The sequence below is a fragment of the Tauraco erythrolophus genome, chromosome 6 (assembly GCF_009769465.1).
Source record: "Tauraco erythrolophus isolate bTauEry1 chromosome 6, bTauEry1.pri, whole genome shotgun sequence".
In the NCBI taxonomy this organism is placed as follows: Eukaryota; Metazoa; Chordata; class Aves; order Musophagiformes; family Musophagidae; genus Tauraco; species Tauraco erythrolophus.
In genome coordinates, this window is record NC_141470.1 from 11,602,909 (window position 1) to 11,747,087 (window position 144,179).

Sequence of the window (144,179 nt, forward strand, 5' to 3'; positions counted from 1 at the left end):
GCAGAAAACACTGCCACCCCGCTTCCTCCCCACCTCTCCTAACAAAGAACGATGAAATACTAGAGAGGGGTATTTTGAACAAGTACAGTGATAGAAGGTTGTTTCCCAAAGCTGTCAAAAAGTCACCATTTCCAAGTCCACTCTGGCTATTAGGGGCACTGCAGGTTGTTAGAGTGAAACTTAAAAATATTTGGTATCACTTCTGAAGCAGCAGGTATGCTGTGCTCTCAGGATTAGCTGCATCTTTAAATATGACAGAGCTGCTTCAGTCTAAAGAGCTGCATTCCTTCATTCTATTCTAGTGCTGCGGGTCAACCATCAATTCCTTAGGTAGCAATAGTTTTGGAGGCTCTTGCAGAAACCTTCATCTGGAGAGCTGTTTGCAACTGATGCAGGTGCAATGCAGTATCCTGCCACTTTGAGCACCACACACTTTGAGGGCTACATTAAAAATGTTCTCCTCCTTAGTTCTGCCCTATTTTTGCTCTGTTGCAAAGCACAACTTGCAAAACAATCCATAGCATCAAACTTCACAGAAGTTACCCTCAAAAAAAAACCCAAAAAGAGCAAGATTAATCAGTGATTTTTAGAAGATTTGAGCAAATATTAGCAAGCAGCTCTGGTATTTTGACTTTCCACCAGCAAAAGAACAAAGCTGAAGAAAACATTTTAAGATCAACATCTTGCAGCTGTATTCTGTTCTCTCATGGCAAAAACCTTAAATCAGTGTCTTGCAGCACAGGAAATAATCAGAGGAGGAGACAAATGCAGTGTTTCAACTTAGATCATTGCAACAGTTAATTGAGCATTTTGTGACAGCAAGCAATTTACCGAGTACATTTTCACATAATTAAGCAGCAAACGAGACGCGGTCCACAGGAGCTGCACAGTTAATCGTGTCAGCAACTCAACGATAAAGCACCTTACGCGTACGTATGTGTGTATATGGACCTGTCTTTATATACTTACTGTGCAGCACGGCATGGGTGTCACGCTGGTCTCCAAACAATTGCTTCACAGCCTCAGGCAGAGCAACCTTCCGCTCACTCTCATCTCGGGCAAGTCAGTGTTTCTGGAAGGTGGCCAGGCAAGATCAGATTCATCAGCCAATAAAATTGTCTAAAGCTGCCGTTCCACAGGAGACCGTTCCTCCGGCTGCAGACTCAGGAGCAGCCAATACAGAAGAAAATCAGGACCAGCGTGCGGGCGAGCATTTTGCCCCCTACTAAGGGTCTGCTCTCCAAAAATCCAGCTTCCCCCTGCCTGTGCTGCTGTACACAGTCATCCTGCGTGAAAAACAACTCGCACTTGACTTGCCTGGCTAAAATAGATGCACAGCTATTCTGAACACTGACAAGGGTAAGGAAATCAGTTAAGCGGGTGCCTCACGTGCTGGGAAGCAATATAGCGACATCCGGAGCCGTGAATTCCCACTGCTCGAGGGGGTACCACATCAGACCTAGCTTTGTAGGGGGCAGTGGAAATCTCTGCTCAAACAACCTGGCATTTGCTCAAGGACAGAGATGTTGTCTGTGGTGGGCAGCGTGGAGACCATTGAAATCTGACCTCTGTTTTATTTTCCAGAGCTGGACCTGCTGCAGTGGCTGCGTGAAGCCATCCTGTCCTCAGATCCACGTGTTCACCCTGGACTTCACTGCTGCTCGGAGGAGCCCTTGATTTCACCCTGCCAGTCCTACAACAGCAGCAAAATATCTCAGAGTGCAACAAAACTTCACAGAGGTGGCAGTTGGAGCTGGCTGACACCAGGGCAACCTTAGGTCTTGTCCTTACTACGAAAAGCAAAAAAAGTCAGTCTCAGTATGTGTTAGCTAACCTATAGTAAATGCTAAAGATGACAAGGCATTTGTTGCAGTTATGCATGTTAGCAGGTCATGAAAGGCCTCAGGAGGTCTTTAATTCTAAATTAACAATAGGAGGAAGACCAGGCCTCTACGTCACCAGTCTGAAAATCTGTATTTTGACAGTAAATGACCCATTTTTCTACGAAATCCAAATAGAGAAAAAGCACAGGTAGTATCTGTGCATTGTTTTGCTCCCTTGCTTGCATTTACCTCTCCTAACTTACCTGAGGTAAAAACTACTTGGATTTGTTTCCACAGAAGTTTTGCACGAAGGTATTTCATCTGCAAAGCTGACTTGCCACCTAGTCTGAGGGCAGTCCAGGCCAAGGTCCATGTTTCCAGCAACATTTATTTCAGTCTCCTGACACAAGTGAAAAGCAAATACCATCCAGTCTTCACCAGTAATGTTACATACCCTCACCTACACGTATTAGGGGACAAAGTTGTCTGTAGTGCAGATAACCTCTTGGAAAGTTAAGAATTCACAAAAACCTACACCGTGTCTTGAAATGGGAGCAGTTTCTGATGAAAAGTAAATGGTAAGGAAAAAGAGTTATATTAGAACAGAGTCAGCACGACTGTCATTAACAGTAACTGCTTTTCCCTTTCATGTGCCATTGCCTTTAATCTCCTGTTTTGATATGGATGTATTTTCACTTATTTATGCGAGACGATGCTACCTCTGCTCTCTCTACACGCTGATGCTGTAGCCTTTTGGAGGACCACAAGCCAAGATGTTACTCCCAGAGCTCTGAAGGCCATGTTACACTGGAGGAGCTGGAAAAGAGGCTCCTCAAGAGCCACAGTATGATAAAACCAGGCAGCACAGAGGCACAGCCTTACTGAATTCAACAGCCTGGACTTTGTACTGTCATCTTGGAAAGCTACATGTGCAAGCATTTATGATGTGAATTTTCCTTTGATGTAAATAGGCACAGACCCACGCCAATTCACACAAGCTTTTCTTCCAGCTGGGGATCTTCTTCTATCTTTGGAAAATGTGGGGTTTCATTTGAAGCCACTGTACGCTGCCACATTGCCCATTCAATGGCAGTGCTGGGCAGGGAGCACACACCACCCTGAAGGCAATTACATACTAGGTGCTCCCTCAAAAAGGGTCTTGGTGCTGTGGAAAGAGGCTTGTCAAGTAGTAGCTTAGGAAAATAGTGTCTTGGCTGCAAAGAGGAGCAGGACATACACTTACTGGAAGCAGCTGTCTTAAGGAAACTAACGGAGACATGACAAGTGAGGAGCCCCCATGCCCTTGGGAGTAGGAGAGCACAAAGCCAGCAGCAGGCCAGGCTCACACCAGCAGCATACGAAAGGGGCACGTCGAGCAGGTTACCACAGCAGCCTGCCCCCAGGAACTTCTTAATTTTCATATAGCTGATAAAAGAAAAATCAGTCGGCCAGGCAGCTGTGCTGGTATCCCATCCCACTAGCAAGCATTAGAGAGTTGATTTACTCTGCAAGTCGTGCACATTGTGCTAGAAACCTGGCGAATACCTCCATTTTCTCCTCCTGTGTACGTGAAGTGTGGTCAAACTGCACAGAGAGCTGCTAAAGCAGGACTTAGTTTATTGTTCATCACAAACTTTAGTTTCAGTGTTTAAATGCAGTAATGGAGAGCATTTTTCTAAGCCACCTTCTACAAATATTTGAGGTGGTTTTGGCTCTAATTAATTTGGAACAGGGCAGGGAGTTCAGAAATTTTCCTTTTCTCTCTCACATCCCTGTGTCCCACTTTACTTTTAAAGTGGTAAGGCCCATCTAGATTAACGCACTAGGAAGAAAAGGGAGAGAAAGAAAAAAATATCTAGCTAAATTAGAGATGGCTGACAGGGCATTTCATCATCACAAATGTGCACTCAAAGCTTTTCAGAAACCATAACATGAGTGGCCATGCAAATTGGTGAGTCATTGCAGCAGCTGAAGGGGAAAAACCCTGAAAAAAACCCAAACTGCACTGGGCTTCTCTGTGACACAAGATCAAAAGCTGCTTCCCTCTTCCCCATCCCTTCCAGTAGCTGAATATGCAGCTGCATCGGTGTGTCCTCAGTGAGGGGGTTGTGCAGTCTTAGCCTTTTAACAGCAGTCTCCTGTTTTTTGCATATTTTATGGGCTCAATATTTGCATGGTTTTAAATATATATATTTTTATATATCTAGATGACCTCAATGTTTAAAGAGAACATACCGATTTTTGGGGGACAGCTGTTCTATATTCAACACTTGACACCTACTTTGCATTCAGGCGACAGTGGGACAGTGCCACTTTCCACGTTTTACCCTTTCTAGCAAGGAATGATGAAAGACCGTGTATAAAAAAGACAGTAAAATAATCAGAAGGACTCAGACTATTTTCTTCCCCCACCTCAAGTCTAAGCAGTCTCTGCTTAAGGGTACTTTTCTGTCAATTCCAGAATCATGGAGAAATCCAAGTGCAATCCCAGGCAAAGAACTACAAGACCAGAAAGCATGATCAGTCCTAGAGCAGAAAAATGCAGCCTGCAAAGAGTAACAGAAAATTATTTCCCTGTGTGTTTTTTATACCTGTGAGAAGTAAGATACACTCTCTTGGAGCAGGCAGGTCAGCAGGCATGACATCTGGTGGCCCTTGCTTTAAGGGAGAAGGCTGCTTTGGAGCAGTGGGAGCTGGGAAGGAGAGAGAAGACCAAAGGACTGGTGTTTCAGGAAGTCCTCGTGTGAAGGGTGCAGGAGTGGTAGGAAAGGCCCGGTGCTCAGCTCCTGGTGGCTTCACACAATCCTACTCCAGGTGTAGCCCATGATGAGCGAAAGGGATGAAGCTCTGTGAAAGCTGTTTTTTTTGTGTGTGTGTGTCAGAGTAAATGTAATAAACACCTTCTGTGTCTGGTGTCCTGTGATCTATCACGACAAATACCTAGCTTATCCATTAACACAGGAAACGAAACCTTAAGTGATTCATAGTGGGAAAAAAAAAAAAGCACTGCTGCTCAAAACTCACTTTGATTCAGATGAAGCAACTTTGCAAGTCTAATAATGCAGCTTTTGGCCTTCAGTGTTATTTACAGGAAAACTGAGTTCGAACAGACCTGCCAGGTTTGTTTAAACAAAGGAAAGGACTGGATTTTTATTTACACACACAGAGCCCCTTAAATCAGTTTCACACTGCAGTACAGAGTTGATGCCCTCTGGTTGGCAGTGTCATTACCATCTGTAATGAATGTAACATCTTAAAATATAAATAATTAATGTTGTAATAGCAAATAAGGTTTGGAAGCAAGAAGACATTTGGGGAAACTAGGATCAGAAAAGGCTAGAGTGAGTCAACACTGGCCTCTTGGTTTCTATGGAATTACAAGCATTACCCTACCTGCCTTAACTGCAATCAACCGCAGCCCAAAAAACTGAGCTGGCTCTCAGCATGGGAAATACTGCATCAGATTATCAAATAGGAAAGTCTAGTACTAAGCAATGAGGGACATCTCCCAGGTGGGGAGTGCGCTGGACTAGGACCCAGCAGGAACGCAATTTATTTTCCAGCTCAGTTGCTGACTTCTGTCCCACCCTAGGCAGAACCCCTAACTGTGAGGGGGGGGAAATCTGTATAAATAAATGAAAAATCTTAGCAAACAGCTGTTCTGGCATAAATACCTTGCCACATCCTATTTTATGCTGGTTGAAATAAACTTTCACCACGCTTCCTCTGCTGCGCTTGGACTAATTTACCATGCATTATGCATGTTGCTCCGTCTCAGTGTTTAATTATTCACGAATCCCCCCACCCTTGCCCCCTTTCCCCTTCCACTTGCGCAAGGATCCATCAGCACAATTCTCAAGCCCTTCGTTGCCACCAGCTCTCAAGGGTGTGAGCCTGCAGCCCGGCCTGGCTCTGGGCATTGCCAACGTGTGCCAGAGAGACCAAAATCCTGCCGTTTTACTCAGGATTAGCCAGTTTGGTTCAGACGTTGGGAAGGCACGGGAGTGCTGTGCTGGACCAGGAGGCTGAGGCATGGAAAGGCCACCCTCCCTGCGGGCTCCCCAGCAACCTCCCGACCCTCGAGCAGGTGCCCGGTGTGCCCCCAAAAAGCGTTCTGCGGTCACCAACACGTGCTCCAGAAACCCCGACGTGGGGTCGAAAACAACCTCCCTCGGCCCCCGCAATGGCGGGAGGCCCCGAGGAGCCGCCTCAGCGCCCCCTCCCTCCCGCCCCGGGGCAACGCCAGCCCCCGCGGGCCCTGAGGGCAGCCTCGCCTGGCACGGGGCTCCCTGCTTCTCTCAGCGTCTTTTTTCACTTCGTTTCCATTTAGAGGGAAACGTCTGAAGAAGGGAGACTACCTACCGGGTGACACAAGGGCCGGGACAGCTGCCGGGCTGCGCCTGCCTCGAGCCGTGGAGGGAATGGGGTGGGTTGAATGTAGGGGCAGCTCGAATGGCAGCGGGAAGAGGGAAGGAAGCCCTTGCCGGGGGTCGGTACCCCGGTGCCGGCAGCGGCAGGACTGCGGGGCGGCCGCTGTGAGGAGAGGCAGCCACAGGCTGCCTTGTGCTGGACGCAGCTCATGCCAGGTGGCTCCTCCATGGCTTCACCACAGCCTGGCAGTGGAGCTGCTGTGCCTCTGGGGAAACCTCCTCCATGGAGCTCACACCACCACCCAGGCGGTGAGGAGCGAGGCACAGTGTGGAGGAGCGGCCCTGCCGGCAGCCAGGCCGGAGGAGAGGAGGGGCGGGGGGAAACTCGGGCCGCCAGAGCCGCGATCCCCCCACCCGCCATCTGGGAAGGTGGGAGGAGGTGCAGGGAGGGCAGAGGGGACCGTAATGGGCGGCCGCAGCCCCTCTCACCATCATCCTGCGCCTCCCCGGGCAGAGGAGTTGGGAATGGAGGAGCGAAGATGAGCCTGAGGAAAAGGGAGGGGGTTAGTGTTTCAATTTGTCTTTGTTTCTCTCTATCCAAACCTATTTTAATCGGCAATACGTTAATTTTTCCCCAAGCTCAGTCCATTTTGCCCGTGACGGTAACCGGTAGGCAGTCTCCCTGTCTTTCCTTGGGCCCATGAGCTTTTTAATGTTTCCCCCCACCAAGTCTTGTTGGGGAGGGGGGCTAAGAGGGCCGCTGAGCAGGTCTCCAGCTGGCCAAGGTCAACCACTGCATATTATTATTTATCAGACTATGAGCCTGGCACTTGTTCTTTTCCTGTTAGGTTCATGATTGTCTCTCCACTATTTATTATTCTTCAGATTTGCTGTACTTGTTTCTGTGGGCAACACGGACAATTTTCCTGTGTGTTTCACTCTCTCCCCCGTACTCTGTTTTTTCTCCCCCTCTCTGTGCCTCAAGGTACATACCCTCAGGGGGGCAGGCACATCTTTGCTCCCATGGTAGTACCACCTCTGTGTTTAGTCCACTGTTTTTAGGGTGCTTTTACATATAAACCCATGGAATACGGTAATACATACAGCACAGTAGCTTTTTCTGTGAGCTAGTATCTTAAAAGCTGTTCTCAACTTCCAGTGCCACAGGATTCTCACTTTAACTCATGTATGTGCTCAACAGGATCATGCATAGGAGCCATGAAGTCTTAGAAGGAAACCTTTGGTGTTGGCCTGGTCCTTCCAAGTCAGGTCCCCAGCATACAAGTCCATAGGCACAGCCAAACTGAGGAAACACAAGAAATTGTTACTGGCTTCTGTAATTAAAGTACCAGGTACCATTGCTTGCAGTTTATTCCAGCATCCATTTCCAAACAGCCACAAGTAGACTTCTGTTGAAAAAAATAGTTTCCTCCTTTTCATAACGGTGACGTGCTGCAGTGTAGAAGAGGTATAAGTTGTCACCACTGTTCTGCTGGCCCAGCTGCCTCACCTGCACTGTATTGCAACTTCAGTTAGTGCAGAATGCCTTAGTCAGCATCACTCACAAATGCATCAAGTACAATGTGCTTTTTTAACCTTTTCAGGCTTCCCCCTCAGCTTGCATAACTTTACTCAGCTGATCTCTTCATTTCCTACATGTAAATATCAAGTTCTTTGTTCTGAAACCACACAGCTTTCATCTGCTGCCAAAGGGGAATGCATCTGGGTGACATGAATTCCGCCCTTTGAGATGAGAACTCTCCACACCGTTCACAGGCGGCAGGCCTGCGGCCGCATTCAAGGTGCCTGCCTGGTTTCGATTTGCCAGCGGAACAGGGAAGATTGGAGACAGCAGGCGTACTCAGGCTGCCCACAAATCCCTCTTTGCAACTAAACCAGTCAGCTTCCAGTGTGGAGGGATTTGCCTGGGTGTAGCAAGACCCTAATTACCACCACGTTTTCTGTTCGCTTTCTGCTTTTGCTGTGAAGTTACTTAGGAGCAGTTGGCATTTCAGTTAACTGTATGAGTTATTTCGGATTTTCCCATCTGTTGCAGCCCTATAGTATCTCCTGGTTTCCCGTGCTGTGGCATTGCTTGGCACAGAGTACCCTAGGCTGCTCCTGGGGACCGGCCGACGCCAGGGAGACAGAGCCCTGCCAGCTCCTTTGCAAGGCTGGCAAGTCACCACAGTGAAACGCTGCTCTGTCCTCTGTGACTTCTTGGGCTGGCCCCTCAGCTGCTTTTGCACAGCAAGAACCAGATCAAAAAGCCAGGCGCATTCTCAGACAGCTGATTTACCCCAAACGTCTTTTCCCCCACCCACAGTCTTTAGCACTGGCAGGTCTCCCAAGCCTGGCCACCGTCATACCTGCTGCCTGTGACTTTGCGCAGCTCCAAATCCCACCTTATGTTTCAGTTTCATCACTGAGGTTATTTATTGCCATAATTAGTCAATTGATTCTCCCTTTTGCGAATTCTGAGCCACCCTGAGACTGTCATTTCAAAGACTTTTGTCAGGTTTGTCACCAATAATTAAACCGTCTCCACCCAAGCAGACTGCGCTTTTGATCAAGAACGTGCAGTTTGCTCCTGACTGTGGGCCAAGGAAAGCCACAATTTGAACGCAGCGCTGGCAGATGTCCTAGTGAGCAGGGGAAGCTCACTTTGTTATGCTTAGCAGCTCCTGCCTTTCAATCATGGGAAATCATAATTTGACTATTAGCATATAAGAATTTTCCTTACACGCCAGCAAAGTTAAAAGGCCGCTGTCAGCTTGGAGCATGATGCCTTCCCTGCGGAGGATGACGAGAGACTCCACAATAATCTCACCCTGCTGTTTGCCTGCTGGTTTCTGGTAGACACAGGTTATTAAGACGTTGTATTAGTTGCAATGGAATTATTTAACTATGTGGAAACGCTTTATTTTTCCCTTCTCTGTTGCATGAAACAAGCACAGGAGGCACCACAGCCTCAGTTCTGCAAACATTTGCAGTGAGCACCTGCAGTGAAACACCCAGGGTTTCCCCACTACAGCCCCTCAGCTCTGGCACAGCAAGAGCATGTTCTTAGCTGCTGGCTAAGACATCAATTCTTTTTGCCAACCCCTTTTTATGGTATTTCATAGGTAATTGCCTTTGTTAATGATACCAATATTCATTATCCAGACTTTGAGTCACCCACAAATCCCTCTGATATTAATCCTACTCCACATGTTTTGCTGAAAGGAACTACTTGTGAACCTTCTGCAAAACTGCCTTCAACCATCTCTTAAAAATTTTGTGTCTAAGAAGCCCAGAAAATGATAGACAATTGCAAATGCTGCTTTTTACGGTGACCATGCTCATCACACACCTGTCTTGTGCCTCACTCAGCTGCTGGTTATATTTATCTTCTGCCTCTGGTCATATCGTTGATTGCAAACTCTCAGCTGGAGATGGTCCCTCCCTCCTCAGCTGCTCTGTCCCCAGTCCAGAAAGCACCCAGCTTGACTCCCCCAGAGCCATCCTGCCTTTTCCAAAATAAACTAAATAGCAAAGTCCTTGGAAGTTGAAATGTTCAGTGAGTAAAAGACCAACCCCAGGAAAAATTGCAGTATCATGTTTTCTCTGAGCGCAGAGAGAGCAGCCTCTGCAGACTGCAGCATAGATTCTGGCCTTACCTAGTAAAAGAACTTACAACATATTAATCATTTTATGCAATAAATTTCAACTACAGTCATGTTTCATCTGGAACCAATTGGCCATATACTATAGAAAAATACTTTCATGTACTTGTAATACCAGTTAAAGCTGGTGATGAGAGAGCCTTAAGCTCTGGTTTGGTAATAACATTTTGCCTTCCTCAGACTGACTTGTAAAATTTCAGCCTACTCAGCCATGCACACTTACATGGCATTGGAGTAACTTGGTTAGAGGCAAAAAATTAAAAAAAAAAAAAGATACCTAACTTCTGTCTGTGACGTGGAAAGAGTACCTAAACACACACAGTGGATGGCTTAGCGCAATGCTTTTCAGGAAAAAGCATACACTTTCCATAGCTGCTTACAATACGTCCCTAACTCAAATCTACAAATCAGTAAGAGGATACTGTGGAAAAAAATACATGTCATATGTGTATTGACCTATTTCAGAACCAAAATCTACATACAGGAGAGCCATCAGTGTTACGGTAATTTGTCTTTAGTGCTAGATAGCTCAGGTTACCATCTGCAGAGAGTTTAAAGGGATATTACTCATTGACATCCATGTATATTCAGCTTCCCTATTCTCCGTCCCGTCATCTTCTAACTGGGTGCTTAACTTCGCTCACAAAAAAGGTAAGTTTGGTTTGCCAAGGCCCTGCGCAAGCTGTTTGCTCTGGGTATGCCTCCGTTCCCTCTCCTGTCTGACTTGCAAGGGTAGGGGAGCAGGGATAAGGTCACGTTCCACGTGTGACCGAAACCGGTGCTTTCCTTGGATTTCTTGGTATTTCAGCCCCTTTGACTACAAAACACATTAAGAGAAACAAAACCAGAATATACTCTAAATCCTGATTGAAACAGTGTCGTGGTTTTAGGCTGATCCAGCAACTAAAACTCACACAGTCTCTCCTTCTCCAGTAAAGTGGAGAGGAGAAAAAAAAATAATAAAGGGACTGAGGGTTGAGACAAGAACAGAGGGAGCATCCACCAACCACGGTCCCGGGCAAAACAGACTGGGCTTTCTTAAAGCAAAACAGTTTATTATTGGTTACTTAAAAGGACAAAGGGAAACAAAACAAGTTACTTGAGAGGATAGAAAGAAACAAAGCCAGATCTTAAAACCAACACCTTCCCCCCCCCCCTTTCCTTTCCCTCCCGGCTCTACCTCCTCCCCCCAGCAGCGCAGGGGGCAGGGACTGGGGGAGTGCAGGTCAGTTCATTCCGTGCTGTTACTGCTGCTTCTTTCTTAAAGGAGAAGGAGTCCTTACACCCTTTTCCCCTGCTCCAGTGGATCCCCTACCCATGAGAAAAAATCCACAAACTTCTCCAGCGTAAGTCCAGCCCACTGGAAACAATCCTTCCCCACGGATTGCCCCAGTGTGGGCTTTACCACAGTCTCGGATTCTTAGGGAGTTGTAGCCACTCGCTCCGGCGTGGGTCGTCACGCAGACTCCAGATGCCTCTCTGCCTTGTCGTGCACCCCAACACGACCATCCTCAGGCTCAGGCATCTTCTCCCCACGGGCTGCGAGTGGGTCTCTGCTCCACCGAGGCCGTCCTGGTTGCAGGGGGGCCGCCTGCCATCTCACCACCAGCTGCAGGGGAAACTCGGCTCCAGCACACCTCCTCCCGCTCCATCCTCACTGACCTGGTGTCGATGCGGCTGTTTCTCTCAGATCTCAGTCCTCTCCGGGTGAACTCAGCCCAGTGGGCACCCCGGGAGTGGGGTGCCCCCGAGTTCCCCAGCTGGCTCCGCCGCCGCCATTCTCCGTGGGCGGCGCCAACCCGACACAGGCAGCTGCCCGGCCGGGAGCCAGGGAGCGGGGGCAGTGCCCTCCTCCCTTCTCTCCTCCCTCCTGGGCAAAGCACCTTTTCCAGTTCCTTTGTCCCAACTTAAATAGGGCAATTCGCAGAGGCGCCCTTTTGGCTCAACCCCGAGGGGGATGGCAGTCTGATCTGGTGGCCAGAACCAAGTCTAACCCGGTTCCAAAACTGGGGAGGTCACATGGAGCAAAACCCCTCTCCTGCCACCAGAACCCCCACCCCCTCCACATCAAACCATGACAAACAGTCAACATTCATCTTTACTTTAAATTGCTTTAAAAAAATGTCCAAATGGTGAAAAAATAAAAGGGAAAGACATTCCCAAAAAAGATACTTTTCAGGTCCTGTGGAACCTTCAAATCTTTGTTTGGTGGTGTTTTTTAAAAGCAGTGCTTTCTAAAACCCTAAAAAGCTCGTTTTCGAAATACCAAGTGGCAACATCAAGTGCCTTAACAGAAATAACATGACGGGTACTAACACGCTGGCACTGAGCTCGACAGCTGACAATATTGATGGTGTCACTGCAGCCAACAGTATGAAAGCTCTTTTGCTGGCATCTCAGCCACATGTTAGGAGATCACCATGCAGAGGAAAAACAGTTCAATAACTTTAGGCATGGCTTACTATTAAATTACAATGGTTTAAATCGTTTGATCGATCCTTATTGTTCAGAAATTTTTCCTCTGGCCAAGGGGCTGCAGCCAAGAGCCACAAGAGCTCTCTCAGAGGAGGTCTTCCATGGGACCAGTGCTGATACCCAAGCATGGGAAGTTTGGATGTGAAATGCTATTTCTAGTTTTGATTTATTCCTCACCCAAAGGCAAAAGGGTTTGTAAGCAGCTGGGTAGTTGTAGCTACATCCTTCCAGTAGATTTAGAGCATTTGCTGGAGCTCCCTCACACACCCATCTCCATTATAGCTGTGCTTGTAAAAAATCCACATATCTGTCAGTGGAGCTTTGCATTGAAATCTCGCTGTATCTCCGGCTGGAGACGGAAGAAGCCAAAGTAACTCAGCAGATGTTGCTGGATGCTTTAAAAGGTGCATTTAAAACTTCCCTAAGGACCTATGTAAAAAAAAAAAGCCCAGGAGAATCAGGGTTAGTGTTACACACGCACACAATAAACAGATCCATTAACCGAAATAGCCTTTTAACTGTTACTCATATTGAACCGTATGAGCAAGCACATTGTTGTTTGCTGCCTTTATCGATGTATCTGCACTGTGTTCAGCAATCCTATAAATCTGTTATTGCTGGGAACAGCTGCGGAGCAGACTGATAAGCTGGGAAATGAGCACACAGCCGACAACACTGAATAACCAGCTCCAGACTGGCCCGAGCCAGAGCCCTCACACCATGGACTAGTCACACCGTCAGAAAATGCCTAGGTATCAGCAGGACCCAACAGTAAGAGCACTTCCCAAGGAAGTAAAGGATAATTTGGCATTGTCAGGCTATTGTTGAACTTAAGAGTTTCTGAAAAAAGTCATCTGATCGGGTGTGCAACATTCTACAGATGAGGTACCCAGCCCCTGTGGAGCAGGCAGGCAGCCTTACACAGGCCTGGGCTTAACCGCTGACATGGACCAGGGCTGAAGGGGACGTTAGGCAAGGCTGAAGAAGACAAGCTTTGCACGGGGAGAAGGAAGGGGAAACAGCACACGGGGTGGAGGGAGGTTATCAGAGTCTGAGAGGAAGTGAAAAAGCAAGCAGTCTGGCAGGAAAAGCATTCCCTGGAAATGACAGTGGTATTGTGCCACCTGGAGGCTTACAGCAGAAACGAAGAGGCTACATGTCCTTTCTGGAGAGAGAGCATTCACCTTTTAAGTAGATACAGACCTTAGTCAGAGCTGACATTAGGTCAGCCTTTATTACAGAGCCTGTTTTTCTTCCGATAGTACATTCCCAACACCGGAAACACCACATCAGAAAACTGCCATAAAAAAAAAAAGCCCAGAAATCTTTTACAGAGGATACAGGTCTTTTTGCCCATCCTGCCCTGCATGGAAACAAGGGCAGAGACATGACACGGTGTGTGGAGAGCACCCTGTCCCTAGCACACAGCTCTTGCATCCCTAGCAACCTTCTTGTAAGCACTGTTAATATACTAGGGGTGTCCATGAAACACTAGCGTTACATCCAGAACATCGTTCCAAAGAATCCGGCTTTTCCCTGGTGACTTGGAAAGTTGGAGGTAAAACATAAGGTAAAGTAACTCGCTTTGGATCAAACCAGACTACCTTTTCTCAGTGAGAGGGGCTAATTTGCCAGCTTTGCTTCTGGCTGTCAGGAGGTGATGTCTATTAATTTAAAATGAAATAAACCCAGGAAAAGTAACCTTAATGAATAAATGGGGTTCTGCTAAGTAACAGACAAAAAAGAACAGGCCTGGATCTTTTTCCTCAGATCTAAGAAATAATCTGAGAGGGGCTCCCAGCTTCTCCTTGTGAGATGTAGAAACTGCTCCTTCCCTTCTGCCAGCAAAGCAGGCAGGAAGCGGCTCCTCCTGGTGCTTCCAAGTCAGGTTTTCTGCTTCATTTGCCTCTTCCTCCTTTGCAGGCGGGAGGCTGCCATGGGCAAAGAGTTTGCCTAACCCGAGAGGAGGAAGAATGGAACGAAGCACGACACTGAGGAGACATACTGTTTGGTACCAACTCCGTCAATGCTTCTGCAAAGTGCTGAAAATGAAACCATTTAAAGCTGGAAGTTTCAACAACACGAGGTCTTATGTGAAGAGCTGAAAAGGAATCCCTGAAGCAGAGCCACAGTAATTGGAAAAAGGAAGTTCGGTAACTTCTCTGGTGGGTATGAGAAGTGAGAGAACACTGTACCTACCTACCTCAGAAGCAAGCAAACTGTTCGTCTTTGCTTGTCCCTCATTCTATCCCTGGACAAAAGTGACTGCATCTGCGTTTTCTAATCAATTGTCACTGAGATCACCCAGGAGCTGTGAAGACCTACCATCTTTCCCATCACCAAGAGGTACTTTCTTTTTGCTTGAGAAAAGTTGAGTGTGCAAAGTTTTCAGGTGCTTTTCCCTTCCAAACACCCATTTCTGACCCTCATCCACAAGAACATCCACATCAGTTCACCTCCAAACTCCGTTCACTGCCTGAGAACACCCAGCCAGGAAAGGCATGCAAAGGCAGCACTATTTCTGACTACATCCCATTTATCAAGCAAAGAACAGGACAGAAACATTACGTCCTCTCCTCTCTGACCTCCACCATTTTAGTCTCAAACACAGTAAAACTAGTAAATGACAAGACCAGGTATGGAACACAATGTCCAGATACACGGGTTTAATTCTACCCACCTGAGCAGACTAATGCTCCAAATGACAGCCAGAACAGTTGGCTTTACTGAAGTTCTAGTACTTCAAACAAACATATGAATGAATTAAAAAAAAAAAAGAGAGTGAGGAATTTTGCTCCCTAGAAGCCTCCCTGAGGCTAATCGCCCCTGGCAATGGTGGTCACCTGCTGTAGGTACTGCACTGGGAGGTCCATTGTCACAGTTTCTCTTCTGCAGCACAAGTCTCACCAAAAGCACACAGACAACCATCGTGTGGCCAGCACATGCTCCCACTGGAAGATGATGAGACAATCACGCTTTGCTCTTCCCATCTCACCATGCAGTCATTTCAGAAAATGCAGCACAGTTACCACAGAGGATCACAAGATTCTACAGTGTCAACACCCTGCCAGGAACTGGAGAGCTGCTGAGTTCCTGTATCACCCTCCAGGCATGTGATCCTCCTCAGGCGTGATTCAGATGGCAACCAGGAATGGAAACTAAGAATTTTAGAAGAAATGGCCTTAACTGAGGTAATTTTATAGGCATCTACGGTCAGGTAACATGTAATCAAGAAGCCAGCTATAGCATTACAAAGATAGTTCTGCACCTAATTCTATTACTGCCCCCGGCCATAGAACATCCCCTTCGAGATCAAAAAGTTCTCCATGTTGTTTTTCTGGAAGTAAATGAGTCCTAGAAACACTGGTCCTCCCCCAAGGCTATTTCAGTGAGTGCAAATCTTTTGATTGACCTTGGATAAAAGTATTGTTCCTTTAACTGGTACTAAGCTCTTCACTTAGAGAAACCACCAACTGCCAGGACACATGAGCATCGGGCCCTGGTCCTGCCAGGCAAGTCTCAATGACAGATGAACACCCTCACAGAGAGCCCCAGTGACCATAATACACATCCGACTCAAATGCCACCCTAGAGGATGGAGGCTCACTTTCCTTATCTGTTCTAATGCCTTTCTAAATGAAATGGGTATTTCGGCCAACTAATTTTATTCAAAAGGAACTGAAAAGAAAACCCCAAGCAAGGAAACAATTCAGAAAGTGCTCTAGGATGATGCTTTTTAATTGTTATTTTTATATCTTTAAAACAAATCAAACCATTAAAAACATTATAGACATGTGAAATAGAAATTTCCTGTACAACAAATATGAAAACAATAAAATTTGTACATTGTTTCAAGATATTAAACAGTCACTTATTTGAAACACATCAACTTTTCCCTTTTTAAGCAGGCCCCAAACGGGAAGAAGAGTAGAAGAGAAACACAGGAGATGTAATTGCCACACAGTGGAGCTTTCAGCCTGAAAAGTGGATAGCTTTAAACTAGCAACAATGAGAGGAAACACTGACCAAAGAGACAGATCTCAACAACTGTAAGACAGAGAACATGAGAAGGCAGGGAAAAGTTATTTGCAGGAATTCAAGTCGTCTTGACCAAGAGAGACCCACAAAGTAGTAGAGCGTTACCTGTAATCCTCTTCCTGCAGCGATATCCTACGAGGCATGTCCTACTTATTCACATCGACCCTACAGCCAGCTTCATGTTTACAACATTTTAAGCCTTACCAACTTTTTCCACCTACACCTGGGATCAGCAGGTTCCTTCAAACTTCGGTTTCTGCTCACAATGAGTCAGTTTTGGCAAAACATATGCATACAGTTGTATTAAAAACAGACACTCATTGGATGATGACACAAGTGAGAATTTGGCACCTGCTTCCAACATCAAAATGATGGGACAGATACGTTTGCTTTCTGTAAGGGCACCTGGGCAGTGGTTAGGCAGAAACATAGACCATTCTAGCTAGTCTTCTGATGTTCTGCATATGATCTAGCGTAGAAGATTCATCTCCCTCTCCTCAGTGCTATACAAAACAAGGGCCTTCTGAAGCAAGAGAGCATTCGTCATCCTAAAGCAGTGAGTTCTTGGGAGACCTGGAATAATGAATACTGGCTCTGTGCTCTGCACAGATGTGCAGTAACTAAAAGATTGAGAGGAAAAAATAACGTGACTGCAAGGGGCAGGCGTTCCTCCCTCCCAGTTCCTTTGGAATGGTTCTGTTTGGTCCAAGTGGTTTATCTTTCTTTGTCATCTGACAGCAGCTTAGGAAGAATGCCAGTTAAGAGATCCACTATGTGGACTGCCAGTTTGGATGGAGTTGGGGAGGATCATTAACTTTTTAAATTTTTTTTTTTTTAAATTAAGTATTTCAGAGAAAGAGAAAAAAATACATTGAAGAATGCACAAGTGGCTGCTACAAAAAAAAAAGAAAAGCTGAAGCACACTGTGGTTTGTCCTCCAGTTTTGCTCACACAGCACACCACGATTTCACACCAGGTTGTAAAAAATTCCTCTGGACATCTGTAAAGTTACAGTTGTGCATCAGGAATTCCTACGTTTTCCCGTCAGCTTACAGTGGATTCTGCGAGGTCACCAGGTTCCATTGTAATGCCACACATACTCCTAGTATCTGTAGCTTTTTCTGACAACTCTGGTAAAACAAACAAAAAAACAAAATACCAAACAAAAGCAGCAGAGTTCCAGGGACTCAGGTTATTAAACCTTCATAAGATTTTCACCACTTTATAGCTATTCTATAGCATTATTCATAAACTCCATAATCCTCTGCGATGCAACCAGTGCAATGATCCGCAGACCAAAAAACACACTCCCCCCAAGCTACCTAAGAAGTCCTTCATTGGTAATGCCTTCATTAAGTCTAACAGTTATGTACCAGCAAAATAAATCCAATCTAATCCCTGACTCGTAAAATCAGCAACTAGGGGTTTTCTGCTTGTTTGTTCTGTTTGTAAAGGAGCAGTTAAAACAACAGCAGCAGTATATTGCAAATAATCGTAACAATTACATTAGATCAACAAGATACAGGCAGGTAAGGTGTGTCTCAGTTTTGAATGGCTAAAACAACCAAGAAATCGGTCTTTACAGCAGAATTTTGTGCAATTCGTTTTGGTAAAACAGTAAAGCCAGTCAACATGTGTGGGAGTGCTTGGACACTTGGAACCTTAGTTCGACATTTTCACAGATTTATATACTTGAGGAAAAACAACAACAATGATAAAAAGACACCAACCTGAGTAAAACTCTATTAGAATAGAGTGATCATTATTCACTAAATCATATATTGCACCTTTAAATAAATCATTATAAATTGTATAAAAACAGGAGTATCAGCCAGGAACAGGGAGGAGCTATTCTGTCCTTCATACACACCCCCACACACCCCTGCACACACACTCACAGAGTCACTTGCTCAGTTTTTTTTACTACAGTTAAAGCTCAGAGTGATAGACCACACTCCTTTTCCTCTAGCAGAGGCACCGAAACATTAAGGCAGGGGATATTTGTGGTGAAATGCAAAAACAAAGCTCACCTCCAAACTTCTGGAGAGTCCTGCCAACAGTGCAACTACAGTTAAGTTTGACATAAGCATTATTTAAAAATCTGTGTTCTCATTAAGAGTTTCAGTACAAAAATAGAATCTCTGCTGTTTTTTTTTCTAGAGTAGCAACTAGAAAAGGCACAATTTCCAAGTATAAATGTCCATTTGAAGGAGCTGTTTCTTCTCCTTTTTTAAATAAAAGGAACACAGGAAAAAAAAAAAAATCACAGAGGCACATATCTATTAGCTAAGTAACCAGATACAGCAGATAAAATATGTTCCTCAAACTTATAATTAAATATATTAAAACAGCCCACAAGCCTGGTGCCTGTAAATGAAATGATATAAAATTGTAATAAAAAGCTTGTGTTATTATTTTAATATTTAAATTCTAGTTCACTGTTCATACTGGAAAAGCTATTTCACCTATCAGCACTGTTAAATTCCCAAGAAAAAGCAAGACTCTTCTGTTAACTTTAAATAGTTTTTCTTGTTGGTTTTTTTTTTTTTTTTCAGTATCAATCTCTGGCTCCTGCCAGCATTGTGTTTCTGCTCCTGTAGATCATATCTTCGAATGCGGACAGAACTGGAGAAGCCAGACGTGAGACACTGCACGTAATCCTGGAAAACATGAGTGGAACATCTCCCTTTCCTATGCACAGGTAACACCTCCTGAAGACACTGTGTTCCTTCCAGGCTATGCGTGGTAGCCATTGACCTTCCCAAAGCCTGGCCCAGGTGTGAAATTTTCATAGATTGCCATTGCTGTCGTGTTTTGGTAAATAAGATCAGTTCTCTTCTCCTTCTGGGATCTAATAATATCCATAACACATTGGTTTAGGAAGACGTACTGGTCCTGATGGGAGAAAAAGAAAAAGGAGGGCAATATATTTCTAGAAAATAACTGATTTGGGAAGTAATTCTGCACCTGAATACAGGTTTTGGTTTTCGGATGCACTGCACTGAATGTTATGACAGAGTATTTTCTAGAAGTTGTATGTATAGTTCGTAGAAAATAAGGCTGGAAAAGACCTCATGATGAGGTCACCTGATCAACCCTCCATAAAAAACTAGGATCGAATTTACTGCCATGCCTGACACCCTCTTAAAAGACTTTCACAATGGAGATTTTACAGTCTTTTCCAAATCAGCTCGAGTTAATCCACATACCTTTTTGGATCAAAGTGATAATTTCAGCAGGAACACCTGTGTTCCTGCAGAACACAGAAGGAAAGATGCACACACTTGACTCAAGTTAATTCTGGCTCTCGGCTATAAAGATTAAACTCACATGGGTCAAACAAGCTGCAAAAAAAAACTTTTTCAGGATTTGATTCTTTCCAGCTGCAAATGTCAGTCTAATAAAGTACTCTGTAAAGAGACTGCTTGGACATACTACAGCCCCTGGCTGCAGCTACTGTTGCAGGAAGATGATGATGCAGGAAGCAGGGACATTAAATAAAGAACAGTTTCAGATTGCTCCTTAATATCTCCTCTTCCTGTAATTCTGAGCTACATCTTGAATCCACTTTTCCTGGATTATTACGCACTGCGGGATGAAAGACAGCCTTACCTCAGTTTGCACCATTAAAGGTCGGTGCATGCGGAGGTCGTACACCACTCCGTACACATCCACAGTATTCTCCATTTCGATCTGCTGGATCAGGCGGTCAATGGCAATGAACGTCCCCGTCCTGCCGACACCAGCACTGCAACGACACGGGGCAGCTCGTTACTGCCTTCTCTCAGCCGCCTGCTCACCGGCGGCCTCATGAAAAGCCAGTGAAGCCAGTCAGGTGCTTTCCATCATTTCAGTGGCACGGGCACTACGAGTCTCTGCAGTCCAGAGGAATGGTTCCTGCCGCCATCACGAGGGAGAGAGGACGTGCTTCTGGGCTTCCCAGCCTTGCACTTGTCACAAGATCCTACATAAAAGCGCTTGAAAAGCCACTTTCTTCAGCGAAGTTTTGCAGGCTGGGAAAGCAGGTCTGTTCTAATGAAATTTTCTATCACACGCTTTGCTACCTACATAGCATTGCTATTTTTCTGAACCAGGAGCCAAAGGTTTTAATTCCACAGGGTGAATACCCTGTGTCCTGAAGCAGAGACTTCTTTTTTTCATGTTGGTTTGGGGTTTTTTTGCTGTTGTTTTTTTTTTTTTTTAAATGACACTGAAAAAGAATTGTTCTTAAAAAAGACACAGGATAAAAGTGTGTCTAACACAAACACGTTCTTCCTACCTGCAGTGCACCAGAGTAGGAGAGTCGATTGGATTTTGACTGCTGTACTCATGAACAAGGTGCCTAAAGTTGATGAGAAGGTCTGTTGTCTCTGGCACCCCGTGATCTGGCCAGGAGGTGAAATGGAACTGGCGCACGGTGTGGCTCTCCAGTGTGTTGGACTAGAGGAACAGACAGTAAAAAAAAAAAAAAAAAAAAAAAAAAAAAGAAAACCAGCTTCAGAGGAGCAACAGTAAGGCCTCCTGCCATATATACTGGGCAAAGCTCCACTTCATTAAAGACGCCTGTTACCAACTGTGCAGTAATTTGATCAACGATATTTCAGTTCCCCTTTTCCTTCTGCTCTGGTAGAGGATACTTGGAAATAGTTTCCTTTTACTTTTCACTTTACTCCAAGACCATCTCTGCTGCATTACATTTGCTGGCAGAGACGGGGCTAATTGCTCAGTCTAGCAGACATTGCAAGTATCTGCATAAGCACAGGTTTTGGTGCAAGTCTCAGGGAAACAGGAGCTGCAGATGACTGATGGGGAATCAGTAATTCCCATGAGCAGGCTGGAATTTGCTGGCGGATCCCTTCCTGCCACAGGGAATGTCTTACTGACAACTCATTCCCACCTCCGAGTATGTTACTAACACACTGTTGTGAGAAGCCAGGGCATATGAACAAATGCAGATACGTAAGTATCACAGGAATCTCATTGTCAGTAAGTAGCATGAAAGATTTTAAATCAGATTTTTGGCAGAAAGCAGACCAATACATTCAAAGCCTCATATTAAATTAAACCACTTTTATCCTTTTCCCTCAGATAACTTTGAATTTGATTATGTTTTAGTGAAATTATTATATTCTGTCACTCCAGTGTTGCTTGACATGTGAAGTCACAGTGATATGATAAACCACTTCTAGAGACATTTGTATCCAATTAACAACTGAGGGGTTACTCACCTTTTCTACAGTGAAGTCCCTTATTGTCCATTCTGGAAGGACAATCTCCGAGACTGTTGTCACAATAATGTCACCATAGCTCTTGGATTGTTTGTCTGGCCAATATTGCTCACATTTTGTCTGAGAAGAGAGTTACAAGGCTAGACACGATACACACAGCAACACCAGAACTGACTGTTAGCTTTAAATAACACACCACCTGAACCAGGGCTAGAAAGCACGTCATGCTCCCAAGAACCCACCCTTAAAGACTGCGATTTCTCAGCCCTCCTGAGACAATCTATTCTGGTAGTCAGCAGATATAAAAATGGGAAAAAGCTAAAAAAAAAAAAAAAAGTGGCTTATTTAATCTAGAAAATAATCTTCCAGTAAGTGGATGTTTGTTAAAAGAAAGTGGTCAGTCTCCAGCCTCCTAGGGTAACAACAAAATTAGAAGAGATCCAACTGTCTTCAAGAGACAGTTCCTTTTTGATAAAAACATACCCGGGCTTGTTCAACACATTTTGTCAACATAACAATAGAGTAGATATTCTTTTCCCAAATCATGCGCCAGAAGTCTTCTATAGTGTTGGGTAAAGGACCCTGTGCAGCAATAAATGCCTTCTTTGAGATATAACCCTAAGAACAAGAAGAAGAAATCCAAATAAATATTTATATACACAGACACACTGGCATCAATGAGACATAAAAAGCCAATTTTAATTATGATCTGTTAGGCCTATATCATAAAAATACACATAATATTTCACTTCAACTAATGAAGCAACTTACAGGCATATAGTTTGCATTAATATAATCATCAGTTGTAGAGCCTTGATCTGAAAGTTTAACACGAGAAATATCATCTGCAGAAAAAAAAAAGAAAAAGAAAATTGTGAATTTTAGAACTAGAAACTTTCAGCAAAATACTGCTTATCTAATGCATGGTTTCTAAACAAAAGGTGTTTCAGAACAATGTGCATTTTAAGAATAAGAATCTAACTTTAGGGATCATAAATGGGAGTTAGAGTTTTTATAATGAAAGTCTTCAGAAAAATGAGTGGTCAGGATAAAAACGCACAATACTCAATGAATGGAGATGTTTTTTGTTCTAAAACATGGTTTGTTTTTGCATATTCATATATTTTCAATCCAGTACAAAATTTATATAGTTTTAACTACTGAAGAAAAACAGGCAACTTGTAGGTAACTTGTCTCCTGCTGCCATTGCAGCTGATGTTTTTCCTCCAAACCATCCCTAAGTATCCGTCACTGTTCACCTTCCAATTCCTTCTTACACTCTGCTACATCGGGGTGCCCACAGACAGCTCGGCAGGGCTGAGGCAACCAGTTTATCTGCAAAGCTGGTCAGCAGGGTCTTAATGTTTCTCTTAGCTCTCCACATCTGCCTGTCCCTAGTCATCTGTTAACCGCTTTTTTTTTTCAATATGGACCGCAAGTTTCTTACAAATGGAAAATTAAAATTAGTTAATTAAGGGAAAGTTCTTTAAGGAGCTTTCTTGAAGGAAAGTTTGGGAACTTTGGGTAACATTGTTGAGGGAAAGCTCTTCAGGTTTGCTTACACTGTGATTTTTGGGAAAGGAGCAGCTCAAATTCATTCATTTGGAAATGGACTACATTAATCCCTCTTTGAAACCTCTGGGTACTATTAAAGCCAGATTAGCCAAACCAAAGGCTTTTCACCTAAAAACTCCACCAGCAGAAGATGCAAATCCTAAGAGAAAAACTCACATGGCAAGACGTTGTTGTATCTATTTTTCCCTCTGTTCTCTGCGAGTTCAGCAGCAAATTTAGGCTGATGAACACCAGCAGACTTGAGTTCCTAGAAAAAAAGGATTCATGAGCACCTGGTCCTGGTTTAGGAATCAAACAGAAACACATGACAAACAGACAAATGCTCCAAACACTCTTGGCCTTTGCTGTAAAAGCAGGCGTGTTGAACTGGGATAAACCATGATAAAAATCAGGTTTTTACAGAGTGGGAGGGTGACAGTGGCAAGCCTGATAAAGAAGGGATTAATACAGAATGTAGGAAAAGTAGTGTTTAAAATCCAGAGATAGGCTTTAATAGCCCAGAAACAGTTTTGCAGAAATACAGGACACTGACATGAACTGCACACTCATTCTAACCCCAAGGCAGTAAACTACTTAGCACAAGCTTTGCAGACACTACAGGGAGAAAGGGAGCAAGTACTTCATGAAAAGACTGAAGGAAGCAAAATCTGAGAGGAAGGAAGGTGGAGCACTGGCCTGCAAAGTACAATGAAAGGGAAAGAATTTGATCTGGAAAGAAGAAGAAAGTCAATTAACAGCTTCAAGGAGAAGAAAAAAAAAAAAAAGAGATTCTTTAACAGCAGACATGACAACACAGAATCTTTACTGATGCTTGATTCCTGTCTTTTGTACTTTATTACAATTGAGCTTTAGCACATTTCATAGAAAACCAGTTATGGTTACCAAGCAAATCATAATTGCTGTTTCTCTGACTGCTTCTTTGAGCTATTCACAGGTATGGTTTGCAAATCACACCTACACATTGAAGGAGTCGGCAATATTAGCACGACACTTGTCGTCTTGTGTAGAAAAACCAAAAAAAAAAGATTAAAAAAAACAAAGTGCAGAGAAGTTGAATAGCTTTCCCTAGGCTAACTCCGCGGTTCGACTAGGGCAAGGACTCTGGAGGTCCTGGCTCCAGTGAGAGCTCTGTGCAGCAGGTCATGATATAAGCTCACAAGTAAAGATAATGGTTCAGGATATAAAGTATTTATCATGCACTTCAACTAAATTTGGGGCTGAACCAAGGAAGGGAAGGCTATACATCTGGCTTAATAATCTCTATAATAAAGGTCCCTTCTCTTCCCCTTCAGTAAGTCTCACGTACGCTCCACAGGAAAGCTAATTTGCCTTCCCAATAAAACGTTTGTCATGAAGCTCTCTCCACTGAGGGCACATACCTCATACTCTTCAGCAAAGCCACAGTTGGAGTCAGCTTGCTGCTTCTTGAAGTAGGACTCAAAGTTCTCCACTTTAATCATTTTTGATCTATGATGAGAAAAGCCATGTATTGGTAACTGGTATTAGGTAAACACACCATGAATTCAGTTAATGTGTTGGAAAGTGGGATTTACTTACTTCTTGACTCTTCAGGGCAGAGTGGGGGGAAGAAAAAAAGATTGATTAGACACATGCAGCTGTATTTTTCACTTTGTGAATCTAAGAATGAAAGCAGCCACAAAACTGTGCATTTACAGGGGACAGGATATACAAGCATAGCATGTAACTATCCGTTAACACAAGGAGAAAACAGCACACCTCTCAGGAGAAGAGTATCACAGAAGGTGTCAGTCAGCCACTTCTGTGCACCCATCAGATTGGCCCCATTCCCTGGTGTGTTTTGTGTCAACTATCAAAGCCTACACAGGTGGGACTTCATGGGATGCTCCAGCTATGCCTTTCCATCAGCACAAAAATTGGTGCAAGAACCAATAATGTGATTCAATTGCACTACCTGTGACTTCCAACATATCGTGGCTGCCCTCCCATGGCCAGCTTTTACAGTCTCAATGTTATATGAAGTAATGGCTCAGCACAAAGTAGTCACAAAGCAAAGGAAAATTCACACCCCAGTGCAGAATTTTGCCTATGTGCACGTTATCAACAATTTGGATTGTTTCCTCAATATGCATGGAGGCCTGCGTTTCATTCGAACATTCTGTTTTCCAAAACTACATGGAGCATTTGTGTGTCTAATGATAATTCATGAAGCCAGCACTCAAATCCCTGTGGCAGCTGTAGAAGTCTTGATCAGTATGATTATTTTCAGTCTCCAGGCTGGAGTCTGTAAATTCCATGAGGAATTAATACTGCAAAATTCTATTAAAAACTGCACCGAAAACAAGTATCGAGGTTCAGAGTAAGTTTCGCAAATATCACTTGAGCTCAGAAAAAAATGTGCGAAAGGATGTGGACTTACTTTATTGGAGAAAAGGACACTTCAGTATTTCTTTTATCTTTCCTATAAGGTGAAAGAAAACAACATAACAGGTTCACGGAGAATTTAACGGAATGTGTGTGAGATTTTGAATGACAGCTATTTCCTGTGCCTGTTCAGAACAATTTCTTTTAAAGCATCTGATTCTGTGCAAAACAACTCTCCTGAGGCAAACCCTACACCTGGAGTAAGAATAAAATACTTCATCCTTCATTCAGTGACGTTGTGGAATGGGACTGCTTCTTTCTGTTGGAACCGGAGCACAACGCCTGAACACAAAGCACATAGTTTGGTGGACGAAGCACATCTGAGGGATATGCGTCGCTAGCTAACAGCTCAGGAGAACTGAGAACTGCTACTAATCCCATAATCCCTACAGTAAGTGTTCAACAGTGATGTGTCAGTGGTACTGAAAGTAGTAGTTGAATGCAAATAAGTGTTCCTAGCTTTAAAGGAAACTCTTCTCATTATTGTCCGCAGCTATCGGACATGCTTGTAAAAATAACAGCAGTTAATCAAAGAAACTAAGAAAACCGGACTAAGTGCCCTACAGCTAACTGTATTAAAGATGTACCACATGATCAGAAGCAGGAAAAAAGCCTTTGTGGACTCTTAAATCCCAGATTATTTAGAAAAGATGGGAAAACGAGAGGACAGCTCAAACCCTAAGCAGCTTGTCAGCTTCTGGAAACTCTGGAATGGAAGTTTCATGTGACAGGCCATGAAGCAATTAAAAAGCATGATTAATGGATAATTTAAAATAAAAACAACTAAGATACAATTACATGTGTCTTTTAGCACAACAATTTGTGATATTTGCTCACTTCTGACTGAATAACTTCATCAGCATGCACGAATTCAGAAGAGCTAAACGAAATAAATCTTAACTCATTAAGTTTGTAACTATGGGGTTGAACAAAGTCATTTAACTAGTTTGATACATCAGCTCTAATCTGTAACATACAAAAAAGATTTTTAATAGAATGTATTTTAAAGCATCATGACAGAAGTGTATAAAACAGAGAGGCCTTTTTAGGGGAAACACAGAAGTGAAATACTCATCATGACAAATACAATAATTAACACGTTACCTTCTCCTTCTCCAGAATATGAAACCCCCTATAGCGACTACAGCCAATATAGCTAAAAGGCATCCAATAACAGCTCCAGCAATAACACCTGATAAAAGAGAACAAGTATTCATTACTGATTTACCTCTTTGGTAACAATCAAACTCAATCAACATGTTACAAGAGAACCTCGCGAGTAACAGCACACTCCGCTCTACTAAACGTCTTCTCTTTACTGTGTCCTTTGGCAGTACCAGTATTGAAAGCTCACTAAGAACAATAAAACACAAAAGGGTGATAAATTAAAAAAAAAAAAAATCGGGATCAAAGGACCAGTATTTGCATTCCAATACACCTGCTTCTAATTTACCAGAGCTGTTAGAACATCAGCTGCTTTACGCTACTTGTTTCTGTACCAAAGTCTCACTGTGCCATCCAACTCCTTTTAGCATGCCATGAGTAGCACAGCTTTTGGTTACGTCCACAGCAGGAGTCATACATGGAAAAAAGTAGGTCACCTACAGAACTAGCAAGGTATGAATTTACAGAGCAGTGTCACTGCAAAGCTAAAAAGGAACAGTCCATCACAGAGAAACCAATGGGTGTTTTGCTATTACGAGACTTGCCGTAATTAAGGAATCTCTACACAGTGTGTATGTGCCAAGCTGCCAGTCCTATATTTAACATTAACCATACCTGGATCCTGGGGTAGCAAAACGGCCTCAGAACAGGGTGAAAACGATACATAACTATCTTCCCCCACAATGATGTTGTCCGTATTAAAGGTTATATTAGTGAAACCTGCAACGCTTGCCCTGTTGATAAGGGAGAAGAAAAAAGCCAGGTATATGACATGGTTTTAACATCTTAAACAAGATCTGTGATCTTTTCATTAGATGATCTTTTAGATTTCAGCTGCAGTAAAATTAACCAAACAGTGGTTTGAGATAAATACCTGTATGAACGAAGTGGAATCAATGGTCCGTTTTCGTAGCCATACATGGTGTTTCCCTTGCCTACACTTACGACGTTTGTACCATTCTGAGAATGGAAAGAAGATGATTTTGCCTGCTCTGTATCTATGACGTATGTTACATAGGTGACTGTCAACTTCTTCTTGAAGTCTCTGTACGTTTTGTTCAGTTCAGACTCCAAAGACTCACAACCTTCAGGAAAAAAACAAGAATATGTGTGGTATACATCATCCACTGATTTGGTATCAATCGGCACAATGGCTGAGATGGTAATACAGCGTGTCTCATTAGCCACAGCTGTCTTTACTCCACAAGTACCACCTGAAACGAAAGGCTGAGTGCAACAGACAATTGCAGAGCTCTCTTCTACTGCAGCACAATTTACTGAACTACCTCCCTACTCCCCAAAGTTACTTGTTTTGGCTTTACTTCTACCATGTATAGTGGAGCTTCTCTGTAAAGGTACATTAGTGGTGGATTCTGGTGTCCTCATGGACAACCTTCACTAGACAAGTCATATCCATGCACACTCTATCAACTACCATATGCGGAGAGTACAATGCAAACAGTGTAGAAAAAGTCAATTGGTATTTGTGCTACCCAAGCAGCATCAAGCCTCATTAGGGTGACACTAAACTCATGCTGACCTATACCTCCTTGCTGTGTCTTACAAGAAGTCTCACACCTAAACCCTAAGAGATGAAATAGTTAATTTCTGCCTTCTCTTGACATAGACAAGCATTAGACAAAACAGTGATCAGAGCGGTTTCTCTTCCACAAGACTAAGTCTTACACAACTGAATAAAGTCTCCTCTGTCTATCCTAAAAGTAATGATGTGTTTCTCTGTCTTAAAACAGACATCTTGAGCATATTGCTGCTATTTCAACACTATGAAGCTAAAGCAATGCTTGGCCATAACAGTTGTTTTCTGCTCCTATCAAGACACTCAGACTCGTATAATATACATACAGGTGATGTTCCTTCCTTATTTCTCCCAATCACACCTTGAAAGTCCTCTTGCTTGAATACCTTGCAATCAAACCCACACTGAATCTCATCAAGACTAAACAGGATTGGCTGAAGGCACAAGCAAAGCTGTACTCAGGGGCAGCTGAGTAGGCATGTGAAAAACAGGAATTTTCTGCACTGAGGTACTATATATATTTATATATACGTGCGCACACACACCCCCCGCCCCGGGCAGTTATTGGACATATATTGTATGGAAAAAATCACACAAGAAAGACCTACAGTCAAACTGCTGCCAGATGAACTTCCAGTGTTAAGACAAGGGCTAAACATGAATGTCAAATCCCACTTGGGGAAACCATCTCCATCAGCTGCTTTATTCCTCCAGTGCACTGGCAGAAATGAAAAGTTTAACCAGAATTTGCACTATGAAGGTAAGTTCCTTAATTTTATGATTTATCACTAGACATTCACCAATTAAAGACGTTTCTCTGTTTTGATACTTTAAAGAGATGAATCTGACAGACTATCCTCTAGCTTTCCCTGGTGTTCAACCTCCCATGACATGTAATGCCGACGCTATTCAAGCCTTCCACCTGCACCCCATCTCTCTCAGTTAATAAAGTGTTTTAAGTAAAATCAGAGGGAAAGCTCTTTTTTTTTTTTTTTTTAGTGTTTTGTTGTTTTTGTTTTGTTTTAAGATCTTGCTGCAGATATCTTCCAGCTGAAGAAGGGAGAGGAACAACATGCCACACTCTAAAGCTGCTTATATTAGTAGCTCTGAAAATTATTCTGTGAGGAAAAAAACCCCACAAATGATACTACACCAACTTGTGGCAGGAATCACTGGCAAATCAAGACAGCAACAGCACAGTGGCAGTACACGAGACTTACATACAAAGATAAGTCACACTTGAAAAGGCTGAGTGAAAACAGTGGCCTTCTAAAACCGAGGAATGATCTGATTTCAAGCAAGCAAGGTATTTGCCTCATGATTTTTGAAAGGTGATTGAAAATACTCAGTCAGCTTTGTCCCTATCCATGTCCTGGGTTTGGCTGGGATAGAGTTAATTTTTCACAGGAAGCTGAGTAGGGCAGCAGACCCAAACTAGCCAGGGGCATATTCAATACCATATATATTAGCAGGGGACAGGGGTGGGCATTGCAGACCATGGCCAAGCTGGGCTTCTGGTTCTTGGGTGGTGAGCAAATTGTATCCCTCGTTTTGTATCATTCTTTTATGAGTATTGTTGTTATTATCCTTTCTCTCTTTTCATGCTGTCCTATTAAACTGTCCTTAGCCCAACCCATGAGTTTTACCTTTCTCTTCTGATTTCTCCTCCCCACCCTACCGAGGGGCAAGGGGCGAGCGAGCGGCTGCACGGTAGCTTAGCCGCCGGCTGAGCTGAACGACAACAGTCCATTTCAGCTCCCACCGTGGGGCACAAAGGGTCGGGATAACGACCGATCTGACTAGAGTGTGTTAAAACAAATTTGTCATATGAGTTTATTGCATGAGTTATTCTACGAGTTAAATAGTCGCTGGTCATAATGCTGTTCTGGTTGTTCACATGGTTGCGTTACGTAAATCCTTGTATGCCCTATGTATTCACTGTGGTGCTGTTTATCGCCTCTGGGAGAGGGATCAGGGCTCTCATTTTGCTGTTCTGTGGAATATTGACTTATGATACGGTAACACTACTGGCCACGAGGTTAAGCTGGCGTTTGTATGTGGCACTGGCATCATGCTCGTACCTCAGGCACCAGCTCTCAGATTTTATTAGTAATTGCACTTGAACTATGGGGAAGATAGAGGGGCGATACTTTACCCTGTTTTTTCCACGCACGCCCCCTTTCTCATTCAGGCTAATTACAACAGCATTTGAGGATTTTGAATATTCTGGGAGTGCTCTAGCCAACCCCCTCTTATTGCTGTGTCCCCCGAAGGTGTTTCAGGTCTGGTTTGGGGTTTAACAACTACTTAAAAATATCAGACAGAGACCCATCCTGATGCTGGATAGTTATGAAAAGTCCCAGGACTTTCTGTAATTCAAAGAGGACATGTCCTGCTCTCCATCTGTACAGACGCATATCTCAGCTATTAGAAGTCAGCGTTCCCTGATCACAAGAGAATATAGAGGGTACACATCATGGGGTACCCTGTGGTTTTACCTGTGTGACCGCAGAGAGGACATGAGGAAGTGAAATGGAAAACCTACCTCAATCCTAAAGGCACGGGTACATGAGTTGCAAGGAAAAACAAATACAAAAAGGGATTCTTCCAGGAAAAAATGCCACTCCAGTTTCCAGCAGGCAGTTCCCCAGACAGTGTAGAAGGGCTGATCCCACTTCTGATCCTCTTGAAGGGATTTCTAATTCATTTTTACAAAAAGTGAGCAACAAATACTTTGACCAGGACTAGAGGGACCCCGCCTCCAGTCAGGTGGAGGAAAGGGATAACAGGGTTTATTGGACTGGGTGGATTCAATGGCCTGGCACGTCAGACTCACAGGAGCGTAAGGCTCTAGTGGACACTGGCACACAGTCTACCCTAATGCAATGAAACCATAAAGGGGCCGAATCCATCTGTATTTCTAGAGTGACAGGGGGATCCCAAGAGCTAACAGCATTGGAACTTGAAATGAGTCTAACTGGGAATGAGTGGCAAAAGCACTCCATTGTGACTGGCGGGGGTATTTCAAGGACTCAAATGGGTACTGGTGGGCTTTTGGTATAGCTGCCATGGAGACAGTGGAAACTGAACAGTTGTCTGGTCCCTCAGAGGACCCATCTGGTGTTCTTCAACCCTCAGCAATGCCACAACAGGTGTCAATTGCTACTATGATAGTGCACTGGCAGCAATATCGCACCAATCCAGACTCTCTGATCCCCATTCATGAGCTGATTTGTCAGCTGGAGAGCCAACGGGTGATCAGCAAAACTCATTTCCCCTTCCCCAGTCCCATATGGCCAGTGCACAAGTCTAATGGAGAGTGGAGACGAACAGTAGACTATCGTGGCTTGAATGAAGTCGCACCGCCGCTGAGTGCTGCTGTGCTGGATATGCTGGAACTTCAGTACGAACTGGAGTCAAAGGCAGCCAAGCGGTACACCACAACCGATATCACTAACGTGTTTTTCTCAATCCCTTTGGCAACAGACTGCAGGCCACAGTTCACTTCCACTTGAAGGGGTGTCTAGTACACCTGGAATTGACTGCCCCAGGGGTGGAAACAGCCCCACCAATTGCCATATACTGATCCAGACTGCTTCTGCAGAGGCTCCAGAACACCTGCAGTACATCGATGACATCATCATATAGGGCAACACAGCAGACGAAGTTTTTGAGAAAGGGAAGAAAATAGTTCAAATCCTTCTGAAGGCTGGTTTTGCCATAAAATGACGTAAGGTCAAAGGACCTGCACAGGAGAGCCAGTTCTTAGGAATAAAATGGCAAGATGAGCATTGTCATATCTCAATGGAAGCGATCAACAAAATAGCAGCTATGTCCCCACCGACTGGTAAAAAAACCCCACAAGCCTTCCTAGGCGTTGTGGGTTTTTCGAGGATGCACAGCCTAATTGTGAGCCCTCTCTAACAAGTGACCTGGAAGAACGATGATTTTTAAATGGAGTTCTGAGCAACAGCAAGCCTTTGAACAAACTAAACAGGAGATTGTTCATGTGGTAGCCCTTGGGCCAGTCTGGGCAGGACAAAATGTCAAAATGTGCTCTACACCACAGATGGGAAGAATGGCCCTACCTGGAGTCTCTGGCAGAAAGCACCTGGGGAAACTTCAAATTGACTCCTCCAGTTTTGGAGTCAGGGGTACAGAGGATCGCAGGCTCGCAATACGCCAAGTGAAAGGAGATACTGGCAGCATATGAAGGAGTCCAAGCTGCTTCAGAAATGGTTGGCACTGAAGCGCAGTTCCTCCTGGCATCCTGACTGCTGGTGCTGGGCTGGATGTTCAAAGGGAGGGTCTGCTCTACACATCACGCAACTGATGCCACGTGCAGTAAATGGGTCACACCGATCACAGAAAGGGCTCAGACAGGAAACTCCAATCATCTAGGAATTTTGGAAAGGATCACAAACCAGCCATAAGGCCAAGATGTCACCAGAGGAGGAGGTGACACGTGCTGATGAGGCCGCACCGTATAATAAACTATCAGAGAGTGAAAAGCAATATGTCCTGTTCACAGATGGGTCCTGCCGCATCGTAGGAAAACATCAAAGGCATTCAATGTGTGGTGCTGCTGTGTGGAGTACTACGTGACGAGTTGCAGAAGCTGCTGAAGGAGAAGGTGAATTGAGTCAGTTTGCAGAGACGAAAGCCATCCACTGGCTTTAGATATTGCTCAGTGAGAAAAGTGGCCAGTGCTCTGTCTCTACCTGAACTCATGGACAGTGGCAAATGCTCTCTGGCAGTGGTTACAGCAGTGGAAGCAGAGCAACTGGCAACATAGAGGCAAACCCATGTGGGCTGCCCCGTTGTGGCAAGATATCACTGCACGGGTAGAAAAGCTAGTTGTGAAGGAACATCATATAGACGCTCACATACCCAAGAGTCGAGCCACTGAAGAATATCAAAACAACCAACAGGTGGATCAGGTTGCTAGCACTGAAGTGGCTCAGGTGGATCTGGACTGGCAACATGAGGGTGAAAAATTTTTAGCTGGTTGGGCCCATGATACCTCAGGCCATGAAGGAAGGGATGCAACATACAGATGGGCTTGTGATTGAGGGGTGGACTTAACCATGGACACTGTTGCACAGGTTATCCATGAGTGTTCAACATGTGCTGCAATCAAGCAAGCCAAGCAGCTAAAACCTTTCTGGCATGGAGGACAACGGTCAAAATATAAATATGGGGAGGCCTGGCAGATTGATTATATGGCACTCCCACAAACTCGCCGAGGCAAGCGCCATGTGCTCACAAGGGTGGAAGCAACAACTGGATGGCTGGAAACATACCCTGTGCCCCATGCCACCACCTGAAACATCATCCTGGACACCGAAAAACAAGTCTCATGGCAGCATGGCACCTCAGAAGGAATTCAGTCAGACAACGTGACTCATTTCCACAACAACCTCGTAGATACTTGGGCCAAAGAACATGGCATTAAGTGGGTGTATCACATCCCCTATCGTGCACTAGCCTCCAGGAAAAATGAACGATACAACGGACTGCTAAAAACTACACTAAGAGCAATGAGTGGTGGAACTTTCAAACATTAGGATATACATTTATTAAAAGCCACCTGGCTAGTTAACACTAGAGGATTTGCCCATCAAGCTGGCCTTGCTCAATCAAAACTCCCACATACTGCAGAAGGGGATAAAATCCTCATAGTGGACATGAATGTTAGGGAAGGCAGTCTGGGTTAGTCCTTCCTCAGGCAAAGGCAAATCCAGACGTGGAATTACTTTTGCCCAAGGACCTGAGTGCACTTGGTGGGTGTTGCAGAAGGATGGGGAAGTCCGATGTGTACCTCAAGAGGATTTGATTTTGAGAGGGAACAGCCAGTGAATTAAACTGTACAATGTTGTTGCTAAAATAACCCTGCCATGTATGTCATCACGACTACATGATGTAAAACAGTAAGAATCACCCAAATTAAAGAAGGATGGACCTTGATGAAACCGAGCTAAGTGCAACAAGGACGGAACTAGAACCGGCTTCAGCAACTGGTGTCCAGCAACTTCCTTGAGATTGACATCTTCAACCAGTGGACATGGATTGTGCCAGATACACCAGCCATGAGCGTGCAACAACCTAACACCACACACCATCTCTCATGCCCTGAAAGACTGTTATGACAGATGGAACCCCAAAGTCATGGATTAAAAATGAACTCAATGGACACGTTACAGGGATGGCCCATACACACACACACAGATATACATGAGGGCATTGAAGATCAGGTGAGAACTGATCTGGTGGTGAGCAATTATATCCCTCATTTTGTATCATTCTTTTATTAGTAGTGGTGGTGTTGTTATCCCTTCTCTCTTTCTGTGCTGTCCTATTAAACTGTCCTTAGCCCAATCCATGAGTTTTACCTTTTTCTTTAGATTTCTCCTCCCCATCCCACCGAGTTGGACGGAGTGAGCGAGTGGTCACATAGTGGCTTAGCTGCTGGTTGGGCTAAACGACAACAATCTATTTAACACCTACTTAGAGTTTAAAACCTAATGCTGTCTGACAAATTGTTTCACACAGCTACAAGATAATATCGTAACATCTTACCTTGGTCTTCTGTTGTGATCATTACCGCGTAGGCTTTTAATGGTCCATTCACTGAGTCAAAATCAGAGAATTCAACAGACAACGAGCTGTGACTGACTGCCTTGACTAAAGGACCTTCGCTTGGAGCAGGTGGGTCTATAGACAGAAATATTTTTTTGTACCTTAATGAAGGATAAAGACAAGTATTCCAAACAAGAAAACACTGTAATACCAATACTCTTCATATAATGCATACTTATTGTGTGTCACATTAGAATTTGCATGAATGTAGCGTTTTATTCATCATCTGGAGGCTGATAACATACTGCATATCAAGGCTGGTGTCCTGAAATCATGAAGTTGTTATTTTTGGTCCTATGAATATCATTCTCAAATCTTAATGCTTACCAGTAATGCTCGTATTACACAGTTTCTGCACTGAAGGGCTTTCAGAACCATTTGAAAGAGTTGCAATAGTAACATTATAGGTGCTGTAATAATCTAAAGGTGCTGTACTGAAGGTTTCCTCTGAGCCTTCTCTCACGCAGGATGGACTCCGTTCTTCTGTTTCCCACGTATCATTAAATATTTTAATTTTGAAGCCAGAATTGTTACCAGAAGGACATTCCCACGTCAATATTAGGTTAGACTCCTTGGCCACTGGTTCACACTGAAATGAATTCACTAACATAGGAACTGGAAAAAAAAAAAAAGAATAACAAAAAGAGGACTAATAAATCAATGTAGTAAATAGAAAAAGCTGTCTATTTGTAAGTTCTGTGTATAAACGTTTGTAAAACTTCAGCATTCCTTTCCACTTTTAAAAAGATGAAGCTACTGCCTACAAGGACTCACTGCCCTATGAGGAAGAGAAGTGTTTAGCACACGGGCCTCTTCTGGGCTAACTCCTCTGCAGACAGGTTAACCGGGAAAATTTAGGTTGACCAAAGTTTTCAAAATACTGTTCAACCACTGAACATACTCCTCCAAGAGTATTTTTAGAGCAGTGTTTAGATTGACACTGACTCCCTGTATAATTATGTAAAGCTCTTAGTGGCCAACAAGAAAAGGAATATAAGCTCCATGCAGTAAGAGCAGAGCAGTAGCCATCCTTAAGAGCAGCAACTACATGATGTCAGTTTGTGCGAGAGTCCTACAGGACACGATATAAAAATTGCAGCCTGATGACTAGATACAAAAAGATATTTAAAATGTGCTTTTGTTTAAGTTATTATTAATAAATAATTTAATATTTTTAATATTTAATGTAGCGGTAACACTGAGAAGAGAGGTCCCTCTAAACTAAACATCTTATAAAATTTCTCCTTCAAGACCAAAACTCTTGTACCTTCTACAATTGTAACACACAGCAAATTTACTTCTTCTCTTGAAAAAGAAGTATTTGGTACTTCTAAATACAGGGGTAAAAGATTAAATTATTTTGACATTAAAAGGGGGTATTATTTTAAGAAACTAAGGAGCAGCAGAATAGTGTACCAGAAGAAATTGATTTAGTTAAAAGATAGATGTGAGTGACCTGGACTTATTCCTACTGCATGTTATAAATATTTATTTTTCTTCAGTAACGCTGTCAGCGACTCCTACAAATAGAGTGATATTTTAGAAGGTTCCATCGTTTATGTCTGTAATAACTTCTGGTGACAATGGGTGTCTGCTTTCTACAGGAGGAACCATGACTTTGGATCTCTGTCCTGCAGGTGTAGTCAGAAATATCATCCGTGCTCCATGGGAAAAATCAGAGACCAGCATACTACACATGGATATTGAAAATGGAGACGAGCTCTGTGAAAGTCAAGACAGGACTCCATCAATGCTCACAGATATTTGCCGACAAGCACAGAAAAAGCAGAGGCACAGCCACGCTTCCACATTTTGGACAGACTGAGCATTATGAGCAGACAAGCAGTACTTTCATGGTACCAGAGCCTCTCTTAATGGGTTTATCCTGAGGCACCTCTGGAAACCTCACTGAGCAGCTCTGGGACAGATTCACCTCATCTCAGTTAAAACAAGACAAAATGAAGGAAAGGACCCAGCAGCACACATTCACAACAAGGGGAAAAGTGGTCACAACGCCTAACACGGGGAACACAAGAACACCTCAACCTTCTCTTTGCCAATGAGCTACAGCAGAGCGGTGTGGCTGAGAGCCACACAGCACAGCACTGCCCACAGCCCAGCGGCAGCCACAGGCCCCTCCAATGGAGGGCACACAATCCACAAAGATGAGAAGGCAACAGAACCTCCCACAGAACCCCATTCCCCAGGTTAGCAACGCTGACTGCAGGTAGGCCGCGTGCGGCACTTCTGCCCGAAACAATGTTGTATTTCAACCTCAGCAGGTAGGCAGAACCCTGAGCTGCACAGTAAAATATGATCCACCAGGAACAGGGCTGTAAGCAACTGTGACTTACTTGTGTACAGGCTTATGGAAACTCCTTCTCCTTCCGTCTGACCATCAGTCGCTACTGCAAATACTGTGAAACTGTACATCGTCCCAGGGATTAACTCGGTAATTTCAGCTTCGGTGATATTGGACGTCAGGTTCCAAACAGAGGTACCACTTACAACCTCTATCCTGTACGTGTAGGAGTTGGAAGCAGTGTCGTTCACTGCCCATGTTAAGTTGACAGAAGCCACACCAACATATTCTGCCTTCAGATCATGGATTGCACTGGGCTCTGTGAAAGGTAAAACAACAATCCGTCAACCTGCAAGAACATCTGCTCACATACAGGGACAACAGAAACACAGGCACACCACTACTTCACTCTTTTCACATCACTCATCGTTCAGAGTGCAGGAGCACTCCAACAACATCACCAGATGCTCCTGGAGGCTTTTGCATCAATGGGCAGCTGAGAGAAAAATGAGGAAGAGGCATCTCAAGTGGGATTCATCTTCCTTTCTCATTCAAAACCAGGAGCACAGGTCACCACAGTGCCAGTGCTCCAAGGGTTTTCCTTGGGAATACAGAGAGGTGGGCAGGAAAGATACAATGTTGCACGGGAACATGGGAAAAGACATGGTGTGTCTGTGCCCAGCAAAAGGTAAGGAACATCAACTGTCACTGGAAGAACAGAGGTGATGACCCAGGCACCCTGCTCCTTCACCACCCCTTCATGACCTGAGCTCACTCCTGAGCAGCTCACTCTTCTGCTGCAGCCCAGTGGCAGCCACAGGCCCCCAAATCACGAAAGTTCCCTGGGCATAACATGCTCTCCCTGTGGGAGCCCTTTAAAACAAGGATCTGAAACCCTCCTTCTCCAACAAGTGAAGGCAGAAAAATCCCACACAAAACCCAGGCCAGGGAGGCAGGTTGTCAGGAAGAGTTCCTTCATGGTGTCACAGGCCTTGGTGAGCACTTTCAACAACTGTTTTTGAGGGGGTTTGTTTCACTTTGGTTTTAAGAAGGTGGTTCTTCCCACTAACATCTCTGACTGCAAGTAGGCGAAGCATAGCACCATTGCCTCCAACAGAACTAAATTTCAACCTCAGGCAGGTAGGCAGAACCCTGAGCTGCACAGTAAAATATGATCCGCCAGGAACAGGGCTGTAAGCAACTGTGACTTACTTGTGTACAGGCTTATGGAAACTCCTTCTCCTTCCGTCTGATCATCGTTCGCTACTGCAAATACTGTGAAATTGTACATCGTCCCAGGGATTAACTCAGTAATTTCAGTTTTGTTGACATTGGATGTCAGGTTCCAAACAGAGGAACCATTTACAACCTCTATCCTGTACGTGTAGGAGTTGGAAGCAGTGTCATTCACTGCCCATGTTAAGTTGACAGAAGTCACACCAACATATTCTGCCTTGAGATCAAGAACTGGGCTGGGCTCTGTGAAAGACAAAACAACAGTCCGTCAACATGCAAGAACATCTGCTCACATACAGAGACAGAAGAAACACAGTGTCATGGTTTGATGTGGAGGGGGGAGTTCTGGTGGCAGAAGCTGCCCACCAGATCGGACTCCCATCCCCCTCGGGGCTTGAGCCAATCGGCGCCTCTGCGAATTGCCCTATTTACTTTGGGACAAAGGAACTGGAAAGCTGTGTGCCTTTGCCCAGGAGCGAGGAGAGGGGAGGGGGGCGCTGACCCCGCTCCCCGGCGCCCGGCCGGGCGGTGGCCCACACTGGGCCGGCACCACCCGCTGAGGATGGCAGCAGCAGAGCCACTTGGGGAACTCAGTGAACACCCCGCTCCTGGGGTGCCCACTGGGCTGAGTTCACCCAGAGAGGACTGAGATCTGAGAGAAACGGTCACACCGACACCAGGTCAGTGAAGATGGAATGGGATGAGGTGTGCCAGAGCTGAGTTTCCCCTGCAACGGTGGCGAGACGGCAAGCGACCCCCTTGCAGCCAAAGGTGGTCCCGGTGGAGCAGAGAAGAGACCCACTCGCAGCCCGTGGAGAACCCACGTCGAGAAGAGATGCCTGAGCCTGAGGACGGTACGCATCTAGAGTCCATGGGACGACCCCCGTCAGTGGGGAGGTGTTTTGTTTAGAGGAGATGCCTGAGCCTGAGGACAATTGTGAATTATGGGCACAGGTAGAGACGCATTTAAAGTCTGTATAGAGACACATTTAGAGTCTATATGACGACCCACGCCAGAGCGAGTGGCAACAACTCCCTAAGAATCCAAGACTGTGGTAAAGCCCACATCGGAGCAACCTGTTGGGGAAGGATTGCATCCTGCGAGTAGGACTCACGCTGGAGAAGTTTGTGGATTTTCCTTGTGAGTAAGGGATCCACTGGAGCAAGGGAAAATGGTGTAAGGACTCCTTCTTCTTTAAGAAAGGAGCGGCAGTAACAACATGAAATGAACTGACCTGCACTCCCCCATTCTCTGTCCCCCTGTGCCACTGGGGGGAGGAGGTAGAGCCGGGAAGAAAAGGAAAGGGGGGTGGAGAGGTGTTGTTTTTAAGATCTGGCCTTGTTTTCTTTTTATCCTTTTAAGTAACTGGCCTTGCTTGTCTTTATTCTTTTAAGCAACTGTTAATAAATTTCTTTGCTTTAAGAAAGCCGAGTCTGTTTTGCCCGGGACCGTGGTTGGTGGGTGCTCCCCCTCTGTTCTTGTCTCGACCCTCAGTCCTTTTGTTATATTTTTCTCCTCTCCACTTTACTGGAGTGAGAGAGCGGCTGCATGGAGTTTAGTTGCCAGATCGGCCTAAAACCTCGACACACAGGCACACCACTGCTTCATTCTTTTCACACCACCACTCATTGTTCAGAGTGCAGGAGCACCCCGACAACATCAGCAGATGCTCCTGGAGACTACTGCATCAATGAGCAGCTGAGAGAAAAATGAGGAAGAGGCATCTCAAGTATAATTCACCTTCCTTTCACACTCAAAAGCAGGAGCACAGGTCACCATGGTGCCCACACTCCAAGGGTTTCCCCTGGCAATCCAGAGAGATGGGCAGGAAGAAGAGTGGAAGAGAAAGACAACGGTGGTATATCTGTGCACAGCACAAAGTAAGGAACATCAAACATCACTGGAAGAGGAAGAGAGGGGGTGATCCAGGCACCCTGCTCCTTCTCCAGCCCTCATGCCCTGAAGCTCACTACCATGGCAGAGAGACCATCTCCAAAAACCCTCTCTCCAGCACCCTATTCTCTGAGCATCTTCAAAACAGGGCAACTAGCCTTTACAGTGAGGCAGCACAGGAAAGACTTCTGGGAAGCGACTGGGAAGGTAGGAGCACACCTGCAGGTATGTTTCAGGACAAAACAAATGACAAGAATAGGCATCTATTTCCTTTCAAATACACCCTGTGGAATTGACCAGGCTGGGCTACAGCCTTGCAGGCCAGCTCCAAAATAGTCCTTCCAACAACACGTGTCAAGACTTTTGATACTCAACACAGCAAGGTGCTGGATGGCCAAAGCAGTTCTCACAAACTAGCACTGCCTAAATTTCAGTCTCCTACTGCAGCCCGATGGCAGGTATGGGCCCCCAAAATCACAAAAGTTCCCCTGGCATAACATGCTCTGTGTGGGAGCCCCTTAAAATAAGGGCCCAAGACCCTCACCCTCTAGGAAATGAATGTAACTCCCTTTCCCAAATTCAGAAGGGAAAGGTCCTCAGGGAAAAATCTCTTCTGTGTTGCCAGCCTTGGGTACAAACTTCAACTACAACCTTCTGTCAGAGCAATGCTTCTTTTGCACTTTACCATCCCATGCTTGGCAGACTGGCCAGCTCCAGCTCTAGGATCAAAACATCACCTCTACCTGCAACAGTATTAAATTACAACCCCCAGGCAGTAGGCTTAGCAAAATACAGTCCTCCAGAAACAGGGCTGCAAGAAACTGACTTACTTGTGTACAGGCTTATGGACACTCCTTCTCCTTCCATCTGACCATCAGTCGCTACTGCAAATACTGTGAAATTGTACATTGTCCCAGGGATCAACTCGGTAATTTCAGTTTTGTTGACATTGGATGTCAGGTTCCAAACGGAAGTATCACTTTCAACCACTATCACGTATGTGTAGGAGTTGGAAGTAGTGTCGTTCACCGCCCATGTTAAGTTGACAGAGGTCACACCAACATATTCTGCCTTGAGTTCAAGAACTGGGCTGGGCTCTGTGAAAGGCAAGACAACAATCTGTCAAGACAGAGGAATAAAGAAAGAAGAGCCAAAGACACATTTCCCTGTTTCACAAAATCAGCACTACTTGTAGTCAAGCAGCACTTCTACAGTATCAATGTCCAGTTTCAGACATTCATGCTGGGGCATCTCTGGAAAGGCCACAGGAGTTCTACAGGATATTCTCTTTATTTCATTTCATATGCTAAAATTACTTGTTTCCACAGTGGGTTTCCAGAGAGAGAAAGAGATGGAACTCAGGGAAGGAAGCAGAGTGTAGGGTGATCTTGGTCTGTTGACTCAAAATTGCACCCTCAAGTCTTAATCTGAGCCCTTCAGCCCAGCGTCTCCTCAACATCAGCAGAAGGAAATGGGCTCCATGAGCAGGTCCAACAGCTGACCCACCCTGGAGGGCTGTGTCTGCAAACCTGATTCAGCATCAACACTAGGCAGACAAGACTCACCTCAGGAAGCTTAGACAAGCTCATCTACTCAGTAATAGCTCCAGGACACACTGCTTCTAATTGCTTTGTAGGGACGTTGCCTGTTCCCTTTCCACCCCTGAGCTAGACACAAAAGTTCTTCCTGTCCCATCTATTCCTTTGATCTGGAAAAAAGGTGCCATAGTGCAAAGCCCACAAAACTGGAACCACACTTGATGATGTGACCCTAGGCAACATCACAGCCCACAGGAGCCCTAGGCCAGGGACTCTGAAAAGAGCAAAAACGATCTTCAAGAGCAAAAAGTCTCTATGATCCTGGCCACCGCATCCCTGTACACCATGTCCTTTGGTATAAACTGTGACAACCTGCTCCCAGAAGCATTGTTGAGGGTCTACTCAGCTCTCAAGTTTAGGGAAAGTTGTGCTGTTGTACCAGCTGGATCTCTACATAGTCTTGAGCAGCCAAGCTGATGAAATAACTGCTTTATGGGCAACACACCGACACATACAATCTCAGTCCTTTCCCTTTTACCAAAGATCACCTGGCATTCATGATTACCAGCACCTGGAGCAAAGCAACATCACAACGAGAAATAGCAGAAAGTTGGAAATCCAAGGCAAGAGAGCGAGGCAATTCAGTACAAACGGAAAGTTTACTTGCAACTGAAAGGCATGATTTCCTTACTTGTGTACAGGCTTATGGACACTCCTCTTCCTTCCGTCTGACCATCAGTCGCTACTGCAAATACTGTGAAATTGTACATCGTCCCAGGGACTAACTCAGTAATTTCAGTTTTGTTGACATTGGATGTCAGGTTCCAAACAGAGGTACCACTTACAACCTCTATCATGTACGTGTAGGAGTTGGAAACAGTGTCGTTCCCCGCCCATGTCAAGTTGATAGAGGTCACACCAACATATTCTGCCTTGAGATCAAAAACTGGGCTGGACTCTGTAAAAGGCAAGACAACAATCCGTCAACCTGCAAGAACATTTGCTCACAAACATGGACAGAAGAAACACAGATACACCACTACTTCACTTTCTTCACATCACTCATCGTTCAGAGTACAGGAGCACTCTGACAACATCAGCAGATGCTCCTGGAGGCTTTTGCATCAATGGGCAGCTAAGACAACTGAAGAGAAGTCATTCTGAGTGGGATTCATCTCCTTTTAACACTCTAAAGCAGGAGCAGAGGTCACTGCTGTGCCAGTGCTCCTAAGGCTTCCCCTGGGAATCTAGAGAGGTGGATAAGAAGGGTTTAGTATGGTGGGGAAGGAAGGGGGTTGTTTTGCTTGATTGGTTGGTTTTTGATTTTGTCGTTGTTGTGGGGGACTTTTTGTTTCAGGGTGTGGGGTTGGAGGGAGTTCGGTGGTTTTTAAAAAGGTAATAAATCAATAAAACTGGGGCTATGATTTCTCTGTACATTAGCACTCCATTAGTCAACAGCCCAGGTAAGGCTTGCGTTAAATTTCAACCCTCAGGCAGAGCCCTGAGCTACACAGCAACATATGATCCACCAGAAACAGAGCTGCAAGAAACTGTGACTTACTTGTGTACAGGCTTATGGAAACTCCTCCTCCTTCCGTCTGACCATCAGTCGCTACTGCAAATACTGTGAAATTGTACATCGTCCCAGGGATTAACTCGGTAATTAAGGCTTCAGTGACATTGGACGTCAGGTTCGTAACAGAGGTACCATTTACAACCTCTATCATGTACGTGTAGGAGTTGGAAGCAGTGTTGCTCACTGCCCATGTTAAGTTGATAGAGGTCACACCAACATATTCTGCCTTGAGATCAAGAACTGGGCTGGACTCTGTGAAAGGCAAGACAACAATCTCTCAACTTGCAAAGGCATCTGCTCAAATACAGGGACAGAAGAAACACAGGCACACTCTTCACTCTCTTCACTCATTGTTCAGAGTGCAGGAGCAACCCAACAACATCAGCAGATGCTCCTGAAGGCTTTTGCATCAATGGGCAGCTAAGAAAAAACTGTAGGAAGGTCATCTTGACTGAGATTCATCTCCCTTTGGCACTCCAAAGCAGAAGCACAAGCCATCGCTCTGACAGCACTCTCAGAGCTGGTGGGCAGGAAGAGACGAGAGGAGCGAGAAGAGAAGAGAGTATTTCAGTTGGAAGGGACCTAAAATGACCACCTATTCCAACTGCCTGACCAATTCAGGGCTGACCAACAGTTAAAGCACATTACTGAGGGCATTATCCAAATGCCTCAAACACTGACAGACTTGGGGCAACAACCTCCTCTCTAGGACACCTGTTCCAGTGCTTGACTACCCTCTTAGTAAAGAAATGATTCCTAATGCCCACTCTAAACCTCCCCGCTGCAGCTTTGAACCATTCTCATGCATCCTATCACTGGATACCAGGGAGAAGAGATAAGCACCTCCCTCTCCATGTCCCCTCCTCAGGAAGCTGTAGAGAGCACTGAGGTTGCCTCTTAGCCTCTTTTTATCCGAACTAGACAAGCCCAAAGTTCTCAGTTGCTCCTCATATGACATTCCTTTCAGTCCTTTCACCAGCTTTTTTGCCCTCCTCTGGACACGTTTCAAGGACCTTCACATCCTTCTTAAATTGTGGGGCCCAGAACTGCACACAGTACTCAGGGTGAGGCCACACCAACGCTGAATACAGCAGGATTATCACTTCTTTTGATCAGCTGGTTACGCTGTGTCTGATGCACCCCAGGAAGTGGTTTGCCCTCTTGGCTGCCAGGGCACACTGCTGACTCATATTGAGCCTGCCGTCAACCAGCACCCCCAGATCCCTTTCTGCAAGGCTGCTCTCCAGTCACTCCTCTCCCAATTTATACTTGTGCCTGGCATTACTCCGTCCCAGGTGTAGAATCCAGCATTTGGACTTGTTAAGTTTCATCCCGTTAATCATTGCCCAATGCTCCAATCTACCCAGATCCCTTTGCAAAGCCTCTTGTCTCTCAAGAGAGTCAACAGCACCTCCCAGTTTGGTATCGTCAGCAAACTTGTTAATAGTCCATTCAACACCTGCATCCAGAACACTGATAAATATATTGACTCGAACTGGCCCTAGGATTGAGCCATGAGGAACACTGCTGGTGACTGGTTGCCAGCCAGGTGTGGCCCTATTCACTACAACCCTTTGAGCTCCGCCCTTCAGCCAGATCTTCACCCAGCACACCGTGAACCTGCTCATCCCACAGCTGGACAACTTGTCCAGAAGGATGCTGTGAGGGAGAGTATCAAAAGTCCTACTAAAATCCAGAAAAACTATATCTACCACCTCCCTTTCATCCACTAGGCGGATAACCTTATCATAGAAGGATACAAAATTAGTTAGACAGGACTTTCCTTTTGTGAACCCATGTTGACTGGGCCTGATGATTGCATTATACTTTAAACGCCTTTCAGTAGTACCTAGTATAATCTTCTCCGTAATTTTTCCAGGAACTGAGGTTAGACTAACAGGTCTGTAGTTCCCTGGGTCCTCCTTCACACTCTTCTTGTAAACTGGAATAACGCTGGCTTGCTTCCAGTCAGCAGGGACATCCTCAGACTCCCAAGCGCTTTAGTAGATGATTGAGAGAGCTTCTGCTGTAACATCTGCTAGCTCTGTCAGTACTCTGGGATGAATCCCATCAGGCCCCATGGACTTGTGAACATTCGGCTGATACAGCTGGGCCCTTACAAGTTCGGTGTCCACAAATGGAAAGTCAGTGTTCCCACACTCATGGTCCTCTGACTCAGAGGACTGGGCAGCCCAAGGTCTATCTGTATTATTAAAGATCGAGGCAAAAAATGCATTGATTGCCTCCATGTTTTTTTTCTTCATCCCCATTAGTGACATGACCATCTTCAACAAGTTAACGGTTCAATGCTTTCTTTAGACCTCCTCTTGCTATTAATGTACTTTAAAAAGCCTTTCTTGTTATCTGAAACAACACTAGCCAGTTTCAACCCCGATTGAGTTTTAGCCTTTTGTGTCTCCTCCCTGCACACACGAACCATAGCTCTGTAATCTTCCTGCAAAGCCTGAGCTTGCTTCCAGAGGTCATACAGTTTTTTTCCTCTTGAGCTCCATGAGGATTTCCCTGTTCTGTCAAGCTGATCAACTGCTTGCTTGACTTCCGACACAGTGGAGTTGCTTGCTCCTGTGCTTCTAAAAGGTCATTTTTAAAAACTGACTTGCACACATGGACTCCTGAGCCCTCAAAAGCAGATTCCCAGGGTACTCTGTTAAGTAGCTCCCCCAAATAGCTTGCTCTCTTGAAGTCCAAGGTAGCACTTCTGCTGTGTTTTTCTCTTATTACACTGAAAATTTTCAACTCAAGCATTTCATGATCACTGTGGCCAAGACAGCCACATCTTCCACAAGTCCTTCTCTATTCACAAATAGCAAGTCTAGGAGGGCATCTTTTTTCAGTTGGCTCACTGAGTACTTGTAACAAGAAGTTATCTCCCATATGAGGAGATAGGAGGACATGAGGATGGAGGAGAAGGAAGGCGGGTTTTGTTTGGCTGGTGTTGCTTTGGGGTTTTTTGAGCAAGGATATCACACATCATCTATCGGAAGGGCAGCATAGCAGGGCGTGAAGTATCCGGAGAATTTCTCGCATGCACTGGGAACAATTTTTGACGCTGGTGCTGAACAGGTTCCTAAGGGAGGGGTTGTGCAGGATCTGGTACTCATGAATCAGGAAGAACTGCTCATATGACAGCAAACAGTAGCCTAGGATGCAGCAATTGTGAAATGGAAGTGTAAGATCTTAAGGAAAGAAAGGAAGGAAAGCAGTAGATTAAAGACTCTGGAATCACAACAGTGGAGTTGGGGCTTGCTCAGAGAATGGTAAGCAGAATGTCCTGGGAAGCTAAAAAAGAGCCCATGACAGCAAGTCATCTTCCTGAACTCTCCCCTCGGAGCCCAAAAACAAGCCTCCCCAACATGCAAGAAAACCAGCAGGCACAGCAGGAGGTCAGCTGACTGTACATGGGACTCCTCACTGACTGAGTTCAAGCAAAACAAACGTATGTAACATGGAAGCAGGAACAGCCAGCTGGAGGAGAATATAGATGCGCTATCTGGGCAAGCAGAGACTGAAATAGGGAGGCCAAAGCTTGTCTGGAGTTGATATTGAAGAGGGATGTGAAAGGCAAGAAGAAACGCTTCTACAGGTACACCACGAGCAAAAGTCACATTGAGGAAAGCGTAATTCAGCTGCTAAACCAGGAAGCAACCTGATGATGAAAGGTACACAAAAACTGAAGTACCCAACACCTGAAGCATGGTCTTTACTAGCAAGGTCTGCTATCGGGCTTCCCAGGTTTTTGCATCTAGTGGCAAAGCTTGAGGGAGAGGAGCTATGAAGTTAAGACTATTTAGGTAAGCTGGACGTACACAAGTACAAAGATATCTGGAGATATGGGAGAATGAAGAACCGCCCACTGTAGGAAAAGACCAGGTTCGAGACCATCTAAAGAACCTGAAGGTGGACAAGTCCATGGGACCTGATGAGGTGCATCCGCGGGTCCTGAGGGAACTGGCAGATGAAGTTGCTAAGCCACTATCCATCATATTTCAGAAGTCGTGGCAATCTGGTGAAATTCCCAATATTTGGAAAAGGGAAACATAACCCCCATCTTTAAAAAGGGGAAAAAAGACCACCCAGGGAACTACAGGCCAGTCAGTCTCACCTCTGTGCCCAGCAAGATCATGGAGCAGATCCTCCTGGCGACTATGCTAAGGCACATAGAAAACAAGGAGGTGATTGGTGACAGCCAACATGGCTTCACTAATGGCAAATCCTGCCTGACTAATTTGGTGGCCTTCTATGATGAGGTTACAGCATTGATGGATAAGGGAAGAGCAACTGACATTGTCTATCTGGACTTATCCAAAGCATTTGATACTGTCCCACACGACATCCTTATCTCTAAACTGGAAAGACGTGGTTTTGATGGATGGACCACTCGGTGGATAAGGAATTGGCTGGATGGTCGCTCTCAAAGAGTTGCGGTCAACAGTTCAATGTCCACGTGGAGGCCTGTGACGAGTGGTGTTCCTCAGGGGTCGGTACTGGGGCCGGTGCTATTTAACATCTTTGTTGGAGACATGGACAGTGGGAACGAGTGCACCCTCAGCAAGTTTGCAGATGACACCAAGCTGTGTGGTGTTGTGGACATGCTGGAGGGAAGGGATGCCATCCAGAGGGACCTTGACAGGCTGGAGAGGTGGGCCTGTGAGAACCTCATGAAGTTCAACAAGGCCAAGTGCAAGGTCCTGCACGTGGGTCCGGGCAATCCCATGCACAAGTACAGACTGGGTGGAGAATGGATTGAGAGCAGCCCTGAGGAAAAGGACTTGGGAGCGCTGGTGGATGAAAAGCTCAACATGAGCCGGCAATGTGCACTGGCAGCCCAGAAAGCCAACTGTATCCTGGGCTGCATCAAAAGGAGCGTGGCCAGCAGGTTGAGGGAAGTGATTCTGCCCCTCTACTCTGCTCTCGTGAGACCCCACCTGGAATACTGTGTTCAGCTCTGGAGTCCCCAACACAAGAAGGACATGGAGCTGCTGGAACGAGTCCAGAGGAGGGCCACGGAGATGATCCGAGGACTGGAGCACCTCTGCTGTGAAGACAGGCTGAGAGAGTTGGGGCTGTTCAGCCTGCAGAAGAGAAGGCTCCAGGGTGATCTTATAGCAGCTTTCCAGTACCTAAAGGGGGCCTACAGGAAAGCTGGAGAGGGACTTTTTACAAGGGTGTGTAGTGATAGGACAAGGGGCAATGGATTCAAACTGAAAGAGGGCAGATTTAGGTAAGACATAAGAAAGAAATTTTTCACTCAGAGTGGTGAGGCAGTGGAACAGGTTGCCCCGAGAGGTTGTGGATGCCCCATCCCTGGCAGTGTTCAAGGCCAGGTTGGATGAGGCTTTGGGCAACCTGGTGTAGTGGAGGGTTTCCCTGCCCATGGCAGGGGGGTTGGAACTAGATGATCTTTAAGGTCCCTTCCAACCCGAACCATTCTATGATTCTATGATATGTCTCTTCCACAAATTAAGACTGTATGCTTAGTAGACAGCCCAGATTAGGCTCCAGGATTAAAATATCATGTCTATACACAACAGCGATCTATTTCAGCCCTCAAGCAGGTAGGCAGAGCTCTGAGCTGCCCAGCAGAACAGGGCTGCAAGAAACTGTGACTTACTTGTGTACAGGCTTATGGACACTCCTTCTCCTTCCGTCTGACCATCATTTGCTACTGCAAATACTGTGAAATTGTACATTGTCCCAGGGATTAACTCAGTAATTTCAGTTTTGTTGACATTGGACATCCGGTTCCAAACAGAGGTACCATTTACAACCTCTATCCTATACGTGTAGGAGTTGGAAGTAGTGTCATTCACTACCCATGTTAAGTTGATAGAGGTCACACCAACATATTCTGCCTTCAGATCAAGAACAGGGCTGGGCTCTGTAAAAGGCAAGACAACAATCTGTCAACCTGCAAGAACATTTGCTCACATACAGGGACAGCAGAAACACAGGCACACCACTACCTCACTCTCTTCACATCACTCATCATTCAGAGTGCAGGAGCACTCCAACAACATCAGCAGATGCTCCTGAAGACTTTTGCATCAATGGGCAGCTAAGAGAGAACTGAAGAGAAGTCATTCTGAGTGGGATTCATCTCCCTTTGACACTCCAAAGCAGAAGCACAGGTCACCACTGTGCTAGTGCTTCCAGGGCTTCCCTTGAGAAGCTGGAGAGGTGGGCAGGAAAGACATGTGGATGGAGGGGAAGGTGGGGAAGGAAGATAATTAAAAGAAAAATATTCAGGTTATGTTTATGCTCCACACTAACATCCCATCCTTTGCATATAGCCCAGGTAAGGCTCCAGGACTACAATATCGTGACTATGCACAATAGTATTGAATTATAATGCTCACATAGGTAAGTAGAGCCCTGAGCTGCACAGCAACATATGATCCACCAGAAACAGAGCTGCAAGAAACTGTGACTTACTTGTGTACAGGCTTATGGACAATCCTCCTTCTTCTGTCTGACCATCATTCACTACTGCGAATACTGTGAAATTGTACATTGTCCCAGGGTTTAACTCAGTAATTTCAGCTTCAGTGATATTGGACGTCCGGTTCCTAACAGAGGTACCATTTACAACCTCTATCCTGTACGTGTAGGATTTGGAAGCAGTGTCGTTCACTGTCCATGTTAAGTTGACAGAAGTCACACCAACATATTCTGCCTTGAGATCAAGAACTGGGCTGGACTCTGTGAAAGGCAATGGTGGAGGATGTGGGGAAATAAAAAAAAAAAACTTTTAACCTGCAAGAATACTTGCTCACAAACAGAAAGCACTCTTCTCCCCGCCCTACTCAAACAATAGATTTCTGTAAACAGTAGTCAGCCTGGGATAATGGTCAAACCATCCTTATATGTTGCAAGGGACACGTGCTAGCTCTGCAATCCACTCCTCCTGTGAATCCTCAAATTTCACTTCGTGTCAAGGAATGAAACTGTACAGGTGCAGCCATGATCACCGTCCTGCCTCAGCTGTCAACTTCATGCCGGGTGCTGAGAAAGACTGGAACAGCAACCTGCTGTTATTTTTTCCTAAGCTGGCTATCCCAAAGAGAAGAGCCTTCCTAGCTGCAAGATTCACACAGCTCTCCTCTAGATACACGATACCCTCTATACGAGGTAGAGCACTTCAGGGGTACTCTGTTACATATGTATTTCAAATCTATATGTCACAGTATGTGCGAACTGCTGCAGCTGTAACCTAAAAAGCCATAATAAGCACGGAAAGGGGCCCAAGTCTAACAGCGATAAAACCATTTCAAGTCCATGCAACAATCACAGTGTTAAATCGCGCTCCCAGTCAGCTGTGCAGATACATTTCTTTGGCCCATTCTCTACTCCAGTAAAGCAGTTGGATCCACGCCCCTGCATGCCCTTTGCACTCTGGACTAGAGTTTGAGCTTAAAATGCTAACACAGTACAGAAGCACAAAACACCCTGAAGATTCACATCCCAGTCACATTCCAAACCACTTACGTGTTACGTTGTTCTGATCACTTATTACGCTGTCAGATGGTGACCCATCCCTAGATGATCTTCCACCTCCATAGGTTTTGTTCCCACTTGTAGAGTTTACTGATAAACTATCATTACTACTGGTTTCTGCAGTTACATTTTTTGAACTACAATCCTCAGTGCCTGAAAGAAAGAATACAAAGCAGTAAGTATCTTTAGAAAACTTCCAGGGTTTCCATTCGCAAAGTTACAGTTATTTATAGATACCACGCACAGACCCGCAGTCAATTCTGTTTTCCCAGTTTGTGCACATACAGAGATTTCACTGCATATTTCCTGCTTCTACGACTACATCACATTGTCTGGCAAAAGTTACGAGACGGCCACGTTATTTTGGTCATTCACTGACTCCACTCACAGTTTGGATGAAAGCTACCACGATCTGCTCTTTTTTTCAGCGCAGTTTTGTTTGAAAAAAAACAGAAGAAACTTGCGGCCACATTCTGCCTGTGTATTTTTCCTCACGTGTGATCAGAAGCCAACTGCTTCACTTAACCTCGCATAGCAATTTTGTCTCTTCCCCTCCGTGTGTGAGCAAAAAAGTTCTCATATTCACGCAGGTTGTTCCCGCAAGTAAGGAAGAGACGTGGTATACCTACAGAAAACAACTTCAGGTTGATGCAGCACAGCTCAAAGTCTGGAGAGAGCCGATTCAGGCCCCAAAATTTAGAGGCTAACTCATGCAACTCTGACGTTCAGTATTAAGGTAGAACTCATCTGCAAGTACTTTTGGAAATTTTTGGCTCATGAAAGTGTCATCTTGGCAAGTACAGCAGTTGCTATACTCACTTCAGAAAATCCTTAAAGCATCACTTTAGGTGTCGTCTTTTGCTTTGGGGTTTGTTTGTTTTGTATTGTCTTTAAGTATATTTTCCAATCTTCCTGAGCACATTATAGCTGTACTTGATTTTACCAGAACTCTTTACAAACTGAAAAGCAAAGGGATTAAAGTGCACATTTATATCTTTAAATATCCTTAAACACATTACAGGAATTACAGTCACTAAAATAAGCAAGTTTACATTTTTCAATGCTATTTCCAAAAAGTCTTTTCAACAAGTTTTTTTTTTTTAAATACTTAGCTGATACTGCTCAATCTTAAATTAAGATTATGAGAGTTATATTAAAAAAACCCACCATAATTGAGTAACAGAATGATACTTACAGGCAATTGTACATCTGACCTAGAAAACAAAAATAAATAATTGAAATTAAAACTTTAAAATTACTGTAAGTTCAAATAAAATAAGGACTGGTTTAATTAACACGTGGGCCGGAGGTGGGCATGGTGAGGATTAGTTTGAAAAAAAAAAAAATAAAAAAAAAAGTCTATTGTTGTGGTCCAGACTTTTCAGCCTACAAAAGAGAGATACCTTAAAACCTACTGACATAAAAATAACACCAAAAGTATATCAAACTAATAGACAAAAAAAACCCAAAAATGCTGCTAAAATGTTAGTTACCACTTTTTTTTTTATCCAACATTTTATTTTGTCACAAAACCAGCTTGCATAACATATGCTGATTATTATTTTGCACATATGAATTTAAAAACAAAACCTACAAGGTCTTACTCAAAAGACACTTTAGTGAGTACATTCGACGCCATCCCACAAAAAGCAGCAGATTCGAATTAGGTCTTCTTTATTCATAACTTTTTTCCTTTCATCTCATTGCTGTATAAATTTTATTATTACTTCTCACAAAATAATATTTTGCATTTTCTGAAACACTCTCAGTGCAAAGTTCAAAATACCCCATGTATGTTCTGAAATGTAGTTTATATAGGTGTACGTATCCATAAAGTATCAGTAGTTGCCATTTAACTGCAGCCTGAAACTACTCTGCGAGAACTACTGAGTGGCACACCGGAATTTTGCTTTTAAAACGTTTTTTAGTCTTTCCCCTTCATGCTTTTACTTCCAAATAAGCCATTCCCCTTCCCGTCAGCAAACCGGCCGGTAAATCGCTTTCTTCATCTCCCTCCAGGTGGCAGCACAAAATGCGTTTTAGAGGAAAACTGATTTCTGGAGACACCCGGGACTCCCGCGGCCAGCTGAGGCCAAGTGACTGCGCCAGCCACTTCTGCCATGTAACTAACAGACCACTTCAGCCATTGTATCAGGGATTCAACGCAGCTGGTCACCTTGCACAGCTACATGCGACGAGGCAAAAACCAAGCATGCAGAGACACGTGTGCCAAGGACAGGCAGGTCCCCCAGCGTGGTGCTGGAGATCCACGGGTCACGGTGCCTTGTGCCAGGGAGGCTTGTGGGCATGGGAGGTTTCTGCCCATGCACCTCCGGGTCTGGCTTTGGCATCACGGTGGGTGCAGGCAGAGGCATGCTCCAGCCCCAGCTGCTCTAACATCACCTGCAGGAGGGCTAGTCCTTTGGTTGGACCTTATACTGTGATGCTCCTAGAAAATGCAGCTCAGCTTTATTCTGGATGGTGCCTTACCCACACAAAGCACCAAGCCTACTTGCTGCAGAGGCTGACACACTTATCTAAAGCACTTGAAATGGTCTCATTTTCTCTTTCCATCTTGTTTTCTTAGACAGTTTCTTAGCTGTTTCTGCAATTCCACATGCTAACTCAAAATAAGGAGCTATACGACAACAACCCAATGTAAAGCTTGAATCCCAAATCACTCGCCCTACAGCTCATGTTGCTGGTGCCACTGCCATCAGCAGTGGCTCCCCACATCACAATCACAGGCCCAAGCAGACACACCCTCAAAAAGTATTCAGAAGACACCATTAAATCATCTTGATCTCCATATAAGAGACTACAAAAAGCACTCTCCGCAAAGATGAGGCAGGCCAGCTGGCTAGAAGTAACACCAGAAGCAACTCTCCAGCTTTAGAGTAAGGAGAAATGCAGGAGAAAGAAGCTTCAGGTAGAGACCCTCTTCCAGCCTGTGACGGTCTTGATGCCACAGCAAGAAGAGTTTGAGTGCACTTCCTAGGCAAAGAGCACTGGTAAGCACCAAAAAACTAAAGCCTGGTCTCCTGTAGCACAGCCCTACTGACAATTCAGCACACAAAGGACATTACTTGGGATGCAAGTACAAGTCCAAGGCTCCTCCTCAACCTTTCCGAGTATCTGACAGCACAGCCAAACTGCAAGGCTATTAGGAAGTGAGGAAGCATTCCTCTGCACTCAGGTCAAGAGCCCTCTGTATTCTTTCACAAAGGAGTGGCCAAGGAAGAAGAGACTACAAAGGAAAAAGCCACTCTTAAGGCAGGAAAACACTCCCGGGCAGCACTCAGAGTAGAAGTGCTAAGCTATGTGGAAACAGCTGCTGAATGATAAGCAAGAGGTAAAGGACTTTTTACGAGGACATGTAGTGATAGGACAAGAGGCAATGGCTTTAAACTGAAAGAGGGCAGATTTAGATTGGATATAAGGAAAAAATCCTTCACTCTGAGGGTGATGAGACACTGGAACTGGTTGCCCAGAGAAGCTGTGGATGCCCCATCCCTGGAAGTGTTCAAGGCCAGGCTGGATGAGGCTTTGGGCAACCTGATCTAGTGGAAGGCATCCCTGCCCATGGCAGGGGGATTGGAACTATGTGATCTTTAAAGTCCCTTCCAAGCCAAACCATTCTAAGATTCTGTGAAAAGTTAGGCAATCTAAAAGAAAAGCCAAGACACTATGTTTAATAAGAAAGGGAAATCGCAAAACCAAAAACAAGAAGAAATGCCACAGGACTAAGTCACCGTGATTTCTGCAGCCCTACAAACAAAACAGCAAAAGTCTGACATCATTCACAACTTGTCCTTCAGCTACTTTACCTTCTGTAAAACTGCCTGAAGATGACCAAGTTTCATCTCCTTCTCCCCAGATTTTGAGTTCAGGGGCACAGCATCCGTCCTGAGCAACAGGAACAGCAGGCATCTGTCTGAGCAACAAGCATGCCACTACCAAGCCTTCCGCACCCCTGCTTCTCACCTCTCCATTTCTTCCCTGCCAGCTCAAACAAGCAGCATGTTGATTCCTGTTTTACCCTCAGCTACAGCCACCTGATCTAACGGCAAATTATTACCAAGCTGTCAGAAACTTGGTTGTACTGTCACGCATGGGTTTTGTTAACGATGCTCGAACAACAAAAGGAAAGTTATGCTAAAACTCCTGTCACATGATGAATGAACAGTTTCCCATCATTTCACTTGTTTTGTTTATCACTCACTTTGGCAATACCCTCTCACAATACCCCTGACTTTCCAGAACCCTATGGGCAAACCAAATTCCAAAAAAAGCACATTCAAAAAAAGGCAGCAGGCAAGCCTCCTTCTGAAATGCAAAACCATGCAAAACAAATGATCCCATTCCCAAGCGTCAGGCTGCCTGACTCAGTCATTCCGTGCTGTATTTTTCAACATAAGCCATGAACTGAACTGTTCTCCAGCCTTATGTTGTTACTTAATGAGATGCTATTTATACAAAACATTTATTTATTATTTCAGAGGATATTTGCGCTGAGCACCTGATTCTCCTTGTGTTTGCATCTAATGTATCAGGAGCCCTGCCATCTCTGCTTTTCTTTTCAATGACATGAATCCATATTACTCATGTATTGAGTTGGGTATTTTTTTAACCAAAAAACTGGAACTTGGGGTAGAGGTGGAACACCCCTCCCGAAGAAAATACTCAACAGATCAAGAAAAGACAGCAAAACGCAAAACACTGAACATTTAAACTGAACAACAGGGGAGATGTGTACACACACACTCATCTCTGCCATCACCTACGGCAAACAAATCTTTTTGTGTGTCACACAGCCATGCTTCGAGCCAAAGGCTGTATGTTCCAGAGGAGCCAAATAATTCATCTGCACTTGTGCAAGGTCTGTCCTGCACTCCTTATGTGCACAGTTTATTACTGACCAGGAGCTGGTGGTGTGTAACAGATGCAGGATTCAGCTCCATCCTCCTCAGGTATACAGTGGGTCGCTTAACTGAGGAGTTATCATCATTACTAGTCTCACAGGTGAACTATTGAGGAAGAAATAAGATGTGCTGCAGGATAATATCTTCAAAAATACTAAGTGACTGAGAAGCCCAAGTTCCACTGATATTTGCTAAGACAGACTAGGACTAAGGTATTTTCAGGAGCAGGATTTAAAATGTGCTTGCTGTACACATGCATCAGAGGAGCCACGGGAGGCAGTTCGCAGTGGGGAAGACAGTAGTGTCTCCCCTTCTCATGGCTGCAAGACTTTAGATCAGCTTGGCTCTGCTGCCAAACTGTACCCTCTAACGAAGTTCGGGTTCCTGCACTGGGAGGAAAAACCTTGTGAACAGCAGCCCACCCGTCCGGGGTGCTCCAGTTTCCAAAACAAATGACGTGGTTTGGTTCATGTAAATACAAGGTTAAGAAGCTGGATAAACAGTCAAAGTGAGCAAACAAAAAAATCCTAACAAAAAAATCCTTTAGCCACAAATCCTTTTTGAGAACATTACTTGAGGCTGTTGCTTAGTATTTCTTGTGTCACCAGTGTGCGCCTTGTGACTCAGATGCAAAGAGCCAGGAAATTAACAACATCCCTCTGAAAGCTAACGATCTTTCACACCTGTATCTTCAGAGATTCTCTTCTCCACCCACTCATTCTCTCAGGTTTAGAGGAGCTGCACAAAAACACCACCCAGCTGTCACAGCGGTCTCCAAACTCTTTCTCAATACCCTTTCACAAAAGCAACAGCATAATTAAGATCATTGCCCCAGCAACCCTGGTCTTACCTTCCTTTTTCCTTCCTGTTACACCCACCTACCATTAGTGCCCCACATCCATAACTAAGGGCTTTAGGGCAAGCCACCACACTGCAATCATCACGACAGTTTTCAGTCTCCGAGCTTCACTTTGCTGACGTTATCGGTCATCCCTGCTCAGCTGACAAATATTTACCAGCAAAGATGCAGTAACTCGGCCACTTGCAGACCACTCGGTCACCTCTGATACTTCATACTTGGCATGGGTTTATTCAGAAAGCATTCTCACAAAAAAGTTTCATCCAAGGTCACACGAACGTAAGTGAAAATTAAACCCCGGAATGCCACTGGGAAGCCCCACAATAATGGCAGTGGGATTGCCCAGGTATTGCATCCACAGATTTCCAATACCTGCTGGTGTTCTAGGATTTGTAAGGCATTGACTGCTATTCCAGCTGGGGACATCTTCCCGCTTCACTGGGAGTGTAAAGTCTAAATCAGCAGGGAGTGACACCTTCCTGCACGAGATAACAGTCTCAGGACTGGACGGGGTTTAGAAAGACATAGCGTTTCTGTGTCCTGCAACCCATCTCAGGGTCGTTTTACCTCATTCATTTCCATGTTATGTCCAAATTAATGAAGTTCGTAGGTGTACAGCACCAGGCAAGAAAAATGAGGTCACATGATCTGGGACATACAACTACGTGCCTAAACCTGCATGAACCCAGTTCAAGTAACATGCCTATTTTCAGCAATTTCTGGGTTTTGGGGTGAAAAAATATCATACTGAAAAATGTGCTAAAATATACTCATGTGATATTTTGCCCTTTTTTTCTAATTTCACCCTAAAATATCATACGTCTTCAATTGCAAAGCATTTATCTGCATTTAAGCAGACGACTTCTAAGCACAAATCGTTATACTTACTGCTGTAAAATGCATAGAAATTCATACACAATTAAAGATATGGTGAGCCAAGAAAAACAAGTGTTTTCCTCCGTGCTTATTGTACGAAAAGAAAAAACGACAACGTAGAATAAGCCTGCGTGCTGTAGATCTGCTCCAAGCCTGCTAACAGTTCAGTTATCAATTTCAGTGCCGTTTGTGAATACTCAGCCCTCTGGCATGAGGTCCTTACTACTTGAATAAGGAAATAGTCAACAGGAGGCTAAGTCAGAACTAACATTTAATTATGTTATATAGTTTCATTTAAGATTGATTACTTTCTGGATTTGGTGCTAGGGTTTGGAGTTTTGGGTTTTTGTTGGTCGGTTTGGGGTGGGTTTTTTTAACCTTTTCCTGTATATTTACTCTGCTAAATTCATTTTAACTGTAACCCACAACAGGTTTTTTGATTCAGATGAACTCTAGATGATCTCAACAACATGACACGTTCACTTCCAATGAAAAACTGAAAATATGCTGCGGCAAGTGTCAGCTCCCCACGTTTTCCCTCTAGTATCGTAGGCAGGCACTCACAGCCCATCCACAAAACACCATTTCACAGAATGTTCGGCTTAAGTGGGTTTATCCTGGGAAAAAAAGCTCTAATTTTAGAAGTGGTGCACTAAGTTTTCGCAAGATCTCTGGAGTCTTGTCTTGTCTTTTAATCCTAAATGAGTAGCTCTGCTAGTGAGATTGCATGGGACCAGATGGAGAACCAGAACCCGGAAGGAAGAAAGAAACCTGAGCTGATGTTTGTTATTAATTGGGTAGGGCTGGACCCTCTTAGGACACCACATTGTATTAGGAAGCTATGCAAAACCCTGAAGCAGTCGACAGCCATACACAACTGTGCACGGGCTATTTTGAGCTATTATGCAGTTATGTGAAAGAGGAAAGACTATTTTCACTTCGCGTGTATTTATTTTTTACCCCAAACGTTTCTAAATTCTGTCTTCCCTGAAGCAAGCTTTTCTCCAAAAAGAGACCAGATATCATTTTTTCCACTGGCTTTTATGAAAACAGATGAGGAGATTCTGGTTTGTGCAGCACCTCCAGTGAACTAAAAATGTTGTGCAAGACAAAGCCTTGTAGGAAAGCCAAGATGAGACACCGAATGAAAATTCGTGCTGAAACATACTGGAGAAAGTTTGTTCTTCCTCTCCTGATTCTTCTCCAAATTCTACCTGTATCTGCTTCTCAGATGGCTAGCCTAGGAGTGAGGAGGTTTCTGGGCAACATATTCAAAATAAAGAGAAAAATACAGAATGAATCTCATCTGAATTGTACCTGTGTTCCCCCTTCCTCAGTCCCACCTTCAAGAAAAGATTTCTTGGGTAAGTATTCTGATGGTTTGGTACAAGGAAGTCATTCACCTACCTGTGCATATACAAAACAAACAAGCAACAGAAATCCCTAAGACCAAGCAACACAGATCTTGGTAGAAAATGGGCTGACGACAGACCCAGACACCAAACATAACTGCATTGCAACTGAATTCTCTCACCACTGACCCTAGGAAGCACCATTGACTTCTTTCCAATGGCTTCCAGATCAAACCTCAGTTTAAAACTTTTCCATGTAACGCAGTAGAGTTGTTGTCTGTTTCTCCCAAACCTGCAGGTGCTGATGAACTACAGGCAGTAGGTGCTGCAACCACCTCACAGTTCAGTAGCATTCCTCCAAGCATCCTGCAATCCTCCAAGTGAGGAAAAAAAACAACAAGACTTCATTCTGGAGAAAGGCTGAGAAGTTTCAAGGAGTTTAAATCATTTCCATAACTCAGTAAGTCCTACATGTAACATCTCTTCAGAGACAATCCTGCTGAAGGAGTTTACAAAGAGAACAATGTGCTTATTTGACAATGGCAACGAGTAATATTTAAAACGAGTGCTTACTAAAACCCAAATTGTTATCCTGCTCGACTTGCACATCATAGTGACATCGGTGGAACTGCAGCTGGGTTTGTAATGAGCAATGCCCAGATTGAAAAACCTCCTCTTTTAATAAGAATTTTCAGTTAACACTGCCAGTCATTTTCTTTCAAAACTGAGAAAGCACCAACCTTTATTTTATGTGAACAAGGCGCGTTCCTGTATGTAGCTTAACAGCACTATTTTTTCACTCTGAGTCATTACTCCGGCACACCCTGGAAGAAGGATACAAGGAAAAAAAAAAAAGGAGGAAAAAACCCCAAAACAAACAACAGACTCCTGTGGCAATGACACAATGTTAACTGTCCCCAAATCAGCAGGGTTGGCCACCCAGGCAACACGGAAAACCTACACCAGAGCCAGCAGCCGCCTGGCCTTTGCAGCACAGTCATGAAAATGGGGGCATTTTCTGACAGGGCCCTATTTCAGATCTGCTTCGCCCAGAGCAGTTGCGACTCTCAAGTTTCTCTCTTAGCACAAGTAGATTTCGCTTTCCTGAGCAGGACGCTTTAGAATCTTTGCTCAGGAAAGTGTTAAAAGATACTTTACAAGAACAACATTGAGCTGGATTTGGTTTGAAAGTTTTCCAAGTAAAACTAACCGTAAAGGGATTTTAAAACTTATACAGAAGTTCAAATACGACATCAAGAAAGATGATTTATATTGAAGATAAAGACCAAACTTTTGATCTGTGACACCCTGTCTGGGGGCAGGAGAACCATGGCCTGTGAAAGTCTTCAGCTTGCTCACACAGAGCTCAAAACTGTCTTGCTAGACAGAAAATCCTTTTTTTTTTGTGGCAGTCTTGATGCTGGTACATGAAGAGCTTATTGTTTGCTGCCTTACTTCTATGCTTTTCTTAAGACAGTTTCTCTTTTTGCCCTTACCAGGGTCCTGAGAACTTCCTAATTTGAAAAGCAATGAGGTGTGCAGCTGGGAGAAACCAGCCTGTGACCACTGCCTGACACAGAAACTTCTTAGGCTAACCTTCATCTCCTCCTTCACGCTCTGTTACTGTTTATTACCATTTATTTATGCTCCTTCAGCACGTTCAGTTCTAACTCCATGTAAAATGCTCCACTAGAATCCAAATAAATTACCTGTATGGCACTGTCCTTGCCCCGTAGATGGGTAAATCTATCCAAAGGGAGGGAGGAAAGCAATCCTTCCTCACCATCCCCAAACAGCAGCTCTAGTTTGGTAATGCAGTCTTGAGACCACTAGAGGCCCCAATAAAACCATCCAACTTCAGCCCGAGTGACTAAGAGCAGTGAAACATGCCTAAATTTCCGTAAAAGTTGACATATTCCGGAAAGTACAAGACTAAGGATGACCACACTAGAGCGTAAAGCACAGATGTAGATGTAAATGCCAGGTCAGACGCAGATCGTGGGAGCTAATAACACCAAGCCGAGCTGGCTAAGGCAGGCTCAGTGCATCTTCGAGCATCACAAATCTGTCACGAGAGAAGTAATTTTATACAATAAATTACAGGCTGGACCTTAGAGCTTCTTCACGGAGCTTATTTACTACATATCACATCTTTGGCTGCACTGTTTTGTACTGAATCTACATTTTCTGATGGGCCCTAAAAGCAAACTTCTTCAAAACAAACGCAAATTGCCTCATGGCAAAAAATGTGGTGCTAAACCTTTTCCAACTCGAAAATAAGTCACAGACCTGGCTGATCGGCAAGGATCAAATTATCACAAACAATTTGATTAAACAATGTTTTTCCATATGCTGTCTTCACGTGCAGCAACATGGGGCTGGGGGGACACCCCTGAGGTTCGCCTGCAACCCTCAGCTCGTTTAATCCTTTAACGGATTTAAACTGTAGCAAACGACAAATGGGACTGCAAAGCGTTCAAAACATGTAGTAGTGCTCCTGGGAGGGAACAAAAGGGCTCATTGTACGGCTCCAGTAAGTTCATCTAGGGCCCTGGTAGAGTCTCTCTTTTCCTTCTCTTTGAACAGAAGCTGAATAGAAACAGGAATGAGAATTGGCTCCGCCATCGCCCTATCGCCAGACTCGTTTCTATGAATACATTGAGGCTGCAGGAGAAGTTATTCACTGACAACAACATGGGCTCTCTCTCGCTCACCAGTCAATAGATATGTCTATCAAAGGTCAACTTCATGGCCATCTGGGAGGACCAGCTATGGTGGAAAAAGGCTGGGTGATGCAGAGTCAGAATAGGAGATCAAACCAACACTGCAGCCTGACCAGCTGCAAACTTTTTTATTAGAAAAATAGTATCCATGGCTTCTTTCTCCTTCCAAGATACATGAAGGAGTTCCTGCTGATCTGTATGTTTGACTTAGCTCTGATACAGATCAAATAGCTAGTAGGTCATTTCAAACCCTTGTATTTAAGAGGAAGATACATTTACATTATTTATTATGAGTCTTGAAATGCGTTCGTTTCAAATAAATTGCGTATTTAATCACTGTGCAGTGTTTGTTTAGCCTTGTACATCACTTGAAGAAAGAAACAGAGGAAGCTTTTAAAACTAAGAGTAAATTTTTACAACATTTTGGTCATTGTTTGCTTAGAGCAATAATACCACTGACAGGGCTTTCCGTAGTTTTCGCTATTTCCATACAATTATGGATTTTCTGCTACCTATATCACCAGAATACAAAAGTATGCCTCTTTCTATTGGATGGTCTTAAGAGACAAATCCAAAGTTTTCATAAAAGATTATTGAAAATAACTTTAAAAAAACATGCAATTAAGTGAAAGATAAACATTCCTTTAATTTACCCAATTTCATCCAAATTGATTGTATTACCACTAAATGAATATCTACTACCAGCAAGTGTAATGATGAAACACAATTATTTCAATCAGAAATTCACCTTCCACTTGATGATAGTTCTTGCAAATTTTAAAACCACAAGATTTTTAAAAGAGGATTTCCACAAAGGTTATGTTTCTGAAAGTACATATATTTTTTTTTTTAATACAGGCAGCCTTTGGTTTAACAGATTACCTTGGCAAAATATTTTAAGAGCACTTTGAAGATTTATTAGAAATTTCGGTGCACTATTAAGAATAATTTTGTCACACAGGCCTCCACAACATTTGTCAGTGTTGCCCCTAATGGAAAACCAGAAAGGGGCAGCAACGAGGGCAGCACCATCCTCCAAGCACTTTGACAGAGTCTGTAATAGCAACTATTGCCTGAACTGAGGCCGAAACAAGCGAGATATTAAAAAGAACTACTACTAGTAAGAACCAACACCACAGAAGAGACTGGGGGGAGGGGAGGGCTTTATTAGTATCTCTTTTTCCTATGTATGTTATTAACCCATTTTGTCAAGTTATTTTTTTTAAATCATATTGGGGACAGTTAGAAATTGAAGCCTAGGGATGTCCCCAGATATCCTCAATGCATTTTAGACAAGCCTCTCTCAGTATTTATGTATAGAATGGCAGGATGAAGGAACTAGAACAAGCACTAGGATCAATCGCAACTCGTCGTCCTCCTGCTTCATTTTTGTTGCATCTTCAGTAACATCTAAACAGTTCCTTCAATTAATTAGTCTTTGACTCAAACTGAAAGTCACAAGAATAGATTTTATTTTACTCATAGTATATGCTCAACATTCTTGAAACATTAGATGTATTCTCTTTTGCTCCTATGTCCTCAACAAACCACACGCACGGAAACTGGAAAGTATCACTACTTCTTTTCTAGAGGCTTTCTAACCTTGAGTTAAACTGTAGAAACAGTTTCCGAGCACCACCACAAAATGCCTTGGAAGCTTAGAACAAGAACTTTATGACTTATATACATACAGGATTATGTGGATTTCGCATGTTAAAGATGAAAAAATGCCTACAATAAAGAGTAGCAAAGAATTTCCAACCAAGAGAAAAACAAATGGTAGTAAAACATTTCTATACCAGAGACGTTTCTTTCTGGCCTGCCATTTATTGTTTAATTTTTTATACTTTGCAATAGCTCAAGTACAACATCTCTCTAATTTTCAGGGATGAAACAAGGACATATCCAAAACCAACTAGAGCACAATCACTGAAAAATAATGCTCAAGTACTGCAGTAAAACACACCTAGGCCACAAACCGGATTTTGATTGATCTGTTAAAAACAAACTTCTGAACTTTCTCATCTGCATGTTTAAGGCTGACAAGTGCCAAAGCTTTGAATAGAAATCCCACATAAACGCGTCTGTACGTTTGCAGCAGGAGCTATGGAGAAAGGAAGAAGCCAAGCCCTTCAGCTCACTGTGGTGCACTTCACCATGCACACATGGGGCAAAGCATCATCTTCCCCCTCAGACACTAAAGCCACATTAAACTAGCATTAAGACAAAGAGGAAACTAAGTCCTCCATGCTTGCATCATGTTTTATGTGCACATCACAACGGTAAGTCATTTACTGTATTTGCTCATGTAAGAGCCAGACCTTCCCCAGATTAGGGGGATAATATATATATTTATAACTATCTATAAACTGTTGCTTGCCAGCCGTAAAGCCTGTAAAACAGCAGTATAAAACAGGAGTTACGCAAACCTTAAGCATTCTGCACCTAAGTGCTGCTGGAGGTCATCTTCTTAGGTCTTTAGCACATTAAAAAAATACGTGAGAAGTCAAGGCGCTGAGGCAGAAGCCAAAGCCTTGTATCAGATGACAAACAATTGACCTTTCTACCTGCTTCGTGGCTGTTTACCTGCAGGAAACGTGCAGGTAGGGAAGAGAGATAAGAGTGATGAGGAACTTAATTGTCTTCCAGTAATTCCTTGTTATATTGTACCTTTTAATTGATGTGATTGTATGGACTTCCACACCACCTTCCCTTAACTGCTCCCTTAGTGGCCTTTCCCCGCCTTCGAGTAAGGGTTAAGCCAAGAGTGATTCACAAGCAAGATTCCTTTGCGCCTCTCCCTTATCTAACAGGGATAGTCAGAATGTCACAGATTTATATAATGCTGACAGAAACGTGACTACCTGAAAAACAGGTTTGAATACAGAAAGTAAAAATTTTATGATTACATACCAGAAAAAAAACAGTGCATCCTTCACAAGCTATGGCAGCCTCTCATCATCTCTAGGAGATACTGCTTTACTGTTTCTTATAGCAGCTACGTTGCAGCAGCTCAACTAGGGAAAACAAACTCACAAGAAAAGGCACTTCGGAACAATTTGCCTTATCGGCAAGAGGTGCCAGCAGGGTTTGATCCACATCCAGCAGGGTTTATCCCTGGCCTGCATGGCAGAACCCCCACCCTGTGCTTCAGCATCAGCGAGGAGGCATCTTGCAGACAGTGACTGGGGAGAATTTTATCAAGATGAAAGACCCAGCTAAGATGACACATACTAACGAGACCAAAGGCATGCCAAGCCAAGTTGAACTAAAGAGCATTATTCCCTGCACCCAGACTGCCCGGTGCAAAGCTAAAAGAATTTTCAAATGACTGAGAAACACATTAGCTTGAACACACTACTGCAGAGGCGGCCTTAGTCTAGAAAGATGCCTGATCCATCATCTGACTCAAGCTACGAAAACGGAAATGTACCTGCAGACTTTTTTCTGTCAAAGGAATGCCATGTATTGGGACACATGAGTCTCCAGATGCCAAAAGGCATGAAGGCAGATGTCTACACAACCCCTAAACATCTTTATAGAGACATCTTCTTTTCTTTTCTAGTGATATATCCTGCCTGTATGACTCATAACCTTTTAAAATCCACTGTTATACCACCTTCTTCTCTGCACCATACAGTGGGTTTTATGTCTATGCTTCTTCTAACAGCAACTGCATGTTGTGAAGGTGGTGTTCAGAGCCCACTTTAAATCCAGACTTCAGGATTTAGAGCCCAGCCCCTGCTCAGTCTTTCAAAGACACTTACCAAAGCACATTCCTTACAAGTAAGCCAAACAAACAGAAAGTGTTTAGATAACTAAGGGGTTTCCTTCTTGTTTTAAAGCAGAGGAGAGATCAGCAAGTGTGTGCCCCTGCACTGTTACCCAGGGGGTTCAGACTCAGGCTCCCACAAAGATGAGCTCTGATCATATATGACATTGTTGCATGAAAGAGGGAAGACACAGCATCACCCATTTCTCAAGATCATGGTAAAAAAAAAACAAACCAAAACAAAACAAAAACCCAAACCACAAAAAACAACCATCAACTAGAATGCCTTATCAGGGGATGTCTCTAAAATCAGAGATAATGTTTATAGAAAAGGTTTACAAGATTGAAGTATTCTATAAGAAGCAAATAGGTAGGGTTTTGTAGCTGAAAAAAAAAAAAAGAGAAAGTTTTTGCACTGCATGTACTTCAAATAACCATGTTTCATTACGGACTGGGAGAACACGCAGTTACCTACTTTCATTCAAACACTACTACTCTGGAGACAGAAATCCAACACCAGCAGAGACAAACCAAGCACACAAGAAATCAAACACAAAAGACTAACCTTTTACTGACAGAAGTAGACAGCATGGTCAGTCATTAAGCCCAGGGATAATCCTGCACTGAAAGTCACAAGCACTACAATCAAAGGAAGTAATTAAATGGGAAAGTCTCTGGTAATATCTTCCACATTTTTGATCCAACATTTACCACTGATTATTTCCTACCCAATTTCCCCAAACCCGAAGTTCGACGATATGACTTATCAGAATTTAATCTTCATATTTAAATAAAATAAAATGAATCGTACTTGCTTGTCGTGGTATTCCTGCCCTAATATTTATACTGCAGGTTTACTGAAACTTTCTCATGTGAGTAATGTACTTTGCATCCTGAAACAACCGGAGAAGGTGACAGTATTTTATTCTTTCTATTCTTTATTCTGATTTAACTAGAATTTCATCCTGAAAGATATTGCCAGTTTTCCTAATATCTCTCCTACCTCGTTTCAACATACACTGCATGAAGATCCTCCATTCCCAAATATTAGGGCAGGAATGTTTTAGCTCTTACATTGTTCTTTCACGTTCCTCTCCTATGCCGTATGAACACTTCATGTATCTATCAAGTTCTAGCACCTATAATACACAGCCCATGACGTTTCCTTCATTAATTTCGGTAGTGTAAGTTTTACTGCAGTTCCCTCAACAGAACACATCAGAGCGTATTTATAGTGACTATCAGAAAATCTAGGTGTAAATGGTGGCTCAGTCACCCCAGAGACTCAGTGCTTGCACAGCTACACAACTCAAAATAGACCGAAACATCATCTTCCAACTGAGCTGATCTTCTGCAGAAACAACCGTTCCAATAAAGCACCAGAGCTTCCTCCTTTATTTCAAACACTGAACAGACGCCTGAGCGCCAGAACAGCTTTGAATAAGGATGAGTTTAAAATGACTAATCGTTTCCTCTATTATTATAGAGAGCTTATGTTGCCTCTTAGATATCTTGTTTGTGTTACCATGTGAGCTAGTTCCTTCTGCAGTACCATAGCTCTTGGTGCAAAGGTCTCTTTTTAAAGCTATAGACTTATAAAAAAACACAACAGAAGCCCCCACTTGTCTGAGGGAGTCAAGTTTGCTTATCGGCTGAACTGGATCCACACCACTCATGACAAACCCAAAGACTATAAAACAATAAAAAACCAGACCTAGTAGATGTTAATATTGCTGTATCTGGATGGAACTTCCCTTTCCTCCTTGCTGAATCATTTATTCATTAAAAAACATAGTTTCAGTGAAGACTAAACTATTCATGTATTTGGGCTGAACTTACGGAAGGGTTCACTTGAGAACAACCCCCTCCAATTTGCATCGAAACCAACGCAGGAGATCAAAACGAGCTATTTCCATCATGACAAAAACGTTCAGATGCTGGGCACAGGGAATAAAAGCCAAGGCAACAAAGGGCTACATTCAGTCATAATACGGTGAAAGCAGTTCCCAATAGCCAGATGGTTACAGCACTTGGCTGGCACGCAGTAGATTCAGGTTGAAATCTCCCCGCTGCCTGGCCAACAGACTAATCCTTGTTTATGCAGGTTCACGTTTCGGATGGGCACGCTGAGCTGGCTGCAGGGTGCAGGGCCACCCGCTTCCCGGCCCACGGAGACGATGGGAAAGCACCCAGTGGGGTCACAGCTCCCTCTCCAAGAGTCATCAACAGCCAGCATGGTTTAGACCTGTCCTTCACCGTGTGCTCAGCTGCCCTTAATTACCACCCAGCAATAAACACATTCCTGCTGCAGGGGAGACCTGAGGTCAAGCCTCAAAGGAGAAGAAGGGTTTCAACAAAAGACACACAGGGATGCGTCACTGGGATGCCCTCCTCTCCCACCACCTTACCCCCATCTCTTTCCCCTGTAGCTCTTGGTTTTAAAACACAAACCACACAGGCAAGAAGCCCAAGCTAAACCACTCAAACATGAGGTCACACTAAACAGTCAAGTTAACTTGAAACTAGCCAAATTTTCTGTGTTTCTGTAAGACTCCCTCCCCCATTCCCTCCCCTCCATACTTGGCTGAATTGCCACAAATTTTTCCCCTTGATTTCTTTTTTTTTTTTTTTTTGGGGGGGGGGGGATAAAAAAGGAAAGATATTTTCCCAGATCTATGCATTCAAATGCAAAAATAAAGGAAGACGTAGAACTTTTTTTTGTTTTTTCTTTTTGTTATACAAAAAGAAAATCTGGCCACTGCAGAACTTAGAGGGCGAGTCTGGGACACATTCACATTTCATTAGCACCTAGACGCCAACAGCCCTGGGAGCAGAAAATACTGTAAAAACAATAAATAAATGTTAAAAAGAAGCACTGGGAAAAGGCATCTGTTTGCATGCCGGGGTGGGGAGGCAGTAGAGTACAAATGACGGGCATAAATTGTTCTTTTTCCTTTCTGTTTAGCTTTCTGCGTAATCCCACCGAACAGCAGTAATTTGGGGAACAGCGTTAAGTTCCTCTATCGGAGGCCACTCGGTACATTCCCCTTATTCAAAAGCAATTGGAGCACAATGGCAAGAATGTTATTCATTATTTCCTATTACTTAGGGTGGGACTAAATGCTACTCAACAAGCCTGTATATCAGATGGAGACATCTATAATATGTTCACTGAAATTAATATCCAGGGGAGGGAGGGATCTGAACCATTTAATGTCCATTTTGTTTACAGGCAAAAATAGTAAGAAGTTAGACCCAAAAGTCATCTAATTAATCAAAGTTATGGGCAGGACAATGCTATGAAGCGAGAGCAGCCAGATCATGATGCAATGCTCTGATGAACACCAGTAAAGGCGAGTCAACGTATGCACAGCCAAGCAGGATTCTCCAGCCCGGGGTATTTTGGCAATCTGTGTTCTAAGACATGCTCTAATTGCAGCATTCCCAGCCCTGAGAATTGAGCCCAAACAGCTCCTTTTATTATGTTATCTTTACTGGACAGAAAATACTGCGTCGCAGGTGTAGTTTCTTACCTAGAGAGTGGCCATTCATACACAAAATTACGCTTTCAATACCCACACAGCTTTCATGAGGCATTACACCCAATTACGTACCAGCAGGGATGCTGTTAGTGATTACTCAAGAGACTGGGATGTTTTCAGCTCCACAGCTTTGGACACAAGCTTGCCATCAGCCGAAAACACTGCCCCATTTACCCAAGCTTGCCCAGCTCTTGCATCTTTATGATTGATCTGCAAATTTACACCCCCTGATGACAATGAAAAGTAAATAGATAAACATAAAAAAGGTGCCAGCTGCTAAGGTCGAGCTGAATTTTGTATTTCTCCCATATGACGGCTTCTGTGAACTGCTTTTCCCACCCGCCGCTCTGACACCTGGCCAAGCTGGCAGGACCCCCAGCCCCATTTCCTAGTCCCGAGCGGGTGCATCAGCAGCAGCCACTTTGCACAAGAGACCAAGCAGAAGCAGAGGAAAGCCTCCACCCTGCAGCACAGCTTTTTCAATCACCAGTCAGCGTCAAGACTTCTAAAAACAAGAACGAGACAATGAAAGATCTCAGTGATATGATGGGAGCCAAAATTGCCTGGTGGCGTTTTTTTTTGTGTGTGTGTGCACGCAAATGAATCAAAAGTTCCTGTCTGATAATGTCTTCCAGTGCACAACTCCCAGCCTGTGGCACATGCCGGGCTGGGGTGGAGAGCTGCAGACATTCACAGCTCTAACTGGAAGGACACTCAGCGCTTGTCAGGATCAGAGTCTTACTTCCCAAATTCCACTCTCCTAACAGCAACTGTACAAAGAGGTGCGTGTGTGAGCAAATTATATATATAAAGTTTATTATTTATGTATAAGAAATGTTTGTACAGTTTAATAATCAGTATTTGAGATATCTTTTTTTGCTATTGATTCTGGATTAATGTTTGGCCAAAACAGCAAACCCCAGTTTTTGCAGACACTAGGATCTCTCATTCTTCCATACAGGGGAAAAAAAAAGACGCTTTAAAACAATATGGGAAGAAAAGAAAATGATGACTTTTAGCATTTTTTCCCACAGGTTTCCTCCCCTCCCTCCCCCCCACTAGCAAGAGCAAGGCTTGAAATACATAAATAGCCTGGCAAGTGTCTAACATAAACCACACCCCATCACAGGGTCACTGTCTTAAAGGAAACTATTCATGTTAAAAACCCAGGGATGTGGAGAATGCAATAAGGCTTGCACTTGACGTATTTCTGTATCTACTTTTGAAAGACATCAAGTAGCTCTCACAAAAATGCTGTATCAGGTGCCTTCCCCCCCATCCCCATTTTATTTTTCATAGGCAGAGACTTTCCAGCAGCTCTCCCAGGCTCACTGTTACTTGGCTCCTCTTGAAGTCACGGACAGCTTTAAACCAAGAGCAAACCCTGGGGTTTGAGGGAGGGAGGGAGTTTTAGGATGAAGATGCACAGAGCACATCTTTTTGCACAACCGAGGTTCCGTCCCACCGCAGCTGGGTTCACTCCAACCCAAGAGGGACGTGGCTGTCCCAGCCTCCAGCTTGCTCGAGGTTTCCAGAGCAATTTGTGCCAGCAGGAGCCACGGTCTCCCCTCATGTAAGCGGACACTCGACACCCAGAAGGTACCACATTTCCAAATACAAAAGAAAGCAAATTTCCAGGCAATGAACGCTATTTCCGTTACACTCCTTATTATAGTTGTAGGAAGTTGCCAAGAAGTAAGATCTCAGGAAGCTGAGAAGAGGAACCAGAGCTTTGCAGGGTTAACAAGAATCAGAAGAGTTGTAATAAGATTGCTAAAAAAGAAGAAGAAAAAAAATCCCTTAAGGGCAGGATTAAAGCTTGTACTTCAGTTATAAAGACAACTCCTATGTCCAGAGATGAAGAACTAATATGGCATTTCTCTCCACAGCTGAATTTTATGTTTCTTTGTTCTGCCAGAAATGGATATATCTACCAGCACTTTCCCTTCTTGCTGCCCAGTTTAAGTGATGGGTGAGTGCCAGCCTCCATGTGCCCCATCAAAGCAGTCAGTACTTTGCTGTGCATTGAGTGAATAACAGGAAAATAAATCAGGACTCCCCAAGAAGACAAGACATCCCTGGCTCTGCCGAAGCTGGGAACTACAACCTCAGCCTGCGCTGTTCTGTGTCTGTCGAAGGCCTTTGAAGTAAATTCTTCAAAGCTGACCAGAAATGCCTCTGGAGAGAGTGACGAGCAGGCTGGCTGGGGGGGCTTTGATTCCCACCCGGCTGATGCCAAGTCAAGCTTGGATTCAGCAGATAAATGTGCATTTTTTAAAAGTCACCACTCCTTTTATAGACAAAAGGAGACTAAATCCTAACTCAGGTTCACAAGATGACCAGTGGGCTGAACTGCAATTTTTAACAAGTGTAACGAGATATAGAACCATACACTCACCTTGGTCTCTCCTACTACTGCAAATATCATCCCTTGAAAAATCACATTTATGATAGGACTGGACTAGGCACCAACACCGTTCACTGCGCATATTTCTGCGGAAATGATTGAAAATTCCTCCAAACTCCCTGCAGCATTTCTGCTACAGGGACAAAAGGAGCACTTGGATTTTCTCAGGTACAAGTTAAGAATGGGAGTCATTTCAAACTGGCCTTTTCTGGAATCCACCTGCAAAGCACATCTCCGATCTTCGTTTTCAGCGCGTAACTAGGACCACACAGCCTCTAGTTGTAAGGGTTACAACTCTGGAGAGCAGAAAGAAGCAGCCTGGCTTAAAGTAACAGACTGCCTGAAAACAACCCTGATCCACTGGGCCCCAAGTATACATTATCCCTCTGAGCGAGGAGCAAAGGAGCACGATAATAACAAAAAGAAAAAAGCTGAACATAGTATGTATCAGAAACATTTCATCCTCCTTACAATGGCTGAGAACCACAGGAATGGAAGCAGTAACTGCAGTGCTGAACACACACAGGCCAGCAGTTTTATAGGGAAACTGATGGGAACTAGTGACGTTTCTGTTGCAGTGAGTAAGGAATCAGGCACAGCAGGCAGCCGGGCTTTGGCCAACAGAATTACGAAAGTGTTAGACATGTTCTGATTCTTAAAAAAAAAAAAATAAAAAAAAATTAAAGAATAGTTAAAATGAAACCAGTTGCATGTAGAGGACTGCGCCTGGAACAAAGTGCCTGAAATTTTGGGACACTGGGTCTGGCGATACTGAAGTACTACTTCTGGTTTTGCTTTCCTAAGTGCTGTACATTCTTTAATACAACTCATTTCCTCATTTAGGGCTTACTGTAGAAGTGTTTTCCATTCAGTCCCTGCCCAGCTGCACATAACAACCGAGAGGACAGATCAAGATTTTCTTTCGCTGCTAAGGTTCTCTTGCTGCGTTTTATAACCAGTACTCACAGTCCTTTTTACAAGCCAGTATTTTCAATAATTACGGTAAGGAAAAGGAACCTGTCAACTCTGTTTCCTCTCTATTTGCTCTGCTAGTTTTGTGGCTTTCTGCAACAGCCAAAATCAAATAATTTTCAATTTTGAAATCTAAAAAAGTGGCGCTTTTTCTTCCCTTTAAGCTCTGCCATTTAACACATTAAACTTTAAGAGTACACGTACTATTCAAAACACAACAAAGCACACAGAAAGCAAAAAGTCTTACAAAAAGCAAAGTCTTATACGGAAAGGAAAACACTTCCCTGTCATAAAAATGATGGCGTATTTATTGTATGGCCCCAAATGTAAAGTCCTTGTAAGGCTGCTACAAACAGTGCAACAGGTTTCTAACTTTTTGTGTCTTGGTGATTTGTACCTTAAATTTGCAGAGCTTGCGAGACAAGTTGTCCATGTTACTCTGTTCAACCTCACTCCTTTTTCTTGGGTTGGTTTAGTTTTTAATTGATTATTTCAGATCAGCAACGTGAAATTACTTAACAGTTCCACTGAACTGCTTTTAGGAACACACCTTCTAATCTACTTGCCTACAGAAGCATGACTTGCGAGAAATTACATGAAGAAATATCACAATAGTATTGCAGGAAGAAGAGATTACTCAAAATAAGCACAGCAGGACATAAGCAAAAATATATTTAACTGGCCTGCTGATCATGGCCTGATACCGAAGCCACGGAGATCTTTATGCAAAGAAACTTCAGTTAACATGTTAAAACCACCTAGTACTATTTTAACAGCTTTCAGTTTCAACAGTGTTTAACAAAATAAAGCACGGATCTTAGCACTAGGGTCTCTAAGACAGCCTCCAGACCAAAAAAAAAAATTCACTTTCCTTAAGGACACCATAACACATCAATGAAAAGACTTTGAACTAGACCCTGAGCTGAGCCCTCTCAAGTCCCTTGCTCTGTGCTTGTGTATTTGGCATGTCATCAACACAATGAGCCAATAAATCGCTGCCCCTTCCTTCCACGCTTTGTTTTTAAAGGCTTCATTGTATTTTATTTCAGTTTATTTAAGCACGATTTCTGTTGCTGCTGGTATAGAAATGAGAAAGTCTTGTTATCTTTGCAAATATTAGAAAAGCCTCTGAATATTAATACATTTATGTATATCAATTGCTCTGACCTTACAATTTAACAACTTAAAACTTGTTTGTTCACTCTAATCAGCAACGACAAATCAATAAGCCTTTAAACCTTGACAAGTTATGGAAACTAATGATATTTGGAGCAACACTTTTTAAATTTTCAGGTTTTTTTCCTGACAACCTCCGCGATCAGCAATAAAGCCAGGCAAAACATCAGTTGTAAAACTGTTCATGAGCTTGCAGTGCTTTCCTGAACATGTAACCTTTGGGAAAACCTTCATAATGAAAAAAAAAGAACTTCACGTTAATTGAAAAGTTGAAGGCTAATCACTTGACGTTGCGAGGACTTCTTGCAACCCTGTATTTGAAGAATTGATCTCATAGTAGCTCTCAAACATGTTTTCAGATCAGCTGCTCAGGTTCTGATGCATACATGAGGGTCAGCAAGAACTGTTTTAACAGACTTTCTCCTATTGCAAGTGTTTTCTGTATCACTCCAGACATTCAAAATAAAGACATGTGACTGACTTTCCCAACCAACTGCTTACAAGGCTTATTGCTTTCATGGGTCATCAGACACGTTCCTGCCCTTTTTCATTGTTTCTGCTACAGAGCGGCGATGGTCGCTCGATACTTTCAACGTAATTCTGAATTTAAGAGCAGCCGTGGCAGAGCAGGGAGTGGGAGGAGGAGAGGGGGACGGGAACACCAGTAGTTTTAGCATGAGAATTGCCCAAATACACCAAGGAACGCCAAGCCATCTCTTTCTTCCCAAAGCACCATAAGGCAACAGCAAACAAGAAGAGGAGTCGGGTCTGATAAGGAAAGAGCTGCGGCAGAGCTGCGAACTGTGTTTGCTGTTTGCTTCCCTGGTTTTGGGTAAACATCCAAACGTTTGTATGACTAACTGATCCTCATCACTAAACTTGTGTGTAAACTTCCCTATATCAAAACATTTCATCTGTATATGTTTAGAAGAGTCTTCTGATGCTTTTTTTAAAAAAAAATTCTTTCAGAATCATGAAAGAAATGAGGCACAGATTACCTTTACTCTCTTATCATCTTTTTTCAGGTGGAAATTCATAATTACAATACGGTCAACAATACCTCAAATAGATGAAAACAGGTAACCTATATCCAACTACATACAGAAAGGCTTCTTTATATTACAAACAACTGTATATAGCTCTTCTGCATCAGCTCAGTACTAATGCTTTGGCTGGGCACTTAGAGCAGGACGAGATGGCAAGTGGCAACTGGAGAAAATAGAATCACAGAATCATAGAATGGTTTGGGTTGGAAGGGACCTCAAAGATCATCTATTTCCAACGCCCCTGCCGTGGGCAGGGAAACCCTCCCCTACACGAGGTAGTGTAACTTCTGTTCAGCTTTGCTCTTCCCACTCCAACCTGTGGTTATTATTTTGGTTCTTTGGACAGAGGCTGCATTTTGAGGTCTACCCTGTGTGAATGGACCAAGCACCTCTCTCTGTAGGATACTACAGACAAGGGGCAAGCTTGCCTCCCATTCCTGATCACACGTAACACTCCTAACAACTGCCATCATCACAGTCTGGTGCTCCATTAGCCAGGCCCAAATTCTGGCCCACCCACACAGTAGTGCCCTTGCAAACCTCTGCTCTGCTGTCTCGCCACTGTGTTTCAGGTGCAGGACGCAGGCAAGCTGAGAAGCAATGAGTTTCACAATGGAAGTTTGAAACGTTACCAAGCCCACCTACCAACCCAGCCCCTACCAGGCAGTATCTTAAATTATCAGGGCAAATTTTGTCAAACGACCTTTTGTCAAAGGACCTGGTGAGGCCGCACCTGGAATATTGTGTCCAGTTTTGGGCCCCTCGCTTTAAGAGAGACATTGAGCTCCTGGAGTGAATCCAAAGAAGGGCGACTAAACTGGTCAAGGGGCTGGAAAATAAAACTTTTGGGGAGCAGCTGAGGGAGTTGGGGCTGTTTAGCCTAGAGAAGAGGAGGCTGAGGGGAGACCTGATTACAGCCTACAAATACTTGAGAAGGGATGGTGGGGAGGTAGGGGAAGGGCTCTTTACATTAGTGATGGGTGATAGAACAAGAGGAAATGGGCATAAGCTTAGTCAGGGGAGATTCAGGTTGGATGTTAGAAAGTATTTCTTCTCTGAAAGGGTTGTCAGCCACTGGAATAGGCTGCCCAGGGAGGTGGTTGAGTCTCCATCCCTGAATGTGTTTAAGAAAAGGGTGGATGAACTACTTAGGGATATGGTTTAATGGGGGATGAGGGACGGTTGGACTGGATGATCTCTAAGGTCTTTTCCAACCTAGATATCTAGGAAATCTTTAGGAGAATCCTTTCTGCCTGGCCACTCTGACCACCGCAGCCCAACCACCAGTCCCAGCTCAGGAGCCAACTGCAATAACAGCCTGGGAGGGGAAACTACACCACAAAAAGAGCCCTAGGTCCACATCACCTAATACCCATCCTTAACCATCTCCCACCAAACCGAGACCCGAAAGTCAAGATGGGTTTTTTCCTACTTCAAAAAGTTACCTGTGTCATGTTGCAAATGGATGCTGTTCCCACAAAGAAAAATTCAAGAGTAGAAATATCACACTGAATGAAGTTCACAGTATTTCTACCCATTTTCATATCACCATTTTCACAGAGCCCTTGTTCATACGTAGAGATAAACACAAAAGAAAGGTAGAGTGGATCCATATGGACATAACATTCACAACTGAAAACATCTGGCAACTGTAGCCTAAGACTGTCAGAGCTGGAGAGAGGACTTCGGCCTGCTTCATAGCTTTTACTGACTGGTAAAAACTAAGAGGTTTTTGACCTTGGTCTCCTAACTAGAAATTGCCAGCAAGAATACAAGAAAAGTCTAAAAATCACCTTTTTTGTTAAAACGTGTAATAAACGTCTCAGTCAACACAAATATTAAGCCTCAAAAGAAACAAAATGTATTTGGGGAAACTGATAAGGGCCTTTGGATAAAATAAACAACAAAGAAACAAAAATTAATTCCCTAATGTAAACTGGAGGAGGAAGAAAAGAGATTTTGCCAGTAGATTCCCATGTTCTGACCTCTGCATGAACTGTAAGTAACCAGTCTGCAATTTCTAACAGCAACAAGATGGAAAGTGCATAGGAAGATACTGAACGATCCCAGTCCTTACAACTTTTGCCAAGCAGTTAAGGCACAAGCCAACTGAAGAAAAAGGTAAGCTGTACAAAGTTGCAACACTTTGCTGCAAATCACCAAAATGCTTCACTGCAAGTATTACAGGCAGAGCCATGCAAGTCACAGATCCCTACGTGCCTTAGAGCCCAGGACCTGATTCTGTCTGCAAAGGTTTCTGCACAAAACCTATGACTGGGGGTTTACCTAAATTATCAGTTTGAGGAAAAAGGTTTGATTTAAAAGTGCCAAGTACCAGAGACTATCACATCCCCATGTTAATGATTCCACAGCTTAATTACTTTTAGCATAATCACCTGTATCTACATCAAAAGAAAATGTGTTGAGAAATTAATACTCAAACTATTTTAGTGTACTTGAATGTCTGGATTTTTTCCAGCTCCTGCTGAAATAAATAACAAAGCCCATCTGCCCTCACTGAACGTATCAGAAAAACTACACAAGACCTTTAGCAAAGTAGGTGTTTTGCCCTCACATAGTGTTAACAAGCAAGAACTCTACTCAAGTCAGTGACGACAAGCTGGCGTTAAAAGTGGCATAAATACTGGAATAAGGTAAAACTGCAATACCTAGATTACACTGCATATTTTTATTAAAAAAGGGTTATTTCTAAACAATTAAAAATTATCCTTTGCCACTAATCTCAGGTTCAACAAGGCACAAACAGATACTAATACTTGCTTTCTCAGTTGCACATGGCTGGTAGCAGACGAATCTCCAGAAAAAGCTGTTAAGTTCATTGTGTTTTGGCTGGTAGGAAATACTTGGTTCTGCTACAGAGATGTGTGACATTGCCACCATCTTATTTCTACTTTTCTCCAAAAACCAGGTGCAGAAACGGTTTTAAAAAGCAAAACTGGTTTTTATGCTTGAAAGAGCTTCTAGTCTTTGCAGCTGTAAAGAAAAATTTTAAGTCTGAAACCAATTCATTGATCATCAGCATATAGTCATTACCATCACAGTGGTCTTTGATTTGCTCTATTAAAACGGTTCAGGCATTTAGGTCTGAAATTGGCACCTGCTTCCTGGTTTATGGAGATGAATGATATGACACTGCATAAGAAACTAAAATACTATTGATATAACTTTTACTACTGTTGTTACAGAATGTAGCTCACCCTACCCAACTTTAGTCATTGCTGCGAGGGGCAAGCCATGCCTCCTCTCCTTGGGCTGCCTTTACTGGGGCATGGTCACACAATTGACTGCACAGTGAATTTGTTTAAGGAGCTAATTTGGCAGAGAACTGCTCTGCCAGAATAATGGGAATAGCTTTCTGCTAGCGTAGCTATCTCACCCAGCCCAAGGTGGGGTCAGACACGGGCCAGCAGAGTGAAAGGGTGCAGCTCACGTCACTGGATGACAGCAGGACGTCGATAGCCATCAGATTGGCTCAGCTGTTTCTTAAAGCCTCACCCTTTTCCAAATATAAAGGAAAAGATCCAGAGCTTATACGTCTCAATGACAACTGAGGCAAGAAAATGTTCACCTTCCACCAGCAACAAACATTTCACAGGGTTGATGAATATTTCAATGAGGTAAAGGAAGTAAACAGAATAGCTTGCCTATCTTTCTGTCTGGTGAAAGCTCTACTGGCTGCCTACAAAACAAAGGCATATTCTTTACTGACCAGGAATCTCAAATGCATCACTTCTCTAATCCACTTATTCCCTACCTGCCTGCCTTACTTTTCTTTCTTTTGCTTATGTGACTCAGTTGAAGGCCACAAGAGGGGCAAGTGACGTCTTTAAAAGTCACACAGATCAAGGTCCTTTTGCCATAACAGTGTACATTTCTGGACAAAAGCACATGCTTTTAGAAAGACTGTTTCCAAAGGCACTCACTATTCCAGTGATGCTAGTTGATTGTTACCATCACTGAGATGCACAAGGCACTTGTGGAAGGATTATTCTCACAGAGCAGGTGCACATCACCTTTCAGCCAGCACCAACAGTGAAATGAATGAACCAGTTGGGAACTACATGATGCAAAACATTTCATTAGATAACCTCCGCTGTTCCTCAGCAGAGCTTAGTACAGTTTTTATTCACAACAGAAAAGGTACCATGTGTTCTTCAAGTAATTGCTATAAATATTGCACAAATTAACTGCTATGATATACTTGCTTTCAAATAAACTCTCCTCCTTCCTCTGCACAATAATATTAGCAGAGGAGACAAATACAGTAGCTCAAAATAGCAGAACTTGAAGAAAGCAGGAGGAAGTTTAGCACCCTTTATTTTGCCTCTGCATGCAAATTGCAGGTATCTGCACTTCAGTAACACCTAGAAACAGCAACCCGGGCACCGTTCTGCTGAAAACTCTGCTCACATCTGGCAAAACCAGCTCCTGCCCATTGTCCTTCCAACCTAACTACAGTGATACAGTAGGGTCTTTCAGGTAGTTGGCATTTGCAAAGCATTTCCCCTTTTCCCCTGAGGAAAACATTAATTCTATTTCCCACAACACGGTTTTGAAAGATGAATCTACAGCATTTGCCAGACGAATACTTCATGGTCCAGCAGAGGCTCGGCAAGGAATTCACCTTTTGTGGCACATACAGAGAGCTCAAAACGTAGGAATGACAAAGTAAAATAGTTTACCCTTCCCTGGTTTAGAAGTCATTTCAACTGCTGCTTCTCTGGTAAGGAGACTCAAAAAGTTGCTAAGATTCAACGGACCAAGCTTAAGAATTAAAGAAAACCCATCAGTCATACGCAGAAATGCAAAGCTAGCAGCACCAAAAAAATCTCACCTCCTTTGGCATAGAAAGGGAACAGGCGAGCGATATGTCAGAAGAGCTAAGTGGTCACGGGCTACAATTCCACTTATCATCAACAACCAAAAGACAAAAGGGTTCACTTCACTAGACAACCAGACCTTCAGTCTTCCCTTAGAAAAGGAGGAAATTTCAACCAGGGCAGGTGGTGATGCTGCAAGTAAAATATAAATTCTAAGAGGAAGGACACAGTAAACGACTAAAGCCCTTCTGAGACAAATGAGGGAGTCAGAAAAAGAAGGCAGGAGAAATAATGACCCTGGAGCTCTTCACGTCTGTGAATCATTTTATGAAATGGTAACTGAACTGTACACAGCCAGTCAAATATGCGTAACATGCTTTCTTAAATGAGATACTGAGAATATTTTTCCTATCGTTTCAATAAAGTGAATGAAAAAATACAAAGAAGTCATACAAGAAAAAGACAAACTGCACAAAACTCAAAATGTTTAAACACATGCAATGGAAGAAGCAGTATTAAGTGAGCTTCTTGCATACAATAGAACCTTAGTATGTATAATCGCAGAATATATTCAAGCAATGCAAAATGCCACATATGCATTTAAAGATTAGACAGAAATCTCAGTGCAAAACAGAATACTATCTTGTACACTGAGCCCTTCTGATGAGCAGCAGAAGAAAAGCAGAATTTCTGTTGCTATACATGCCAAACAAATCATACTACTGTAACCTTTTCCCCCCCCCGTATATTCTTAAGTTCTCTCTATTGATAGAGGGGAAAATACAAGTTAACCCTACATTCACTGAACAGAGCATAAAACAGAAGCTTTTAGCTTAAAAGTTGCACTACTAATTAGATCCCCCCCTCCATTTAATCAGTTAAGAATATTTTCAGGTACTGTTTTTATTCCTGACAACGTACAAAGACTTTTGGGTTTACAGACATATCTTACTGTTTCCTACAGTACTTCTTCCTTCCCTGTTTTGTGCCTGACACATGCGACATGACTGCACACACAAAGCATACACGACACTGGCTTGGCCAAGGTGCTGCCAAAAGCTCCAGAAGGACATACGTTTTTGTTTTTTAAAGAAGTTACAGTAATCATCATGTTAGATGATGTAGAAAAGTATCATAAAAAAAATAACATCAGAAGAGCTGCTGCTTTACAACTTCATAATGTCTGCTGAATTAGGTGCTAGAGGAATTAAGGCTGTTACTGCTTAAACCTTCCCCAAAAGAACTCTCATCAGACTACTCCAAGTGGCAATTTTAAAGCCTCAGAAGCTGTAACTGTTCTGAGATTGATCTGAAACTTCGGGGAAAAAAACGAAGACAAAAGTTATAACAGTCATCGATATCTTTGTTTCTTTTTCTATATATACACTTGCATTAAACTAACCTCTCAAGACGGGTGGAAAACTGTAGTGAAAAAGTGAAACAGAGAAGAACTTCTGAGTGTATATTCATATATCCAAAGGGAAGGAAAGTTTACTACACATTCATAAGCAACACTGAAATAGTGAAAGCTAGCGCACATACCCCAAAGCTGAATGACACAGTATGCTTTACTCTGCAGTTTAGGTTTTTCTCCATAAAGATTTGTAAGGAAGACGTGTATCTTAAGAATTAAGATTTCCTGAATATTTAAGGAAAGCTAAGGAGCAGATTTAGCCAGCTCTACAATTGCAGAGCTCAGTGCACACATGGTGAACCGAAGGAGAGGCAAGGAGCACTGCTGAGGGGATGGGAAAGGACAGGACAGCCCCTAAGTTCACATCACAGAATTGTGATTTCAGCCGAGTGGCTTCTCTGTCATTTACATCAGGTTACTTACATGATTTACTTCTCCCATGAAGTCAGCTGGGCTATCCTTAGAAATAAGTGTTAGGCAACACATGGAGAGGTTGCAGAATCAGGAAAAAAATGAAGCGCACAAATTCAGAATTCACTTTCAAATTCAGAATAATTTTATTTCTGTATGTTTGGCATATTGAGAGCTTTTCTGTGGCTCACATGGTGTGTACTCATTGCAACCCCTGGTTATTAATTCATATTAGAGAGTACTACATGACAGGCGCTACTTTCAAGGACTAAGCCAGGGGCGGGGGAGGGGAGCAGAGATGGTTATTTGGGGGAAAATGCTGAGGGCTGTTGAGAACTACTTCTGTTTAACGAGTAATAGTCCCTCCTCATCCCCTCCAAAACTGAAAAGTGAAGGAAGAAAAGCAAACTCTGATTAAGGTTACTGTTTTCCAATTCACCTATGCTGCTCCTACTCATTAGCTTTCACGCATATTAACCAAACAATAAGAGAGAGACAGAAACTAGGCTGTTTCTCCCTCCCCACCAAGAAGCAAATGAAGTAAACAGTAGGTTTAGAAGAACCAAAATTGGTCAGTAGAGATGCATCCTTCCATGGACAACAGCAGTACAGCCCAACCCTAGCTGAAAGCTCAATGATGGATCCTTACTATCGCCACGGGGCCACAGGACAGCAAACACACAGCCCCTGAGCCAAAGTTTTATCTCAAAATTCCAATTCTGTAAGGTAGCCAGATAAAAAACATCAAGTGACGCCCAGAAAAAATAAAACCTAAAAAAAAAAATAAAATCAGGTATCGCTGGCCATTCATTCCAACAACTTCATAGCCAAAGTTCCTGCCACATCTGCTTGAGAAGCTGGACTACAAAAAAATAACAAACCAATCCAAACAAAAAACTCAACACACACAACAAAACACCAGTTAGTTGTAATTTCAAGCACCTCACCTATGAAAGTATTCTTGTCTGTAACGCAACCCACTACACAGCCAAAGCAAGACCTCAAAAGCAGGTTCAAGGGAGACTATGACAATGCATAGACTTTGGCATTAGACACATTTTGACTTCAGCAGCTCTCAGGATTTAGATTTTGCCCTAAGCAGTACATGAGGGTCTAGTGACAGCTCAGGGGAGACTCCGTGAGCAGTCCCACAGGTAAGATGCCAGTTAACAGAGAAGCACTGTGAGGAGCTCCTGACATCAGGGAGCAAAGGAGTAGGTGCTCCTCCTCCACGAGGACATCAAGCTGGTACAGGGTCAGCACCCACCTTAGAAAGACGGCAGTATCGCCACCGTCCAACAACACCGGCGTCCCTATAACTGCAATCAAGTAAAATCACAGCAGGTGCTAGAGGATTTCCCCCATAAAAGGGCTCTCTTTCTATTAGCAATGAACGATGAACAAAACCAAGACCACGAAGCACAAACCTCCCTGTTATGACCCCTAAAATGATGCAGGCTACAAAAGACAAACTAAAAGGAACAGAGCAATAGACCTTTCACTCCCCTTAATTCAATTCTCTCCTTTAAGCCAGTGCACTGTTATTACCCCAGCAATGAGACTGTAACAGTGAAGTTTTTCAGCTTGATGGTAAAATCATGTAGTGTCCATCCATCTCCAATAATAGCAATATCGAGACAATGAACTCTATTGAGGCATCTAATAAGGCAGATAGTCATTTGCATAGTACATTTTCTGTGACTCTCTGTAATACAACATCTCAAAGACTCAATTCAGACTATTCTCCTTTCCCACAGACATTTCAAAAAAGGATTCTTTTACTAGAAAAAGAAACAATGACCCCTCCCATAATAGGAGAAAGCAAAAGATAGGATTTTCCTGCCTATGATGGGTGCACACTTTTGTCTGTGTATTTTTATTTGGCTGGGCTTCCATTTATTTTATTTTTTTTTTTAAAAATACCAACTCTACATGCTTTTCATCTCCATTGGGGATTGAATGCTCAGAAGTACATTTCTGATTTTATTCTGACAGGCTTCTGAGCAGGAAGCACTTTGGGATCCCCATCCACCAGCACAGGCAAATTTCATCTTTAATTCCTGTGCCACAGTCTTTTCCTTCATCGCTTCACATGCTCCTTTCCTATGTGACTCACTGAATTATTATTTGCTGGGCATACTGGGACATAACACGGTTCTGCAGATACGCTAGCTTATGAGTCTTGAGCTTAGGATGAGCTCTGCAATGGAGTACTTGGAGAGGAAGTGATTTGTCAAGTTTACTCAACAGACTGTAATGGCCTTGAAGGCACCGTAAACCCATATAGGATATGCTGTGCCTCAAAAGTTCAGCTTCATCAGTTTCAGATGTTCAAAATAACATCTCCAAGTACTGCTGTACAGAAGCCGTAATGATTATGTCCTTCCTCTTCACAATCCTTCTGCCTTCTCCTCTTTCAGTAAATAATTCTGGACATTGTCAGTGTTTTACTTAGCACAAGGAAGCACACACATTATTCCTGGAGGTAATTAAATGACCTCTACCTATACAGGAAAGGCAAACACTTGAAATACCACTTCGGTATACTAAAACAGCTCCTGTCTGCTCTGCCCTCTGTCCCTCAGTGTAGTCACAGGCAAGCTCCAGGAGATTTCACTAAATCCTCCATCCCATTTCCTCTGCCAGAGCCCACAAAAAAAACAGCGGGACAGAACACATATCCATAACTCATCACCCCAACTCGCAGCCTGTGGTACGAACATTAATCCACCTTCGGCTGTCAACACAAGCTCTCTGCAGCCACTTCTGGCCTGGGAGCAGAGGAGACGGCCACTGAGCTACCAGGAAGCCCCTGGATGCTCCTCTGTCACATCCCACAAAACCAGTAGTGACACACTCTTCAGATGGGGCAGGCATCAGAACCTCCCTGCAAAACACCAAGCTGTAGCACTGCTCTTAGGTTATCCTTGGGCAACTCCGTGTCAGGCCCCTGTGAAAATGAAACTAGATGGCATTTTGGCAAGTCAGAGAAGGTCAGCGGAAAGGGAGAAAAAGCTGCCGCACAACAGCCCCAGTGAGGAATAGCATTGCACTCTTTGTCCAAGTTTCTGATTTTATCAGATTATGCCACAGTGCTAACATTGTCTATGGCCCTATTTTGTGTCTGTGAATCACCCACTCCCGGAGACTCTTCCTCCACCCCAGTTTATAAATAGCAGCACAAAAGAACGGAGTCTGTGAAGCAAAGGAGACTTGCCGAAACAAAATAATGTATATCGAGCTGATGAAAATCTTTCAAAAGCCTTTCTCATTTATTTATAGTGCTGGCTAGACAGACAGATTCCCACATTTTGTAAACCCTGTAGGTCATTATCTCCATTGCTCATTCACAAACAATTCTGCTAATAAAAAAAGAAAACCCCTCTGGTTACAACTGAACTTATTCCCCAGCACGCTGCTTCTTGGCACATGCTTTTTGAAAAGAAAGATTTTTAAATAAGCAACATTATGTATTTTTCCTATTTGAAGGCAAAATATGCCTAGACCATGATAAGATAATATGACATTATTTCTATATCTGGAGACATTCAGACTTTACAACCAACCTCTTGGAGCTCTATCAGTACAAGATAAGTAATTTTCTACCATGTCATAGCAGACTGTGACTTAAATTTCCATAGTTTGTATTTTCATAAGAAAATACGTTCTCGATTGCAGCCGTAAAACCCATCACAGGTTTTTTTAATTCCCTCTTTTCTCCAGGAACCATTTGCTTGCTGCAGGAAGTTCAGAGCGCTATCATCCAGATAACAAAGCAGACAAAGAGATATATGAGCAAAAGCTTCAGAGAACAGTTTCCTGGAGCCCGAATGCACAACACCTTGTTGAGCCAATGCACAACCAGCCGTACCCCTGGGACCCAGCAGAGCCTGGGATTTAGAGAAACCCAAATTCCCCATCAGATGAGTTGGACTGGAAGTGAGCTACCAGGCTCTGCTTTGGAGGAAAACCTTCAGTGTCAGTGCTGAAGCCCAAGCAACTCATTCCATCTTTCCATTCCCACACTTGGGACGTATTTACAACGCATCAACTTGACACCAGAGAAGGATGTGGACCGGATACACGCCAGCCCAGCAAGGGACTGTTGAGCTCATAAACGCCCACGTCAAACCCACACTTGCAAATATACACCACTGCAATGTCCCCCACCAGTTCCCCAGCCCTGTTTACCAGGCAGCCACATCAACACAAGTGATGCTGAGGCTGGAAGAAGTAAGCCCTTGATTTTTCCATCAGTCACAGAGACGTGGGTACACAAAACGTCTGCAAAAAGACATTCTGCCCAGATCAATTAAACAGAAACAAAAGAGCCACTGAAATAACACTGGCACGTTCTATTGACAGAATTCTTTCTAAGTGTCTAAGGTGAAAGCATTCAAGTATTTCTCTATTTGATTCACCAGTTTTTTTCCTTGCAATTAATCACATGGTTATTTGTCAAGCTTATGGCTCCTTAATCAGTCGTAGAAGTTAAAACCCACTGTAACAAGACTCCTCTTTAAACACAAAGGATGATGAGTAAAACAATGCACTCAAATGCCTATTTCAGGAATAGTTAAATGTATTAACATTGTGGTTCTTTTCTGTTGTTTTATAGACTCAACAAAAAAAAAAATCAATTGTTTATAATCTTAGTAAAAAAGGAAAAATACAAGTGCCTGGAAAATATCACAGTAAGTCTGGACACCATTTAAGCCAAGTACGTATCTTTTTTTTTTTTTTTTTTTTTTTTCATTCTCCTACTGCTTATCTCAAAGCACAGTTCCTTTTCCTTTAGCCTCTTTCAAACAATACTTGATACTATACAAATAAAGCTAAATACCAAAATAAATTATTTCACACTAAAGGCTCATTTCTTCTCTCCTGTCCTACATTCACAAATATATACGTGTGTATATACACAGTCACATAGATATATATATACACACATACATACCTGAACTGGCTAACACTACTAAAAGATCTTATTATCTTATAATTACACAAAAGCTGACTAGTATTAAACATGACTTTGTGGCACAAAGAGAAAACAAAAGTAGGGTCCTCTTGCAATTGGACAGCAGCACTGAAATTCAGAAAGCCCAAGCTGTGTGTCATCAGTTCTCTGCGTTATGTCAGACCCTCATGCTTTGTTCCCCACATTTATTTACAGAAGCTTTCCCAGGGGGGCTCAATACATTGATCTTCATTATCACTCTGAAATATTGACCAAAGGACTTATAGAAGTAATATTTAACCCACCATAATCTTTTTCCATGTAACAAAACCGTTTGTTACCACAGTCTCCAGCAACAGGTCTGATCAACGCAGAGGGAACTATGAGATCACACAATAGGACCACGACACGATAACAACGATGGGGATCTCCCACGTAAGTTCTCACTTATGCACACAAAGGGAAAACAACTCGAAATCAGGGAGGAAAAAGAAATTTAATTAGAGCTGACTGAAAAGCAAGGCATATGGTTCACAGGAATTTTTGCTTTCAATTAAAACACCCTCCTCCTCCTAGGCAAACTAAATAAATACAATTTAAACCAAACTATTCTGTGACATGTATATGCAAAAACGAAGACAAGCATAACAAAATTTGGGTGGAAACCACACCATATACCATGTGCAATTACAATCCAAGCTCTGCAACAAGCACTATTTTGTCACTATACTACAGGCATTTATTCCTCCCCATCATGACTGCATGTAACTATCCATTTCCCCCACACTACTAAATCCCAGTCCACCCACACAGCTAAAATTTGACTTGAGGTGTGGGCAGAAAAGGAAAGGGGGAGAGAGAAAGGCGTAAAGAACAGGACTGAATTTTAGAAATAGACTTTTTAAAAGAAATCATACTGTGAAGTTTCATATTGATAAAAATGCTAAAATATGAAAACAGTTATGTTTCTAAAATAATATATAACAGGGAATAGCATAAAAGATGGGGCCATCAGGGAAGGATCTGCAAAGTGACTGACAAATTGCAATTATGAAGATACAGAGAAGACTTAAAAAACTGGATACATTTGATTTAGAAACAAGTAGATCACTCTGAGAAAGACCGTCCACACTTGCATTAAGAAAACCCAAAGATTTTACAGAATGGGCGGAACTTTCACCTACTTTAAGTTAGAACAGGATTATTCGGTCGAGAGAAGGGAGAATTTAGGGAAGAAAGATTGTGACATTGGGCTGTGGCACAGCTCAGCCGGGGTAGCCCCTCTCACACGCGCACGCTCAGAGGTTTCACCAAAGCATCGCGGCAGTGACTGCTGTAACTGAGGACACCCACGCGCACTGGGCATCCAAAACCACAGAGCTTGGCTGGGGACAAACGCCTGCAGCAAGACGAGAGGAAGAACTGGCAGTTTTGTATGAAAAGGAGAAAGGCAGCAATGCTCTGAAAATGAAGGCCAACTAGTTAAATGAGAAGTCTGAATGGTAATTGCACAGGGTGTAATGTAACATTGCCCAGGGTTTCCTAACAGAAGACCTCTTCGTTTGCTCATAACTAGCCCTGAGTGCTTAAATTTGGAGGGAAATAAGTTTTAAGACTACGTGCCAGCATCTGGCTAAATATATTTACTTAATTGAGAAATATTGCAGCCAAAATGCTTCAAAACATTGAAAAAATGAGAATGATGGAAAACATGTTGCTGTGCCATTATTAAACATTCCAGTGATCTTTTTTTCTTCTTATGGTTTGGCAAGAAATGGACTTCCCCCGATCCCTTCAGTCCTCCCTTCAATAAGGTAGCCTTTGCTACTGCTGGAAAAAAAAAGCTTAGATACATCAGAAACACTTGGGATACCAAAATAAAAAGTCCTAATTGACCTGTGCCTACAGAAGCCTTTGCAGAACTGGAGCAGAAGTGAATAAATGCAGGATAAAGCTACTTAGAGAACAACTAAGCTAAGTCAAGCACTGAAAGATGCTCTTTCAGCAACCCTAACCATCCTATACATGGAAGGAGAGGGAGACTGGGGAAAAGGAAGGACAGGCAAAACCTGGGTGAAATGGGAAGGTGCATAGGAAGGCAGGGAAAGGGGAGCAGGGAGTTGAGCAGGATAGCACAGCAGGAGGCAGAAGCTCTACGAGCCAGGGTGCATTGCCATGGTACCTGAGCATGCAGGCCCTGTAACAAATGGTACCCAGGCTCAGCCCAGGGTTAGGATCACCAGCCATGTCTGGAGTGATGAGGTAGGTCCAAGGTTGAGCCAGGAAGTTGATCCTATGCGACAGGCTCCAGGTCAGCAGAGCACCCAGTGGGTCACCTTACCAGGTGTCCGCTCAGATGCAATGCCCCCACACCCAGTTTGGCAGGCTCTTACTTCAGCTTCAAAGCTGCTCCAAAATCAAAGTGGGGGAATACACTTCTCGGCAAGGCTGTACAGGGACAGCTGCAGAGGGATGTCCTCCATCTTCATCGCAAAACGCATCCGGGCAAGATGAAGCTTCTCCAACAGCTCCCTCCGATGAGGGGGCTGGCACTGAGCAAGGGCAGCTAAACACAATGAGGAGGAGAGTTTGCGCTTTGGGCCCTGCCTTTGGAAAGAGGCAGATGAAAGTCAAACAGCCAGCTTTAACTCCAACACTTCCTTGCTCTTCAGAGATAGATTTTGCAGCCATAGAAGCGTTCCCTAAAAACAGACTGTGCATTTGCACGTGCACATGCTTAAAAATAACACACATTCAGGCATTTCACAACAGAGGCTACCTTCATATGCATTTCATAGAATCATAGAATCATAGAATCGTTAGGGCTGGAAGGGACCTTCAAAGGTCATCTAGTCCAACCCCCCTGCAAGGAACAGGGATATCTCCAACTAGATCAGGTTGCTCAGGGCCTCATCCAACCGGGCCTTGAACGTCTCCAGGGATGGAGCATCCACCACCTCTCTGGGCAACCTGTTCCAGTGTTCTACAACTCTCATGGTAAAAAATTTTTTCCTAATATCCAACCTGAATCTACCTCCCTCTATTTTAAAACCATTACCCCTTGTCCTATCACAACTGGCCCTCCTGAACAGCCTCTCCCCATCTTTCTTGTAGGCCCCCTTGAGGTACTGGAAGACCGCTATAAGGTCACCCCGGAGCCTCCTCTTCTCCAGGCTGAACAGCCCCAACTCTTTCAGCCTGTCCTCATAGGAAAGGTGCTCCAGCCCTCTTATCATCTTCGTGGCCCTCCTCTGGACACTCTCCAACTGGTCCATGTCCTTCTTATGTTGGGGACTCCAGAACTGGACGCAGTACTCCAGGTGAGGTCTCACGAGGGCAGAGTAGAGGGGGAGAATCACCTCCCTCGACCTGCTGGCCACGCTCCTCTTGATGCAGCCCAGGATGCGGTTGGCCTTCTGGGCCGCAAGAGCACATTGCCGGCTCATATTGAGCTTCTCGTCCACCAGTACTCCCAAGTCCTTCTCCTCAGGGCTGCTCACGATCCATTCTCCGCCCAGTCTGTATTTGTGCCTGGGATTGCCATGACCCAGATGTAGGACCTTGCACTTGGCCTGGTTAAACTTCATGAGGTTGGTACGGGCCCACCTCTCCAGCCTGTCGAGGTCCCTCTGGATGGCATCCCTCCCTTCCAGCGTGTCGACAGCACCACACAGCTTGGTGTCATCGGCGAACTTGCTGAGGGTGCACTCCATGCCACTGTCCACATCACCGACAAAGATGTTGAAGAGGGCCGGGCCCAACACGGACCCCTGAGGGACGCCACTCGTGACCGGTCTCCACTTGGACATTGAGCCGTTGACCACTACTCTCTGAGTGCGGCCATTGAGCCAATTCCTTATCCACCGAGTGGTCCATCCATCAAACCCATGCCTCTCTAGTTTAGAGAGAAGAATGTCGTGCGGGACAGTGTCAAAAGCTTTGCACAAGTCCAGGTAGATGACATCCGTTGGTCGACCCTTGTCCACCGATGTTGTCACCCCATCATAAAAGGCCACCAAGTTGGTCAGGCACGATCTGCCTTTGGTGAAGCCATGTTGGCTGTCACCCACCACCTCCTTGCTCTCCATGTGCCTTAGCATGGTTCCCAGGAGAATCTGCTCCATGACCTTGCCAGGCACAGAGGTGAGGCTGACCGGCCTGTAGTTGCCCGGGTTCTCCTTGTTCCCCTTTTTAAAAATGGGGGTTATGTTCCCTCTCTTCCAGTCATCGGGGACCTCGCCAGACCGCCACGACTTCCCAAATACAATGGCCAGTGGCTTGGCAACTTCATCCGCCAGTTCCTTCAGGACCCGCGGATGGATCTCATCAGGTCCCATGGACTTGTGCACCTTCAAGTTCCTCAGATGTTCCCGAACCTGCTCTTCAAGTACAGTGGGCGGTGGTTCATCCTCACAGTCCCTGCTAGTTCTTTCCACAGCTTGGGTGGTAAGACAAGAGGCTTTATCAGTGAAGACTGAGGTAAAAAATTCATTGAGTACCTCAGCCTTCTCTATGTCCCGGGTAACCAGAGCACCAGTATCCTTCCGGAGGGGGCCTACATTCTCCTTGGACTTCCTTTTGTCCCCTACATACCTATAGAAGCATTTCTTATTGCTTTTTATATCCCTTGCCAACATTTTCACAACAACCAGCAAGGTCACCTCACTCTTAGCTAGGGAGATTTGAGCAATAACTGGAAGTATATATATAAGCAAACAGTAACACCTATCACATCCACATAAGGAAGAAATTTTTCACCCTGAGGGTGGTGAGGCACTGGAACAGGTTGCCCAGAGAAATTGTAGATGACCCATCTCTGGAAGTGTTCAAGGCCAGACTGGATGAGGCTTCGGGCAACCTGATCTAGTGGAGGGTATCCCTGCCCATGGCAGGGGGGTTGGAACTAGATGATCTTTGAGGTTGCTTCCAATCCAAACCATTCTGGGATTCTATGATGCTTCCCTCAATAGTGGTAACTGTAGAGACTGGAGACTTTGCTACTGTGTAGTGCAGCAGAAGAATCAGACAGGCTCTCTCCTTAAGCTCTCAGATGATCGTGGTTTTGACCATCAGCAGACACCGATTATCATCACCTCACAGAAAGCCGCACACAGCTGGTAACCTCATGTAGCAAGAGCCTGTAAGTTCAACATGAGCTGCCTAGAAATGCAGTATCCAAATTACAGGGGATAGGGTCATATTATCACAGCTGTCAAGTGTGCAAAGGTCTGGGGGGAGGTGAATTTTACCTTTCTCATTTCAGAAAGGGATGTTGCATCCCAACAGGATCTAATTAAAAAGAAGGAGGCAGACCGGTCAGTTTTACTTCAGAGATGAATACGGTTCAGCTCTATGTAATGAAACAGCACTTGGGCACTGCTTCAACAGCTGATACATGCTGTTAATTTATGTAGGCAGCAGCAGTCTTGCTCCTCATGTACACTCTGTGTTTATTCATCATCCTCCCCCAACAACCTACATTCTTTTCTTTAGAAACTTGTCTTCGCTTTCGGTTTCATAGAGATGGACATGACAGAGTGCTTACACCCCAAATTCAATTAGCTTCTTGCTTTTCCATGTCCTCCTCAGCTGTACCCACACACAGTTCTTGGTTAGCTCCCTTCATTGCATTAAAGCAGCGACAGGAACATCTCCAATTAGAGTCCTCTAAACACCATCCAATACATACAAACCGCAGACTGCCCACAAGACCAGTCACTGCACTATGGGACATCCAGAAACTGGGTTTTCTTCCTCAGCAAAAAGCAGCATTTGCTGCGCAATCAAAGGCAACAGCCGTGTTTGTTTCAGTTTTGTACAATACACACAGTTTGGAGCTTGAACAGCCTGATGGTAGCCATTCACAAAGCAGACATTTTACTAGCGCACTGATTTTTGCACCACTCCAATATAACGGGTATTATCTTTAGCCCTGATTTCTCAACAGGATCTGTGCAGCCATGTGCCATTCCTTCACAGGGTCAGAGGTACGGCTTGCTCCCTAGCATCCCAATGCCTCTCGCTGCCTCTACTTGCTCAGAGTAGCTGTTTCACAACTCAGACTTGCTCCATGAGACACCAAGCATCCAGGATGAAATCCCACGAAACGTCTGCCAAGGTTTTATACTACCTCAGTCACACTCTATCCCCTCGTCCAGAGCACTCGAGTGGTTTACCACAGGCTGCCCTCTGTCTAGAGGTGAATGTCTATCTCGCAGCACAAGAAACCCTTCCCCATCTGCGCCTGATGTAAGGAATGCCCTTCCTATCTACGAACCCGCCAAGAATTAACCAATTCACTTAGAGAAGAAAGGGATGAGAACCCACAACCCAGCTTTTGTCTGATTTGTAACCCATTCATGACCAAAAAGGAATACTGTATTGCGGCGGCTGAATGCACAGACCCTGTAGATGTGATACCAGAGACCTTTATTACAATGAACAAGCAGCTTTTATAGATCATTTTTCCAGCCATGATGTGTCCACACGCCCTTTGCTTAGTTATCACTGGTTACAACCAGTAGTGCACACGCCTGTTTTAGCTTTGCTATTGTCTATGTCTAGAAAAGCATCATTTTCTATCTGCTAAGCTGAATGTCAGCTTCTCACACTCCCCATGCCAGCTGCTCACACTCCCTTTTCCTTTTTATCAACATTCTTCCTCTTTATCGATGTTTCCCAACTTCATCAAGAACACAGGCTTAAATCATCAAGGTCAAACCCCAACTGTAACTGTGTGTGTGATTCCACACTGTATTCACAAAATAGAGGATATTGTGCAAGGGAAGCTTTTTTTCCCCCTCCAGCTCTCATTTTTGACACAGTTTGTGAGCTGAAGTGAATCCCAGTGGAGACAGAGGTAGTGGAGCACCACGCTGATTTCCTACATGCACCTTTTTTGAAGTCATTGCCAGAGGTTCTAACATCATCAAGATTCTTTAGCACTAGCCACGTACAAACACACAACATCCCATTCACAACCTCCAGGTCACAAAGCACCACGAGTGCAACAAGGAGGAGGAAATCATGAAGAGAAGATATGAGGGGTGGCAGGTGAGCAGCTCCTGTGTCCTCAGACAAATCTTGACAGCACAACCTACTGCAAGTCCTGAAACTCCTCAGTCATTAACTTAATCTTCAAAACTCTAGCAGGATTTCAGAAGTCCTACAGATGCCCTGGAAGATGGAGCAGCAAATGTCTGACTTCAGAAGAGCAAAAAGTAAGAGGCCTCTGTTGAAAAGGGAAACTGAAGTTTGGTAGTATCTTATCTCCTATCTATTCCACACATTTCTATAGGAGGAGCCAAAATGTTCAGCTGACCAGTTTTCACTGCAAATCTCTGATTAACACAGCTGGAGTGAACTTTTATGCAATCTGAAGACAGCTGTGACAAATACTGCATGTAGAAATGACTCTGAATAGATGTCTGCACATGAGATATCTGTTTTCTTTTTCATTTCCCCTTTCTTTCCAAAAAAATTTCATTCGGAAGGGAGTAGAAGCAACTAGTGTAGCCAATTTGCAGCAACAGGAGCATAGAGGGCTCACATCATTGGCAGCAGCTGGTTTCTGGCAGAGTTCGGCATTGCAACTTAGTGTTCTTACCTTGAAGAAGAGCTGGAAAATAAATAAAAAATAAATAACAAGTAGCAACTGTTGTGAATAGCCTTAAACTTGGGCACTGGAAGAATCCTTACAAGTCAAATCATAAACACGCTGCACAGAATTTTGCAGGTCAGCATAACCTATGGGGCACAAGGAAAGTTATGAGAAATGACCTTCTGTCTGGCAATAGCATAGCAGGCAGGCAATGGGTTTGCTGGGATGGAGCAGGGGCTGCTCTGTGAATCACCCAGAACTGCTCATGGAGAAACAGCAGTCCCTTCCTGCAAGTCAAAAAACAAAACAGCGCAAGTGAAGGAAAAGGGGAAATGCTTCTTTTTTTTTTTTTTGGTAGGCTGCTCAAACTTCCAGAAAATTTAGAAACAAACTATTTTATTTGCACCTCTTAGATGAAGTCCCAACCAACCACACCATAAAGAGAACTAGGCTCCATTACCAGGACATCACTGGGGTGGAGAAGAGGGAAAAGTACGTTCTGCCGTAAATAATTAGCACCTCTGGCCGCCTGCTCACTCCTCCTGCAGCCTTATGCTTCTCACACTGAACCAGGAAACAGTTGAACAGAGACATTTAAGAGTATGAAGACTGAGTCAGAAGACAATAGTTAAATACCAGTTAAACCACATACCGTAGGTCTGTCTTGTAGCACTGGGAAATGAGCACCGCTTAAGGCTGTTCCAGATATTGCATCCACCTGCAACTACTTGCTACTGGCCAGAGCTCAGCATATATACTCTCACTAGCAGAGTCGGTACTTTGCAAAATATTGCAGACAAGAAAGAGAAAGAAAGTTTGCTTAACATAGAGTACAATAAAGTAATCATATGCTTTAATCATCAAAAGTGTATAATGTCTGGTTGGGAGGATGTTTAATTTTTTTTTTTTTTTTTTTGAAGTGAGTTAAGGATATAGCTGCTTTTTTCAAGCTTTTTAAGCGTTCAATTTCATGAATACAGACAGCTAATTATTAGCTTCTTTAATGTGGATCTTTTACTATGAGTGTATAGCAGAGACCAGAAATTACAACATCACAGAGGAATCGGGCACACGCTCACAGTAAAAGCACAAAAGCAATTATACTTTCACTACATAGACTCGGAGCCACATAAAGAAAAAAAATACCTTGTGTTAAGACATTCATATTTTAGATCAACTACCTTTCAGCAATAATGAAAAATCATTACAGCTGGAGAAAGAGACAACAAGAAGATAAAAATGCACTGACATGGCACTGGAGGATATTGGCCATTAAAGTCTTGTCTTACGAAGAAACAGCTAAACACTTTACAACAGTATCTCATCTGTAACTGTTAAGCTGGAAAAGATGCTTGTTTTCAAACAGATTCAACACATAAAAGAAATAATTTTTTTTTATTTGCTTCTGTGAGCTGGCTAACTTTTTCATTTGTAAGTATCTCAAAGAAATTTTAACATCTCCAAATGCAAGTACTTGATAAGCTACAGACAAAGGAAAGTTTTCTTTCCTTTAATAGGGACAAAGGAGAGTATTGTTGAGATTTACCATATACATACAATTACGTGCATTGTTATGGAGATTAAAGGACAAAGGGCCAACAGATCTAACTCCAGATCTCACAGCCTTGTCCTTTCCCATAATTATGTCTTAAAAATGGATTTCAGTTAACACATTCATAATACCAATATCTATCAAATCTTTGCATATACTTAGAGATAGTTTCAATTATTTTAACGTGGATGTGGCAATACATTTAATTTATCATTGATCATTCAAGTGAACATGTTCAATTTAATAGTACCAATAAAGTGCATTTTTTAAGTTGGTTGTAAGAAGAGTCTCCAAAATATTACCAGGTCCATTAGAAAGAATAACTGGCTAGTCTACTAGTCATTTAAAACAAAAAGTAAAATAAACTTTCACAAAAATCTTCCTTTTTTTTTTCCTCCCATCTCAGAAATACTTTCAGAAATAGGATTTTGAACTGCAGAGAGATACTGAAAAAAGAAAGCATTTTCATTCTGCAGATGTTAATGCTGTCCCTTTATCTCATGTGAGAGTATGTCAGTCTCCTTTCTTCAGCTGTCAGATACAACATCTATAGGAAACTCTCAGTTTAAAACACCAAGCTTCTGTCTGTGCTGTCTACAGTATGCCAGCTAAAAAGGCTAGATCCTGACCTCAGAGCTGGGCTGCTTATTTCTCCCTGGCACCCAGCTGCATCAAACTAGACCCTAGAGGTGAATTCCCCTCAAAGAATTATGCAAACTGAACCAAAGATAACGAACTTCCCCAAAGAAAGAGGTTTTTTTTGCATTGGTTTGGGTTTTTTTTCAGTTTTGTTGAAGATACACATCTACAAAGACTGTAGGAAGGAAACTGTGGCTACACTTCTTGTATTTCTCCTTTACAGAAAAAAAAAAAAGTATAAATCCATAGAAGGTGAAACCATTGAATACCTCAGTCAACCAGGCACGATCTACTTTGCAAGAAAAAAAATTGCATCGGAATTGACCAGAACAGGTACGTTTTTATTGGTACTGAAGTTCAGTATTAGAAGAAGTGGTTGATCCTGCAAGGAGACTGAAAGAACACTACAATTTAGAAAGCATAATTCATGTAGCAGGAAAGCCACGAGCTCCCAATTCCTCAAATCCAAATTTGATTATAAATGGGTGATTATATCCAGCCTCAATAAGGCATTAGAATTCCCATATCTGCTTTTACTAGAGAAAAATCATTTAAGAAAACAAAATTAAGATGACCTACAAGGACCCTACTAATTTATCACCGTTCACTTTATTTCCCCCTCGGTTTGAGGCATTTATGAGCATACAAAATTCCTGCAGAATCAGAGAAAACAACTAAGCATCATGACAAAAGGAGGAAAACCCTAAACTCCCTTATTAGTACAACACAATTTTGCATATGTAAACTTGATCTCAGCCACAGGCACCTATTTTTTTTCCCCCCTTCACACTGGTTTTCATAACAAGTCACATTTTAATGTTTAAAAAGTATGCTGAAACCATGGCACACCTAATACTGTACTAAAACTACTGGCAAGGCTGAGTCAATTTCTTTTGACGGTTCCCCACTGCTACTTTCTGCTATGGTGAAACTAGTAACACCTGCATCCCAGAGGGTAACGGTGGAAGCCCTTCTCTTTCTCAGCCAAAGCGACTTCTTGGTCTCAGAGAGAGGTCATTTGTCCCAGATCCCTGCCAGCACAAAAAACTGGTCCCCATTCCAGTCAAGGCTATTCTTCCTGTTTCAGATGTTGCTGATGGTGGAGGTGTCTTGTATTTTCAGCAGGAAGCTATTTACTACTCTAGCATCCTCTCTGCCCTTTCCATTTCAAAACACATAGGCCACCTTGCACAAAGGCAAGCAGCAGAGCAAGTTTAGATAAATAAAGACAAAGATGTGATCCCACTGACTATGAATCCAGACAGTAACTAACAAGTCATCTGTCCTGGAGCTGACACAAGCTGTGGCCAGATAAAGCTAACTAAATGAAATCGCAATTTTCCCCTTTGCCCCTCTGTATTATGACAACTTTGGCAATATTAAGTTCAAAGTTTCAAGGGAATGCCCTGGGAATCTGTTGGCTGAGCCACTCTGGGCGTGAGGAAACCCTGGGGAGGACAAGCAGCAACCTCCATTTATCTGCAGGGACCACTGACATTGCAAGCACAGCACTAGAGGGAGGCAGCAGGAAGTTCTCACAGACTGTGGTACCACAGATGGCCCCGTGCTTTGCTGCGTACGCAGGCTGGCTTGCCCCAAAAGGAAGCTCTACTGCTCTCTGGCCTCAGCCCGCTGCTCCATCCTTTGCAGCGTCCTCCTGTCTCACGATGCAATACAGCACTCCCAAGCCAACCCTCTGGCTGGGCACCCACCTGCCCTTTCCATGGCTCTCTCCTTATTTCCGGGGACAGAGTTGGTAGAAATTGTAATTTCAAAATAAGGACTTGAAAGTAGATATGTAGAAATAGACTCACCAGCGGTGATCTGTTCCTATGTGTATATAAGAAAATAAACAAGGAAGCTTATTAAAAATGCTCTAACCTAACAGAACCCAAGTGCACAAGAGAAAATAACGAGAGAAAGCTCAGTCTACGCTCCACCATGGTGCAGAACGCAGAAACTAGAGTCACCAGCATTCCTGTAAGAAAACACCCTCCAGAGCCATCTCCCACTACAGAAACGAACCATCAGCAGACAGAGCAAGACGTGTAACATCATAACCTTGGCTAAGATCTTCACAGAGGTATGTAAAGTCCCCTATCTCACCACTCATCTACCACAATGTCCCAAAACCATGAATGATTCATCTTGATACACCCTTGAAAAAAAAAAAACAAAACAAAACACTGAACTACTAAAAGCAGAGGCTTTTAAAATATGCGTTTAAACCCGTCAGGACATGCCAAGCTACAGTCCCCCAACGACCATGGACAGACTGGGCTTCTACAAAGCTGATTTGCACACGTAGTCCCTCTTTAGGGAGCACTCCCATTCAGGCTAGGTTCAACCCAATCCTTGCAAGCTGGCAAACTGAAAAAAACATCAAATATTGCCAAAAGGAAGTAAGGAATTAATCTGAGAATGCACCTAATCACAGAGCCACCTGTGTTTTAGATACAAACTATAAAATCCTAACAAGGAAAAGCTACCAGGCACTTAAGGTCCTCCTCTCACCTGGGCTGTGGAGAGGGAGGGCTCCAGCACCTTCAGGCTCAGAAGACACTCATTCACAGAGCCAGGACCAGATGTCACCCCTGCCATTTATCAAACATCCACAGCCTCCAACACAGATGCACTAAGAGGCTGCATCTGCTTACCAGGCTACAATAGACAGACTGTAATTTACAACAAAGCTCCAGACCCGATGTTCAAGTCTTTACTTGATGATTCTGTAGTCTCAGAAGCAGAAATTTCTTACCTTCAATGGAGGAAATATGGGTGAAGTTCACCCAAATTATTCCTTATACTCCATCCCTGGCCCATATGGTGGACAGTAAGCAAGAAAACTGTACTATGATATGTAGATGGTCTCCTACACACCACGAAGCCAAACCAATCAACCAAAAAACCATGAAGTCTTTCCAATAAACAAAACACTCAACCCAACATTTAAAAAAACCCAAAACATATCCTAAAGTCTGAAGTGGAACCCAGATGCAGTACACAACAAAAGATCTGCATGCATTACAAAACTACCAATGGCATACTAGATACTTCTTTTACTCATTTAGTTTGGCTAAAGCTGTACAAAGCAATGAGAAAAGTCAGAAGCGTACCAAACAAATGGGAGGGACAGAAGAATAGGAAAAGGAAACCAAGAACAAGCAGATGTGCAGCACTAGAGAAAGGGATTTCTAGGCATTGGCTAGGAGAGCCTAAAGGTAATTCTTCCAGCCCCTTCTCCTCCCCAAAGCAGGACTCACATCGAACACAAGCCTTAGCCCTCTTCCCTGCACATACCAACTGGTTTTGGAGCACCACGTAAAGCCAAGATTAGCTAGACTCCACAGGTCTGGGTGCCAGCATCTTTCCTTCCTTTTTTTGTAGCTGTAGGCGCAATTTCCTCTATTCTGCAATGCAGTTAAAAGCACAGTTTCCTCTTCTCTCAGTATATTTCTACAGGTGGAGAAAGAGGTTTTCATATGCGGCCCTAGGTGTCTCAGATAAATCACAGAGGGAAGCGAGCAATGGTTGGACTGTGTGGTTTCTAATACCAAGGGATTCTTCCAATTTCCTGGCGATGGTAAGAAGACAACCTTAGCTACATTCAGTGATGTGTCAAATACCAACAACGTTTACGGAAAGATACCGAGGTTACTCTATGCTGCTCTGCCTTGTCCACTGAATGCCCATGAACGGCACAGAAGACAACTAAATGAGGCCACAAGTTTATCAATCCAGCTCTGGTTGGATTACATGCATGTGTCCATTTTTTGCTGGATTACAGAAAACACCTTTCCCACTTAATCTTGGATTTTCTCCCGGAATTTTGGACTAATAGCCCTAGGAGGCCTGTGTATGTGCAGATACATTTGGGAACAGCTGGAAAGCACCTAGAGAAAAGCCTTGGTGCAGCCTTCCAGAGCAGTGCACCTGTTTTGTTCTTCTCTTCCTGCACATGCCTAATCACTCTTTCCCCAACACGTTTTATATTAGCACATGCTCACCTACACTTAGTTGTCTTTTTCCCTCACAATTAAAGTCCTCCCCTGCACAGTCATCTCCTGCTGATAGTTAATTTCCTACTGATGGTTCCATTTAAGGCAAGGTTCTCTTTCACTCGCCCCTTTCTACATAGCAGTAGGCCCTCTCTCCTAGAGAAAATTGAACCAGCTCCTCCTACAATTCCAGTGACTTTTAATGGTGTTCAAGGTACCATTTACATTCAAATTTTGGAGTCTCATCAAAAGCAGTCACATCAGGCTAACAACCAGATCTACAGCCACTGACTGTTTTAACAGGTTTTCTCACCTTTGCTCTTATTGGGAATCTTCTTTCAAGCAGGAAAGCCAAAAACCCAAATAAACAACATGAGACAGGCTTCATAGCTACAAACATCAAACTCCCAGTTCTCAACCACATTCAACAACATTGTTGAAATGCTCACTCTGTGATACACTGTAATTCTATAGGAAGAAGGAAATGCATAAATTAAAATTATACAGATCATGCCCTACACAATAAACAACCAAAAATTTTAAAACAGTAGCAATTTCTCTCTCATATTTAGAAACTCCAACCAAAAAAAATCCACATGCCATAAAAATCCTCAACAAAGACTCGCATGTAGCTCACATAATTGAGGAAGTACTAATAATAGCGAGGCTGTTTGCACAGGCAACATTTCCACTGTGGGCCAGAATTCTGATCTCAAACACGCAGAAGATGGTATTTGGTTGTATGTTGCTGGCTGGAGACTAAAATCAAAATACTGGAAGCCATCTGAGCGTGCTGCAATGTGCAGTCAGCCTGTGTAGCTAAGGAAGCACTACACACATCCACGCCACACTGAAAACAAAGCATCTATTGAGTACTTAGAAGAAGGTGTTCATGTTCTGCATTCTTGTAATGAACATAAAGAAGCACGTGAAATTATCCTGTGTTACAGTTTTAAACAAAAATGAAAAGTCTTTGCATTTCAGCATCAACCATCAGTCATCAAAGAAAAATAACTTGTCCTGACAGATGAGAAGTATATTTCTAAGCTCCTTCGACACAAGCAAACTCACTTCACAGCCACAGCTTCCCTTTCTGGGAAGTCCAGGTCTGCTCAGGTCTCCAGATCAGTGATGCTCACAGCTGTGTTGTTAATGGTGGTCATTAAAGGTTTCACCCTGGAAGTGTACTTACAGTAGCAGCAAGGAGCCTCACATTTCTCCAGATTTACTCTTTTAAAAGCTCTAAATGAGATATATGTAGACCATGTTAAAAAGCATTAGCAAAATATTTTGTTAAATGGTACTTATTTTCAACTTTTTTTCTTTCATGTGCTGAAGATTACTGAGAATAATTTCGCAAACTAAAATTTAGAGTACTATACAAGAGAACAATTAACAAGGATGATTAACAAAAAACAATATATAGCAGAAATTAACTGACATGCAATATACACACATGGCAAGCCCACATTTTAGATATGATGGTGCTTCATTTAAACTCCCCAGTTGGAAATTTAGATCAGTAATGCAAGCCGTAATCCTATACAATCGACTCATGCAGTATCAGTAGGAGTTCTGTACATGGAATAAGCTGTAAGAACAAGCTATTGGATTCGCATAAAAGTCATTCATAACTCTAAGCATCAACACAAGCAACAAACACTGGAGCTTAAAAGCCCGGTGCTCTTGACTAGTAGATGTTATGTTGTCATATCATTAATATCACCATTTTCAAGTCACTAGCTCCCATTAAAAAACACACAACAAGGTTTGTTTTTTAACGACTCCAACCTTGCCCACTATGCTGTAATTCATTAAAAATAAGGAAGACGCTTATCCTTCAGTAAAAGACGCCACAGAAAGATCATATGCCAGTCACACCACTCAGGAGCTGCCATGACACAGCCGTTCCACAGCTCGGGATCCTTCCCAGCCCTTGCGTGTGTTTGGGCCAACAATGCTGCCTGTGTTAGGAACACTGTCCATGTTAGGAGCGCTGTCCCATTACCGACCCCACAGTCATCTGAAAGGCAACGCAGAGGCCAGATTCAGCTGAGCGCCACTTCCACCCAACTCGCTGCCTTTCCTCTTGCGGGCTAGCCGGCAGGGAGACCATAGACAAGGGGCAATGGTTCTTACTGGCAATGCACAAAGTCCAGCTCATGCCACGTGCCTGACAGTCTTGATAGCTGCTGTCGTCTTCTTACACCAGCTAAGTACCTCGCCAAGTAGTCCCAGGCCACGTCCCCATACCTGCACACACATCACACCATGAATGACAGTGGCCAACTCCGACATCTGTGCAAAGAACTCACCACAAAGAGCAATATTGTTCCCTATTAGGCACCATCCTGATTTTTAGAGGGCAAGACCATATGAACACTACTCAGAACAGGCAACAAGACTATTGTGCTTAGAGCAAGCGTTCCCTCCAAGCAAGGCTTTATTCTGCATCCTTATTGCTGGCCCTAATAGGCTACATAAATGTAACACACTTGTCTCACATGAGTTATCCCCACCACCTCCCCTAAGTGGCCACACTGAAATTTAGTGATTTCAAATGAGTGGACGATCTGTAGAATCATGCCTTCAACGAAGACTTGGTTTACGTCCTATTCCTCTACGGAAAAAGCTCCTAAGGAGCCCTTCCTCCCACCTCTCTCTGTAGATCAAGCAAGTGCTCCTAATGTTCAAAACTCCGCCAGGTGCAGACCAGCACCAGTTAACAGGTCTGGTGAACAGAGATTTCCTTACACCAACCTTCACATTCACAAGTCACAACTGAGACTGCCAAAAACTGTAGTCTTCTGAATTTTCAGACCATGACACCATGAGCTGGGGAGCTCCCACCTAAAATTATGAGCCACACCAAAATCAGCAGATGTGACCTGTGTCCTGCAGCACATTGATGGGAGCTCTGATAGTATCAGGGGATGACAGGATCTACTCGAGGGTCTCACACGGAGTCAGTGGGCAGCGCACAGCTGGGCCCCAAGATGACGAATGCCTAAATGTAACTACATGTAACTGAGGAGAGGGTCCATTTTTTTTTAAATTATTATATTTATCATACTAGATACCAGTTAAGAGCCAGACTTAGAGAACAAGTAGATTATTACCTCACAAGATTTTATACCCTGCTTAAGAAGAAAAACTACAAACAATAGAAGTCATGGCTGGCAGATCCTCACACAAAGCTCCTCTGCTTCAAGGAAGAGAAGTCAATGCAAGCCACAGGCCTACACAAGGCTCCTACTGCCTGGCCTGCCCTGAGCTATTCCAAAATGCTAGAGTACTTGGATTCCCAAGTCAGTCTTAGCTCTTTTTCAGAAGAGATTTCTAAACCTAGAACAACAGCAGAGATGGAACAACAAAACACTGCAAGGTACCCCAAACTGCGCGAGACACACAAAGAGGAGGAAGTAAAGGCTTATGATTGCCATCGGCTGTAATCACAAGCTGGTGCCCATGTAAGATAAGGAAAAATTAGTTTAAAATCTAATGCAGTGGTATAGTTCTGCTCTGCAGCTGTCAAGGTGGGACAGAAACAGGCCAGGCACAACTGTCACCACAGATTACTGAGCACCTTGGTCCACACTAACACACGTTCATGCTTCTGCAGCAGAAACTGCTGAGGCAGAGAGGCCAAGCAGGTACCTCTGGAAGCAAAAGTTCAGCAAACCCTAAAACATCTGAGTTCACAGCAGTCATGAAGTGTTCCTACAGGAATGCCGGGAAGCTATCAGCTGAGAGGAGCATAGGGTGAAAATCAATGCCCGCATGTGATGAGCGGGTCACCTAGCAAATTATTTTTATTTACATCACTGGAAGGTGTTCTTGAAAGAACACCCTGCAATGCACTCGGGCACAGAGGGAGGCCTGAGACACAAAAGTGTGCTGGCAGAGACCTCCTGTCGACCTGCAGCCCTCCATCGCCAGCTCTGCTCTCTCCGCACCACGGCAGGATTTTTCCGTGAAAACTCCACGCGGCTCCTGAAGGCTCTACGTAACCCAGAGGGTCATGTGCACCACCAGCACGGGTGATGTGCAAATAGCGCGTTACTAATTAACCAGCAGCGACACGACGAGGGCGAGCGACAACACTCACTGGGGAGACAGCCGCCGTCCCCCTGCTCTGCCGAGGGCAGCGTTCGGGGTAAACAACCGAGGCAGCCTCATGCCCCGAAAGGGGCCACGCGGCTGCACCCCGGTCCTGCCCCCACCGCAAACCCGCCGGTGCCGGCCAGCGGTCGCCCTCCCCGCCGCAGCCGGGCGGGGCTCGGACCCCCGAAGGGCAGGCGGAGCGCGCCGGAGGAGGCCGAGGCCGCGGGGACCCGGCCGCCGGCCCGCCTCAGGTGAGCGCCGCCTCCGCCGGGCCACGCCGCGGCCCCCCCCCCTCCGCCTCCCCTTCCCTCCCGGGGCGGCACCGGCGGAGCCGCTGCGGGACAAAGCCCGCGCCCCCGCCTCGCACCTGCCCCGCCGGCCGCACAGCCCCCCGCGGAGCGGAGAGCACCGCCGCCAGCGCAGCTCCCGGCGGGGGCAGGTGCGGCGGTCGGCGGCCGCGGCGCGGCAGACAGCCCCCCAACCCCCGCACCCCACTTCTCCGTCCCCCGCGCCGCGGTCTCACCTCGGCCGGCAGCAGCAGCAGCGGCGGCAGCAGCAGCAGGCAGGGCAGGGGCGGCAGCAGCCGCCTCATGGTGGCGGAGAGCGCTCCCCGCTGCGCGCACGGCCGCTCAGCCCGACGCCGCCTCCCCCGGAGACATGGCCGGGCTGCGCGCCCCGCACCGCCTGGCGTCCCACCCCTTCACCGCCCTCACGGGCGGCGGCGGCGGCGCCGCCTCACTCACCCGCCCGTCGCTCCCTCTAGCGCTGCCTGACTAGAAAGGCGGGCGGCGGGAGCCGCCGCCGCCGCGAGGGAAGCCCTGCGCGGGGCGGAGTGAGGGGGCGAGGGGGGCAGCCGGCAGCGGGAGGGCCGGGCCGGTCACCGCGGCTCATCGCGTCCTCCCCGCCGCCGCTCCCGCTGGCCTCTCGCCCAGGGCTTAAATGGCCGTCTTGCAGCGGGCGGCGGGGAGCTGCGGCTGGCGCTTCCGCGCCTTCACCCCTCCTTCCCGGCATCAGCCATCTCCCCGCGCCGGGCTCGGAAGTGGCTCCCTGCGAAAGTTTCCCGTGCCCCGGAGGAAGCGGCGCCGCGGGACGTGCCCCGCCGCCCGGCCCGGCCGTGAGACGGTGCTCGGGGCGGGCGGTTCGCAGAAGGGTCGGTGGTAACGCGGGGGTAACCGCGGCCTCAGGGGCCGCTACCGCCCTGCCCGCCGCGGCGGCCGCACACGGCCCCTCGCGTCCGCGGCGGGGCTGAGGGGTGCCGAGGCCGGAGGAGGGGGTCGTGCTTTTGCTGCAGGGAGTGGCTGCGCTTACTGCACCGTTCGTCACCTCCGGGCAGAACCCTCAAAAAGCCCTGTCCCTCTCCAGGCGCTGTTTTGGACATGTTTTATCCATGTCATCAAAAAGGACATCATCAAACTCTAATCACTTTTATAACCGGAACTTACTTCCCAGGCTTGACGCACTGTTTCACGTTTCATTCATCTTGGGTCAGGGAAAAGGAGAGACAGGGTCAGTTTACATAGTATATTTTTAATTATTGAAACACTGGCAGTCTTCATTTTCTCAAAAGTTTTGAGCTCACATGTTTGTAATTTCCTTGTCTTTCCTGAGCCCTCAAAACATATGCATAGCATTATGGAAGCAACTATTTCCACAGGAGTTCATGGGAAGACTCCCGAGAATGAGGGTGTGTGTATACCTTACTGTTTGGGAGGCTGACTTACAGTTGGAGCTAGATAAACAGTGTGGAGACATCCCCTTATATCAATAAAATTTGTAGGAAATAGATAATTAGTTCAGAAAAAAAAAAGTCAGGGTTCATCCAAATAAGGAAATAAACACTATACCAAAAAAAAAAAAAAAGAATAAAACCACCTTTTCTGCACTCTCGATTCAGTACAAAGCATCTGAGAATTTTTTTCCAGCTGAAGACTCCTCCTGGTAAACCACACACCTGCCACCAGTCTCACCAGCTGCAGTGGAGCTGCTATGCTGAGATCACTTCTGCAGATCAAACCCTACCATTTGGAAATCATGGCTCTGACTTAAATGAAATTCTTTGTTGCAGCTTCCCATGCCCGGGCAGAGCCCCAGTGGGTCTGAGTTGCCAAACTGCAGCTTCTGGCCAGGCCGGGTTTCGCTTGCATCTAAAATGCAACCAACCACCTTCATGGCGGCAGATCACAGCTACACTGAACAGCTGCACTTGAGCAATCACACATGGTCATCTTCGGCTCCAACTTGGTGAGAACAACACAGCTCTTGTAATTGCATGCCTTTCCAGTATGACAACCTAGTAATTATCCAGTTACCCCTGAAATTCAGTGGGAATCTCCCCACTGATTTAAGCAGTAATGGCAGCCAGCCCTGAGGGAGGAAATAATAAAAAAAAAAAATGCACTGAGACAGCAAGAAGTGGGATTCTGACCTGTTCAAATTTATAAGTATGTTCAAGCCGATGTTGTCATCCCCAGACTTTACATGTCCCTGGATTCTCAAGTTCACTCATTCTTTTTTCCTTAATAGGCCACATAACCCAACCTAGAAGGAATGGGACATTGTATTTTTTAGGCTATTTTAGTTAATTCCTTGTTCCAGAGAGCAGCTACATCACTGTTACGGGAAGCTAAAAGTCTTTCACCACACCATGTCCGTCTGGATCCAGTATAGCTGGTGGGGCTTTTCACATATAAGCCGCATGGAATCTGCGATTAATTACTTTATCATATAACACTTGTGGCTGAATCCTCACAACTACTCGTATGTCAAGCACCTGAACCAGGAGGCCCATGAAGTTCTGGGAGACAGTCTTATGTCTGGAGCATCCAAAATAGCAGAAGACTGTATTAAATTTGCTTGTAGAGATATCTAAGCAGAGTATTTCTAGGACTGTAGTATAAAATTACCTTAATGCATATCTTTAATTATAACCACAACTACAGCTAGTCATCAGGATTTCTTACCTAGTAAGTTAAACTGGCACAAAGAGAGCACGGGAGGTCGGTTACTGTTTTAGGGTACATCTCTGACCGACTGTTACCAGAGCTCAAGGAAAGGACTAACGTCTTTCCAGAGACGTTTCTTGGGCGCAGGAAGTACGCAATCAGGGACACAGCTCTGTCTGCACTGAAGGAGTGAGCTACCAAGATTCACAGACATTTGAATAGGTTCAGATATGCTGAAGAAGATGGCCACAAAGAGAAAAAAAAAAAAGTACCAAGAAACATAGGGCACTAAAAAGTGTCATTATTTTGTAACGTGTGAGAAACGAGCCCACGTAGGTAGTTTTCACGTAGTTTATTCTGGGACAAAGTCAGTGGAGCAAAGATCACAGCGCTGGGCGCACGGCCGTAGCAAGAGGCACGCCAACACAGTCGTCAGTGGGTGATTTATAGTATAATCCGTTACGTGCTCATAAATGTTTTTATATATTCGTTATGATTTTGGGGACAGGGAGGAGATATTACAATTAGTATTTACATAGATCCGCCTTACCCCCCTGACTCCCACCAATCATGCACAGTTGGTCCTGGTGGTTGTCCTGGGGGTCGGTGTGCATGAAGTCAGGGGTCTTCATCAGCGTGAACTTTTCACTGTGGATGAAGTCAGGAGTCTTCATCAGCATGACCTTCTCACCTCCTCCAGTTCCAGCTGGCTTCAGTCCGTCAGTTTCTTATCTTGGGTAGGGAGTTTACCGCTTTCAAAGACTTACAATCTACTTTCCACCGCTCTGGGGGATTATGTCTATTTTTATTTTTTTATTTTAACTGTAAGTGTCCTTGCTATGCAGTAACTTCCTTACTTCTCACACAACGTAAAACAGAAATGCAATTTCCATTTGATTCATTGGAAAAAAAACCACACAAACCAAAAAAACCCAAAACTGGTAGCAATAGCACTTTTCTTTGTATGTACAGATTCTGACGAAGTGTTTGTCTCCCCCAGATTGTTTAAAATTCTGAGATGAATGTTCAAAAAAAGCTTTCCTGGTTGGATTTTAAGAGCAAGAATCACACATGTACCTGATTGCTACCTCGGATCAATGCCTCTGCTCTTTGGAGCATGCTCTGTTTGACTGCTAGCCATGCAGACCTCAGGGAAGAGCTGGATGGCAAAGAGCTATGATTCATGCCAGAATCAGAGATTTCACATGCTGAAAATAGAAAAGAGAAATTAAAAGCTAAATTTTTTAGAGTCTTCCAGGTGTTAATTGTTCAGCAGCAATAACCATCACAAGTAATTTCCTAAGAATTAGAGGCTCAAGGTTGCGTTTCAGGCCACAGGCTCTTCAGAGCTTGTTACTAATCTGCTGGAAATTCCCTGAATTACAACTGCTGTTGCCTAATTGTTTCTATAGGTAAGTTTTGTTTATTCTACAGGCTTCTATTAAAGCTATATGTGTGACAGGATTATAAAACTGGGTAAATGTTGCTACTAGGCTAAAGCTTCTACTATACTTTCATCTGGAAGTTAATTCATGCATCTGAGTCATAAAACCCCTTCAAAAGGGAGCGTCAGAGAGAAGTGTTTCCGCATCCTTATAATCAAGTTTTTGAACAAGAGACCGAAGTTTAAAAGTCGCCTTGGGCTCTTGCACACAAATCCAGGAAGAATGTGCAGGCATATTACTTACAGGTGCTCTAGTTTATGCAGTAAGGTATACTACTAATGCTCTGGGCAGAGAGAGACTGCAAAAATACAGTGACCCAAAGCTGTCCAGTTTGGACCAGTTACCCTGGCTGATAACATTCGTGTTTCCCTGAGACTGGCAATTAAATACGTTTGTGGTTTTTTTTTTTTTAAAAAAAAGGCTATATTTAACTGCATGCCACAGCCAGCCTTGATCACAATAGCATGTTCTCATTAGTTATTCACAGTTTCATTCATCAGCTCAGTGTGCAGTATCAGCCAAAAGAGACATCGAATTGTTGAGCATCATCAGGAAGGGTGTTGAGAACAATGCAGAGAGCATCATTTTGCCAAAGTGTAAAACCCAGGTGCACCCACATCCTGACTAACGCATGCCACTCCGCTCTCAGCATTGCAAGAGGGACATAATGGACTGAGGGAAGGTACCGAGAAGGGCAGTTAAAATGATGTGGATGATGGTGCAGCTGTCTTACCTGTGGAGACTTCGAAAGCTGAGACTTTTCAGTTAAGAGAAGAGAAGCCTACCTGGAAATACGATGAATGAAAAATTTGTTCAGTAAATCCCACCTAGAACTAGGGATCACTAACACTAATAAGAGATTGGTTTAACAGATACAATAAAGTGCTTTCTTACATAGCAGTAAGATATGTAGTCACAGCAGGTTTTAAAGGCAAACAGTATAAGCCATTCCAAAAAGAGGGTAGACAAATTCATGGACAACATGTCCATAAACCGGGAAAAGGCAGAGATGGGTCTATAACATCCCTATCGATGACTGTGGATGTTGGGAATGGACCTCAGATAGCAGTCAGGTTTGTTTGCTCTTCCTAAACAGAATCTCCTAATGCCACTGCTGGAGACAGGATACAGGGGTGGGTGGATTCGTCACTGCTCTGACCAAGTAGGGTACTTCTTAGCTGCTTACAATAGCAGCATCCGAAACAGAGCCTCACTGTACGAAGTACTGGAAAAGCACATAGCAAGAAAAATGTCTGGTAGCATCAGCTTGCTATTTCAGTAAGCAAGACAGGTGAAATGGTGAGGAAAGTACATGTTACTATTGTCAGTCCTAAGAGAGGAAGCACTCTGTGTCACAGTTTCAGACTGAGATCCAAAAAGTGCTGTGTGTTTTCGCTTGCCATTGCAAGTACTCGCATTCAGACTAGATGGGACCTATGTGACTCACACAGAATGACAAATAGACTTCTGTGTTGTCCATCATTGCTCAGTGCCTTGAAGCTATGCAAGTCCAAAGTGCTCTTTCTGGTTGACATTTCTCTGGCTCTTATTTACACCACTTCTTCTGAACCCAAAAGGGTCCTTCGGGCTTCCATGTACCACTGGCCTCAGAGGTGAGTTTCTTGGGAACAACTGACAAAGCAGGACTACAGTTCCTTTTGCATTGCAACAGAGGAATAAAGGGAGAATAAACTAAATTGTACATGAACACAATGTACAGTGTTGTCCCAGGAACAAATGCAGTTCTGCTACTTTTGAAATAAACTTGAAATTAAAAAGGTTGACTAAAAGTCTTGATAGTAGAAGGGCTTTTTGTTCTTTAACATATACACAAAAGTAATAACAAAAGAGAACATAAATTGTTACAAATATATTTTCGTTCCTGTGTTCTTAATTCAAACAGAATATCACAGCACGCAATTCAGTCTCTTTGCCTGAGCTCATCAGGGACATGATAAATACTGGACATTAAATTAGAAATCATCCTCCTTGAGAGCAGAGCAGTCCATGGAAAAGACTGAGGACTTTCCTGGGGAGTCAATCTGCAGGAAGAAATTGAAGAGTTTACAGCAAACACTACACCAGCCTCAGCAGCGGCTTTGGTGAAAAAGCAGGAAGTGGCTAAATACTGCACCTGGGGATAGTCCCACCACTAGAAGTGATGCAGAAAGGTATCGGATGTTGGATGTGGCTCTAACCTGGTTTCTGCTGGTACGAGCTCTCCACAGCCTGTAGCTGCAGGAGGTACTGTCTGGGGACTGCTGTGTAATATTTTAAATCCTAAACAGTATTATTTATTTATTTCTCTTATGTTCCTCACAAGGAATTAAAGGTGTATTGAGCTGCTGGCAGAACCGTCTTTCAGATGGAGAGTAAAACATGAGCAGACAGGATATTCAAAGACAACGTGTCACTTTTTACAACATGAGGAAAGTTAACTATAGTTCTGGTTAGGCCAGGTTTGAGATGGTTTTGTTTTGACTGAGGAGGAGGAGCAGAAAGACAGTTTTTGTTGTGGTGGTGCAGACTAGCAAAAAGAACACATTGAAAACAAGCTTTTGTAGGCTTTTACCCAACTTTCAAGACTTCGCAATGCAACAACTGAAAATGACTTTTGGAGGCGGGTAACACCTTCAGTCAATCTATTATGCTCATTCAGTGGCCAGTTTCCTCTGTGTGGGAAGGCAGGTGGGCAGGAGGATATCTTTTACATAATAATTGATGTGAAAATATGCATTAAAACCACCACAGACTAGCACACTCCAAAGCATCTGCAGCACCCGAGCTCCTTCCAACACAACAGAACAGTTCTGTAAGTGACTCAAGTTCAAACAGACACCAGCCTTTTAAACAAGCCATCTTCTACACAGCAATAAATGGACTCTGTTTCAGTAGGAGTAAGGAAGAGGTTATGGTCCTATAGCTTGTCTCACAAACACAAGGTCTCATGTAAGCACTAGGCTTCAGCCAGGAGCAATGTCATGGGTTGCAAAGGGCTCTAGCACCATAAATATACACCAGAGTTTTACTCAGACCTGTAGAAAGGGCAGGAGGGAAGCAATGTTCATGACAGGCAGTCTCTATAGGGATTACCAAAGGGCACGGCCATAGCTCAGCTACCCCACACAGGAGAGAGAGGTCTGAGGTGGCATATAGAGCAGGAAGAAGCAGTGACTGGCAGGATTCTGGGAAATACCAGAAGAAGCTGGAAGCCTGTGTAACTGGCAGAAAGACTTCTGCTTCTCTAGCTGCCAATTTTTTTGTTCTTGTCTCCCTGCTCTCTAAAGAAATGCATAGATGTTTTCCAGCATATAAATAGCCATTGAAAGTCGTTCCACTGAAGTTTTAAGTCCCAAAAATGACACCATATACTCCAAATGGAATGACACCAAGCTAATCTCTAAAGTTGTATTACAAAGCATTACAATAGCTGAGCCTTCTCTAGTGAATGAGTAAAATCACCTGCCTAGTGTAAACTAGCAGGTGTGTATATGACTGGGGACCTCTGTCAAGGGCAGTAGAAAAGGGAGCAGCTGGACATCTGATGCTGTCCAGAAGTCCCATTTGCCATGATCTCCTACAGTACATCCTGACATCTCTAAGAACTGAAACCTTAAGAAACTTCTTGGCCAAACCATGGTTCTGTGACACCACTGACAAAACCACTGATGCTTTAAGAACAACCAAGATTTCCACATCAGAGGACTGTCATCTCTAGAGCCATAGAGGACTGCTCAAATCCCAAAGTGACAGATACACATTAAAGAAGAAACAAATTAAAAAGTTAAAAATTAAATGTCTTGAAATCTTTGACAAAATGACTGAGCCTCCTTTTCCCTTTCTTCTGACATTAGAAATTGGGCAGTGGGCACAGTTTGAATGCTGAGCTTTTATAATGTCTTTTGCTTATCCCCTCCAAGAAATATAAATAATAATGTGGAGAAATTACGCAAAATTGCGGGTGTCTTCCAAGTGTGATGTATATCAACTATATCAGGAAAGGACCATTTATGGACATCCTAGGAGATTAGAGTCTTCAAGGTCATTTGACTCTTGCTCCATTGCAGAGATTGCCCCTAAAAGTGATGTAGACACATCATCTTGCACTCATTTCACACATGGCACTGCTATGAAAACAGTCCACACTTCAATCTACATTTGGCAACACTGTAATGAAGCGGGAGAAGCAGTTATTTGAGCAATAAAACTACTGGCTAGAGCACAACTGGCCTGTTCTACGTATAACCAGTATTCTCTTGCACAAACACCTGCTTTAAGCTAAACATCTCTTGCATACCAAGGTATGCAAAAAACATCAGGAAGCAAAAAGAAAGGAAGAGGTGAGACCAAATCCCTGGAGCGTTGGTATCTAACCCTGAAAGACCAAGATCAGCAAGATATCTTAAGACTCCTCTTGGTGGGTATTGGGTCTTATTTACTGTGCTCAAACCATTATGCTTGAATTGGGATGGTTTCAAGCATCTTGGCAGTAACATGTAGCAATTGAGCTTGAAGAGCAAGATGGCAAGAAGGCTAGGAAGAAAAGAAAAGCTGACATAAAAAAATTATCAGTTCACATCCCAGCTAGCGTGGCTCAACTCCCTGGCTCTGAATTTGCATCCCTGCACTTGCGATTCTAATGCCTGGTGATACACTCTGATATTTGTTCATTTACTTGTCCTGTCTGACTGGAAATGATGTTTTGGCAACAACCTGCTATTTACTGTGGCATGACAGCCCTAAACGTCCTTTAAGATATGCTGAGGCTCAGCTGGCCAAATTCTCATGCAGGCCTTTCAGCTCTCAATGAGATGAGTGCCTAGCTTACTTACAGCCTTTTCAAAAATCCCAGGTTCTTTTTTTCAATAACTTTTTTTTTTTTAAATGTCTGTTTTTAAAAAACTCCCTGCTATCTACCACATGAACAGGCAGTGCTATACAGCTTTCTGATGCTACTGGGAAAAGCTCTTATGCTCACTAACCTTTAGTAAGTGAAATAATAAGCTACAAACCAAATAATGAAGTATTGCCATTGCTGTTTCCCCATGTTGTAATATTATGCATTTGCATTAAAAAAAAAAAACAAAAACCAAAACACAAAAAAGGCATCAGCAGATTGCTCTTTAGAGTAATAGTTTCTGTGTACAATGCTTCACCTGCAATTCCTCAGTTAAACAACAGGCTGTTCTGAACAGTAGTTCCTCTCCCCCAAAAAAACAAAGGTCCAAAAGGCAAGAAATCCACATCAACAACCAACAATAAACCCTATGGGAGGTATAGATCCTTTTAAAAACTGATGGATTAGATTCATCCTGCTTCAATAGGTACTCACCAGCAACAGTCCAAGCTATTTTTACACCTGACATCTTAAAAAGGTGGAGTGAATAATCTGTTCTCTTAAAATGGAAAACTTAATTTTCCTAAAGATTCTCAACTTCTCAAAGTGCATCGATGTAGATATATGCTGTTGCAGCAGCTTTGCAGGATCTGAAAACAAGTAATCTTTTGTTATTAGCTATACTTGTCCTCCTTGCTGATTGCTGCAGAGCAGTGTAACTGCAGAAGGGCAATGGCTCTACAGATTGTATTCTCTGCCAGAGATGATGTGGGTTCCTTCTATCTTTTAGCCCCCATGAGTGACTGGCTAAGGAGCTGCACCTGTCACCTCTGTCACTCGTTGAGAGATTAAGCACGTTAACTCCTTTCAAGCACATGCTATACTCCATTCTACAGCAGTACAGTTACCCAAATTAACTGTGTCACTGTAAAAACTCTCCGTTTTGGTAAGAAATAACAGCGGTCAGGGAGAGGGGAAACAGGAAGACAATATGGTGAAGGGGAGACAGATATCGAGGGCATGGCAGAAAATTGCTGCCTTATTTCTCCACAAAACTCATAGCTCCAGGTGATATCAAAGCAAGGAAACTAAGATTTGAAGCAGCTGATCAGGAACAAATCAAACTGTCCAGAACCTCAACATGAAAGCAGCAAGTTAAAAGCAGGGAAACACTGAAACTAGTGTGGGTTTTTTTTCAGTTGAAGGAACGTTGCTGCTGCATCATCAGCCTAAGTAGAGGTAGGACTCAATCTGTGGCTGCAAGCACTGCAGAAGTGGCCATAAACATGTTGCACAGGTTTTCTGTAAGACTATGCTGTTGTCTTTCACAAACCTGAGGGTTTCTCCTAGGACTAAGCTCTTCACTCTCAGCCGCTGGCTTCTTTGCTCTAATGCTCTCTAAGAGGGACACCTAACAACCAATATAGGGGAAAAATCATTGTCGTGAGAATACTCGCCATGCCTATCTACCACAATGATTTGACCAGCCTTGCCTGGGTCCCAGGCAGGTGGGTGTCTTGTAGTTTCAGGGTGGTATGTTGTTTTGAGATATTTCTAGTCCCTGCAGCTCAGGAAAGCAGGAGATGAGGGACAATGTGCTTGTGCTTCTTAGTGATTATCAGAGGGAATCATAATGGAGTATTTGCACAATTAATTCACTTCCTATATCCAGCATACTTAATTAATCTAGGGAATAAAACTGATTATGTTTCTCTTCTAGAAAGCATATTCTTTCTGCACCAGAACTCAATCTTGCCTTTACTATTAATATGTGGTTTGGTGAGATAAATACAATCAAATACTTTTTTTTTTTTAATTATTCATCCTAGCATCAATCTTACCTAGTCTATTAGCCAGCTCTGATTCTTCAGGAAGTATGCATCTCGAGGATGCAGCAATTCTTTGTCTAAAGGTAGAAGACACTGTCCCGCACAACATTCTTCTCTCTAAACTAGAGAGGCATGGGTTTGATGGATGGACCACTCGGTGGATAAGGAATTGGCTCAATGGCTGCACTCAGAGAGTAGTGGTCAACGGCTCGATGTCCAAGTGGAGACCGGTCACGAGTGGCGTCCCTCAGGGGTCCGTGTTGGGCCTGGCCCTCTTCAACATCTTTGTCGGTGACGTGGACAGTGGCATGGAGTGCACCCTTAGCAAGCTGTGTGGTGCCGTCGACACGCTGGAAGGGAGGGATGCCATCCAGAGGGACCTCGACAGGCTGGAGAGGTGGGCCCGTACCAACCTCATGAAGTTTAACCAGGCCAAGTGCAAGGTCCTACATCTGGGTCATGGCAATCCCAGGCACAAATACAGACTGGGCGGAGAATGGATCGAGAGCAGCCCTGAGGAGAAGGACTTGGGAGTACTGGTGGACGAGAAGCTCAATATGAGCCGGCAATGTGCTCTTGCGGCCCAGAAGGCCAACCGCGTCCTGGGCTGCATCAAGAGGAGCGTGGCCAGCAGGTCGAGGGAGGTGATTCTCCCCCTCTACTCTGCCCTCGTGAGACCTCACCTGGAGTATTGCGTCCAGTTCTGGAGTCCCCAACATAAGAAGGACATGGACCAGTTGGAGAGGGTCCAGAGGAGGGCCACGAAGATGATCAGAGGGCTGGAGCACCTTTCCTATGAGGACAGGCTGAAAGAGTTGGGGCTGTTCAGCCTGGAGAAGAGGAGGCTCCGGGGTGACCTTATAGCGGTCTTCCAGTACCTCAAGGGGGCCTACAAGAAAGATGGGGAGAGGCTGTTCAGGAGGGCCAGTTGTGATAGGACAAGGGGTAATGGTTTTAAAATAGAGGGAGGTAGATTCAGGTTGGATATTAGGAAGAAATTTTTTACCATAAGAGTTGTAGAACACTGGAACAGGTTGCCCAGAGAGGTGGTGGATGCTCCATCCCTGGAGACGTTCAAGGCCAGGTTGGATGAGGCCCTGAGCAACCTGATCTAGTTGGAGATATCCCTGTTCCTTGCAGGGGGGTTGGACTAGGTGACCTTTGAAGGTCCCTTCCAGCCCTAACCATTCTATGATTCTAAGACTCAAAATTAAAACCGTAAATATGTTGATCTCAGTTATAAAGAGATTCTGATTAACTGTCAAAAATTCTGTTTGCTACTCTCCTTCTGAAAAGATGTTCAGGCTTTGGCTTGTCCAGATCTTGAGAGACAAGAGGATAAATCTTGATTGCTGTTTACATGCTTGTTAAAAGTTTTGATTTCCTAAACAAGCCTCATAGTTAAGAGAGATCATTTAGATTTCTCTTCACAGGAGTTAAGATAGGAAGGTAAATAACCTACATCATTTGGTGCAGTAATTCCTTTCTTTCATGCAGGAACTGATCTTTCTGGTGTATCTTACTGGAGTTCGGGACACTGTGTACAAGCATGGGCTGAGATAGAGCTTAAAGCATGCATAGACAAAAAAAAAAGCAATAACTGTAGGAGAAAAGCAGAAGAGGTGGGAAATTTATTTAGCAGTCAGTGGTGGTGCTATTCCTTTCTAGAGGGTAGTCGCCAAGTTGCCATTAGATTCCCTAATTTCTCTCCTCTTGTTCCTCAGCCCTCCTTTTCTGGCCACAGAAGACTGCCGTACATGGTCTATTACTTCCATAACTCATTTATCTGCAAGCGTGAGCCGTATTCCTTCCTAGTATCCCACTAGCTACAGAACATGCTTTAGCCACGTGAACTTTACTGTCTCATCTAGACTCTGATAGAATAAGCTGGAAGACAGCTGTTTGCCAACAGAGAACCTTTCTCTCAGGATGTCCTGCCAGTCCCCATTCCCTCCCCAGACAATATCAGGTAGGCACAGTGTATTTTCTAAGAGATACCTATTGACTAGTAAACCTGCTAAGGAAGCAGAAGCTGCCTAAATGCAATACAAAGTCTGGTCTTGCTTCCATTTAACTAGAAATAATTGCAGTCTCCTCAGTTTCTCTGTTTTCATTTCACTTAAACTACAGCACCACCACCTTTAACGGTTTGACTGCTAACCTCATGACAGTGGCTTTTTTCTCCTTGTAGAAGGACCTACATTTGCATCACAAGCAGGAAAGACCCCCAGCTTTTCTTTAAACTGAAACATGACTGAATCCCTCTTGATTGCAGAAGCCTGGAAACATGATCCAAGAGCTCCCTGAAGGATCATAACCCAGAAGGCAGTGTTGTGGTGGTGGTGGGGTAAGAACACATGGTTTTTAAGTTCATCTCATGATCTCTGAACACCTGGCGGAGCCAGAATGAAAGTCTGGCTTTTGAGAAGCTTTTGACACTTTAGAGTCACAGACTTTCATCCAGTCCTTCGTCACTTTTACCTTGGATTGCAAAGAGACATTCAAGATGTGTAAGGTAAAGAAGGAGCACCTTGAATTCCTATGTTCCTGCCACTGCTAAAGCCATTCAGCATCTGAATCTTGGACCCTAAAGGCCTGGCCTAGCTAGACAGTGCTGTTTGGACAAGGAAAATCTGCCCAGGTGCTTTTAATTATTAGGAAAGTAGTTTTCCAGAAATAGCTTGCTGGCTGTTTGCCAGAACTATTTCTTCCAACAGGAAAAGCCAAATGTAAATACCCAGCGCTTCACAACAGACCACAGAAGCCTCCCTCCAACTGGAGCAGGACTTTGGAAAGGCTGTGCTATCCTCTCATCTCTTGTACAAAACCCTAGGCTAGCTCACAGCAGAATTATCCCACATACCTTAGGAGATTGCTGTGGGGAGATTCTGAGAGCTACTTCACGCTGCAGGAGACATCGCAAGGCCGAAGAATCTCCTGAGTCTTGATACGATCCTTGTGGGCTTGTGAGAGTAGAGCAAACAGGGAAGCTGCTGCCATGCAAACATTTATAAAGCCCTTGGGTACTGCCAAAGAGACCAGTCCTGCCCAGTTGCCTACGACTTGCAAAAATGGGCCCACCTGAAACTGATTGAGAAGGAAGGCTGGCTGATATGTATGTCTGCTCTCTTATTCCCTTCTTGAGCATTTATTTCTTCTCAAAACCTGATAATATGGCTACTGTCAGATTTGCCTGAATTTCAGAAGAACTACTTTTTATTTACGTGACAGTGTGCTTATTCATGACACAAGTATAGAGGTACCTCATGGTATCTCACGTGTTGTACCCTCTCCCAGGCTCTGAAGACAACTCTTTAGGGAGCATTTCACCTTCCCTTTCTTTGACCTGTACCTGAGGATGTCTTATAGGAGGCAGAACCTCATGTGCAAATCCAACAGGAAAAAAAGTGTTCCTTAATAACTCTAAGCATAACACCCCTGGGGAGGCAAGAAGGTGTGTTTTCTGGGTTCTGTCACCTATCCACAATACTCTGGCAGAAAGAAAATGAGACAGAGAATGTTACAGTGAATAAATAGAATTCCACTCTTTTCAGTAACTGCCAGGCAGCTCATGGCTCCAATTCTCCCTTTGCAGCCTTGTTCCCCACTGGCACAGCATCTGTGCTCAGTCTTTCAGCATTGAAAGTTCCCTATTTCTGGAACCTGTAGCCAAACTACATGACAGGAGATACATTCTTATTAGTGCTTTAGTTTCTAGTTCAAATATTTTTGGAAGACATCCAGAGGACATGTTAAAGGACTGGAGGTTGAAATAAGGAAATGGCATGATTCGATAGCTCAGATATTACTCCTTTACTCTTAATTCCAGCCATGCCTAGAGATTTCCAGAAGTTCCTTTGTTGGTAAGTGCTATACACCTGTAGGACAACATTTGCAATAAAGAGGTGATGGATAAAATAGGTGACACAGAGAATGGAAGTTTTTTACAGATGGCACAGTAAGCAATTAAGTGGCTTGCCCAAGGTTGCAGAAAGAAACTGTGTGAATGCCAGAAACTGAGACTATGTCTGCTGAGTCAGAAAACATGAGTTTACTCATCTGATTTTTTTCCCATTGCATAAATGCCAAGGAGCTCGGCTGTGATATAATACACATAAGCTGCTTAAACGTAACTGAACTCAGTAAACAGAGAGTGGTTTCATTAGGTTAAGGAAAAGAAGACCTTTATCTTACAGGGAGTGGAAAATAAATTACTTATTTGCAAGAAAGGCAGTGGCCCAGTCTTCTGGGTCACTGCTGGGCAGTGTCACCATTGTGCTTAGTTCCAACAGGGAGATGACTCACTAGTGTTGACACTGTGGTGCTGCTGTTGGTCTCTCTTGCACATCTGACTTCCTTGCTTTGGGCAATTTTTACAACTGTACCCATCCTCCACAGTTCTTTGGCTCCTTCAAAATTTCCATAGCCAGACTCATAGGTCTGGAGGGAGCTACGTGAAAATATTGCCTATCTGCTACAGGTACAGGTAGATGCCAAGGGAGCCTTGCAGCTAAATGGTGAAGTCCTCGCAATTCACAGCAAAGAGAGGAGGGCAGAGGGCGTCAGTAGGGAATTGAATCAGGAATTTCTCCTCTGGAGACCGGATGTGAAAAAATAAAGGATCATCTTGCTTCCTCTTCACAGGAGGTCAGGCAAGGCAGAGAGCTGGCGTCAGCCCCAGCCAGCTGAAATTAGCAAGAATTAGCAAGAAATCCAGTATCCAAAAATGACCTTTATAAAAATTAAGACCCTTATATGACACCAAAATAACGCAAAGGAGAGCTTCCCAGAAGGACTCTGGAAACATCAGCACTGTCCCATTACACAGTCCTTCCTGCCTGCCTACAAGGCAAACAAATAGCTAATTCAGTCACTAAAGAGTTTTGCTGCTTTCCGTGGGGGTCTGGGAATTGAAGAGGTGGTATGACACGGGATGGCAAAGAAAGACACCAAGCTGGGGCAGAGGGTCCCACTGTATCGGAAAAAGCCTCCAGTTGTCAGGTGTTTGACTATTTGCCCTCACTGTCAGCCTCTGATCTGGCAGAGTACTCACAGCTATTTAACTTTCAGCGTTTCAGCAGTTTGTTGAAGGCAGTGTGGCTGCATCTGGGCTTGGAGTGTAACGCACAAACTAAACGCTCTACTACAGTGCTGTCTTGAAGTACTTCCCTAAAATGCAAAAATGAGTCTCTCCGGCATTGCCTAGGCTAGATTTTTGCTAAAAATTTCCCACCAGTCCACATCAGCTCTGATGGGAAAGTAGCAGCAATGTGGACTCTTGAGCAAAACAGACTTTGAACTTGAATGTCAAAAGTCTGAGTCCGTGAGGAAGGATTTTTAGAAGGCCTAAATGCATTAGGAGCTCAGATAGCACTGCTTTTGCACTTCCTAGAAAGAAAATCTGTACCTCAGAATCCAAATACAAGTTTCTAGAAAAGTAATTTGACTTTCAAATTAGCACCTGTTCTCCATCTCCAATGGGATTTGCACATGTCCAGAACTTATGAAAAAAGCAATATATTCCTCCGTAGGAGGTTAAGCCTAAACATTTATTAACATAAATTTAGACATTCACATTTGTAAAATGTTGACCTTCCTCTAAAATGTTTTTTTACAAACTGATTTTCTCATTATCTAGAAGTTGTACATGTAATGGTTTCTAACTATACCAGTAGGTTGGATATGAAGAAGAAGACTATGTTAAAACAAACCTAGAAAAAAAAATCCTGAAAATTTGGGTTTGTTTGGGTGGTTCCTGCAATTTGACTCTGCATAAAATAGCCTCTTTTGCCTGGGGAAAAATTCAAACGCTCTTGGTTTTTGAATGTTGTCCAATGAAAATTTCTGAAGGTTATTTTTTTCCATTTGAGAACAGAAGCATGTCCGCTCCATGCTCCCCTGCCCACAGCTGTTAAAAGATATGTAAAAGCACAGAAAAAAGCCCAACCCAAAACATTAGTTATTAAACTTCCCCCTTCCTCTTATTTCAAAATAGTGGTTCAGAAGCATGCATAGTTAACTTTTCATCATGAACACTATTCTCATCTAAGTTGCTAATACACCCATAGAACTGATAAGCTAAGAATATTTCCTGAATCTTTTTTTTTTTTGTTAATTTCCACTTAGTATATGTTTCCATGCCAAGCAGAAGCGTGTTCTTTACCCACTCCGAAATTCATATCCAAAGACACATTGCCTGCAGAAACGCAGACTTTAGGAGGCTTTTTTTCTTGTCTATTTTTTCCTATCTAACGCTTTTACTGGTTATGGAAAGTTGTTCGAGACTGATCACTCAGAGTGCTCTGAAAGAACTTTTATTAGTAACAACCAAGGCTAATAAGCCAAGGCAGCACATAAACAAGAGGTTTCTTCTTTTAACATCAGGATCTCTAAACAAAGGGATCTATTGATCTTCTAAACTATAATGCAGAGCACTCGGCTTTCTATATTTTGCCTACAAAAGCTGCTCTAACTTCTCGCCAGGAAAATTATGCCTGGCTGACTTCGTAAAGCACTCTGAAAAAGGTTTGCATGCTTATGAAAACTGGAAATTCCATGGCTATTCTTAATACTCTTAGAAATCTTATTAATATTCTCTGATTAATAATCTGCTAAAAATATTCTGTATTATCTTCCTCTGAGTTTTTACTGAAGTAGCATTATACAGGTCCTTTCTACATAGGCACACTTTGGTAGTGGCAAGAATTTTGATCACCTGAGCACAGGCACCCACACCACTTGTCACAGGACCCCAAGAGGACCTCAGTGAGTGAGAGCTCTGTTTCTGCCCAAGGAGCAACTCTGCTGCTCTTCAGTTTCATGAGCATTGCTAGAGTTGGCCTTGCTTGAGTAAACAGTCCACCAGTTGACTCCTTGCATTTAAGCATTGAGCCAGCTAGCCTTGCTAGCCCAGCCACCCTGTTGTGGCACCTCAGCGCTGTGTTGCTTGGGATTTGAGAAGTTCAGTAGGACTGGCCACGCTGGAACTCAACCAGGTGAATAGTGACAGCTCTGTTACCACGGCAGGTGCTCGTGTTTTGCAGGAAGTGAGACCTGACAGGTGATGTCAAATCTCTGGTTAGCCCACTATCCTGTAAATGACAGTGGCCAATAGCAGAAGCTTAAGGAATAAAAGGAGAAGAGAATAACAGCATGTTAAGCACGTAGTAATGTTTTACCAGGGTCTCTCTGGCATGTTTTCGCCAGCATCCAACAATCTGCAGCTCAGGGCTCTGGGATGTTAAGATACAGGAATCTGTAGTGCATCTATGTGGTTAGACTCTGACATCGATGCTTTTTGTGGGAAAGAACTCAAGAATCAAAATACAGATGTTTCTTTCCTCAAAAGTTAATTCAGACTTACAAACACACAAATCTTTTGATGAAAGCCTGGAGAGTTTTATGGAAACGAAACTAAAAAGCAAGAAAAAGAGAACTTCTCAGCCTGCCCTGGTCTCATATTCCCTTGTCTGCACCCCACCCATTTGACCTTGTTGAGCTAAATTGGTACCAGTGATATGTTAAACTGTAAACTAGGTGAGGTTATGCCAGGGATACAGTCAGTCATCCTGTCTTAGCTACACCACTCTCACAGGAGCAAGAGGAAGGGCTAGGAAGACCTTTGTAATGTGCACAAGTATATCAGTGCTTTTATGGCCTGGTGGCTGGAAGCCCTACACATGTTTCAGTTGATAAGGCAATCACAAGGCTTTCAGTCTCATCTGAATAAGAACATTTAATCTTTGCAGCATTAAGTCCCATGTGCTAAATTAAATTTCCTGCCAGCTCAGCAAACAGTTTTGATACTTTGAACTGCATTGTATATGCTTTCCTTTCATCACAGGATGCATTCTGTCTCAGCATCAACAGCCAAGAGGAACAACACCACTTAGGCCAGGGAGCTACATCTGCTTCAGCACAAATATCAATATGCTGTGGTCAGTGAGCTGTGGCATTCAGAACTGTCATCAAACACCAGGCAGCTGGGGTGGGATTCAGATGGCCAAGCAGAGGTACCTGCAGTGGGTGCAACTATGACTGAACTAGTCACTGTGGGCTCCTTTAACTGTCCACGGAGATAAAAGGCTACTTGGTGGGCAAAGTGCAGCTCGCCTGATGCAAGCAGCTGGGCAGACAGCATCCCAAAAGTGCCTCTTTCTCTGTGTTGATTTTTAAGGCTGCGCAGAGAATTAGCTCAGGTGTAGACAGCCACATTGCAAATCTCTGTGGTCAGGAAGGAAGAATCTGACTTTCAGTTCCCTCTCAGTTCTAGGTTAACAAAAGCCTTTGCCACAGTAGGTTTGGGGAGGCTTCTCTATCCCCCCCCAGCTGCAACTCGCTTATCTATGAGTGTCTTTCAAAGTGCTTCGTACCTATAGGCTAAATTTTGCATCTTCATTCAAGAGTCACCTAAAAACCTAAAGCAGAAGAAGCTGGTCCTATTTTCCTTTCAAGGGAATAGAAGGAAGAGGGGGAGCAACTGATGGCATTATTGAAAAAGCAGAAGTTTTTCACATCATAAATTCTCAACAAGTTTAAAACATTGCATCTTGGTAAAGTTCACTAAATACTTGTGCTGACTTGGTAAACAAAGTTTTAACTGGTTTAAATCTTTGTTAAACTTACTTTGTTTACATTTTTACTAAATAAGAGTGGGTGACAGTTGTGATTAAGAAGATTTTAAAGAAACAAAAGTTCTGTGGATACTACAGTACAAAGCAAAAAGTAGACTGGGGGAACGCTACACAGTGAAAACAAACTGTCAGGGGACAGAAATTCAGTTGTCTTTTGGTCAGCTCTATTTACAGCTCAGGCCCTTCCCAGCGTTTCTTGCATCATCTGGAGTTCATGGCATTTTAGAGGTTTTCTGGCAGAGGCTCAAAAGTATAGGGAGTTCGGCAATTAAAATCAACACAAAAATACACTTTCCTGTGTTATACCAGTGAAATGTCACAGGAAGACGAGTTTGACCTACAAACCTCAATTTCTCAGTATCCCAAACTCTAGCCTTACTTGATCAGAGTTACTAAACATGCCCAAGGAAGAAAAGCTTAATTTGCTATAAGAAGGAATTAAATGTGTATAAACAGAAACTAGGTTTTGGCAGGCTATCTTCTTTCCTAATCCCTCAGTATTTCCCCAATTATTACACAGCCCAATCATTCTACATAAGTTGTTTTTATTAACACTACAGGAGCCCATCTGTCTACAAATTACCCAGTCAAATAATAGAAAGCAACACAAGAATAATCAAATTCAGCTACTGACAGATCTAAAAGATTTCTGTGCAGAATAAATATTTACCTTTTAGGCACTTCAATAACATTCTGGGAGTTTTCCAGGCATTTATCATTTCAGGGTGGCAGGGAACTGTAAGAATTCTTTCTCCACCCATTTCAAGAATTTTTACTTTCAATCACCAAAGATGATGTAACATGAGGCCTTTCCAATCTGCATCACCCTGTTATCACATCCCCCAAAATACAGTGCATGCTGTGAATGTTACAAGCTTATAGAAAACATAACAGCACATTCTGAACCCCAAAATTCTGCCTCTCTTAGAGGTGGCTCATCTGAAAGATCAGAGTTCCTCTACAAAACTGTGGCTACAGTAATGGGTGAGTCCTCTGGATGGGTCCCCTGAATGAGTTTAGACAGATTCGGTTTAGTAATCGAAACTAAAATACTTGGATTAGTTGGATGGTTTCCCGTTGAGAAATATTTTAGATTTGTTTTTAAACACATCAGTTTGCGTAGAAGATTACTTTAAAAGCTTCAGTTTGAAATCAGCACTGTTTGTCATACTCCGTATTCCTGTTGAAAAGGAGGGAGAAGAGGAAGAAAACTGAGGAGGCTGCATAGAACTAACCTGCTGGCCAGCACTAGCGAATATAGCAACTTGTATCATATTGTGCCATTATTTTCTGCTATCCAAAGTTTCCATGGGGACAGAAGAGATCGAAAAGATTAACTGTGAGTTGCAATACATCTCTGAGCAACAAACATAAAATGCGTACAAGTGTGGAAGAGGGTGGTTTGTCTTCCTGTTCAACAGTCTAAGAAATGATGGTGATCCCGTAGTGTGTAGCTATTTTTCAGCTACTCCTCAGCTTCCATGTTTCACCACTGCTCATCCAGATGCCTGAGAGAGTGGAATATCCACTTACCCTATGAAAGAAATACCCTGGTACTCCCAGGGGAGGCTGTTGCTGCACTGTACACGAAGAGCTGTACAGCTGTACACTTCCCGCTTTGCCACACGTAGGCTAGAGACCCCAGCCAGTTACCCGTGTCTGGCCCTGATGCTGGGAGGTAAAAATTCAGAAATGTTGCAGGCACATATGGTAGCTCTGTTACATTGATTTTCACCGACTTGCCTCAGAATAGAATTTGCCTCAGTGGCCATAATGGTTCTAACCTGTAATTGTTGGGTTTAAATTAAGTGTCAAAATATATTAAAATCAGCTGATCAGAATTAAAACAAATTTAAATATGATGAAAAAAGATCAAAAGAGTTTTATGGAAATGGACTAGATTGCCTCTTGAATTATTATCTCTGCTTGAATACACAGATACTTTAAATTAAAGCCTGTCTGTCTGAGAAAATCTTGCCTTCAAAATATATCCTGGGATTTCTGGTTCTTACAAGAACGAACTATACAGGAGCGATATCTTTTCATAACTACCTTATGCTGTAGAGTTATGTTATACTGAGAACAATGACCACAGTAACTAAAAAGGTACATGTACAGCAGCTTTGTATAAAAAAATTACATAAATGTTTGCAATATGGTCCAAAGTACTATCATTACTGCTTAGGGAACGAAAACATTTCACTAGGGATAACTACAGCAGCCAAAAATCCGCTATTATGTAATAGCTGGGGGAAAAAAAAAAAAAGAGGGAAAGAGGGAGAAGAAAAAAACCCCACTCTGCATCTCCTCCTGGTCCCTGGGGTATCTATCCAGACCAGATGTTAGGAGGGAAGGATGTGCTTGTACAGCCTGCTGCACAACAAATGACAAAGGACTATGCTTCTTGCAATACGGTAAGTAACGAGATGTCATGCTCCTGGAAGGCAATGAGGAGGAATAAACCCCTGTGCTTAGTTGTAGGTCTCACCTTCAGAAGAGGGGGGCCAGTTCCTGTCTGTGATGTTTGGTCAATCAATCTCTTCCTGTGCCTTGGCCACCTATATGACGCCTTAAGCCAAACAGCAATTTTGTATCATTCAGAGCATGTTAAAAAAAATGAATCATTAATTTTAAAATCAAATAATCATACTAATAGATATTAGTTATTATTTGTTGCTATAGAGTAACACAGTTGCTATGAACTACTAGTTACCATTTGTACCTGCTTTGCAGATAAAAGTGCATTTGGAAAGGAGTTTTTCAACTACAAAACCTACACTAATAAAGTGCATTCCCCTTCCTGCACAAGCTATACTGTTATAAGGCACTTACCACCCACGTAACTGTGGCCACATTCAGCGGGAGCTGTTTCTTTTTTTTACTAGCTCAGTAGAGCGAACGCAGTATGACTTCAGAGCGCAAAGAGGGACCAGCAAAAAAAATGCTCTTGGGCTGTTCAACCCACACACCATTTTGCTAAGGCCTGAGAAAAGGATGGGCAAGTAGCAGGAGAGTTAATGTCAGGAAATAATAATAACACTAATACTTCACTAATTACTCTTTTCCTCTGCACTCGATCAAAAGTGAGATTAGGACTGCAGCTAACCAAAAAATAAACCCCAACAATTTATGTTAAGAATAAGAGGATACATCTGTTTCCTGCCTTAGCCAGATCTGCTCACCCTTGTCATCAGAATAGCTGCACTGAGACGTGAAGTTCTGAAGATTAAAGCTGAGGGTCACTATTTTTACCCAGAAGAGCTCTAGAATATGCGTAAGAGTAGTTCATTATGTCATCTCTGCCGGTGACAATGCAGAAGTATTGCCAAATGGGGAAACTCCTAATTGTAAAAAGCTCATCTGAGTGAATGCAAGTGAGAGATTAAGGAAATATCTGGCCCAAAAGAGTTCTTTACTCCATTCCTGGAAGTCAAAAAGACAAGCTTACCATGGATTTAACCAACCACAGCACTGACATTTGGCTTTAGCAGGACTTTCCCAGTATGTCCAACATGTCTCAGTTCCTACAGTGCAAAGTCCTTTCCGTATTTTAGAGCTGTGAAGGAGGTATTTTGAAAATGGACTCCTTCATTTAATTTTTCTTTCACCTACCCCCAGTTTTGGCCTGTTGGCAGGATTTTTTTAAAAGATGAAATTTGCTACAAAAACTCTCAGAGTGGGAATACCTAGTCACACTGACAACTTATTACCATCTGTTCACTGGTTACTCATGAGTGGTTAGAGTCTCCTTCGCGTTAAGCACTGCATGTATGCATAGCAAATGAGAAAGTGCCTGCCCCAAATAGCTCAGAATAGACAGAGCTCAGATTCGCCCAAGACTGCAAGATGTACATGGCAGAGCTGGGAAATGAGCCCAGGTTCTCTCATTTCAAATCCAATTCCAATTCCTCTTTCTTTCTGAAATGGATTGGAAACTGTCCTATGTCTGTAGGGAAAAAAAGGTCCATATCACTGACTAATACACACAGGGTTTTAGTAGTCTGTGGCTATACACAGGAGGATGTACAGATGCTGTGAATGGAAAGACTAAATTATTATTTAAGCTGAATGACGGTGGAGACTCTGCTACAGCCTGCACTGTTCAGAGTGGTAGCAGCAGAAATAATCACTTTGTTTCACACAGACTTCTCTCCCTGTGAAGCCTGCTGTCCTAGAGGAAATAAAATAGTTTGGGTTTTGTCATCCTTTTTCTCCCTTCTCTAATATAAACCCCAACTTATTGTCATTCTAGCAGCCTTCTACCTTCAAAATGCCTGAGCCGGGTTTCTACAAAACTGAGATTTAAAAAGAAAAATACCTTTGGAAACTTTTTTTAGTTGTCTCGTTTGTCCTTTTTTGTCCAATATCTCAGGATCTGGTTGGGCAGTGGGGAGATCTGATCAAGGAGGGAGAAAGGAAGAAAAGATCCCTGCTCAAATAAACATCCTGTTCCGGCTCCTCATTGGTCCCTTGCCCAAAAGATCTGCTAATATCACAGAATCTATGTTGTAGAAGATTTTCATGACATCTTGAACCATTAACCTACAGATCCTGGTGTTACTGCACTCTTAACTCAGGCATTCAGTTAGATGGAACAAATCCCAGTCCAAGTAGATGCCTGGATTACTGGTATACTGCAGCCTCAGAGCCAGGGAGGTGCAGAAGGTCCGGAGAATCAATGTGCAGGAATTGCACGTATTGGTACAGTGATTCCTTCTGTAGTGGGCAAACAGCAAGAGCTGTCGTGTGCCCAAGGAGACAGGGCTGTGTTTGTCCTACTGATCTGCACTCAGGTCTGTTTCTCAAAGTCCCTCCATACAGAAAAACAGAGGAGCTCAAAGCTGCTGCTGCAGATCAGGAGCTGCAGTGATGACCATGCAGCTGCTCTATGCCAGGCCAGCAATAACTGCATACCACCACCATCTCCTGAGCCCAGGATGTCCTCACACAGAGCTCTTTTACCCTAGCTTTGCAAGAAATTAGTTTTTGGATGAAAAAGCACTTCATTATAATATAAATGAAGAACTATGGAAGGTGGTGCCTAGGTTTTTGACAGCATGATTCACAATGGTTACTTTTGTCCTTTCAATGAAAGCGATATAATTAAGGAAAGCACAGTCAGATCGAGCTTGCCTTGCAGAAGAAGACAGAACCACAGTGAGTACAGAGCGATGGCAAATCAGCACTCCTCCACAGTTCATGCAATGAAGCACTCACAGTGTCAGCTTTGAACTATTCTGCAGTATATTTTGAATAACACATTACTTATGCCTGGAATAAAACAGGAATCTTAACACTACTTTGATTCGACTTTGTAAGTGGTTAACTCATAAATCCTCCCAATTAAACAAATGCATCCTGAAGATTAAGGCCATTTTTAGGATTTTTTTTTTTTTTTTTTTTTAAAGTCACCACTGCCAAATTTCAACTGTAAGGGAAGGTGTTATATGTGCAGTTTCTAATGTTACTGCTTAGTCTGTAATGAGGTTATGGTATTGTTGAAGGAATTCCCGTTCCATGGTGTTGTTTTTGGCTGATCCAGTATTGTGGGTTAACTTCATCTGATATATTTTCTTTAGAACAAATTTCCTTCAATTCATCAGCAGAGGTTCAAGCTGCTCTGCTAAGAGTTTGTGACATTTTTTTGGAAGTGGTTATGAACGCGCCAATGAAAAGTTAACAGATTGTCAGGAACACTCCCTTGGAAATGACGTTTCTAATTTTTCTTTATCCTTTATCTTTTGTTTATCCTCTTTTCCCTTTCCAGCCCAGCAAAACTGTTGTGTGGAGCTGTCTACTTACAACACAATCCTAGAGAGCTGCAGAAGAACCCAGACTAGGCGAGAACAATCTGATTACCTGCTAGAATGGAGGCCTTGAGCAACAGAGATTCAAGAGCAAACCCACAGTTAGTGGTTACTGTAGGGTCTGTTCCTGGCTCTCACACAGACTCATTGGATAAGCATTGCTGATTGATTACAATCAGGCATTTCAGACCCAGCCATAAAGATAAACATCAACAAATTATCAGTGGTGCAATTGGTGCAGAACAACCAGCAGGTCACCTGTGGAATTGTCTCTAAATAAAAACAGGTGTGTTCCTACGCTTTGCACAGGGCAGAAGAAGCCAATACAGAGTAAAACTGGATTGAACTCTCTGACAGAGTCACCTGGATCATGACAAGATGTGGTGGGTTAGGCTGCTCCGGCAACTATACCCGACACAGTCCCCTCTCACCCTCCCACACCTCAGGGATGAGGGAGAGAATCAAAGAGGAAAAAGAAAAGAGACCCGAGGGTTGAGATAAGAACAATTTACTACTACCATTACCAATATATGTATATACAGATATGTACAAGGATAAACATATGCAAACGAGTGATGTACGGTGTAATTGCTCACCACCCCTTGACCGAGGCCTGTCTCATCCCGAAACTGCAATCCCGAAACAGATGGAACTCGATACCGCAATCCCGGACGAACGGGAGGCCCCGAGACAGAGAGAGAGAGAGAGAGAGAGGGAAAACACTCTGAGCACCCGAAAGTGAGAGTCCCGGAAGGGCAGAAAACTCTTCTTTCCGGTTGACCCTGACTCTTATACTGGGCATGACGCTGCATGATATGGAATACTAATTGGCCAGTTTGGCCCTCAATCTTAAGTTCAGGTACAAATCGTAAGGAGAGTCGTGGACCCCTTGTCCCGGCTATACTCCCCTCTTATCCTGTTGTGCTCCTGCACACTGGCAAGAACCCGGCAGACTGAAAAGTCCTTGAGACCTCAGTGCCAACTATAAACATCAGTGCACTATCAGCATTCTTCTCAGAGTGAGCCTCTGAGTAAAACCAAAACATGGAGCTCTTCTAGCTGCTAAAAAGAAGAGCTAATCCTGGTCCCAGCTAAAACCAGGACACAAGAGCATACCATTAAGTATTTAGTCAGCGGGAAGAGGCATGTGATTGTCAGTAACATAGCTAAGTCATCAATCTTGGTAATTACAAATAAGAAAACAGTATACTCAGCCGAGCAGTGTAGAAAGATGGATTGAAATAATATGGTGTCTGTAAGAACAGGTAGGGACAAATTCTTTTGCTTTCAAGCAAAAGAATGCTTGATATTTATTGTCCTCTAAAGTTCTTTATATTTTACAGAAACAGCCCATTTTGAAAAATTCTAAATGCCTCACTTAATACAAATGCCTGTCCAAGCTTCTTCAAACCCATTGAGACAGGCAGAGAGGACTATTAAGAAGAAAAAAACAATGGAAACAGTCAATGAATGATCCTTGTCATATAGCCCTGTTCAAACATACACTTTCCTTAACCAGTGCAGTAAACTGCAGCTTTGAATTGGATATGGAAAGAAATATCCCCCTGGAAAATTCAGATTTAGCTCAGCCGTGAAAGCCGTTCTCTTTAATGTGGCAACAACAGGAATACAAAAGCTTCACATTCCCCTTTTATATGTTTAACCTTTGACAAAAAGGTTAAACACTTTCCTCACAACTGACTCACATCAGGAAACGCAAGAGCTGTACTCTCCAGCTGAAGCCTGGCTAGCTGCAAACTGCAATGTCAGCGTCTGAAGTGTGGTAAAACAAGGATTCCTTGTGCAGCTCCCAGTACTGCTACAGGGGCAGGAAGTGGGTCAGCAAGGTCTTTTCCAGACAGGAGAGAGCTGAAATGGTGACGGGAACAATAAGGAAGTTCAGGGTGGGGGGGACAATTGGCTTCAATTACAAACATCTCGCTCAGATCTATTTTAAATGCCTTGATGTATTAAAATTCCCCTAGCAACACAGCAGGAAAGTTTACAAAACGTTAAACAGAATATCTACGAAAGCTTTCCATGGTTTCCATTCTTTGCCTTATAGAAATGTCAGGGCCAGATTCTCATCTGGTGTCAATACGCCTAATTCCCTTCACTTGGCTGATGAATGTAAGCTCAGGTTTGGCTGGATGTGTTGGTTTATTCATCAGAAGACAGGTGTCCAAACTCCTGAACCACAGCAGCTCCAAACAAAGTCAATCAAATCTGCAAGTACTTACTACCACTGAAATTCAGGTCTAGGGACCAGATAGTGCCACTGATTCCTACTTAGTGCCCTAACTGGCCAGAGATGTGCTCCAGGTCAAACGCAGGTCCTGTGAGGTGGGACAGAGTTGCTTGGGGAGTGCTGAGGAACAAAGGCTGCAGGAAATGAGGAAATGCTGAGCACTCACCTCTACCAGGGATAAAGCGTAAAGAAATGATCAGAGGTGAGTCCAAGGGAGACTCCCCTCCTCAGCTTACTATTTTGGAGGGGACCACATATGCAGGTAAGACTGCGCCTGCAGGACACAGCATAGGAAGATCCAGGAGTGCAGTTCCTGCACCTGGAGGATGTTAAGGAATAGGAAGAGAAGAGAAATTGCTACAAACATGGCAATCAGCATCTGGAAGTAAGGTCTGCCTGCATTCACGGACCCACTATGGCTGGTATGACAGCCAGGCAACTGAGATCCTGAAAAGTTCTTTGTGGGGATAGATGGTGCTACTCTGCTTCCCCATGGCATACTCTGGGAGCAGATGTAGGATGCAGAAGAACCAAGAAGAGTGTAAGATGCGAAGAACCACGCGCTGTTTTCAGGAGAAGATCCTCTCCGAGGTGACCTCTGAGAACTTAACTTGCCATCTGCCCCAGCTTAATCCCTTGGTTCCCATCAGCCTTCTTCCTTCTGCATTTTGATTTGACTCATTCTTCTCCAGCAGGAGAAAGCCTACTAGAAAAAAATATAGGGCTCTAGGATTTCTTGCTCTTCCAGGCTTCCTAGCTGCCCCGCCTTTCCCAGCTGCTAGCAACCGACCGAGCCCATTGCCCTGTGCATCCCTCGTGTGATATCACACAGCCTCATGCTACCCATGCTTTTGCTGGTGGCAGCAGGAAGCAAGACACAGAGGAATGCTTCTCTTGCCTGAAGCATGCATTTTAGGGTAGAAGGGTGAGCTGGCACCTCTGCTTGGCCCAGGACGCAAAAGCTCTTGAAAACCACAGCACAGTGTAAGGAGCTTAGGAAATGGTTGTGGCCAAGTTCCTGGTTCCCTTCTGCACAGTAAGGCAGTAGTGAAAAAGTCTGTAGCACAGCACAGCATGGGATGGTGTCCGGGTGTTGACCAAAAGTATTCCCTTCAAGACAATGTGCAGATAGGATGTGAGGAAGAGGCTGTTCCAGAACTCTCTTGATTCAGAGGGAACAGAGCTGCTCTTCACAGCAGCACAGACCCCTTCAGCCAAGTTGGTGTGGATGCAGGCTTCACAGCGTATTAGGGCATGGAAATGGAGTTGTCTCTGTATTGAGCCTACAAGGATGTGATCTAAACCATGGAATCAAATTATTGAATAAAATCAGATCTGTAGGGGTGATGTGTCCAGCTATCTAGAGAGTGACAATGCTCTACTACCTGCTGTCCTGAAGGTCTATCTCCTGCTTCCTTCACTCTATATGCAGTATTGCAAAGGGTAAATCCTAACTCTGGGACCTTGTGGGACTTCTCCCTTGATCAAGAACAAACTCACTTCAAGAAACAGAATCTGGCTCTTAATTAGTGATTCAATTTCCCTACAACACCGAAGCAAAATAAACAAAATGGAACTCTGCTGCATTTGAAGAGCATTCAAAAATCAGAAGCTTTCTTGGACACCGGGATGAAGAGGGTGAAGAGGTACTGCCAATGCGCTGATCTGCAGCACATGTTGCCCTGCATAGTGCTAACAGGGGATGCAGCCACCACCTCAGTGTTCTCCAGGAGACCCACCACTGCAGGTTTACAAATGGCAGCGAGGACCGTGGCAACAGGCACGTTCCAAAATCATCAGACGCCCAGGCTCCAGCATTTAATATCAACCGTGTGCATCCTGCCCCTCTCACAAGAAACCTTTCAAGCCCGGTGTTTTACATCAAAGCCACAGCATTTGCTACAGAAATCGTCATAGAAACACTGAATTCTCTACAGCTTGGTAAATGATGCTAGCAGTCACCAGGTGGCGACGTAATTACAAGATTAGCAATGGTATCACAAAATCATGTTGTAGTAAAAGTGTTCAAATTATTATCTAGACGGTTTCATATGTCATTATTGATCCAAAATGAAAATTGTACCGCTCTAGCAACTGCCTGGTCTGATATGCACTTTCTGATCCTCTGGAATAGGATAGATTTGACCTTTAAAAGACTAAAAGGAAGGTTACCTCAACGTGGGATAACTGACAGCTTTCAGAAGGAGTTTTTGAGACAGATTCTGGATGGGTTTGCTCACGTTTTTGTGTGTGCACGTGCATGTGTGTTTCAGAGTAGGAATAACTTATGAATGGGCAGAATGAACTCCTGCCCTGCTCATGGAAACGGCAGACACTGTACTTCGCAACGATTCTCCACTGGGGGAGAAAGGGAAAAAAGGAGTGGGTAGAACAGGCATGTAAGGGCTGACTCAGTGAACAAATGTTCACTTAGTGGAACAAACAGAATAGAGTAAATAAGACAATAACGAACATCCCAGCTTGATGACTGGAATAGCTGGCACGAAGTGCTCAGATCCGTAGCACTAACGAGCTCTCCAGTTCAGGATCAGGAGCAAAGAGGTCTCAGGCCTGTTTCTCCTCTCATCAGGAGTAGCATTCAAGTCAGCAGAGCTATTCTGACATACATTCCCATTTCTGGATGCCAGATGGGAAATAAGTAACACATTTTTAAGAGTGAGAGTGACTAACCATTGGAACAGACTAGCAGAGGAAGCAGCAGATTCTCTGTCTTCTGAGCCCAAACTGGATGCCTGCTTTGTGCAGGCTGTGTTTTAGTGAAACACACAAATTTCACTGCAAGGACAGCAGCCTCTGGTCTGAGTTATCAGAGAATATGCTATTCAATCTGGCTTTTAATTTTATTAATGTGTAACAGTCAGAGCAAATGAAGAGAGAAATGGGCCTGGTATTACTGCTTCTCAAGTAGGTGCATGAAACAAGCTTCTGGTGTAAATACTTCTAATGCAAGATTCAAAGCTCACTTTTTTCTTAAATCATCTGCTGGTATAATCACATCATTTGAAATTCACATTAGCTCATCTAAACGGGTTATCATACAAGTGAATTAATTTCCTTTTTGGAAAATGTATCTTTGCTCTGCATTGTGATTTTGGATAACCAAGATCAAGTCTAATTTACAGCCAAAATCTGTGACCCCAGCATCTTGGTTTTACTGTTGCATTTCTGCTGGTTAATCCCACTTAAGATTCCAGTCAACTTGCAAAAGACGGACACAAATCATTCAGGTAGAATCTGCCTCTCTCTGCAATAAAGTATGACCTTGGAAGCTCAAAAATAGTTGTATCAAAGATTCATTTGCACATAATCTCTTTCAGACGCCAAAGCCTGTGATCTGGTTTAAAATTAATTTTCATCAAAAAGACACATATTTCTCTCCAAACAACTCACAGTTTGTAAATGTTTGTCTATGTGTCCTCAGACACATACACTTACCTCTAACGAACTGTGGTACAAGAGTATCCAATGAAGACGGATCTATGCTACTGTAACTGGCAATGGGCAAAACTGATTTGGAAAACTTCATCAGGTGAGTTTTGTAACAAGTTCTAGATGAACCAACTTTTGATAAATGGGCAAGATTGTGCCTACACTTTTAATCCTTTTAAGCAACAACGAACATGCCACTAGTCATAAAGTTTTGTACTGGTTCAATTAATTCTGGTAGTCTATTACATGGAAGAGTTAATATCTAATATCTCTAAATGGTGACATTTTATTCTTGTTGTTTCATTATTATTCATTCAGAATTCATTGCAATGCATCTCATCTTGATTAATGCAGTGGATATTCATCTGGATCTCCTTTTACTTCAATTAAAACTGTGTTATAATTCACAATTGGCATAACTAATTGAAATAATGCTTCCTTTTTCAATCACATACTCTACACATTACAGAAGTATATAACAGTCTTTTCATCTGCTCATTAGTAAGTTGCATAAAAAGAATAGACCAGAACTCTGTTTCTTGAGATAAAGGAGATGAAAAGCTTATTTTCTTCTGCCATTTAAATACGTAGGTGACTACGAATAATTTGTGAACTTCCTGTACACATATGTGCCCATCTCCACCTCCAAGCGTCACTGTAAATAAAAAAAAGAACTATCCTGTTCAGGAAGCAGTGGTCCAGAACAGTCCCAAGACACCTCACAGGACCGTATGCAAGAGAACACAGTGAACCAGCTCTTTGTGGCTACCTATCAACAAGCTCAACTTTCAGTCACTGTGCCATTCTACTCTCTGTGTATAACCACTGAAACTATTTGGGATCTCTGCTGCCTTCCACCTTCTGAGTTCAGCATAAAAGGCAATTTCTTTGCTGCTCCCAGGCGGAAAAGCCTGAATCCCAAAAGGACCGACTGCAATGGAGCAGGCCAAAAAGCTTCCCACTGCCACCAACTGCATCCAGCCTGTCAGTACTGGTTTTCAGGTAAAGCTGACTCCTAAAACCTCAGCTTTAATTCCCAAAGTATTAGTGCTTTTTCAAAATTTGGGATCACACATAAATTTATATAAATGTCTTTCAGGGATTAAGCAATGTGTCACAGTCAACATGGTGAATGAGCCTGGTTTTTGGTCCCCATTTTACATAGTGCTGCACAAAATGGACTTTTCTTCTGTTCTTACAATTTCTAATCCTGCCTGCACATTTGCAATCTCTTTGGTGGTTGCCCTTTTTCTTGAACAGTGTGTTTTGTTTTGCGTCAAACCATAAACCCAAACTAAGCACTTCCTCACAGTACTCTTCTAGTTTTTTATCTCCCTTTCATTGAACAGTATTTTAAAACACTGAGTCCATTGTGGACACACTCTTGCACTGAATCAAAGTTAAATGCAAAGTTTCCTTGGAGAGGCAGATACTTTTCTCCCTTTAGTTAGTGGTGCACTTTGTAAAGCACCGACAACAGCCAGCTACTTCAGCAGAGCTGAGCTTAAGCTGTGTTTTCCTGGAAAAATATATTACCAAGCAGTAACAAACACAGCTGTCTGGTTTTTGTTTTGGGTCAGGTGGTGGGAGTTCTGAAATTAATTCAATCTCCAAGATTCAAATCCTAAATGAACACAGATAACACGAAAACCTACCACTTGGGGATTTATAGTATATGTTCATTTTTCACTGCCTCTCATAGATTCATAGATTTCTAGGTTGGAAAAGACCTTAGAGATCATCGAGTCCAACCATCCCTAATCCCCATTAAACCATATCCTCAAGTAGCTCATCCACCCTATTCTTAAACACATCCAGGGATGGGGACTCAACCACCTCCCTGGGCAGCCTATTCCAGTGGCTGACAACCCTTTCAGAGAAGAAATACTTCCTAACATCCAACCTGAACCTCCCCTGACTAAGCTTATGCCCATTTCCTCTTGTTCTATCACCCATCACTAATGTAAAGAGCCCTTCCCCTACCTCCCCACCATCTTTTCTCAAGTATTTATAGGCCGTAATCAGGTCTCCCCTCAGCCTCCTCTTCTCCAGGCTAAACAGCCCCAACTCCCTCAGCCGCTCCCCATAAGTTTTATTTTCCAGCCCCTTGACCAGTTTAGTTGCCCTTCTTTGGACTCGCTCCAGGAGCTCAATATCTCTCTTAAAGCGAGGGGCCCAAAACTGGACACAATATTCCAGGTGCGGCCTCACCAGTGCCGAGTACAGGGGCAGGATCACTTCCCTGCTCCTGCTGGTTACACTATCCTTGATACACGCCAGTATCCCATTGGCCTTTTTGGCCACCTGGGCACACTGCTGGCTCATATCAAGCCGGTAGTCAACCAACACCCCCAGGTCCTTCTCCGCCAGGCAGCTCTCCAGCCACTCCGCCCTGAGCCTATAGCGATGCTTGGGGTTTTTATACCCCAAGTGAAGGACTCTGCACTTGGCCTTATTAAAGCTCATGCCATTGGCCTCAGCCCAACGATCCAGTCTGTTCAAATCCCTCTGAAGGGACTCCCTACCCTCGAGCAGATCGACACAGCCTCCCAGCTTGGTGTCGTCCGCAAATTTACTGAGGGTACATTCAATCCCCTCATCCAGGTCATTGATAAAGATGTTAAACAGAACTGGACCCAGCACTGAGCCCTGGGGAACCCCACTGGTGACCGGCCTCCAGCCGGATTTAGCCCCATTTACCACCACTCTTTGGGCCCGGCCATCCAGCCAGTTTTTAACCCAAAGGAGGGTGTGCCTATCCAGGCCAGCAGTTACCAGTTTCTCCACCAGAACACTATGAGAAACTGTATCAAAGGCTTTACTGAGGTCCAGAAAAACTACATCCACAGCCCTTCCCTCGTCAACCAGGCGGGTCACCCTGTCATAGAAGGTGATCAGGTTTGATTGGCAAGACCTGCCTTTCATAAACCCATGTTGACTGGGCCTGATCACCCGGTTAACCTGTATGTGCTCATTAATAGCACTCAAGATAACCTGTTCCATGACTTTGCCCATCACCGAGGTCAGACTGACAGGCCTGTAGTTCCCCGGATCCTCCTTCCGCCCTTTTTTGTAAATGGGGGTAACATCCGCCAGCCTCCAGTCCAGCGGAACTTCCCCAGTGAGCCAAGACTGCCCAAAGATAATGGACAGGGGTTTGGCAATGACATCCGCCAGCTCTCTCAGGACTCTTGGGTGGATACCATCAGGCCCCATAGACTTGTGGGCATCCAGCCGAAGGAGCAGATCCTTGACCCGTTCCTCTTGGATCACAGGAGCTTCGATCTGCTCTCCCTCCCTGCACTCAGACACCGAAGGCCAGCTCACCTGGGAACTGCTGACCTTATTATTAAAGACTGAGGCAAAGAAGGCATTAAGGACCTCAGCCTTGTCTTCATCCCTAGTGACTAACGTACCCCCTGAGTCCAGTAGGGGCTGGAAGTGATCTTTAGCCCTCCTTTTGTTATTAATATATTTATAGAAAGACTTTTTGTTGTCCCTTACGGAGCTGGCTAGTCTAAGTTCCAATTGGGCTTTTGCCTCCCTGATTATCTCCCTACATGCCCTAACTTCCTCCCTGTATTGATTCCTGGATGCCTGCCCATTCTTCCAAGACTTATAGACATCCCTTTTTCTTTTGAGATGTTCCCAAATCTCCTTTGTTATCCAAGCTGGTTTTCTACCCCGGCGGCTCGATTTCCGGCACACAGGGACAGCTCGCTCCTGTGCCTCCAGTATTTCCTTTTTGAATAGTAACCATCCCTCTTGCGCCCCCTTACCCTTGAGAGCTGTCTCCCACTGGACTTTGTTAACCAGACTTCTAAACAGCCCAAAGTCAGCTCTCCCAAAGTCCAGCTTGGCCGTTTTAGTGTTCCCCCTCCTAACTTCCCCTAGAATTGAGAATTCTATTATCTCGTGGTCACTAAGCCCCAGGCGTCCTCCAACCTTCACATCTCCCACAAGACCTTCTCTGTTCACAAACAGCAGGTCTAGGGGAGCTCCTTCTCTAGTCGGTTCACTAACCAGTTGTGAGAGGAAGTTGTCCTCCACACTCTGCAGGAACCGCCTAGACTGTTTCCTGACTGCCATGTTATACTTCCAACAGACATCAGGCAGGTTAAAGTCACCCATAAGGACAAGGGCTAGTGAGCGCGAGACTTCCCCCAGTTGTTTAAAGAATAGCTCATCAGTCTCACTGTCCTGATAGGGTGGCCTGTAGCAGATACCCACTACAATATCCGCCTTCATAGGCCCCTCTTTGATTTTCACCCACAGACATTCTACTAGGTCATCCCCAACATTTAACTCTAAACAGTTTAGATCTTCCCTTACATACAGGGCAACCCCACCACCCCTTCTACCTCTCCTATCCCTCCTGAAGAGCTTGTAGCCATCCATGGTAGCACTCCAGTTATATGAGTCATCCCACCATGTTTCAGTGATGGCAACTATGTCATAGTTTCCCCGGATAGCAAGAGCTTCCAGTTCCTCTTGTTTATTGCCCATACTGCGTGCGTTCGTATAGAAGCACGTAAGTTGGGCTTTCGACCCCACAGCACCCCTAGGGGGGGAAGTTTTATTACCTGAGCTGTTATTTTTGGGATTCTCTTTAACCTCTAGGCAACTTGTGTGTTGCTCTTGACTACACATATCACCCCCTAGTATCACTGAGGCAGCAGGCCGAAGGCACCTGCCTACACTCCTTTCATCAGACAATGGAGGGCCGTCCTCGGCTGTTAATCCTCTAAGTCTGACAATACCCCCCACCCCCTTCACATCTAGTTTAAAGCCCTGTTGATGATCCCAGCTAGTTCTGTAGCGAGCAGCCTTTTCCCCCGTGGAGACAAACCCGCCCCATCCCTAGATAGAAGATCTGGCATTAAGGTCAGCCCATGGTTAAAGAAGCCTAGGTTGTTTTCCTCACACCACTTTTGTAGCCAATTATTTAAATCCTCGATCTTTGTTTTCCATCCTGTGTCATGTCCTAGAGTCGGTATGATAGAAGAGAATATTACTTGGGCCCCTGATCCCTTCAACATTCTTCCCAAAACCCTGAGATCTTTCTTAATAGTCCGGATGTTTCTTTTCCTAATGTCATCCCTACCAACTTGGAAAATAAGAAGAGGGTAGTAATCAGTGGGCCTGACTATAGATGGGAGTTTTTTTATTACATCCCTAATTGTTGCCCCAGGAAGGGAGCAGACCTCCCTGTGTAAAGGGTCAGGTCTACAAATCTGGCCCTCCACACCCCTCAAAAGGGAGTCTCCTAAAACAATCACCCGCCTAAGGCTGATTGTCTCTTTTAAGGACAAATGCTACATGCTATTACACAGCAACAGCTGTGACATTGGTGGGCTTGGACTGAAATACACCCTTGTATGCCCAATTAGGATATGGCCCTCCATCCAAAGGTCAAAGGCATGATATGAAAAATGTCAATTACTTATTAACTGTGGAGTGTCTGCAGTGTCATTACCACCTGAGCTAATATGTATTTTCGAATTTTTGAGGATCATCTACTAACAAAGCTTTTAAGTATATTTTAAGCTGTGAGTTTAAAAAATGGAAATCCTGAAGAAGGCATGCATTGCTTTTTAGTATTTCTCCTCACTACTCTGAGAAATTTGTTCAAAATCCAAGAGAAAAGCACTGCCCTGCTCTGTATCCCCCGGATGCGCTACTGTGGGCCAGCCAACTGTGTGATCTCATGGACAAACCACTGGCCTGAGGATCCCAGCAGCCTGACCCTGCTGCTTCCCCTGCCAGGACCTGCCCCTCTCCTAACTTCAGTCTCTGATTTCTCCATCCTGCTCCCTGCACCTTACTTAAACTTCAAGCTGGGAAAGTACCACTGTTGGGGGCAGTCTCGAAAATAAGTCTCATGTAGGGATCAAATGAAGCCTGTGTCGAAACACTTTCCTGGGACTGATGAGTGTACATTTTCTGGGCACGGACTGTTTGGCCAGGGCTTGCCTCCCGGAGTCACAGCCAAGCTCTAGCCATGCTGGCAAAGCCCCTTGTGGAGGCTTGTCATACAATGACTAAAGAAGTTACTCTGAAAGCATTGCTACACCAGGGTGCCTTCCTGCCCTCCTCCCCAAGCCTCCAGCTAGCAACTAGTCTAGCCAAATACTGTAGTACAAACCCAACATCAGTCTGTTTCTTCCCATGAACACGACAGCAATCAGGTACAGCTTTTTCCCGTTGATGCAACAGAGATCAGCCATGATCTGAGGCCTAAGCAGGGGTCTGATTACAGGACGCAATAGACCCCCAGCACCACCGAGCAGAGGTATATGTGGTGGGACAGTGGCACAGTCAGTGCACAGTCACGCTCTCCAGTCCAGCTGTCCCACTTACGACTCAAACCTGAAATCTCTGAGGTGTTGCTGCAGAACATCCAAATTGAGTTGTTAATTAAAGAGGTTGTATTATGCTCCATAAGCCTCACCTCAACAAGCCAACCCATCTCCTTGTTCTCTGTTCCCCTCCCACCTTGCCCTCTCTTCACACCTTTGGCTCCGTATGTGAAGTTAGCAATTAAGTCATCCTCTGCAAGGATGTAAGGGAGTCATTTTCCTTCTGTACTGTTTTTTCTTCCTTTTTGGAACTGCCCTTGCCATTTTGCAGACAAGTTCCGAGCTCCAAGAGAACAGTGCATGCCTGCTGTGGGTGTTATGTGAACGGAAATTATGTGGCTTGGATTTTTACGTGAGAATTCCAGGAGAAGGCAAAATGTTGCAAATAACCTCCATAAATCATTTTAAACAAAGCTCAGGAAATGCCATAATGATTTAGCTGGCAATATCGAAAAAGAAGTTCACACTGTTCTCTGACTCCTGGTAAGTATGTTTCCTTAAGATGTACTTGAAAAAGTACCGTGTTACCATTTACATTTTCCATTTTGCATCTCCCGTCCAGGCACAGCTCACTGCTGGCAGCTCTTAATTTATACCATGCAGTATTTCATCATCCAAACAACAGTCCCTCTGGGGCTACAAAACAAACAGCTGGAGGAGGGTAGGTACCAACCAGAAAAACGGCTGGGGAAGGCTGGAGTGAAAGGCTGGTGACATCTGTAGAGCTGTGGAGTTACTGCAGTTTCCTTTGCCCTTCACTCGCCTCAGTCATTCAGGCTGAGAAGCAACAACCCTTTACTCAGTGTGGGATTTCACACTTAAAACACTGGTCTGGTTATTTGTTGTGTTGTACTGCCTCACACATTTATTTATTTCACTGCAAAATCTTGCCTAACCAGATAACTGTTTTTTTTAAGAAATGCTCTTTGCAGGTGGATAGCCAGACAGTGAAGAATCAGGCCTGTTTAGTCCAAATCAGTGATGAGTATTGGTTGGGAAAGAGATATATTCTCTGCTGTAAAATACTGGTTTTAGTAAACGAGTTTAAGGAAACGAAGTTAATACTAAGCACTGTCTTTACCAACCAGAAACAGTTTCAGGACAGCAGCAGATGTCTGTCTTGTTGCCATCAACCTTTGACATCCAAAGTCATGCTGGAATGAGCTATGGAAAGGAAAAGAATAAAATTTGGAGCACAATAGTACAATCTGTGAGTTTGTGATCATTCCCCTTACCAATCTTCCACTAGGCTTAAAGATAGAATAGTGGATGAGCTGTTTCGAGAGCATATGCAGTTATAAAATTCTCTCTTGCTTCATCGGTTTTATATGAATAAAATGGTTGCCTACAGTCAGATCTACATACTTGCTTGTCTCTTGGGTAAGTTTTATACCTTTTGATAAAAACTCACCTGTCTTCATAAACACATAAATCTTACTTACTTAGTATATAAAATCGATACCAGGACATCCCACATTAATTCCAAGGTGTTTGAAATCCCTTATTTACCTACTTGCTACTATTTTTACTTCTGTTTTTATTGCTTAGCTGCCCCTGGAGGGTTGGGGTTCAAATACATCTATTTAGTGAGAAATGGCCTCAGTCTGATGCTTTGATACAAGACAAAGTCAGAGACAAGAAATATTATCATCCTTTTTTAAAAAAAAAAAACAAAACACAACAAAACCAAACCAAAAACCAGTAGGATCTAAGGCACATGGTAATTTGTTCATACACTCCAAAAGTCTGTGTCAGAGCTGGAATTTTACTTTAGATCTCTTGAGTCTCTGCAGTGCCATTTCTAATGTCTCAGTGGAAGCAGACTTGAATTTCTGTCACCTTTCTGAAGGCAGCGGGCCTCAGACAGGCCTCCTCCAGCCTCCGTACATGACTGCAATGCCTCAGAGAGTTGCTCTGAGTGACAGGAAGCACTTTCTCTGCCTGCTGGCAAGATGAGTGTGTTTATTATTTTCTTAACCTGTGTTTTGGAAGGTTACTTATGCAGGCTTGGAAGTTCATGTGCGACTCTTCTGTGCCTGTCCTGAGAGTCATGGTCCCTGCTGCTGAATATTTCCAAAGCTCTTTTGAGCTACAGCTTTGAAGATAGATCTATCAGAGAAGAGGAGGAACTGCCACAGCTGTTTTTTCTATTAGTATTTATTTATGCTTAAAAACGAGATGGCAAATGTGCCCATCCTGTGCCCTAGACACTCTTGATTATTTAAAAGCACAGCGTAACAGAAGGACAAAACCAGTAGACATACACAAAGCAACCTTTGCTTAGAGCCTACATCAAAAGTGAGGGAGCAATATGAAAGAGGAAGAATATCCAGACCTCCAGGGTGAAAAAAAAAACAATCAACCCACTCACTAAGAAACAGACATGTTTCCAAAAGCCCTAGAATTTGCCAACTCCTAATTTGGGACTGAATCTCAACAGATTGGGGAATTCTGCACAGAGATGGGGTAAAAGTACCCGGGTCAAGCA

The 144,179-nt window shown here is 43.8% G+C and overlaps 1 protein-coding gene across 1 annotated transcript; it reads right to left on the reverse strand.

The window, feature by feature from the left end:
- Positions 1–16,115: 16,115 nt before the first annotated feature.
- On the reverse strand, positions 16,116–104,733 carry PTPRJ (protein tyrosine phosphatase receptor type J). The gene is made up of 25 exons (XM_086612852.1): positions 104,665–104,733; positions 52,174–52,192; positions 50,970–51,131; positions 49,917–50,183; positions 49,096–49,362; positions 43,449–43,715; positions 42,579–42,845; positions 41,180–41,446; positions 38,432–38,698; positions 37,272–37,538; positions 35,245–35,532; positions 34,858–34,992; positions 27,616–27,826; positions 27,357–27,475; positions 26,682–26,769; positions 25,573–25,614; positions 24,732–24,740; positions 24,554–24,641; positions 23,331–23,421; positions 22,371–22,444; positions 22,083–22,217; positions 21,600–21,719; positions 20,651–20,811; positions 19,984–20,119; positions 16,116–19,266 (listed from the first exon to the last, which is right to left on the reverse strand). The coding sequence occupies exons 1-25, from the start codon at positions 104,731–104,733 to the stop codon at positions 19,108–19,110; spliced, it is 3,975 nt and encodes a 1,324-aa protein (XP_086468978.1). The 3' UTR covers positions 16,116–19,107.
- Positions 104,734–144,179: the final 39,446 nt, after the last annotated feature.

What these genes read in the sequence shown, in the direction of transcription:
- PTPRJ (XM_086612852.1), bottom strand. Translation starts at nt 104,733, where the DNA reads ATGAGGCGGCTGCTGCCGCCCCTGCCCTGCCTGCTGCTGCTGCCGCCG. An exon ending in TGATCAGAACAACGTAACAC is followed by an intron (nt 50,184 to 50,969) that starts GTAAGTGGTTTG and finishes TGCCTTTCACAG; the next exon opens with AGTCCAGCCCAGTTCTTGAT. An exon ending in ATTCCACTTCGTTCATACAG is followed by an intron (nt 27,476 to 27,615) that starts GTATTTATCTCA and finishes CCTTATCAACAG; the next exon opens with GGCAAGCGTTGCAGGTTTCA.